This window comes from Tasmannia lanceolata, unplaced genomic scaffold (genome assembly GCF_043159265.1).
Source record: "Tasmannia lanceolata isolate RefF3 unplaced genomic scaffold, GAP_Taslan_0.1 ptg000037l, whole genome shotgun sequence".
Taxonomy (NCBI): domain Eukaryota; kingdom Viridiplantae; phylum Streptophyta; class Magnoliopsida; order Canellales; family Winteraceae; genus Tasmannia; species Tasmannia lanceolata.
Genome location: NW_027518714.1, coordinates 56566682 through 56710860, shown reverse-complemented (window position 1 = coordinate 56710860; position 144179 = coordinate 56566682). Strand labels below are relative to the sequence as shown.

The 144179-nt window shown below is 41.7% G+C and overlaps 4 protein-coding genes across 7 annotated transcripts; 1 reads left to right on the top strand and 3 right to left on the bottom strand.

Moving 5' to 3' along the window:
- Nucleotides 1–5572: 5572 nt before the first annotated feature.
- On the bottom strand, nucleotides 5573–41638 carry LOC143861588 (uncharacterized). 2 transcript variants are annotated; one of them, XM_077372491.1, is made up of 4 exons: nucleotides 41436–41638; nucleotides 26479–26689; nucleotides 6954–11731; nucleotides 5573–5916 (listed from the first exon to the last, which is right to left on the bottom strand). In XM_077372491.1, exons 1-3 carry the CDS (start codon nucleotides 41580–41582, stop codon nucleotides 6984–6986), a joined length of 5106 nt encoding a protein of 1701 aa, XP_077228606.1. In that variant the 5' UTR covers nucleotides 41583–41638; the 3' UTR covers nucleotides 5573–5916; nucleotides 6954–6983. The 2 variants fall into 2 exon arrangements, with proteins under 2 accessions (XP_077228606.1, XP_077228605.1); XM_077372490.1 differs by lacking the exon at nucleotides 5573–5916 and having other exon boundaries at nucleotides 6770–11731.
- Nucleotides 41639–50896: 9258 nt separating this feature from the next.
- LOC143860448 (uncharacterized) lies at nucleotides 50897–104384 on the bottom strand. 3 transcript variants are annotated; one of them, XM_077371107.1, is made up of 4 exons: nucleotides 104104–104384; nucleotides 101652–101862; nucleotides 52241–57009; nucleotides 50897–51188 (listed from the first exon to the last, which is right to left on the bottom strand). In XM_077371107.1, exons 1-3 carry the CDS (start codon nucleotides 104251–104253, stop codon nucleotides 52271–52273), a joined length of 5100 nt encoding a protein of 1699 aa, XP_077227222.1. In that variant the 5' UTR covers nucleotides 104254–104384; the 3' UTR covers nucleotides 50897–51188; nucleotides 52241–52270. The 3 variants fall into 3 exon arrangements, with proteins under 3 accessions (XP_077227222.1, XP_077227221.1, XP_077227223.1); XM_077371106.1 differs by lacking the exon at nucleotides 50897–51188 and having other exon boundaries at nucleotides 52051–57009; XM_077371108.1 differs by lacking the exon at nucleotides 50897–51188 and having other exon boundaries at nucleotides 52051–57009; nucleotides 101652–101852; nucleotides 104104–104237.
- Nucleotides 72928–81456, bottom strand: LOC143862540 (uncharacterized). Its single transcript, XM_077373615.1, has 3 exons — nucleotides 80567–81456; nucleotides 73183–76430; nucleotides 72928–73070 (listed from the first exon to the last, which is right to left on the bottom strand). Exons 2-3 carry the CDS (start codon nucleotides 76258–76260, stop codon nucleotides 73062–73064), a joined length of 3087 nt encoding a protein of 1028 aa, XP_077229730.1. The 5' UTR covers nucleotides 76261–76430; nucleotides 80567–81456; the 3' UTR covers nucleotides 72928–73061.
- A 3987-nt stretch (nucleotides 104385–108371) lies between the features above and the next one.
- LOC143861621 (uncharacterized) lies at nucleotides 108372–126249 on the top strand. Its single transcript, XM_077372515.1, has 3 exons — nucleotides 108372–108529; nucleotides 108618–109321; nucleotides 125941–126249. The coding sequence occupies exons 1-3, from the start codon at nucleotides 108418–108420 to the stop codon at nucleotides 126247–126249; spliced, it is 1125 nt and encodes a 374-aa protein (XP_077228630.1). The 5' UTR covers nucleotides 108372–108417.
- The last annotated feature ends 17930 nt before the right edge of the window (nucleotides 126250–144179 follow it).

Here is a 144179-nt window from a genome sequence, read left to right as displayed (position 1 = left end):
AGTGTTGAGTGTTTCTTTTAGAAGCGTAGTTTGAGAGTTCGTTTCGAACTACGTTGGCTTGATCCTCTTCCACGAGGTACGTAGTGCAGCTTGAGATTCTTATCTCAAGTCCAGCCAAACTTTGTAAATAAATGCTTTAACCATTTTTCTTCAAAACCTTGTTTTCAACAAGATCTTCCTCTAGAGTTAGGAGTTTGTCCTAGATAGAGAGTTTTAGAGCTAGGAGTTTGTCTTTTATTTGTTGTGTGCTTGTTTGTATTGTTTTAGAGTTAGGAGTTTGTCTTTTGTTGTGTGCTTGTTGTGTGTCTGTGTTAGAGTTAGGAGTTTGTCCTAGCTAGGAGCGCCTCCGTCCGGTCAGTTGGCGATTCACATCGCCGACTGATGACTAGGTCTAAGATGCGTTAGTAATCCTATTGTTTTCCTTAGGGCACAGCCTAGTTACACATAGGTTGTAGGAACCACCTGCATTAGCTTAGGGCTAACCTGCATTTAGTTAGGGCATATAGGGTGTCCTAAAATTCACAATTCACTGGAATTTAAATAATCGTACAATAAACTTTAATAACTAGTCCGGTCTTTTAGATTGAGTCTAGGATAGAGGTCTAGGTGTCTTAGGCATCCTAGCTTAGAATAGGCGCGAAGAACTACGTTGCCTTGATTCTCGTGGAGGCGGGGATACGTAGGCTTCTTTGGATGAATATCAGACCATCCGAGGACTCGGGCTAAATCGTTTAGAGTCTTAGGATTTGTTGTTTTGTTATATTGCATATTTTGCTGTGTTTTCTTACTTTCTTGTGCAGAACTATACCTTTAGCTGTAGCATGCATGTGTTCGTCCACCAGAACTTAGACACCAGTTAGGTATGTCACTCATAACCTAGCAATCATTAGGCGACACATCTTTTATTTTATTTTGTGTGCTTATTATTTGTATTCTCAGGAAATGCATGCTTAGGTAGACGACTCCTGAGGATTGTTCCCATTTCACATGATTTTCGCCTAAAACTCTTCAAGGTTAATAATAAATGGCATAAGAGACCAAGTGTTCGCACTCGGGCGAATTGGGGGCGCTCTTCGGACCTTCTCCATTCGTCATCAGGCACGGACCTTCTGTATCTCTGGTTATCCATTGCAAACAGAGCATTTGTTTTGGTTCCATGGCGTGTCCATGGATGGCGACTCTGAGTTATTTTCGGATATATCTTGGTTTCGAGCCCTGGCTCCGGATCAGGATGTATCTCTTTCCTTTTATATCGCCACTCATGCTATGCTGTGAGGGTGGCATCCGTTTCGAGAGTTCCTTGGCAGAGCTCTCTTCCGTTATGGAGATCTTAGAGGATTGCAGGAGGGATCTCGCGTTCCCTCGGCACTCGTCCTCAGGATCGGGGTCCACAAAACCGTGCACGCGCGGGTGGTTCGGAATCCGAGCCCTTCCTTTGATTAGGTGGGGATGTTATAGGGATGGCTTGCTGGGGAAGTTATTTAGCCGTAGGGGTAGCAACGTCTTTTCGGTAGGGGGGTAATGACGCTTCGATTTTTGGCAGTTTCCTCGAATTTCCCAATCGGCGCCACGTGCGCGCGTCCCATCCGATTAGACAGGGAGGGAGATCAATCGACGCATGTCAAAACCCTAGCTCTTTTTAAGGCCTTTTTAGGGATTTCATTCTTGTCTTATTTCTTCGTCTTTCTCGGGTGAATTGGGTTTACTTCTGCGGCGATTTCTCTGGGTGCTGTTCTTCACCAACTTCTCTCTGGTTTTTGCCCTTCTTCGTTTATCTGCCTCGGTGAGTTCTGTGCCTTTTATTTCGTCTGACATTTGATTATTTTACGATGCCTGTCGCAACCGGTTCTCAGAGTCCGTCTTCCGAGTCAGTAGAAGTAGTGGAGAGGGCTCCGCCAAGGAAAATGAGGCAGTTGGTAAAAGGCAGGGGCGGCGGCTCTCGAGATGAACAGCTGCCCAGGGAGTTGGAAGATAGCTCCGGGGCTTCTGGATCGTCGTTGGGGGCCGCTCCCTTTGAATCTCTCACTCGAGTTTCTTCTGCTCGCGAGGCGGAGATTAGGGACATTCGGTCCGGTGCCGTTATCCGCCCTGGCAGGGTGGCGTCCTGTAAGAGTTCTTTGGAAGAAGGGGCGGCGGAGAGGATTAGGAGGGAGTTTCACATTCCCGAGGATTACGGGATTAGGGTTCCTTCTTTTAGGGATGGGGTGTGTGAGGGCGCTACGGAGGAAGAGGTAGCTTTCTACGTGGAGACTTTTCGGGCGGGGATTAGGTTTCCGCTCTTGGGTATCATAGTAGAGGCCCTCGAGTTTTACCGGGTGGCCCCCTCCCAACTGGCGCCCAATAGACGAGTCAAAAGAAAAAGGACACCCTCTTGAGTAAAGGAGCTCAGGGGAGTAAAAGAAATGGTGGATTTGATTAGCATTTAGCAAAAGAAAACCCTTCTTTTCTGTAAAGTTGTTCTTAGTGCTCTTTGTTCGTGCTGAATGAAATGTTTTTTTATCATAACTACCAAGTTCTTGAATAAAGATCTTAGTATTCTTTAGCTCTTTCGTTGCTTCGTCGTGGGTTCGTTTCTCCCCTAGTTAGAGAACTTTTAACATAGTATTATTGGTCCTTGATATGCATGGCCCTTGTCTTTCGTAGGCCCCATGCCATGCGTGGGTATAAAATGATGGGGCGCCTCACCCATGCTATGAATTAGGTGTAAAAAAATCCATCATAGAAAAAAAATCTTGTAAAACTTTTCCATAGAACAAATTTTTGAATAAAGATTTTCCATAAAAAAGTTTTCCCAACAAAAATTTTCAATGACAAGAAAATGAATGACAAAGGAAATAAGCAGGCTTAGAATATAAAATGTTGGGCCCCATAATATCAATATTCCCCCCTCTGTAACAGTTTCTGTGTGAGAATGGTTCACTGCTTGAGGATAAATTCACCCTTAACATTTTTCTTTGCCTTTAAAACTTAACAGGGGGAATTTAGCTGTCAAAGGGGGGGAAATATCATTCCCCAACATGAGGCATAAAGAAAAGATAATTTCCTAATCAATACTCAACTCAACTCAACTCAACTCAACTCAACAAAGCCTTTGTCCCAAACTAGTTGGGGTCGGCTGAATGAATCATTTAGAAAAAATTCATGAAGAAAGTAAAAGGAATTTACCCGGCTCTAATCTTAGTTGTAGTTGGGTTCTTCTACGTGGTTAGTTAAAGAGGAATTTTATGGTGTAAGGCCTTACAACAATAACGCCCTTGCACTATTGCCCTTGATATTTGATCCAACAGCAGCTTTATCAAAAAGTAAGCTGTTGTTGGATCAAATATCAAGGGTGGTACCTCTGCCGTATTGTTGGAAGGCCTTACACCATATAAGAATTCGTATATATTATTGGAGAAATTTTATAATGAGTAGGCGTACAAATATGTAAAGGTAGTACGATGTAAGTACTTGATCCAACAGCACTTCTCACTTTTCTGAGAAGAAGTTGGATCAAATATCAAGGGTGGTACCCCTATTTCCCGTTTGTACGCCCAATCATCATATACAATCTCATATATTGTAGGGGAAATAGATAAGGGAAGTGATATTTATCCCCCTTTTCATTACCAGGGATACCGAGCGCCTGTGTATCGATGTCTAAAGGGGGGATAATGTACTTGACGTCAGAAGAATCTAGTGGGTTTGATTGCCACGTACACTGGCGTCGGGTCCCTGGTAATGAAAAGGGGCTTAAATATCACTTCCCATAGAAAAATGTGTTGATTTTGTAGCAGGCATTATTACATGATATGACAATGAGGTAGAGTAACAACTCATTTATAATTAGGTAACAGCCTTGAAAGCTTTAGTCCTATATCAGTTGACAATTAAAGCTTTCATGTCCTAATGTACTGTATATAACTAGCAAAGAATTTAGAGTAGGTTTAATAATATTGCTGTATTAACATCAATGTATTTTGTTATTAGCATAAAAAATAAGTACAATTCAATACTACATGTTTCAATTTAACTTCTACAAATGTAATTGAACACTACTTTTTTATTATAGTTGCTTAACATTTCTACCTTAAAATGATTTTACTTTTACGAATTTGTATTGTCCACATGGTATATGTCCTATAGTAATTCTAATGTGCTGTTCAAATTATCACATTTCAATACTCTATTACTCGATATAATCTCTAAAAATGTAAATGATCAATATTTTTTTCCCACTTGGATAGATGTATTTTTATATATCTACAATTGTTACTCATTTCTATTTTTATTTTTTTTCGAATGGCTCGTTAATCTTTTCTATTATGAATTATCATTTGCCTCTACTAATATATAAAGATCAAATCTCGATTACTCAATTAAACTTTTGTGAGTAAGGTTGATCATTATTATTATTTTTCTAGTTCTTAGATATCTCTCTCTTTAAATATGGATTTCCCAATAATGTCTTGCATAACATATTTGAAAATCAGATCTTTTTTCACTGTTGTAGCTGACTTGGAAATTTAAAGATTTGATTCAGATCCAAATCTCAACTGCCAAATGTGAGAAATCCAAATCTAAATCTTGTGGGTATCCAAACGTGGCCTAAATGCACTTTAGGGACGTGCAACCATGGGAGCATCGGGTTTCACAAGGCACACCTAAGTTAGCATTCCTTGATAAAAAAAACCTAATATTTTTTTACACTTCTTTAAGATGTCTATGCGTAACTGCTAATTCAAAATTCTCGAAGAAATCATTTTCTACGAATATCATTTGTAATAAAAAAGAACACCTGCTTTACCAAGCATTCCTATTGGGGTTCCACTAAAAAACAAAAAAATCCCACATTGGAAAAGTGAGTAGATGCAGGTGTGCTTATAAGGACTCGAGCACCCTCCTCTTAAAGGTTTGCTTTTAAGTGCGAGTTCTACCCAGGTCCCTACAAGTGGTATCAGAGCCGGGGCGTGTTAACAACAGATACATTTGTGGATGGTGAAATTCCTTTAGGGAAGATTTTGGTAACCCCGGGGAAGATCTCATAGTTCCCCCGTTACTCCCACACAGAGGGGTGAGACTGTCCACATTGCTTCCGCTTGGAGGGGGCTCTTGTTAGGGGTTCCACGCAAAAGCAAAAAATTCCACTTAGGAAAAGTGATTAGATGTGGATGGGCTTATAAGGGCTTGGCCCCTCACCTTAACGGCTAGCTTTTAAGGGTGAGTTCTTCCCCGGTCTCAACACCTTTAAATCATATTTCATTTCTATGTGGGTCTCAAAAACAATAAAACATTGGAAAGTGATATGGAGGCCAAGAGTATGACCAATGTGAGAGCCCAACAACGAGAATGAGCCGAGTGTGCAAAAAAATTAATTACTTTTTGCATATTTTCTATTCCCAAGGGCTGGATATGTGTCACTTTGATGTTGTGGTGAAAACCCATTTGTTCGGTCCCCTTTTCGGTCGTTCTCCTTAGCATTACTCTAAAACATTTAAAAGGCAAATATATTAAAGATTTTTGCGCCTAAGTGTTTTGATAAACATGCGCTCACTTGTTTGTCGTGTAGTATTTAAAGGGTTTTAAGAGCTTTTTGAGTACCATAATATCCTCTGTCATCCCTTTAAATGCTACACGACAAACAAGTGGAGCGCATGTTTATCAAAACACTAGAGTGCATAAATCATTTCCCTAAGATAATTCATTCAAAATTTTCATCTAATCGAAAGATTAAACTTTTTCCTGTTACGGTCCTGAGTGGGGTCTGCCTAGGTATGGGACTGGGTGAGACCTAGCCTGGTATGGGATATGTCTAAAGGACCTTGCCTAACGCATTCCATTTTTGGCGCATTGGTAAGGTACCTAACATTTGGTATTAGAGCATCCACCATGTCCCGCATTTGAGTCACGGAAGGGGCAAACTGTGGAAAGGGCTACCTGGAAAGGCCAGAGTGAAAGCCGTCACAAAGAGTTTTTAGACTTTTATTTTCAAAATAGCAAAATATACCCTAAAAAAACAAAAAAAACAAACAATTAGTTTTGCATGCTAGGAAGCAGGTTCATTTTTTCTACAATCAGATACATCAAAATAAGAGCGGCAAAGAAATTTAATATTTTACAAATAAATTTAATTTTTAATGTTTATATCTTCCCTTTCACCACACATAGGTGTCCTCAAAATGATTTTCCTAAAACAATCCCGGTTTGCTTATAAAAAAGTGTCTTGCCAAGAAGACACGAATGTATGACGCCCTCACATAAAGGCAAGTAAGACATCTATCGTATTTGAAGTTCCCAGTGTCTAGTTCTTCTTCATAATTTTTAGAGGGCTTGTTTTTCAAGTGGTAGATGCCATAACAGGATTTGGGAGTTCCTAAGGCCCTGTTTGGATTGCAGGATTTCTTCGGAAAAGTTTGGAAAGAAAAAAAATATTTCCAATAGTTTCTACTCTTTTTTTAGACATGAAAAAAGATAACTTGAACCAATTGTATCCAATTTTTACTTGGAGGGAACTTCAATTTACCCATCTCCAAATTAACCATAATCATATTGTTTCCATCTAGATTGTGGAAAGAAAAAAAGTTCCAAGAAAAAAAATTCCATTGGAAATGTATTCATGCAATGAAAACAGGGCATGACAAATTGACAATTAGTGGTTGGTGCAACTCATGTCAATTTTTGGAAATTTTGGTGATCTTTTACCATAAAATCAGTGTACCATTTTTTAGCAAAAGCTCAACTCGAATTGACCCAAATTTTACCCCTACTAACAAAAAAAAAATGCAAATGATGAACTTAAGACAGTAATATCCTACAGCATGAGAAAGAAAACGTTCACAGGAAAAAAGTCAAAAAAGAACACTGGAACATGGCTTCAACTATTTTCTACTAACAAGACAGCAAAAGAAAACCAGAAAAAAAAAAAAAAACATGATCAAACAAGAGAAGAAGCCTTACTAGACAAGCATACTTACTGATCCATCCATGGTCCATGATTTAAACCACTACTTCGAGGAAAAAAGAGACGAAAGAAACACCTCATCCTGGTCGAAAAGTTGCAGATTTTTGGACTTCAGCAAGAACTCTACAGCATCATCTTCAAATTCCAACAGGCAGCCGAGCTTGATAAGCTCGGAGAGACCAGCAATTCGATCCGGATTCTCCCACAACAGTCCACTGGATATTACTTCAGAGAAATAAGTCGCGAATTCAACTCTAGCTTTATGCCGGGACGATCCGTCATTTTTCTGAATGAACAGCTTTGAATTCTCTTTCTCCCAACGAATCATTCGGCTCGCATTTGCATTTATACTCTTCCCTGACGGCAGTGATAGGGTATAACTCACCATTATCGGTTCTTCAGTCTCTAACACTGTTACATCACAAAGGTATTTAACAATCTGATGTCTACTCTCTACCGGCATTTCAAAAGAAGAGTCTGCCAGAAACCCAAGTATAATTCTGAACAACCCATGTCCAATGTAGGCTCCGCTTTGATTGACATTCTTGAATTCAATGTCATTCAATATGGGAGAGTTGTCCTTCTTAACAACTTCGGAAATTGTTTTAACCCCAATACTTCGGTATATATCATAAAGCTTACTTCGAGACATTGACGGTGGGCTTGCTTGAGGATACCAAACAAATATAGGTTCCGGAGAAGCCTTCTCAAACAGATCTTTCAGCTGTAGGTCATCAGGAATGAACACATCTTGCTTGTTGAGTAACAGAATTTCACCTAAGGCAGAGCCCACAGGTAGTTTTTTAATGCTATCAGTGAGAAGTTTCTCTGTTTCTTTATTCCAGTGTTTTGTAACAAATATCAAGAAAGCATGACATTCGATACATGTCAATTGGCAGCGTGAATTCTCCCAATCGCTCCAGAGCTTCAAGTAGTCATCAATATTAGGACTGTGCCTTACTCCAAAAGCTGAGGAGAAGAATCCAAACAGTTTTTTGTCATAATGTTTCTCCAAAACATTCAAGCGCGCGCTGAAGAGATGATCCTTGTCATGACAAACGCAGCCTTCAGGACTAGCCCATTCACCCTTGTCACATCCATTTGGGATCCAAATCCACTTAGCAGACTTATGGTCTGGCTCAGGCCCCCAGTTGGATTCGCTCAAGTATGTATAAATTCTAGTTATAACATTAAACTGAGAATGATAAGTGAAATTAATTGCAAGCAATGAGCAACCATTTTGAGCATCCAATGTCACTCCTATTGCCGCAAGCTCTGGTTTATAGGATGTGATTTCCGATCCATAAAATGTTTCATCAATGAAAGGTCCATATTCTGGCTGCAAGAGAGAAGTACAAGTTGAATCAAATAGTATACTCTCGCGTGGAGATCGATAACCCACGTGGGTCTTCAACCACGGTTTATCAATACGTTTTATGAACTCCACAGGTAAGTCGCTGTAGTTCTTGCAATAATTTTGAATGCATTTCAGCAGTGAAAGCACACTCGCAGGAGCCACTTCGCTTGGAGTCCCGGGAATCCTGAGACTACTAACTACAAACCTTGATCCCTCTTGGAATTCGACAACAGCCCCAAAAGCCTTGAGTTCATCTTTATACTCATAAATGCCCTTGCCATAGTATTTGTCAGTGTCATTAACGAATGGAAGAGACGCAATTGGAGAGATAGATTCCCATTCTGCATCAAACAGAATAGACTCTGTAGGAGATCTGTAGCCAAGAGAGGTCTGCAACCATTTCTCAGATAAGACATAGTTCCATAAAACCAAGGGGAACTCACGGCGCAGATCCCTAAAGTTCCTGTAACAATCTAGCAACGAGAGTGCATTTTCTTTCGTAACATACTGTTTAGATGCAAGCTCCTCGAAACGTTGAGCAATTAACTTATATGCTTTCTTAGAACTTACCACGACCCCTGTTTCCTTCAACTCATTCTTGTATGAATTGATGCGGCTTCCATAAAACTCTTCATCAATCAACGGCACACCGTCAACTACATTTAGAAAGGACCCCCATTCAGAATCGAGAAGGAAGGATTCAGCCGGTAACTTGTAGCCAAGGTTGGTCCTTAACCATCTCTGATCTTTTAGTTTGCTTACGAGCTGCTCGGATGAACTCAAACGCCGTCGAATGCATTCCAGTATCAAAAAAATATTGTCAGCTGTCAAAGAAGTTACAGGCGATGGCAGTCTAAGGTTGCTAACCACAAGCTGGTAATTATAGTTAAAACCAACTACAACACCCAGTAACTGAAGCTCTGTTCTGTAGTTAAGGATGTCATCACCATAGTAGTCTTTATCAATGAAGGGGAGGTTACTAATCTGTGATGCAACTCTCCATTCAGGATCGTACAACACAGATCCAACTGGGGACCTGACACCACGGGAAGTTCTAAGCCATCTTCCCTCTTTTACACTCTCAATGAATTCTTCGGGAGGCAAATATTTCTCCCTCAAAAATTTTATGAAATTGAGCATACAAAGTACATTGGCTTTACTTAAGCTGTCGGAAGCAGCCAACGACATGAGATGATTGCCAATGAATTTACATGCCTCCCCAAATTCAGACATCACACCTATTGTTTTTAGCTCTTCCTCGTAGGAAATCATTCTATTGTCATAGAACCCTTGATCAATCAAAGGAATATCTACTAGCACGGACCCCATTTGCAAAAGATTTCCCCAATCTGAGCTAGATAAGAACGATTCTGACGGAGGCTTGTAACCAACGGACGTTTTTAGCCAACTCCCATTTCTTATGCATTGCAAGAAGCTCTCATGCGTAGCCAACTCCTTCTTATGCCTCAGATTTTGAATCCACTCTAGGAGCAAAAACGTGTTTTCCTTCGTTAATGGAGATGACACCGTAGCAAATTCGGCATCCGGAGGGCACAAACCGGGTACGTCGGACGCATTGGTGTGACTTTCTAGAAAAGGCATTAGTTGTTTCTCAGATGTATATACATTGGCAAAATAGCCTGCTTTGATGTAATCTTCTCCTAATTCTGCATAGCCTTGTCTTCTCCAAGGGTTTGAACCCAACAATCCCACCCACTTACTTCCATTTGCCGGGACCAGCACCCCACTCCTTTGCGTAATCATACACCCATAGCTATCTACAAGAGGCATGGAATTACATAACTTACTGACTTCCCGCTCAGACAAATAATTGTTCGTGTCGGAGTGATATAAGAAATGAGTGAAAGCAATGACCAGCCTTTTATCGCTATTTAGTGCTTTGACAACAAGCTCACCGTAACCATTGACAGTGACACCCTCCACACTTGCTTGTTCTCGAAGCCATTCCCGTACAGACTCCCTTTTCAAAGCCTCCTGTGTTTTTTTTGGCATGAAAAATCTGCCCCCGGCACATCTGAATTCTCTGTTCCAATTGATAAGCCAGGAAATGTGCTTAGCATCAGATGATAAACATATTTTCTCCTGCCAAAGCTGCGTAGTTCGTTTAATACTCCACAAAGACTCCTTCCCGTCCTGATCCACACATTTCAAAAGGGGTATTGTCTCAACATTAGTATTTCGGAAATAGCCGTCCCAGTTCTCAGCAAAAAAACAGAGAAGCTCCATATAAACTTCCTCGGAAACACCCGATACTAGATTAGAACTATTGACGCACTTGGCGTACCATTCGTTATCCACACGTCCCACATCCAAGAAATTCAAAACATAATCAAATCCAGCTTTATCAAATGAAGAATTAAGAACGAATGTTCCCTGGGATGACAGATTGTGCAAGTTCACCCCTTGCTCCCTGGCCTTGATCAATATATTCCAAAAAGTGGGCATTAACCTACGCACTTCCTTAGGCTTGCAGAATATCTTTTGTTGTGTGTATGACTCACATGGTATGATATGCTCTGCAACCACTTTTTCTTTTATCGCCTCTCTAACAGTATTCAACTCTGGATATGAGGACTCACCCACTGGCAAGTACTCAAACATTGGGGGCAGGGAAGATACCGGTGCACTTTCAGTTGTTTTGACAAGTGAGATGAAAGCATTGACAAAAGCCGAAGGCACACAATTTAGGATACCTTTATTCCACTTGTTATCTAAGAGTATCGTTTCCCTCGATGATGCTAGAACAAAATCTGCCTGAATTATAAACGGAAAGTTTGTAAACATCTCTGTGGGTAGAAATGCATAGATTCCGGGGAAGCTCCGCCCCGTATTCCTTCTATTCAGACGTTGCCCATTTGGAAAAGCCAGAGTTATCATCCATTCTTCAACTTCCATCCTCCTTTCGACTCTGTTTTCCAATTTAACAGGGAATTTCTGCCTCCACATATAATAACTGCATTCTTTCTCGTTTTCTTCAGAGTCCTCCACTGCAGAGAGACGAAGAGTGTAGGACTCGGCATCAATGTTCTTTCTTGTTTGGAAATCGGTTTCACTTGAAATAGATATTGCGCTGACAGTGTTGAGACTGGGATTGCCATTATCTTCCCTGACTGAGAGCCTCTTGATTTTTGAAAGAAATAAGAGAACCTCAGGGTGTATACTAGACAGTTGTTGCTTCACTGCTCCCACCTTTTCAGACTTCAAAGGCAGGATTAGAACTGTTGTTGGAAGGGTTCGATCAGAACCATATATCTGATGTATGTCGGAAAGGGTTGGATTCTCCTCCACCCATTCAGGGACAATATATCCAACGTTGCAGTCCGGAAGTGGTTCTTCGTTGAACCTTATCTGATACCCATTGCTGAAAATATGAGGCTGGCTCGTAATAAGAAATACACTCTTGAACCCAATGCCTGCAAATCAACCAGGATGGATTAATTTTGTTAGAGAAACATATTCAAGTATACTTGGAAGTCTTGAACTAACCAAAAAGATCATGCATCCTACTTACTCTTAAATTCTTTAGGAGGGATATAATATACTCTTGGTCTTTAAAAATAGCATGTTAAAGAAAACTCAATTTCAAGAGATAAAAAGAAAGTTTTATGATTTAAAAACTGGAGGCAATGGCAATAAGCATGATATTTTTTGAAAGGAAAGCACATTGAAACACATACTGTAATTTGGATCATTGACTCCAAACTATCATTAATTTCTGCAGTCTAACATATGAACATAAATGTACGAGATGAAGGAAAAAGGGAAAAACGAGGAGAAACAAGTCATCGAGGAGAGGTTATAGTAAGCTTCATTCAATCAATCTTTTCTGTAGGTTCAAGTGGTTCCCTTCTTGGTTCTTCCTTGATTCCAGCTAATCATTCATATCAAAGTCTCCTTTCATATTGATTTTTGTCTTTTAAATTTCACAATTATCCTGTGTTACCTGAACACACTAAATTTTTTGGCTGACTTAAGTTTTGGAACTTCTGAACAATTGGGCACCTTTGGACACGACAAGACACTACACTCATGGACATATACAGATGGAGTGTTGCAATGACATCATCAAACGCGTGGCACACCATTTAAAAGTGTTCAATTCTAGACAGAGCTAGCGCATCCTTAGAGACTCCCTGATGCAGATAATAGGCTAATAAGTGTCATATTTGCCCATTATGATTTATTTTTCATATTATTTAGTTTTTAGTCTTTTATTTTTCATGTTATTTAGAATTAGGAAGTTTAGTCTTTTAGGAATTCTTATTTTAGTAGGTGGCTCTGCCACAATAACTGTCTCGACTGTGGGATCTCTCTCTAGATGCTCGGCAATCGGTGCTTGGGAAACCTCTGAAACGTCATGCTCGTCGACCTCGGCCTCATCAATCACTGGATTCTCTGGCTCTATATCGAAAATCACTGACTCGGTATCTGACATAATCATGGGCTCAACCTCTATAATGATCTCATCCACAACATCATCTGTCGGACCAATAGCATCATCTGTATCTGGCTTGTCAATAGTGTTAGCAAATTACTCGCGATAATTGTGAGAGTAACCTAATATGCTGGCGGAGCAATATGGAAGAAATCGCCCATGTAGAATCATAGATTCACAAACCTCTCCTGAGAAACAATAAAGCTGAAAAGAGGCCTATAAATAGGCAATTAACAACCATAGGTTTCTATCTTTTAGGTTGTTAATTGACTATTTATAGGTTAACAACCATAGGTTTCTATCTTTTAGGTTGTTAATTGACTATTTATAGGCCTCTTTACAGCTTTATTATGAACTTTGATGATTAATGAATAAAGATTGATTGGCTTCTCCCCTCTACAGGTTTCTTCTCCTTTCGTCTATTCTTCATTGCCTATTTATAGGCCTCTTTACAGCTTTATTGTGAACTTTGATGATTATTGAATAAAGATTGATTGGCTTCTCCCCTCTACAGGTACTAAAATAAGAATTCCTAAAATACTAAACTTCCTAATTCTAAATAACATGGAAAATAAAAGCCTAAAAACTAAATAACATGGAAAATAAATCTTAATGGGCAAATATGCCACTTATTAGCCTATTATCTGCATCATTCTCCCCCGCTTGAAAAGAACTCGCCCTCGAGTTCTAGTCCACCTGGATCAAATACGTAGACGACCCACTCAAGTAGCATGAGTCATAATTCGTGGGAAGAACTCATGATGTCTAATGCTCGCAATCCTTGATGGACTACCTTCACTTCCGCCTTCGCCTCAATTTATGCATTTTTAAATTTTCCCTAAGTTTCAATTTTAATTATATGTTTACATACTTTAATTTTTTGTATGGATGAAAAGTGTCCTGAGTTGGGATTTTTAAGGTACCTCCTGGGAAATCCTCGTGCTGCACCCCTGTCTCTTTTTGTTCTTCAACCTATCGGTTAGAGGTTCAATCCTAGCTTACCTTTCAAAACATTCTAGACACCCCAAAACTTGGCATCTGTGCCAAGTGTCCAAGCAACACAACCATTATCACTCCCAATGTTTTAAATTTCAGTTCCAGTTTCGATTTCGGTCACCACTGAAACTAAACATTACAGTCGCGGTTGGAAAATTCGGTGGAAGTCCTATAAAATCACGAAAACATGTGGAAAAATATGCAAATGATAGAATTTATAAAGATGAAACTTCTGGAAATGCTAGAACAAATACAAATACAAATACATACTTAGTGTTAAACTATAAAAGATAAATAACGCCTTTCTCCAACAGCTTAAGCTTTTGGAGAAGTTGGTAAGTTAACATGGTATCTAAGCCAAAGGTCTCGAGATCAAACCTCCTGGATAGCAAAAATCCACATCCGACGGTCGGCCCTAACGAGACCACATGTGCCACGTGTTTGCCAAATGGGCCACACGTGCGGGGGAGTGTTAAAGTGTAAAAGATAAATAACGCCTTTCTCCACCAGCTTAAGCTTTCGGAGAAGTTGGTAAGCTAACACTTAGAAACTAACATATAAGCAAGACAACCATCCATAACGGTTTAAAACATCAAGCACATAGTGACATGCACGATCGCGCATGCCAAATTTCACATGTAATTCATGTCGATATTTGTACATAATACATGCACCACATTTTGCAAGCAATTCATATAAATAATACATACTAGTACAGTACACCATTATCTCTTATGATTTTTTTTTTTAAAGTTGACAAATATATATATATATATATATATATATATATATATGGGAAAGGTGAGCGCACTCGGTCGAGTAGATAAGCTTATCTACTCGGTCGGGTTAAAAATAGTGGGGGCCCACATTTTTGGGGTGATCCAAACCATTCATTTGAAAGGCCCTTACCTAGATAGGATGTCCACAAAAAAGCAGCCCCATAGGATCATCCTAACCCATCCAACAGTCGAGGGAAAAATGGGCAGATTTGTGGACAAGCTGTGTTTGTCCATTTTTCCCTCCACTGTTGGATGGGTTAGGATAATCCTATGGGACTGATTTTTTGTGGACACCCTATCTAGGTAAGGGTCTTTCATATGAATGGTTTGGATCACCCCAAAAATGTGGGCCCCCACTATTTTTAACCCGATCGAGTAGATAAGCTTATCTACTCGACCGAGTACGCTCACCTTTCCATATATATATATATATATATATATATATATATATATATATATATATATATATATATATATAAGCATGCATTTGCTGCGCTCGAGCACAGAAACAGGGTGGGGCCACATTTTGGGTTGGATCCAAAGCATTCATTTGATGGGCCCTTTCATGGGTAGGGTGTCCACCAAAAATCAGCTCCATTGGATCACTTTAGGGTGTCCATTTGTGGGGCAAAAAATGGACAGATTTGTGGACAACCAGTATCTGTTCATTTTTTGCCCCACAAATGAACACCCATTGGTGATCCAATGGAGCTGATTTTTGGTAGGCCCCCCATCCATGATGGGGCCTTCCACATGAATGCTTAGGATCACCCCCCCAATGGCCCCACTCCCCTGTTTCTATGCTCGAGAGCAGCTAGCGCAACAAACCTTCTCTCTCTCTCTCTCTCTCTCTCTCTCTCTCTCTATATATATATATATATATATATATATATATATATATATATATATATATATATATATATTGATAATTCATATGGAAGACACATGAAGAAGGGACCAGGAGTCCCCCATGATTACATCATATGAAGGCCAAGGAGAGAACTCCAAAGCCCTAAAAGATGAGAAAAACGAAAAAGAAAAAAAAGTATCTCCATTTACAGTCCCCATCCAACCCAAAAATCATAAGAATTTCCAACAAATTTTTGTGATCTTCCTTAAAGATCTTGAATAGAGCACACCTTCCCATCCTGAGTCATAATATCTGACTCCATTACTCAGGTTCAAAGCAAAGACCCTCGTACTAGTGCAGGGGATGAGCAGTAGAGACAACAATTCCTAAACTACTCACTAACCCCGTAATTGCCCCCACAAAATTTGATTTAGTTTTCCTACAACTCCTGTGTCGAGGAATCCCCAAAAAACTATACCCGGTCCCATAACCAAAAAACCTTTTACAGATTGAAACCCCTCATCATTTTTGTAGAGTTTTGAGCTCTCTAAGTCCCTTGTCTGGAGTCCTCACCTTTTTCGCCATATCCTGCCTCTCTATCTCCATCAGCATTTCCTCTATCTTTTCTACATTTTCATCAAAACTGGTCCTGAAAGCAGTCCCCATCATTGACATCCTTTCAAACACTTTAGAAAAAAGCATTATCTTCCTCCACAAACGCCTCTTTGTCCCCCTCAACATATTCTTTGCCAGCAGCCCTTTCCATGAACCCTTTTATATTCCCATTGAGTTCGACATCCATGGAGTCACGAGAAAAATCCTGGTCTCGTGTAGGAACCTCGTTAGGTTCAGCCATGCCCTTCTCATCCTCCGATGTCGACTCTGATTCCTACTCCAAAGCTTTCTTTTCCTCCTCTAGCTGCTTTCTGAAGAACGGAAGATAGTGCATTGGAACCATTGTTTTAAATTTCGGTTTTGGCTAAAATTTCATACTTATCCGAAACCGAAATTTCAACCGAAATCCCAAAATTTCAGGCAAAATTTGGTGTTGGCGCACGAAATCCTGGATTTGTGGGACGAAATTTCAGTAATTTCGTTCGAAAATCTTTAACGGAATAAAAATTAATAGTTTCTGAGCTCGAGCGCAGATAAGCTTATTTGCGCTCGAGCACAGAAACAGGGTGGGCCACATTTTTTATGGGATCCAAAGCATTCATTTGATGGGCCCTTTCATGCATAGGGTGTCCACCAAAAATCAGCTCCATTGGATCGCCTTAGGGTGTCCATTTGTGGGGCCAAAAATGGACAGCTTTGTGGACAAAAACAATATCTGTCCATTTTTGGCTTCACAAATGGACAAATGGACACCCTATGGTGATCCAATGGAGTTGATTTTTGGTAGACACCCCCCCCCCACCCCCCATGCCCCCTCCCCCCTGTTTCCAGCACTCGAGCGCAGGAACCCTTTTCTCTAAAAATTATTATTTTATTATAAATTTTGACGAAATTCCTCAAATGTTGAACAAAATTTCCGAAATTTCAAATGAAATTTGGTAAATTTTGGGAATTTCAGTTTCGGTAGCTTTTCGTTTCGGTCCTCACCGAAATCCGAAATTTTGGTCAAAATTTAAAACCATGATTGGAACACATATTTCTGTTATATTTCTTTTGCCTGTCAGGGCTTCTAGTTCGTCATCTTTACCCTTTGCCTCCGCCAAAAGTTTTTTCCACTGAAAGTCTAAGTAAGCCTCTGCTATTTCTCCTCTTGATGGTGACCTTTCCTTTTCCATCTTCCTTTTCCTCCCATTTTTCTTGGCCTTTTTTCCGCTCACACCTCTCGTCTCTTCTTCCATATCCGCCTTATTTTTTCTTTTAAAGTCTCTTTCCTTGATCTTCTTGTCAGAGGATGAGGGGTCCTCTTATGATTATGGTTTATGCAATTTGGTGGTTTCATTAGGGACAGAAACAGAAAATTTCAGGTCCTTGTGTCAGTTTCACAGGAAATTTAAAACCATTATCACTCCCAGTGATGACGATGCCATCAACATATTTTAGTATAAGCACCACATTTATATGACCTGTGATAAAAGGGGGTGATCGGACTTCACCAGTAACCTCATCTTTGGAGAGATAATGCATATCGAACCACGCTCGAGGAGCCTGCTTGAGACTATGTATTGCCTTTCAATTTACATTGGCCCTACTTAAGCTGTAGGAAGCAGCCAACGACATGAGATGATTGCCAATGAATTGGCATGCCTCCCCAAATTCAAACATCACACATATTGTTTTTAGCTCTTCCGTGTAGGAACCAATTCTATTGTCACAAAATCGTTGATCAATCAACGGAATATCAACTAGCACAGACCCCATCTGGAGCAGACTTCCCCAATCTGAGCTAGAAAGGAATGATTCTGATGGAAGCTTGTAACCAACACACGTTTTTAGCCAACTCCATTTCTTATGCATTGCAAGAAGCTCTCATGCATTCGCATCCCCATACGCCTCAGATTTTGAATCCACTCAAGAATCAAAAACTTGTTTTCCTTCATTAATGGGGACGACATTGTAGCAAACCCAGCATCCGGAGAACACAGATCAAGTATGTCGGACGCATTGGCATGACATTGTAGAAACGGCATCAGCTGTTGCTCCTAATGGCATGCTCTTGTGTAATCTTCTCCTAATTCTTCTAACTATATTTTTACATATTTTAATTTTTTGTATGAATGAAAAGTGTCCTGAGTTGGGATTTCTAAGGTACCTCCTGGGAAGTCGTGTTGCACCCCCGTCTCTTTTTTGTTCTTCAACCTATAGGTTAGAGATTCAATCCCAACTTACCTACCAAAACATTTTGGAAACCCAAAAACTTGGCACCTGTGCCAAGTGTCCAAGCAACACAACCATTATCACTCCCAATGTTTTAAATTTTAGTTTCAGTTTCGATTTTAGTCACCTCGGAAACGGAAACATTTCAGTTGCGGCTGGAAATTCCAGTGCATATCCTGTAAAATCACAAAAATATATGGAAAAATATGCAAATGATAGAATTCAAAGATGAAAAATCAGGAAATGCTAGAATAAACACAAATACATCCTCATAAACTATCACATAAAACATAGCTGTCAAACTCATACAAGTCGTACGAGTCAACTCCCGAGTCGAGTCGCTGGGATTTCAAGGTGAGTCGCATGAGTGACTCGCCTCTGTTGATGACTCTTACGAGTCGTCAGGTGACTGAACGAGTCGTTGCGAGTCAAAACTTGGAAGTTGGAACTAAGAAGTTAGAACTTAATTATATTTATAGTTACTTTTTCTTTTTGGCTTAGTGCTTTTTTTTAATTGGTATGGCTTAGTGCTTTATATGTGTGGGTTATATTTTTTACATGCTTCATCTTTTGATATATAATTATATTTTTTTAACTAAATTTATGTTCTTGTCAAAAACTCTTACGAGTCACGAGTCATAAAATTAAGAGGTCGAGTCATGGGTTGAAAACTATGCATATTAACGGGACAGCCATCCATAATGGTTTAGAAACATCAAACACATAGTGACAAGTACTATCACGCATGTTTGATAATTTAGTGCATACCAAATTTCACATGTAATTCATGTAAATATTTGTACATAATACATGCACCACATTTCGCATGCAATTCATATAAATATAATTATGCAATACATACTAGTATAGCACACCATTATTACTCTTAGGATGTTGGTCTATGCGTTTCGGTCTTTTTGTTGGGGATTGAAATGGAAAATTTTCAGTTGTTCCATGTCGGTTTCACTGGAAATTTAAAACCATTATCACTCCCAGTGATGATAATGCCATCAACATAAATTAGTATAAGCACCATATTTATACGACTTTTGCTTGATAAAAGGGGGATATCAGACTTCACTATTAAGCTCGTCTTTGGAGAGGTTAATGCATATCGAACCACGCTCGGGGAGCCTGCTTGAGGCCATATATTGCCTTCCAATTTACATGCATGTTTTCACTAGTTTCAAATCCTTTAGGCTGCTCCGACGACCATAAAAAATGCATTTTTAACATCTGTTTGGGTAAGATTCCAGCCAAAATTGTTAGTTAATGCCATGATGAATCTCACAATGGTGGTCTTGAGTCTTGACGATAGGGTTAAGCATCTCATCATAGCCCACTCCATGTTGATTGTATCCCTTTGCCACTATATATCTATCAATTGTTCCATCTGGTCTCTGTTTCAATCTGAATTGCAAATAACATCATTCTTTTCAACGGTTCTGGGAATGATTTCCCAAACAGTATTCTTAAATAAACCATTTATCTCATGCTGCATGGCTTCTACAACTTGTCACTCGAGAAGGATTCAGTAATGCTTTGTTTGGTTGCTTGAATTTGGCTGGGAGATTAGTAGAAGTCAAAGGGAAGAAGACAAACTTGGAACATGGGGAGAAGAATAGTGGAAGATTGGTAAGTAGTGTTAGGTTGCGCGACAATCCGCGAAAAGATTAGCAGAAGATGTAGGGTGTCATTACCAAAATAGAGAGTGGAAGAGAGAGAAGGGGAGAAAATTGAATAAGACAGAAATCTTCTCCAAATCTTCTCTACATATTCCACCAAAATGGTGAAAGATGGAGAGAAGAATAGAGGAGGGAACATTGCCGCCACGTAGGAAAAAAGGTAATAATGATATCTGGAGGATGTCTGGTGGTCAAAGGGAGTTTGGGCGACCAAACATGCTTTGGGCAGATCTTCGGAAGATCATCGGCGTTTCAAACGCCGATGATCTCCCACATTTGAGCAGTCAAAGAGAGCACAAGGGAAGAAGGTTAACCTATGCTGCTCGTGTACAGCCAATTCTTGCTTTTGCTTGTTTTGACGAGTGTAATGTTTTATAAGTGTAACTATCATAAGCTACAGAGGGTAATATAGTGACTGGAGAAGGCAATGTAGTAATGGGCACTATAGAGCACCCACACCCCACTTTCCTTGCTTAATCTCACTTTGTGTGTGGCAAGAAGGGTTTTATACTTGAGCAAGCAACAGATCTAAGCCACAGGAGCTGAACGAGCCACAGGAGCTGAACGAGCCGCAGCAACAGGAAAGATCTTGTTGTTATAGTTGTTTTGGCTGACGCTCATAGAATTGGGCCTCATCAAACGATGCATGGCTTCGCATTAGGATCTTATGTGATGATGTAGTTGTGATAACCCTTAATGCTCATCCTTTTAACCCACGAAAAATGCATGACAACTTTGGGAGAATATTTTTTACAATAAGTTATCACATAAATGTAGCATATGCATCCACATTGATCAAAGGTACAAGTAGTCTGAAACTCATCCTAGGAGAACATGTGTAGGAGTGTGTTGCCCTAGTAATGATGATGGGGGAGATTAGTCATGTTTGTTTCAATAGAAATAAGCTTCTGTTAGAAGGTGTATATGTGCCTAAGGGCACTTTTGTCCATGTACTCTTCTCTTTCATATAAATACATAAGTGAGGGTAAGACCACCCTAGCACACACTTTTTTCTCCATCTCTTTTCTTTCACTCACCTCTCCTTCTTTTCAACATGGTATCAGAGCCCTAGGATTGTGGCACCCTAGGGACCTCCTCTTCCTCTCTTCTCTCTTTCCTTTTTTTTCTTTTTCTTCTCTCCTCATTCCCACCACCCGCCGCTCACCCAAACCCCCGCACTCTGCTCCCACCGGCAACCCATGCAACCCCCGACCCTTTCGGCAACCCCTCCACCCTATGGAGGCCCAACGGCAAGCCCCCCCACCCTCCTGCGACCCAACGGCACACCCTATTCCTCTCCGATCCTCTCCATAGGGTTGCGGCCCATTCACCCTAAAATTCCCTTTTTATTCCTCCTACTCCTCTACTTCATGGTCTAAATTGTGTTTTTCATCTCCTTTGTCCTGTCGCGACTTCAATTCTCTTGATGGTAGCCATTTTTTTGGAATGATTCTTGATGGTACCCTTTTGATAGCCTATTATGTCTCTTCTTGCTATGAGTTTCCTTCGGGGCTGCAGTTTCCTCTTCGGGCTCACCTACTGGATCCTTTTCTTTCCTATTTACATCGCCGGCGTTGTGGTTGAAAATATTCTTCTCTCCTTGTCTCCATGGATTCTCCCGTTATTAAGGATCCCTCTTTGAACCCAACTCCTACGGTTCCTACGACTCAACCACCTTCGACTCCATCTACTCATCCTCCATCGGTGGAGGGTTCATTCCCACCAATGACTACAATTAAACTAGACGGGTCCAATTACCTGAATTGGAAGATGGTCATGGAGACCTACCCCTCATTCGGAGTAAGGTCAGCTTCATTCGTAGAGATCCTCCTTCCTCCACTGATCCCACTTATGAGAGATGGGAGCAGGATGATCCTCTTATTCACACCCTTTTGTGGCAGAGCATGGCTCCCAACATTGCTGGCACCATGATGTGCCTTCCAGCGTCTAAGCAGATCTAGGACCACACAGTGATCCTCTATTATGGGATTGACAACCTGGCTCGCATTTGTGCCACCTATTCACAGTGGATGGGTGACACCTCCCTTTCTGCATATTACAGCCAATTTGTCTCCCTCTGTCAGCAGCTCGATGTTTATATGCCCCTTACCTCTGATTTGGCTGCGGCTGCTCGACAGCACGGCTAGCTTCGAGTTGTTCACTTCCTCGAGGGATTGGGCCTTGACTTTCTACACCTTCGTTAGCAAATATTTTGCTCCGGCTCCATGCCCTCTCTCATGGAGGTGTACTCACACGCCCAGCAGTGCCTAACAGAAGATTCTACTCGGTCGGTTTCTAGCGGTGGCTCTGCCCTTATTGCTTATGAGCCTAATGATCATTCTATCCGTGGTGGCGGCACCTTTGGTCGGGGTCGGGGTCGGGTTCGTAGCACTCGTGGTGGTGGTTACGATTTTGGTGGAAGCACTGGCCCTGGTGGCCGCCCCCAACCCTATTGCACTCATTGTCGGAGGGAGGGACATCATGTTGACACTAGCTACGCTCTACATCCCAAGCTCCGTCCTCCTCCTGAGCCTTGTTCAGGCCACTCGGCACATCTTTTTATTCCTGCCTCCTCTGATGCATCGACGTATGCCTCCATCGTCAACCCCGCAACTCCTTCTGATGGTTTCTATCTCTCGAGAGCTGACTATGAGTAGTTCAGTGCTTACGCTTGAGCAACCGCCCAGAAAGGTTATCGATGTTATAGCCCTCGGCTACGTTGGTCTTTCGTGTCAGCTAATATCACCTTTTTTTAGTCTAAGACTTACTTTACTACTCCTCATGAGGGTAGTAAAGTCGTCCTTGACCTGGATATCCCTCTTCCTGTCTCCGGTTCTTCCGGATCCAATGTCCTCCTTGTCTCCTTTCGTGCTGCCTTCGGAGGTTCTTCCCGCACCTGAGGCCTCAGTTTCTCCTTCCTTACAGGGCTCGGAGGCTCCTCCTCGCCCTCGTCCTAGGGGTGTTCATTATTCGGTTTTAACCGAATAACCGAACCGAACCGAATTGATTCAGTCGGGTTCGGTTCGGTTTTTTGCTAATTCGGTTCGGTTTCGGTTTTTATTTTTGGTTAATTCGGTTATTCGGTTTCGGTTATCTCGGGGGAAAAATTCGGTTAACCGAATAATCGAAATTAACCAAAAATAAACATTATTTTTTCAAAAATGTATGGGCACTCCGTAGGATGATCCAAACCGTCCATTTGATTGATTACAGCTTCAATAGGTTGTGCCTAAAAAACCGTTTCGATAGATTGATCATAGCCCTCCGATCAAACCGTCCAAATAGATTTTTTTTGTCTTTTTCTATCACTATTCGGTTATTCGGTTATAACCGAATTTTTAATTAGTTCGGTTTCGGTTCAATTTTAGTAAAATTCAGTTCGGTTTCAGTTTCCGAAATTTGATAACCGAAATTATTTCGGTTATTTCGGTTCGGTTATAAGCAATTGAACACCGCTACCTACTCCAGCTATTACGAAGACGTATCAACGGCGGTTGAAGTCTACAGCCCATCTGCCTCCGTCAGAGCCCTCACCCTCTCAGCCGGAGATCTCGACCGCCACCTCTCAGGTACCTCTTCTTCTCTCTACCAGTGCTACTACAAATTCTCCTATTGCTTCACGTACTCGTTCACATTGCATTACTCATCTTATTTTCTCTGTTGTTTCATATGATTCTCTGACCCCTATTTTCGTAGTACTGTGTCTTCTTTGTTTTCTGCCTCTTTGCCGCAATCATTGCCAGCGGCTGATCATCCAGGCTGGCGTGCGGCTATGGACCGTGAGATGGCCGCCCTTCTGGTCAATCAGATTTGGGACTTGATTTCTCTTCCTCTTGGGGCTCGGCCAGTGGATTGTCGTTGGGTCTACACTGTCAAATACTTACCTGACGGGATTGTTGAGCGCCTAAAGGCGTGTTCGGTTGCCAAAGGTTACGCTCGAACCTTTGGTGTGGATTATACAGAGACCTTTTCGCCCGTTGCAAAGATTCATTTTGTTCGGGTTCTCATTTTCCTCGCTGTCAACCAAGGATGGCCCCTACAGCAGCTCAATGTGAAGAATGCCTTCCTTCATGGTGAGCTTACTAAGGAGGCTTAAATGGAGCAACCTCCAAGGTATGTTGCTCAGGGGGAGATGTCCTCCTGATTATGTCGCTTGAAGAAATCTATTTGCAGCCTCAAACAGTCTCCTAGAGCGTGGTTTGGAAGATTTAGTGGTGTTGTCATGCAGTTTGGCATGAAGCAATAAGTAGATCACTCCGTCTTCGGCCATCATTCTGCGGCTAGCTGTGTTCTCTTGACAGTTTATGTTGATGACATTATCATTACTGGAGGTGATTTAGTGGGGATTCAGCAGCTGAAGAGATTCTTGTGGAAAGATTTTTCCACCAAAGACCCGGGTCATCTTAGGTACTTTCTTGGCATTGAGGTAGCCTATTCCACAAGGGTCATCTCCCTCTCGCCGAGGAAATATGTATTGGATTTACTTGTTATCTTGGAGTGAAACCTGCTTCTATTCTCATGGATCCGAATGTCAGACTTCTTCCTAAAGATGGATATTTATTAGATGACCCTGCCAGGTACAAGAGATTAGTTGGTGAGCTCATATACCTCACAGTCACTCGCCCAGACATCTTCTTTGTTGTTGGAGTTGTCAGACAGTATATGAGCTCTCCTCGTACTTCACATTGGACAGCAATGCTTCAAATTGTTCGGTAGTTGAAAGGTGCTCCAGGAAGAGGCTTATTGTTTAAGAAGTATGGGCATCAGAAAATAGAAGGGTACACAGATACCGATTGAGGAGGATCTCTAGCTGACAGGAGATCTACCACAGGATATTGCACCTTTATAGGAGGTAACCTGGTGTCATGGCGCAATAAGAAACACTCAAAATCTAGTGTAGAAGTCGAATATAGAGCCATGACACACACAAGTGGAGAGCTTATTTGGTTACGTTCCCTATTATCAGATTTCCTCCTTACTCTCCTTCTCAGTTGTATTGCGACAATAAAGCTGTGATCCATATTGCCACAAATCTAGTCTTCCATGAGAGGACAAAGCACATTGAGGTTTATTGCCATTTCATCTGTCACAGAATCCAGAAGGAAGAGATATGCACAGTGTTTACTAGATCCGTGGATCAACTAGCTGATATGTTGACATAGCCATTGAACAAAGCTAAGTGGAGTGACATTTGTAACAAGCGAGATGTGGGGGGGGGGGGGGAGTGTTAGAAGGTGCATATGTACCTAAGGGCACTTTTGTCCATATACTCTTGTCTTTCATAAAAATACATAAGTGAGGGGGAGACCACCCTAACTCACACTTTTCTCTTCTCTCATCCTCTCCTCTTCAACAGAGCTAATGAGTGAAATATCATGAATAGTCAAGTAAATTGCTAAAGAATACCATGTCAATGAAAAAATATTTAAAGGCTTAGGAGGTGTCCTCACCTCTCCTATAACTTCCCAAGCGTTTGATACGAGTATCATGGTGCTAGTTGAAATAGGTATTTAAACATAGAAGATTGAGAGATAAGAGATTTACATGTTGGAAAGGAAATACAGGCATGAAAAATCATCCATGATGATAACTGTTAGGAAGGGAAAAGGTGGAGAAGGAAGAAGAGTGAGGGAGAAGATGGTGAGATTCTCCACTAAGGAGTCCTCCCATGAATATGATGTATATAGGCCCAAAGTAGGGCAACATGGTGATAAAGACTATAATACCCTCCAACATACACCTAATGACCAATATACCCTCCGCATACACGTAAACACTTAGTTTGTTTAGGGACTGGCTCATGCTATGTTATGTCTTCATTAACCCATTAAGCTCCAAAAGGTTCTTCAAAATAACCCGCCAACCCTTGGGTTTGCATCAATTTGGTATTAAAGCCTAGGGTTTGCATTAATTGGTATCGGAGCCTAGGGATTGCATTACCCCCTCCTTTGGAGATTTGCTCATATGGTCAATGAGATTTAGGAGTGAGTGGCAGATTTTCATGTATGATTACACCACATGAAGAGATCGGCAAATAGTAACACGGAGGAAATTTAGACGAGTGGCATTGGAGATTTTCGATTTTCTACCCAGTTGAGATGTTCGCCGTTTTTTCCTGTTGTATATTTTTAGTTTTCTTTCTTGTTTCAACCACCTTGGTTGCGGGGTTACCCCTTTCAAAAGAATAATACTTTACATACAATGACTACAAACATGAATAGAGAGTACAAGGTCTAACGATAAGAGATGACATTTATGTTTCAAATACATGATAAATGAGGACCATGTTAGTAAATGCAAGATCTAAAGTCTAAACCACCTAAAGAAACGAGCCTGAAGCCCAACTAAACATTTCACTAATATGAACCAGAACAAATATGACATTCACAAGTACCAAGGAAAATAAAATCAAGCCAGAATCAAATATTGCAGTTCAAATTTTATAATCAACAAAATTAACTAATCTACCCTTAGGACTATTAATGAATGATGAACCCTTAAAATTTTTGCAACATAAATTTTGAAAAAATGTGCTAAACATGAATTCAAGCGTTGAGAGTGTATAATGGTGTCAAATTAGACACACCTTTCTCTCCAATATATCCACGTTGCCTATTTCCTTTCTTTGTGGATCGCCCCACACTGCAAATTGAGTCAATATTTTTCGGAAAGAAACCCTTTTCATTGTTGAAAATAAGTAAGGTTGCAGAGGCTCCAGTCGAAGTAATATCCTTTGATGTGATGATAAACTCCAACGATGGTTTCACACCAGCAGGATACTCATTATCTTCAGCATTCTGCGTAACATAAAATTAAACAAATTTTATCGAAGAACGAACTAAAAAGTATATTTTCCTAATAATGCATAGAGACTTCATGGGTATAACTAAAAAGTATATTTCAAGATTTTACGACCAACTCCATAGAATGATCCAAACCATTCATTTAATTCATGCAATCTATTTACGTTTATGGCCCATCAAATGGATGGTTTGGATTATCCTACGGTGGTATGGGCGGGGCCTACGTTGTTTAAAGATGGGCCCACCCGTCCACCAACGGTTTCTGTTGGGCCCACCAACTTTGAAATCAGCCATTTTCCATTTACAGATTTAATGCGTATTTAATATTTTCCAAACAACATTATAAATATATGTCATCAGACATCTGATTCCCTTCCCAAACACCTCTCTTTCTCGCATCGGTAAGGTAGACCATTTTCTCTATTTATTTCTTAATTTATACATTTTATCCCATTATTATACCAATATTTCTTGCTCTACTTTTAAGGGTTTTTTTTTAATAGAAAAATTCCTACACTGTTCCATTTCAAATTACCAAACACAGGATTTGACAGAGGCGTCTACATGTAGTTTTCTTCTCCTATCACAGTTGGAATTTGCTTATTTGCAGAGTAGATTAAGTTACTATTTGCAAGAGAAAGTCACTTTTATAGGTGGTAGAAAAGGCTATAAGGTAGGCATGCATTTGAAATCAAGACTATTGATCTTGTATTACATTATGAGACAGCCCAAATGATTTTCATCCCATTCCAAACGGACGTCCCATATTTACAATAATGGACTAAAACATCCAACGGTTTAGCTTTCCTAACGGACGATGGATCCAGGGCCTAGGATCATCCGATCAAGGGTGTATAAACAATATTTGGCTGGACTTTATCATTCTCAATCAACGAATCTGATCACGTGAACAGGGCAGAAACAGGGCCCATTAATTGTCTATTATGAAGTGTTAGACCGAAAATCGGTAACAGGTACGGCAGTGACGTAAGAGCTGAACTGGATTATCAGAGGAACTGAGTCCTGAGGGACCGGAGTGAAGCGGAGTGAAGGGACTGAATCCTGCTGAGAGAGCTGAGTCCTGCACAAAGGCAAGCGAGCTCAGAAGACCAACCCGGGTGTTACTCCGGACAGGCCCTTCAACACTCAAGTCAGTATGAGCAGGAGTGCAGAGCTAGTTTAAGAGTTTTGAGTGGAGAGAAGGTTTTTCATTACCTTTGGTTTGAGTTTTGAATCCCCTTTTATAGAGGGAAACGTGGTGACATGGGATGACCTGTGCGAGGACAGGTGGTGGCCTGCTAGAGGCTGGAGCTCACCTACTCCCAGGACAGGTGGTGGGACAGGTGGCGGCCTGCTATAGGCTAGAGTTCACCTACTCCCAGGACAGGTGGTGGCCTGCTAGAGGCTGGAGCTCACCTACTCCCAGGACAGGTGGTGGGACAGGTGGTGGCCTGCTAGAGGCTGGAGCTCACCTACTCCCAGGACAGGTGGTGGGACAGGTGGCGGCCCGCTAGAGGCTGGTGTTTTTACACCCCATCAGTTGCCCCCCAGTTCTTCAAGTTATTGTAGTGACTTGGGGAAATGTGGTGAGTTACATTCCTGAATGGGCAGAATCTGTCCGAAAATTTTGCTGGAAATGAGTCCGGAAATTCGTTAGTCCGGAAGTGAGTCCGGAATTTTGTCAGTCCGGCTGTAAATGAGTCCGGAAATTCAGTCCCGGAATGAGTCCGGATTTTGTCAGTCCGGCTGGAAATGAGTCCGAAAATTCGGTCTGGGAATGAGTCCGGAAGTGAGTCCGAAATTTCGTCAGTCCGGCTGGAAATGAGTCCGGAAATTCAGTCCGGGAATGAGTCCGGAATTTCATCAGTCCGGCCTGGAAATGAGTCCGGCTTGGGCCGGACTGGCGTTTAACGAAGCGTCATATCCAGTCTGGCTTGGGCCGGACTGACTTTTGTCGTTTTGCGGAACGCGTCATATCCAGTCCGGCTTGGGCCGAACTGAATTTTGTCGTTTTGCGGAACACGTCATATCCAGTCCGGCTTGGGCCGGACTAACTTTTGTCGTTTTGCGGAACGCGTCATATCCAGTCCGGCTTCGGCCGGACTGACTTCTGTCGTTTTGCGGGACGCGTCATATCCAGTCCGGCTTGGGCCGGACTGACTTTTGTCTGGGACGCGACCATTGTATTCTGTCCGGAGACCCTTAGCTTCTTGGGGATACGCGCGTATTAGCCCATACCTTCGCCTCGAAGTGTGTGTTCGTCATACACGTGGCACCATTCGAGCGCCCTCGAAGCTTGCGCCTTGCATTAAATGCACACCGTCTTAGGCAAAGCTTATAAAAGGAGGTTTTTACCTTTCATTTTTCACTTTTCACCTTTCACTCTTCTCCTTCTTCTTTTTTCTCTCCAGTCTGCTAGTTCGGCTTGCGTAGTGCGTGGTTGGAGTCGTGCGTGGATTAGGAGCTTTCTACTCTGCCCGGTATTCTTCTCAGCCTTTCTCTTTTCTACTTCATGTCTCATAGTAGTTCTAGTTCGGAGTCCGGTTCGGAGTCTTCCTCCAGTAGCTCAGAGTCGAGTCCGATTCAGAGTCTAGTAATGGAAAGTCCAAACGTTAGAGTAGAGATTGTAGATAGCGACGACGGGGAGAATCAGGACGAGGTGATATTGGATCTGAATGTCACTCCACTCCCAACGGGTAGTCTCCGAGCAGAAGGGAGTGTTGGTAGTGACGTTGCTGAGGCGTCCACAACATTTCTTCCTGGCCGGGCCGTTGAAGTCGTAGCTAGGGCCAGGATGGAAGCCAATCCTAAATACAATATGCGGGCTCTTGTCGAGGAGAACTATCTTGATGGGTCCATGATGAAGGATATTAGAGTCAAGTACTGTGTGCCTCAGAGGTTTGGGCTGAGAGCGGCGACAGAGGGAGATAGGGCTTGTAATGAAAGTTCGGACGTCTGCATCTATGATGAATCGTTGAGGGCCGGACTCAGGTTTCCTTTGCACCCGTTCTTCACCGCGGTGCTTCGATATTACGGACTGGCCCCAACCCAGGTTGCCCCTAACTCGTGGAGGTTGCTGACTGGGTTCATGTACCTTGTTCATGGTCGGGTAGAAAGAAGCGTATCTGTGCCACTATTCCGTGCTTGTGTTCACCTGAAGAGGCATAAGGAGGGGGGCTGGATTTATATTAGCCAGCGCTCCGAGTTGAAAATAATCACTGGCATTCCCTCTTCAATACACACGTGGAAGAATAGGTTCTTCTATGTCGAAGATAGGGAATCCAGCGAGCTCTGGCCGGTTCCTCTAATATGGAATGTCCCGGACACAACTGCACTGAGTCGCAAACCGTTTCTCGAGGGTGAAGATTTGAGGACGTTTGCCCTTATGCGAGAGGAGGTGGAACGAGGGGACCTCATTCACTGCGCGGACTTTTCAGGGGAGGAAGTTCTGGTCGAACTTGGTCTTAGTACTGCGACCCCTGCACGTATGTGGCTAGCCTTGTTCTGAACTCTGTTTGTTTTTTCTTTTCGCTTCTGACTGTTCTGTTTATGTTCACTTGCAGAGATGAAGCAACAATCAACAGTTGAGAGAATAAGACAAGGGGCTCTTCCAAGGGCTCAGCTGGGGGCTCTGCAAGTGGCCCAGCAGAGCAAAAAAAGGAAAGCAGCCGAGATGGCGAGTCCGGCTTATACCCAAGACACTGCGCCTCCACCGCCTCTCAAAGGCAAAACCACGGTGAAACTGGTTGGTACTTTTGGCAAAGGAGCGGGATCCTTGAAGTCGGGGGGGACGTCGGCTGGAGCCGGAGCCCGTCCTCCCCCGGCGAGGGTAGGGGACAACGTTTTTCGGCCCAACTGGGCCGTTCAGAAAAATGATACTGGCCTAGGCGAAAGCCGAGTAGCTGTTGAGATTCAGAGCAAATGTATTCTCAGCAAAGACAAGCAGCAGGTTCTCCACGAACCGCCAGCTACGGCCGAAGAGGCCGTATTTTCTTCACTTTATCAGGTAAGATGGTCAACGAGTACGCTCACTTTCTGTCCGTCTTTTACTTCGCTTTCCTGTATTAACACTTGCTTATTTGTATCTGTAGATTGGAGTGTACTTCAATGATCTTCAGGAGAAGAGTAAGAAGTTCTCCGATGCAATCACGAAGTCAGAAACGGAGAATGGGAAGCTGGCGATGGAGGCTAAGGAGCTTCAAACAAGTATCGGACGGGTGGAGGCGAAGAAGAAGCTGCTTAGGGAGTAGCTGACCCTTCAGAAGCAGAAAGCAGCAGAAGCGCTTAACGCCCAGAGGGAGAGAGCCAAGGAGAGACAGATAGCAGCCGTTAAGGAGGCCGTCGCAGAGGCCATACAAAAGCGGGAGGACGAACTTTTCAGTTTGTCCAGTGAGGCCTACAAGATTGGATACTTTGACTGTCTCGAGCAGGTCAAAGCGTCCAACCCGACCGCAACCTTGGCCAGCCTGAATCTTCCTGAAGCACCGATGCTTGTCGACGAGGAGCCGGTCACCACCGTTGCCGTAGTAGTTCCGGAGGAGGAATTACAACGGGGTGACAGCCACGAGGCCTCTTGAGCCGTTTTATCTGATTCTTTTTGTAATGGTCCTTCGAGGCCTCACTTTTGTATCAGCCTTTTGAGGCCGAATTTTTTGTAATGGTCCTTCGAGGCCCCACTTTTGATGAATGGAAATTATAATTTGGTGTCTACATATTCTCTCGTCGGCCTTTGATAAATACCATTAGAGATAAACTCATCTGGCGAGTTTCCAAGCTTTAATGAACTGGGTTTCCAGATAATAAGTACCCAAGTTTTTGCGAACTGGGTTTCCAGATAATAAGTACCCAAGTTTTTGCGAACTGGGTTTCCAGATAATAAGTACCCAAGTTTTAGCGAACTGGGTTTCCAGATAATAAGTACCCAAGTTTTAGCGAACTGTGTTTCCAGATATAAGTACCCAAGTTTTTGCGAACTGGGTTTCCAGATATGAGTACTCGAGTTTTAGTGAACTGGGTTTCCAAATAATAAGTACCCAAGTTTTAGCGAACTGGGTTTCCAGATAATAGTACCCGAGTTTTAGTGAACTGAGTTTCCAGATAATAGTACCCAAGTTTTTGTAAACTGGGTTTCCAGATAATAAGTACCCGAGTTTTAGTGAACTGGGTTTCCAGATAATAAGTACCCAAGTTTTAGCGAACTGGGTTTCCAAATATAAGTACCCAAGTTTTTGCGAACTGGGTTTCCAGATATGAGTATCCGAGTTTTAGTGAAATGGGTTTCCAAATAATAAGTACCCAAGTTTTAGCGAACTGGGTTTCCAGATAATAGTACCCGAGTTTTAGTGAACTGGGTTTCCAGATAATGGTACCCAAGTTTTTATAAACTGGGTTTCCAGATAATAAGTACCCGAGTTTTAGTGAACATATTATTCATATTTAACATGTATTTACATTCACAAAATCACCTTTCACGCCTGACGTTTTGGCTACTGATAGTATTTTCTGAGATTCTTGGAGTTCCACGCATGGGATAATAGGTGCTCCTCCAGTGTCTCTAGCTTATAGCTTCCTGGGTGAATAACTTCTTTCACTCGATACGGCCCCTCCCAGGTCGGGGAGAGTTTTCCGACTTTCGTTGGTTGGGAGACGGCAGCTTTCCTCAGGACTAAATCTTCTATCTGGAATTCTCTGGGGCGTATCTTTGAATTATGGTAGTTGGATACTTTCTGCTTGTAGGCGGCGACTCTAATTCGGGATTCTTCCCTCGCCTCCTCCAATAAGTCAAGATTTGCGCGGAGCCCGTCACCATTGAGCTGTTCATTGAAGCTGGTGACTCGGGGAGACGGGGTGCCTACATCGACCGGTATTACCGCCTCTGTTCCAAAGGACAGGTTGAATGGTGACTCACCCGTTGGTGTGCGCGGAGTGGTACGATACGCCCACAGGACATGATAAAGTTCATCTGCCCATCGGCCAGCCTTGTCATCCAGCCTATTTTTTATCCCCTGCAGTAGGATTCGGTTCATCACTTCCGTCTGCCCATTGGTCTGCGGATGAGCTACGGAAGTAAACCTCTGTTCGATTTTTAAGTCGAAGCAGAACTTCCAGAAGTTCTTGCAGTCAAACTGTCTCCAGTTGTCTGTTATCAAAACGCGGGGAATCCCAAATCTACAAACTACCGACTTCCAGAAGAAGCTCTGCACATTTTGCTCTGTGCTCTGGGCTAGAGGTTCAGCCTCCACCCATTTGGTAAAATAGTCAATCGCCACTACGACAAACGTGCGTTTCCCGGAGGCCGGAGGAAAGGGGCCCAGGATGTCCATCCCCCATACTGCGAAGGGGAGTGGGCTGATGATCGGGGCCATCGCCACGGCAGGCTGGTGGATGGTGGGAGAGAATTTCTGGCATCTCTCGCACCTTCTAACCAGATTCAATGCGTCTTGTCGTAAGGTGGGCCAGCACAAACCTCTGAGTAGCACTTTGATTGCCAGGGCTTTGCCCCCAGATGTTCTCCGCAGATTCTTTCGTGCGTCTCTTGTAGGGTGTAAGCGGTGTCGCCTGGCCGGAGACATTTCAGGTACGGTAGGGTGTACGATCTTTTGTACAGACTCTCATCACTGAGGGAAAACCGGGCGGCTCTCTGTATCACTTTGCGGGCTTCCTTCTTGGCTTCAGGAAGTTTACCACTGCGCAGGTATTCAGTGATTTCGTCCATCCAGCACGACTCGTGCTCCACTTGCATTAATTCAGCGGCCTTACTTTCGATACTGGAATTTTTACAGAACTCCATACATATACTCCCGAGAGTGGTGTATCCGGAGGCGGCCAGTTTGGACAGCACATCTGCTTTCGCATTCTCTGCTCTGGGGATTCTTATGACTTCAAAACTTTTGAACTTGCCGGCTAGCTGGCGGACCTTGGAGAGGTATTTGATCATACGCTCGTCGCGGGCCTCATAGACTCCTTGAATCTGGTTTGCAACCAGCTGGGAGTCGCAGTATGCTTTGAGCTTCTGGGCGCCGGTCTGAATTGTGAGATTCATTCCGGCGAGGAGGGCTTCATATTCTGCCTCATTGTTGGACGCGCGGAATCCAAACCTCAGGGCATAATCTGCAGTAAAGTTATCAGGCCCGGTGAGAATGAGGCCAGCTCCACAGCCACTCTTGTTCGAAGATCCGTCGACGTACACTTCCCAGTTTGGTTCGGCGATTGATGGGTTCTGTCCTGTGGGTGCTGGGATGATTGCCGCTTCAGTCCCATCTCCCGATTGTTCCTCCGTTGCGAGTGCCTTCTCCACAACTGGGGTTTGAACCATTTCGGGTTCATTGATCTGTTGGGGGATGGTGCACTCAGCTAAAAAGTCTGCCAGCACTTGAGCTTTGATCGCTGGCCTGAGCACGTACCAGATGTCGAATTCGCTCAGCTCCACTGCCCATTTAACGAGTCGCCCCGAGATGTCTGGTCGATGGAGAACTTGCCTGAGCGGCTGATCAGTCAGGACTTTTATAGTGTGGGCTTGAAAATACGGCCTCAACTTCCTGGCCGTCATTACGAGCGCGTAAGCCAATTTTTCGACCCGCTGGTATCTGATTTCGGCATCATTGAGAACTTTGCTGACATAGTAGATAGGTTTTTGCTGGCGGTGCTCTTCACGAACTAGGACAGCTGCCAGAGCCGTGTGGCTCACGGAGAGATACAAGAGTAGCTCCTCACCTGGTTCCGGCTTTGTCAATAGTGGCGGGGAGGACAAGTATTGCTTCAACTCTTCGAACGCGGTCTGGCATTCCTCCGTCCAAGGCGCAGTCTTAAGTCCTTTGACCGCGTTGAAGAAGGGTAGGCACCTCTATGCGGATTTCGAGATGAAGCGCCCCAGCGCGGCTATCATTCCTGTGAGCCGCTGTACTTCCCTGATAGTTTTGGGTGGAGTGAGCTCCACCACGGCCTTGATCTTCTCTGGATTGGCCTCTATCCATCGTTGACTTACCATAAACCCCAAGAACTTTCCTGAGCCAACGCCGAAAGTGCACTTGGTGGGGTTTAGCTTCATGCTGTGTTTTTTCAGGACCTGAAATATCCGACACGTGATCCTGTGCACTTCGGCTTTTGACCAGCATATCGTCAACATAGACTTCCATGTTACGGCCGATCTGGTTATGGAAAAGTCTGTTCACGAGCCTCTGATAAGTGGCTCCGGCGTTTTTTGAGACCGAAGGGCATGACACGGTAACAGAAGGTCCCCTGATCCGTCATGAAGGAGGTCTTTGTTATATCTGATTCATACATCCTGATCTGGTTGTATCCGGAGAAAGCGTCCATGAAGCTTAGTAATTCGTGACCTGCAGTGGCGTCAATGAGCTGATCAATTTTTGGGAGCGGATAGCTGTCCTCAGGACATGCTTTATTCAGGTCAGTGAAATCAACACAGGTCCTCCACTTTCCATTTGTCTTCTTGACCAGAACTACGTTTGCCAACCAGTCCGGATATCGAATCTCCCGAATGAAGTCAGCCTTTAAAAGCCTCTCCACTTCTTTTATAGCCTGTCGTCTTTCGAGAGAGAAATGCCTTTTTCTGTTTCACAGGTCTGCAAGTTGAGTCAACACCAAGTCTGTGTGTGCTGATCTCCGGGTCGATGCCAGGCATGTCAACGGCAGCCCATGCAAAGACATCTGCATTGTCTTGAAGAAACTTGGTGAGGTGGTGCTGAATGCTGCTGCTTAGAGAGGAGCCAATCTGAACGACTTTATCATTAACGTCTGGGCTCAGCGGGACAGAGATGAGGTCCTCGGCGGATTGAGTCCCCCGACATTCGTCCCTCAGATCGAGTAGCTCAATCGGTAGCGATTCCACTGTATTTTTGCCTTTGATTGCCATCGCATAGCACTCCATGGATTGGGGTTGGTCTCCCCGAACTTCACCCACGCCGTTTGGTGTTATGAATTTCATCTTCTGGTGATATGCCGAAGCCACTGCACGAATCAAGTTCTGGCCAGGTCGTCCTAAGATAGCGTTATAGACCGAAGTGGCCCTCACTACCAGGAAATTGACCATGGTGAACGCTTGACAGGGCGGTTCTCTGACGAGGATTGGGAGTTCAATCTGCCCCTCCACTTTCACGACCTCTCCTGAGAAGCCAAAGAGATCTGAGTTCGCCGGTTTCAAACGGTCGTCGCCTATCATCATTTTCTGGAAGGCATGATACTAGAGGATATCCGCCGAACTCCTATTGTCGACAAGAATTTTCTTTACCTCCCAGTTCGCGACGAGCATGGTTAGAACCAGGGCATCGTCGTGAGGCAGTATTAGGTTGTCCAGGTCCGCGTCTGAAAAGGAGATTTCGTTCTCCGTCTTCGTCTTCTTGCTGCATGTGTGCACGGCGTTTACCCGGCGTGCGTATGCTTTACGAGCAGCAGTTGATGTGCCCCCTGCGGCTGGTCCGCCCATAATTGTGCCAATGACTCCCCTTGGCTGAGATCGTTGCGCCTCTAGCTGTGAACTGAATGGCAGAGGAGACTTGTTCCGGGCAGGGGGCGGCTGCGACCGTCGAGGGCTGCGGCCTTGAAGACTCTTCTCTCTTTTCTCTGGTCTACGGCCGTCATTTCGGACATATTTTTTCAAATAGCCCCGGCCAATCAACTGCTCGATTTCTTCCTTGAGCTGCCAGCATTCGTCCGTGTCGTGGCCATGGTCCCTGTAGAACCGACAATATTTTGATTGGTCTCTTTTGCACCCTTTGGAGATCATTTTGGCTGGCCACCTCACGAATTCTTCATCGCTGATCGCAGCTAGTATGTGCTTCCGGGAGGTGTTGAGAGGCGTGAAGTTTTCTTCTCTCCTCTGAGGAGACTTCTCTCTTCTGGGGGCGGAGGCCTTATCATCCCTACGCTGCCTGGTAGGGTTCTTGTCCTCAGAGGTTCTCCTCCGAGTCGAGTCCAGGGCTGCCAGTGTCTCTTCAACGGCTATGTACTCCTCAGCCCCAGCCATCAGATCCGCCAGTGAGTGTGGATTTTGGCAAGCCACCGAGCGGCAGAAGTCATTGGATCTGGCGCCCGCAAGGAGCGCACTCATTGCTGCTGAGGGGTCCAAATTAGGTACTTGGAGTGCCTCCCTATTGAAGCGGCGGACGAACGTCTTGAGAGGTTCGTGATCCTCCTGCCGTAAGGCCATCAGGGATGCTGTGGTTTTCCTTGGCCTGCGGCTGCTCATGAAATGGCGGACCAGATCGTCCCCAAAATCTTCAAAGTTGCTGATGGAGTTTGCTTTGATCATGGAGTACCAGTCCCGAGCCGCACCAGTTAGTGTTGTCGGGAATGCTCTGCAGAGGAAGCCATCGGATGCGCCGTGGAGGAGCATCATCGCTCTAAACGTCTCTAAGTGGTCCACTGGATCAGTGGTTCCGTCATATTGTGGGACGGTAGGCATTTTAAACCCTCTGGGTGCTGGGGCACCCATGACATCGTCGGTAAACGGCGTTCTACTTGAGAATGCCCGCCCAGTAGGCCGGCTCTGATCTCTCACCAGCCCTTCTATGCGGTGGTCCATTTCTTCCATCATTTGAAGCATTGGATCACCTCTGTGGTCCGGTTGGTCCGACGACCTGTTTCTCTCCACTGATGGGCTCGCCGCAGAGCCGGACTGACTTTCCGGACTCCTTCGACGAGCCCGGGACTTTTCTTGTGGCATGCGCCCTTCATGAGCTCGGTGCCTTTGTGCAGAGTGGGACTGCGGCCTCTGGCGGCGTTGTGGCTCTGTATGAGCATGCCTGGCTCTGGGGGGATGGACTTGCCTTGAGTGGTGGGTTCGGTCCTCTCCTTGGCGAGCTGACTCTCCCCCGTGGACATTCGACCTTTCCCGTATAGGTCGTGGAGCTTCTGGAGGAGGTTGGGGAGGCGCTTGGAGTAGCTACTGATATTGACCGACCAGAGCCCTCATCTGCTAGAAAAGAGCTTGAATTTGATCCGGAGTAAGCATAGGGTTGAGATGTTCCGAACGAGCCGGGCTCTGTTCAGCTGTAGCAGAGGCTCCCACCACCAGTGAGGCGATTCGCTCACTCCGGGTCCTGCGAGGTAGCGCGCCTTGAGTCGTCCGTGCGGTTGGTATTCGCACACTCTTGCGTCCTGCCATTTTTGTAAGGAATTTGAACAGCTTTTAGTTCTGGGGTCCCACGGATGGCGCCAATCTGTTAGACCGAAAATCGGTAACAGGTTCGGTCCTCTCCTTGGCGAGCTGACTCTCCCCCGTGGACATTCGACCTTTCCCGTATAGGTCGTGGAGCTTCTGGAGGAGGTTGGGGAGGCGCTTGGAGTAGCTACTGATATTGACCGACCAGAGCCCTCATCTGCTAGAAAAGAGCTTGAATTTGATCCGGAGTAAGCATAGGGTTGAGATGTTCCGAACGAGCCGGGCTCTGTTCAGCTGTAGCAGAGGCTCCCACCACCAGTGAGGCGATTCGCTCACTCCGGGTCCTGCGAGGTAGCGCGCCTTGAGTCGTCCGTGCGGTTGGTATTCGCACACTCTTGCGTCCTGCCATTTTTGTAAGGAATTTGAACAGCTTTTAGTTCTGGGGTCCCACGGATGGCGCCAATCTGTTAGACCGAAAATCGGTAACAGGTACGGCAGTGACGTAAGAGCTGAACTGGATGATCAGAGGAACTGAGTCATGAGGGACCGGAGTGAAGCGGAGTGAAGGGACTGAATCCTGCTGAGAGAGCTGAGTCCTGCACAAAGGCAAGCGAGCTCAGAAGACCAACCCGGGTGTTACTCCGGACAGGCCCTTCGACACTCAAGTCAGTATAAGTAGGAGTGCAGAGCTAGTTTAAGAGTTTTGAGTGGAGAGAAGGTTTTTCATTACCTTTGGTTTGAGTTTTGAATCCCCTTTTATAGAGGGAAACGTGGGATGACCTGTGCGAGGACAGGTGGTGGCCTGCTAGAGGCTGGAGCTCACCTACTCCCAGGACAGGTGGTGGGACAGGTGGTGGCCTGCTATAGGCTGGAGTTCACCTACTCCCAGGACAGGTGGTGGCCTGCTATAGGCTAGAGTTCACCTACTCCCAGGACAGGTGGTGGCCTGCTAGAGGCTGGAGCTCACCTACTCCCAGGACAGGTGGTGGGACAGGTGGTGGCCTACTAGAGGCTGGAGCTCACCTACTCCCAGGACAGGTGGTGGGACAGGTGGCGGCCCGCTAGAGGCTGGTGTTTTTACACCCCATCAGGAAGGACTTTCTAGCATTTTCCTATTTGCAAATGAGATACTTTTAAGATGTCAACCACGACCCCAAATTCACAAAATTCTACAAGGTTGGTGGCGATGGTTTCTTGCATTTTAAAAAAATATATATTTCATGCACTTCAAATCAAGTGGGATATCATATTTAGAGATCTTCATGACTGCATTTTAATAAATTCATGCAGAGTAGTGTTAATTTCTCAAATTCTTAGGCTTTAAAGTTGTTTTTTTCTTATTTGGAGAAAGTTGGTTGGTGTTGTTGAGTACTTTTTTCTGAGATTTCGGGCCTTTTTTAGGTATGTTTTTGTATGTTACATTTCTTTACAACACCTCCCAGAAATATGCACCCCCATGAGTTTAGGTGATTCATGGCATCCATGTATAATATGGACAGCTTCTCCTTTTCTTTACATCTTTGTGGAAGGAAAATGACAAAAATAGGTAGTTATTCTCTTTTCCTAGACGTGTAGTGTAGCATCATGTAGAAGATTTCCTTGAATGTCAAATTGAAATTTGTCTGGACCATTCAATTGATTATACTTATGGTTTGTGAGCTGACTAAATCAGTGGGCATGTTTCTTGATTGTTCAGCATGTCTTAGAAGGAATGATAACATTTATGTCAGGACCATTCAATTGATTATACTTTATGGTTTGTGAGCTAACTAATCCAGTGGGCATGTTTCTTGCTATTGTTCAGCATGTCTTAGGACTGATAAAATTTATGCTTTTTCATATCTTAGAAACTTTTCTATAGATCGGAGGGATAAGATCATCCTATGGAAACGATATAGAAGCACAAATTAGTAAGGGCTAGTGGCACCGAGCCCACTAGGAAGACCCGCGTTTCAGAAAAGATAGACACAAGGAACACGACGAAGAGGGTGACCAGAAAAGGACCCGGGCTGAGACCCGAACATAGAACACATCCAAAAGCAGGATACCTAAAAACCATGGTTTAAAATTTCAGTTTCAGACCCCTGAAATCCGAAATTCGGTTCTTAATTCATTTCAAAATTTCGGACCGAAATTGGCCGAAAATTTGTAACATTTCCTTCTTTTTTAAAAAAATTGCATTTTCTTGAAATTTCGGAATTTTGGCCGAAATTTGTTAAAGGCCAAAATTCGAAATTTCGTCAAATTTCGGTTTCGGCCCCCACCGAAATCCGAAATTCGGTCGAAATGTAAAAACATGCGAAAAACCAAACAGCCCTGTACGGTCCAATTATCATCTTCACGGGGCCCACTAGTACACGTGGGCAAACCTCATATCGTAGATCAAAGTGGGTTTATATTTTCCGTTCTTGATTTGCCCGGTGAGATCTCTAACCTGAGTGGGACCGTCTCATTTTGGGTGATCAAAACCGTTGATCTGATGGATAGTACAACAGAGCCACTCCTGCTGCGGATGTATGGTCCCAATTTCGCAGATCAAACGGACTTTTAGAAATAAAGAAATGCAGTCATTCTTGGATTGGAGGAATCTTTTGGAAAAGGGTGGAAAAGAAAAACTTTTCCAAATTTTCATGATTTTCCATTGTTTGATTACATATGAAACAAAAACTTATTTGATTACAAGTTTTACTTGCAGGGACCCTTACTTTATTTTATGATGATAACCTTAAAATTTATCATTTGCCTCTTAATTGTGGCAACAAAAAATTCCTCGAGAAATATTTTTCCTTACAATCCAAACAAGACCTAAAATGATGCTCAAAATCAACGGTTAAGATCATCCATTCTCCAAGGGACCGAGGGCCCATTAAACCCTAAAATAAGCAGTGAAGAATCGATTGAAGAAAAAGTGACAGAGAGAGTAGCAACGCGAGTGAGCCTAGCATTCCTTGAGAAATTGAACCGTCTTTTCTCAGCAAAAAAAACAGAGAACAACGAACGCTGTATACTTGGGATTTTATATGGTGTAAGCCCTTACAGTACCTTATTTTTCAAAAGTACTGTACGGACCATACTATAGGATGATCCAAACCGTCCATGGGCCACTACGTAAATAGGTCATGCCCAAAAAATCATTACTATAGGATGATCCCAACCCTCGATCTACGCCTATTTTGGAAACCTCATTTTTGGGCACAGCCTATTTACGTTGTGTTCCATCACATGGACGGTTTGGATCGTCCTGTGATGTGGTCTGTACAGTATGATTCTTGGGGGCAAAACCTATTCACGTTGTGTACAGCAGTGTTTAAAAACTGCTTCACTAAAAACTGCGTGACTCGACGAGAAACTCGCCCAAGTCAACTGCTTTTTGCCTCGTTCAAGTTCCGCATTGCACCACATCTGCATTCCGCGTTTTGCCTTAAGAAGTAGGGAGTCAATAAACTCCTTTGACTCTCCAGAGTTATGAGTTATGAACACGCAACAACCGCGTCAACAGCGTCGTTGGCCGCGTCGAGGGCTTGCACCATATAAAATCTCATCTTTGGGAAACTATAAAAGAAAGAACTAAAACAAACAAACAAACAAAAAACTAGAAATCTCTTTCGAAATAGATTAAACCTGGATGAGTTCCATGAGAAAATGGACGTCTTTGGCGTAAATCTCACGGGAGAGAATCTTTACGGCCTGGTGGAGATCTTCAGAGGCCTTTTCTATTTTCTCCCTCCTTATCTTCTCAATGTGTTCCCTCGGCGTAGTATTAGCCATGCTTCTCAAACCAGATCTCTCTCACCAAATTACTAACAGAAGCTCACAGTAGAAATCCTCTCGGCACTCTCAGAGGCTTTCTTGTGTCGTTGATTTTTATCTGTGGTTGGTCTTTATAATATCAGAAAACTTGCAAGAGAAGCAAAAGCACATATGAGAGAGAGAGAGAGATTGAGAGAGAATGTACGGAGGTCGTACCGGGGAAAAGCAAAAGGAAGACTTTGCTGGACTCGAGCCCACGATTGGACTTCTAGTCTTTGCTTTTGTCTTCCTCTCGACTTTCCCACATCGGAAGCATCTGCTTTTTCTTTTTTTCGGCAAAACTACTAAAAGACCCCTAATAAAACAACACCTATGTACAGGGAACCGTCCAAAATTTTATTAATTACCAAAAATTCGTCTTGTGCACCCATGCTATGCATATGTGAGGTGTAAAATATTGGGCCCAACCGTATGCATGTTCTTGGGACTACGGGTGGAGATAGTAGGCCCACCTATAGGTATAAAATGGTAGTTCCTGTTAGGGGTAAAACCGGCACCCACCGTGGATGAACGACACGTGGTAATCCCAACTATCTAGAAACCGACTTAATGGCTTTACTATGCATTAATACGGACCTTATTATGTCCGAATAAGTAGTCATGTTCATAATTGGAAACCGACCTTGTAGGAGGCAATATACTCTAAGGCGGTGACTTTCTACCTATTTGAAGTTCATTGAATAGTAACTTGCTTGTTAAGGGATATAGGATGTCTATTGAAAATAAATATAAACCTATCTTCCGAGGAAGTCGACCAATTAGGAAAGACTCCTAAAACAGTAAGATTCTAACTATTATGGACTCTATTCTTGGGAAGACCAAGTTCAGTCACAATCCATCTCCCCCCTTTCTTCGTTGGTAATGCTCTTGAATCTCGTCTCCTTCACTTCAATTCCCTTGTGATCCCATCACTCCAGTCACTTTGACCATGTTCAACCGACTTGCGTCACAAGTTGGTGATGTTTCTAGAATCACCCGAGGCAGAAACCCTCGAAGTCGAAGGCCAATAAATCACCGACCTTCTGCTTCGATTACTAGCCTTAGCGGGAATCTTTGAATTTGTACAAGGCGTATTTGGGGTAACAATTATTCGGATTAGGGCTGCACATGGTTCGGTCCGGTTCGGTTTAGAGAGTTTTTTTTTAACCGAACCAATCGCATTGGTTTGGAGAAATTCCAAACAGTAACTGAACCAAACCAAACAGAGGTTCGGTTTGGTTCACGGTTTATCCGGTACAAATTCAAATCAAGTAGTTAAATACGTTTATCTATCCAAAAGAAAAAAGGTTTATCTATCCAAATCAACCAGCAACGGTGTGCAACGAGATCGGCAAACTCTGTGTGTGTGTGTCTCGCGAAACAAAAACCCTCCCTTTCTAACCCTAATCGAGAGTCTTATAAAGGGGATGATATATCCCCCCCCCCCTTTTTCTTCTCTCGGACAGTCCCTCTAAGCATTTAGGACTATTCTTTTTAGACTTCTAAGGCGTGGTCTAAGGGGAAGGGGTGAATGTATTCTTTACTTTTAAATACAGGGAATTGATATAGACACACCTCCTTTATTTAAATCACTCCTCTTATCTTTGCAAATGAAATAACTCACCTTAGATTTGATAACGACACAAAATCAGTTCATCTTTTCCTCCATTTCTCGGTCCGGTTCAGTTAATTTTCAGATTAAAACTCTAAAACCGTGAATTGAACCGATGGGATCGGTTCGGTAAAATTCTAAACCGTGACCGAACCAATGCCTAGAAAAACCGAACCAAACCAAACCAAACCGAAAGGTCCGGTTCGGTTCGGTTTATCGGTTTGGCCTGGTTTTTGTGCAGCCCTAATTCGGAATGATTGCTTGACAGCGGGATTTCCGTAATCGTGTCTGGTTTTTCTTTGAGAGTTGGTACCAATTAGGGAGAGTAGCCTTGGTGACACTTGTGACATGGATTTGGTGGAAGAGTTAGCTCGGTACCGATAATTCCCTTGTATGAGTTTATATCGCACTGGTTTTGTGCTTGGAGTTGATGTGAAGGGTCGGTAACGGGTATACCGATTTTAACCTTAACATCCTGATTGCCACAAACACTGACCGGGGGTGTTTTTGGTGATCAAAAGGGGCAGATATATCACTTCCCTAAAATTATATAACCATGCATGGCATTCTTATGCCCATTCTATGCATGGGTGGGTCCAATATTTTGCACCTCAGTTTCATGCAGGGCCCATTATTTTACACCCATATATGCATAGCATGGGCCATGGATTTATGATGTATTCGATTAAGGGGAGAACGAGACACTTACCAAAAAAGAAGAGAAATATAGGGAGATGGTGGGAGGGAAATGCCTTATATAGAGAGAGAGATTGTAGGGATTTTAAGATTACCTTAAACTAAGCGTAATAAAATTAAGGGTAAAACGGGTAATGAAAAAACTTAAAAGCTAATTAGGGAAGTGATATTTACGCCCCTTTTGATCACCAGGGACACCCAACGTCAGTGTATCAATGGCAAAAAGGGAGATGATGTACTTTATGTCAAAAAAATCTAGTGGCTTTGATTGCAAAGTACACTGGCAAATGGGTGTCCCCGGTGATGAAAGGGGCGTAAATATCATTTCCCGCTAATTATGGTAAAAGACAATGTCATGGGTTTTGATTTAGGGGTTTTTTTAGTAGTTTCCCCTTTTTTTTTCTTCGGGGAATGCTATCAGTGGGCCCACAGTATATGTGTGTGAGCACAGGACCGAGGCAAGGGGGCGAGGTGGGCAATTGAGCCCCCTCCCTGAATTTTCATTGATTTTTTTCCATTTATCTTGATAGTTAGTTTTTGGGCAGCAATACTAATATTCCTCCATCCCCCCGCCCTCCCCTTTCAGCCGGTACAACCACTCAAACCGTTCTCGATCTCTTTCCCGTTATTGGGCCCAACAATTAATTTGTTGAAATCTTTTGAACAAGGTAGGCCCCACCCGTATTTTTCAAAATGAACTCTACTGCCCTGATCCAACCGTCCATTTGATGGGCCACAACATAAATAGGCTGCGGCCAAAAATCTCATCTCCATAGGAAGATCCTAGCCCTCTAATCTAAAGAGAAACAGCATATTATGGAAACCTCTATAGATTGGAGGGTTGCGATCATCTCATGGAAATGATTTTGGGGCACAACCTATTTACATTGGGGCCCATAAAATGGATGGTTTGGATCATCGTGTGGGTCGTACAGCAACATTAACGCCCAATTGTAGGCTCAACCCATATTTTTCAAAATGAAGTGTACGATCAGCACCATAGGATGATCCAAGCCGTCCTTTTGATGGGCCACAACGTAAATAGGTTGTGCCTCAAAATCATTTCCGTAGGATGATCACAACCCTCCAATCTATACGGTTTCCATAATATGCAGTTTCTCTTTATATCGGAGCTAGGATCATCCTGTGGAAATGTTTTTGTTGGGACGCAGCCTATATTTACGATGTGGCCCATCAAATGGACGCTATGGTGTGGGCCGTACGGATCATCCTACCTTGCATTTAAACAAATTAATTGTTGGGCCCACCAACCAACCGTTCGTGTTGGGGAGGGAGAGAGAGACAGAGAGAGACCACTTCGGAGTAGTTGTATCGGCTGCAGAGTAGAAAAGGGGAAGTATCACTGCCCTCGTTTTTTTGTTTTTTGTTTCCTAACCTAAGAGATTCTCTCTCTATCTACTAAAATTAATAGAGAGATTCTCTCCAAATTAGTAATTACAAGTCATTATACAAATTCAAATTAACTAGTAGAGACTCTCACTTACTCTCCCTCTTAATCCTTATCACATGTACCACATACATAGAATCATAGATCATTATTTATTTTTAAAAATATATAGTAACGCCCACGTTAGTAGATAATCCAAACCAGTCACTTGTCCGCCACCAGTGTATATAGCCAGACGATCTAAGCACCTGTTTGGATTGTGTGAATTTTCTAATCCCCTCATTTTTAATTGTTTGATTGTACAAAATTAACCTGAACAAATGCAGCTCAAGTTTGATTACACACAATGATATCCCTCTAAATAAATCACGCCGTAAAATTCTCTGCGGTCATATTTAGAAACCATGAAAAAAAAAATTCGTAGAATAATTAGTTTACCATTTTACATCGAAGGAAATAGAACCTAAGTAAAGTTTAGGTATAAAACATTATAGAAGGCTCTCTAATAAATAATATTGGAGATGGAACGATATAATATCCAATTTATTTAAAAAATTTCAAATTGGCTACTGATGTCAAAACAGGGGAGTTAAATCTAAATTGGCAATGTAGAGTTAAATCCAACTGTATTGGGTTGTAGGCTCAGTGAGTTTGGATTGAAAGGTCATGCTTTAGATTCGATTGGAATTGCTTTGGGCCTTAATTAAGTCAGATTTTAGCAAAGGAAAATGCCAAAAAGAAACTCAGACGCTCCTTCCTTACCAAAACATGTCCATTGTAGGCAGTTCACCCGTCATGTTCTCTTTAATGTTTTGACGAGTCAAGTGGTCCCACTGCGTGAATTATAGGATGACCTTTGAGAGCGGTCGTCCCGTTGGTTGCCGGAATTTTTTTGGTTCTTAAGACTTTTGTTGAATTTCCGCAGAAAACCCATGTTTGGTTGTTCAGGAACCAAAATAACACTGCACGAAACCCAATGCTGGAAAAAAAAACACTCCCAGGAACCCAAAAAAAGCTTGTAGAAGATTTTGTTTTCTTCCCAACAGTTCAAGCAGCCAAACAAATTTTTCTCACCATAGTCCGGTCAACCAAACATGAGATTTTTATTTTGCACTCTCATGGAACATCAGAGCGAAAATGCCTTCTACAGTAGTCCCTAGCAAATCTACTCTTTTTTTAATCTAGTAGCCTCTTTTAAGTTCGGCTAATAAAAGTTCGGAAAATACTTTGCAAACGGGATTGCTTGTGGAAAATAAAAACGAGAGTGACATGACAGATGATCTGACCGTGTATTTACTACTCTTTGAACTCCCTTTGGCTTTTAGTGGACGAGACTCAATGGTTGAGACCCGTGTGGAAAATACAACGGAGGTGAGCAGGTGACAGGACCCTTGATTTGACTTTTTCAAGAGGTATTTATTACTTTAGGGCGATGATATTTTCACCCACTCTGTAGTACACATTCGCCCCTATTAACGTGATTTGACGTCAAAAAGTGTTAAAGTTGCATACTCAGTTCCTCTGTCTTTTAGTGGACGTAGCTCCTTGATGCCTGCGTTTTGTAGTTTATTTTATGCATAGGATGCCCATTTCACATGGGACTAAGATGAGGAGGGCCATCTTCATAATGTTCGACAAGATCTACGGTGTTCATTGCAGATACACGTTCATACGTGGGCCTCGAATTGATAGATGTCCATGATAAATTTTAGTCTCATTTAGTAAATTGATCTGGCTTACTATTTTCAGCCCCACCACTGGTTAGACGAGTGAAAAGAAAAAGGACACCCTCTTGAGTAAAGGAGCTTAGGGGAGTAAAAGAAATGGTGGATTTGATTAGCATTTAGAAAAGATAACCCTTCATTTCTGTAAAGTTGTTCTTAGTGCTCTCTGTTTGTGCGGAATGAAATGCTTTTTTATTACATAACTACCAAGTTCTTGAATAAAGATCTTAGTATTCTTTAGCTCTTTCGTTGCTTCGTCATGGCTTCGTTTCTCCCCTAGTTAGAGGACTTTTAACATAGTATTATTGGCCCTTGATATGCATGGCCCTTGTCTTTCGTAGGCCCAATGCCATGCGTGGGTATAAAATGATGGGGCGCCTCACCGATGCTATGAATTAGGTGTAAAAAAATCCATCATAGAAAAAAAATCTTGTAAAACTTTTCCATAGAACAAATTTTTTAACAAAGATTTTCCATAAAAAAGTTTTCCCAATAAAAATTTTGAATGACAAGAAAATGAATGATAGAGGAAATAAGCAGGCTTAGAATATAAAATGTTGGGCCCCATAATATCAAAATATGAGAGGAAATGATATTCCCCCCTCTGTAACGGTTTCGGTGTGAGAATGGTTCACTGCTTGAGATAAATTCACCCTTAACATTTTTCTTTGCCTTTAAAACTTAACAGGGGGATTTTATCGGTCAAAGGGGGGGAAATATCATTTCCCAACATGAGGCATAAAGAAAAGATAATTTCCTAATCAATACTCAACTCAACAAAGCCTTTGTCCCAAACTAGTTGGGGTCGGCTAAATGAATCGTTTAGAAAAAATTCATGAAGAAGGTAAAATGAATCTACCCGGCTCTAATCTTAGTTGTAGTTGGGTTCTTCTACGTGGTTAGTTAAAGAGGAATTTTATCGTGTAAGGCCTTACAACAATAATGCCCTTGCACCATTGCCCTTGATATTTGATCCAACATCAGCTTTATCAAAAAGTGAGCTGTTGTTGGATCAAATATCAAGGGTGGTTACCTCTGCCGTATTGTTGGAAGGCCTTACACCATATAAGAATTCGTATATATTATTGGAGAAATTTTATAATGAGTAGGCGTACAAATATGTAAAGGTAGTACGATGGAAGTACTTGATCCAACAGCAGCTTCTCACTTTTTTGAGAAAATGTTGGATCAAATATCAAGGGTGGTACCCCTATTTCCCTTTTGTACGCCCACTCATCGTATAAAATCTCATATATTGTAGGGGAAATAGATAAGGGAAGTGATATTTATCCCCCTTTTCATTACCAGGGATACCGAGCACCTGTGTATCGATGTCTAAAGGGGAGATAATATACTTGACGTCAGAAGAATCTAGTGGGTTTGATTGCCACGTACACCGGCGTCGGGGTCCCTGGTAATGAAAAGGGGCTTAAATATCACTTCCCATAGAAAAATGTGTTGATTTTGTAGTAGGCATTATTACATGATATGACAATGAGGTAGAGTAACAACTCATTTATAATTAGGTAACAGCCTTGAAAGCTTTAGTCCTATATCAGTTGACAATTAAAGCTTTCATGTCCTAATGTACTATATATATCTAGCAAAGAATTTAGAGTAGGTTTGATAATATTGCTGTATTAACATCAATGTATTTTGTTATTAGCATAAAAAATAAGTACAATTCAATACTACATGTTTCAATTTAACCTCTACAAATGTAATTGAACACTACTTTTTTATTATAGTTGCTTGACATTTCTACCTTAAAATAATTTTACTTTTACGAATTTGTATTGTCCACATGGTATATGTCCTATAGTAATTCTAATGTGCTGTTCAAATTATCACATTCCAATACTCTATTACTCGATATAATCTCTAAAAATGTAAATGATCAATATTTTTTTTCCCACTTGGATAGATGTATTTTTATATATCTACAATTGTTACTCATTTCTATTTTTTTTTTTCGAATGGCTCGTTAATCTTTTCTATTATGAATTATCATTTGCCTCTACTAATATATAAAGATCAAATCTCGATTACTCAATTAAACTTTTGTGAGTAAGGTTGATCATTATTTTATTTTTTCTAGTTATTAGATATCTCTCTTTATATAATTTTATTTCTTACGATTTTTTAATATCATTCTTACGTAAGATGCAAACAAAAATTTAGATTAGATTTTGGCGTATATGTAATAGTTTCAACTGCCCATGACTATTCATTAACCAATATTAGTGGCCATTCAGCAACTAGTGGACCCTCCATCATTAATTTTCTTATAAACAATATAAAATTACTAAATCGAATTTATATTTTATAAATAATACAAAATAAAATAAGAGAAATGCTAAACTCAATCATACCCTTCATAAATAAGAAGAAAGGGCACCCCAACCATTGGACGTCACCAAAGTGCATTTATTATAGCACCGAAAAAATGTAAAAGTCAATGACTTAAGGTTTGGATACCTCATGGTTTTTTAATTTGTAGTTGGATTTGAGTTTTGGATACGAAATACATCAATCATCTTCATGCTCATGTTGTACGAGAGAGAGAGAGAGAGAGAGAGAGAGAGAGAGAGAGAGATCTTGTTGCTGCTGCAGTAGCAAGGTCGAGGAGCAGCGAGGGTGCAGACACTTGCCACAAATATGGATTTCCCAATAATGTCTTGCATAACAGATTTGAAAATCAGATCTTTTTTCACTGTTGTAGCTTAGTTGGAAATTTAAGGATTTGATTCAGATCCAAATCTCAACTGCCAAATGTGAGAAATCCAAATCTAAATCTTGTGGGTATCCAAACGTGGCCTAAATGCACTTTAGGGACGTGCAACCATGGGAGCATCGGGTTTCACAAGGCACACCTAAGTTAGCATTCCTCGATAAAAAAATCTAATATTTTTTTACACTTCTTTAAGATGTCTGTGTAACTGCTAATTCAAAATTCTCGAAGAAATCGTTTTCTATGAATATCATTTGTAATAAAAAAGAACACCTGCTTTGCCAAGCATTCCTATTGGGGTTCCACTAAAAAACAAAAAAATCCCACATTGGAAAAGTGAGTAGATGCAGGTGTGCTTATAAGGACTCGAGCACCCTCCTCTTAAAGGTTTGCTTTTAAGTGCGAGTTCTACCCAGGTCCCTACAAGTGGTATCAGAGCCGGGGCGTGTTAACAACAGATACATTTGTGGATGGTGAAATTCCTTTAGGGAAGATTTTGGTAACCCCGGGGAAGATCTCGTAGTTCCCCCGTTACTCCCACGCAGATGGGTGAGACTGTCCACATTGCTTCCGCTTGGAGGGGGATCTTGTTAGGGGTTCCACGCAAAAGCAAAAAATTCCACTTAGGAAAAGTGATTAGATGTGGATAGGCTTATAAGGGCTTGGGCCCCTCACCTTAACGGCTAGCTTTTAAGGGTGAGTTCTTCCCCGGTCTCAACACCTTTAAATCATATTTCATTTCTATGTGGGTCTCAAAAACAATAAAACATTGGAAAGTGATATGGAGGCCAAGAGTATGACCAATGTGAGAGCCCAACAACGAGAATGAGCCGAGTGTGCAAAAAAAAAAATTACTTTTTGCATATTTTCTATTTCCAAGGGCTGGATTTGTGTCACTTTGATGTTGTGGTGAAAACCCATTTGTTCGGTCCCCTTTTCAGTCGTTCTCTCGGTCTCCTTAGCATTACTCTAAAACATTTAAAAGGCAAATATATTAAAGATTTCTGCGCCCAAGTGTTTTGATAAACATGCGCTCACTTGTTTGTCGTGTAGTATTTAAAGGGTTTTAAGAGCTTTTTGAGTACCGTAATATCCTCTGTCATCCCTTTAAATGCTACACGACAAACAAGTGGAGCGCATGTTTATCAAAACACTAGAGCGCATAAATCATTTCCCTAAGATAATTCATTCAAAATTTTCATCTAATTGAAAGATTAAACTTTTCCCTGTTACGGTCCTGAGTGGGGTCTGCCTAGGTATGGGACTGGGTGAGACCTAGCCTGGTATGGGATATGCCTAAAGGGCCTTGCCTAACGCATTCCATTTTTGGCGCATTGGTAAGGTACCTAACATTTGGTATTAGAGCATCCACCATGTCTGAGTGACGGAAGGGGCGAACTGTGGAAAGGGCTACCTGGAAAGGCAGAGTGAAAGCCGTCACAGAGAGTTTTTAGACTTTTATTTTCAAAATAGCAAAATATACCCTAAAAAAACAAAAAAACAAACAATTAGTTTTGCATGCTAGGAAGCAGGTTCATTTTTTCTACAATCAGTTACATCAAAATAAGAGCGGCAAAGAAATTTAATATTTTACAAATAAATTTAATTTTTAATGTTTATATCTTCCCTTTCACCACACATAGGTGTCCTCAAAATGATTTTCCTAAAACAATCCCGGTTTGCTTATAAAAAAGTGTCTTGCCAAGAAGACACGAATGTATGACGCCCTCACATAAAGGCAAGTAAGACATCTATCGTATTTGAAGTTCCCAGTGTCTAGTTCTTCTTCATAATTTTTAGAGGGCTTGTTTTTCAAGTGGTAGATGCCATAACAGGATTTGGGAATTCCTAAGGTCCTGTTTGGATTGCAGGATTTCTTCGGAAAAGTTTGGAAAGAAAAAAAATATTTCCAATAGTTTCTACTTTTTTTTAGACATGAAAAAAGATAACTTGAACCAATTGTGTCCAATTTTTACTTGGAGGGAACTTCAATTTACCCATCTCCAAATTAACCATAATCATATTGTTTCCATCTAGATTGTGGAAAGAAAAAAAGTTCCAAGAAAAAAAATTCCATTGGAAATGTATTCATGCAATGAAAACAGGGCATGACAAATTGACAATTAGTGGTTGGTGCAACTCATGTCAATTTTTGGAAATTTTGGTGATCTTTTACCATAAAATCAGTGTACCATTTTTTAGCAAAAGCTCAACTCGAATTGACCCAAATTTTACCCCTACAAACATAGTTCTAAAAAAAAATGCAAATGAAGAACTTAAGACAGTAAGATCCTACAAAGCATGAGAAAGAAAACGTTCACAGGAAGAAGTCAAAAAGAACACTGGAACATGGCTCCTACTATTTACTACTAACAAGACAGCAAAAGTAAACCAGAGAAAAAAAAAAAAAAAAAAAAAAAACATGATCAAACAAGAGAAGAAACCTTAATTGACAAGCATACTTACTGATCCATCCATGGTCCATGATTTAAACCACTACTTTGAGGGAAAAAGAGACGAAAGGAACACCTTATCCTCGACGAAAAGTTGCAGATTTTTGGACTTCAGCAAGAACTCAACAGCATTATCTTCAAATTCCAACAGGCAGCCGAGCTTGACAAGTTCAGAGAGACCAGCAATTCGATCAGGATTATCCCACAACAGTCCACACGATATTACTTCAGAGAAATAAGTCGCGAATTCAACTCTAGCTTTATGCCCGGACGATCCGTCATTTTTCTGAATTAACAGCTTTGAATTCTCTCTCTCCCAACGAATCATTCTGCTCACATTTGCATCTATACTCTTTCCTGACGGCAGTGATAGGGTATAACTCACCATTATCGGTTCATCAGTCTCTAACACTGTTACATCACAAAGGTATTTAACAATCCTATGCCTACTCTTTACCGGCATTTCAAAAGGAGAGTCTGCCAGAAACCCAAGTATAATTCTTAACAACCCACGTCCAATGTAGGCTCCGCTTTGATTGACATTCTTGAATTCAAGGTCATTCAATATGGGAGAGTCGTCCTTCTTAACAACTTCAGAAATTGTTTTAACCCCAATACTTCTGTATATATCATAAAGCTTACTTTGAGACATTGACGGTGGGCTTGGTTCAGGATACCAAACAAATATTGGTTCCGGAGAAGCCTTCTCAAACAGATCCTTCAGCTGTAGGTCATCAGGAATGAAGACATCTTGCTTGTCGAGTAACAGAATTTCACCCGAGGCGGAGCCCACAGGTAGCTTTTTCATGCTATCAGTGAGAAGTTTCTCTGTTTTTTTATTCCAATGTTTTGTAACAAATAACAAGAAAGTGCCACATTCGGGACATGTCAATTGGCTGCGTGAATTCTCCCAATCGCCCCAGAGCTTCAAGTAGTCATCAATATTAGGACTGTGCCTTACTCCAAAAGCTACGGAGAAGAACCCAAACAGTTTTTTGTCATAATGTTTCTCCAAAACATTCAAGCGCGCACTGAAGAGATTATTCTTGTCGTGAAGAACGCAGCCTTCAGTACTAGCCCATTCACCCTTGTCACATCCATTTGGGATCCAAATCCACTTAGCAGACTTATGGTCTGGCTCCCAGTTGGATTCGCTCAAGTACGTATAAATTCTAGTTATAACATTAAACTGAGAATGATAAGTGAAATTAGCTGCAAGCAATGAGCAACCTTTTCGAGCATCCAATGTCACTCCTATTGCTGCAAGCTCTGGTTTATAGGATGTGATTTCCGATCCATAAAATGTTTCATCAATGAAAGGTCCATATTCTGGCTGCAAGAGAGAAGTACAAGTTGAATCAAATAGTATACTCTCGCGTGGAGATCGATAACCCACGTGGGTCTTCAACCACGGTTTATCAATACGTTTTATGAACTCCACAGGTAAGTAGCTGTCGTTCTTGCAAAAATTTCGAATGCATTTCAGCAGTGAAAGCACACTTGCAGGAGCCACTTCGCTCGGAGTCCCGGGAATCCTGAGACTACTAACTACAAACCTTGATCCCTCTTGGAATTCGACAACAGCCCCAAAAGCCTTGAGTTCATCTTTATACTCATAAATGTCCTTGCCATAATATTTGTCAGTGTCATTAACAAATGGAAGAGACGCAATTGGAGAGATAGATTCCCATTCTGCATCAAACAGAATAGATTCCATAGGAGATCTGTAGCCAAGAGAGGTTTGCAACCATTTCTCAGATAAGATATAGTTCCATAAAACCAAGGGGAACTTACGGCGCAGATCCGTAAAGTTCCTGTAACAATTTAGCAAAGAGAGTGCATTTTCTTTCGTAACAGACCATTTCGATGCAAGCTCCTTGAAACGTAGAGCAATTAACTTGTATGTTTTCTTAGAAGTTACCACGACCCCAATTTCCTTTAACTGCTTCTTGTATAAATGGATGCGGCTTCCATAAAACTCTTCATCGATCAATGGCATGCCGTCAACTACATTTAGAAAGGACCCCCATCTAGAATCGAAAAGAATGGATTCAGCCGGTAACTTGTAGCCAAGTTTGGTTTTTAACCATCTCTGATCTTTTAGTTTGCTTCCGAGCTGCTCGGATAATCTCAAACTCTGCCGAATGCATTCCAGCAACAAAAAAATATTGTCAGCTGTCAAAGAAGTTAAAGGCGATGGCAATCTAAGGTTGCTAACCACAAGCTGGTAATTCTGGTTAAAACCAACTGCAACACCCAGTAACAGAAGCTCTGTTCTGTAGTTGAGTATGTCGTCACCATAGTAGTCTTTATCAATGAAGGGGAGGTTACTAATCTGTGATGCAGCTGTCCATTCAGGATCGAACAAAACAGACCCAACTGGGGACCTGACACCATGGGAAGTTCTTAGCCATCTTCCCTCTTTTACACTCTCAATGAATTCTTCGGGAGGCAAATATTTCTCGCTCAGAAATTTTATGAACTCTAGCATACAAAGTACATTGGCTCTACTTAAGCTGTGGGAAGCAGCCAACGACATGAGATGATTGCCAATGAATTTACATGCCTCCCCAAATTCAAACATCACACCTATTTCTTTTAGCTCTTCCTTGTAGGAACTCATTCTATTGTCATAGAACCCTTGATCAATCAAAGGAATATCTACTAGCACTGACCCCATTTGCAAAAGACTTCCCCAATCTGAGCTAGATAAGAATGATTCTGAAGGAGACTTGTAACCAACACACGTTTTTAGCCAACTCCCATTTCTTATACATTGCAAGAAGCTCTCGTGCATTGGGATCCCCAAATGTCTCAGATTTCGAATCCACTCTAGGAGTAAAAAAGTGTTTTCCTTTGTTAATGGAGACGACACCGTAGCAAACTCCGCATTCGGAGGGCATAGAGAAGGTATGTCGGACGCATTGACATGACTTGCTAGAAACGGCATCAGCTGTTTCTCAGATGTATATACATTGGCAAAATGGCCGTCTCTTATGTAATCTTCTCCTAATTCTACATAGCTCTGTTTTCTCCAAGGGTTTGAACCCAACAATCCCATCCACTTACTTCCATTTGCCGGGACAAGCACCCCCCTCCTTTGCGTAATCATACACCCATAGCTATCTACAAGAGGCATGGAATTACATAACTTACTGACTTCCCGCTCGGACAAATAATTGTTCGTGTAGGAGTGATATAAGAAATGAGTGAAAGCAATGACAAGCCTTTTATCGCTATTCAGGGCTTTGACAACAAGCTCACCATAACCATTGACAGTGACACCCTCCACACTTGCTTGTTCTCGAAGCCATTCCCGTACAGACTCCCTTTTCAAAGCCTCCTGTGTGCTTTTTGGCATGAAAAATCTGCCCCCGGCACATCTGAATTCTCTGTTCCAATTGATAAGCCAGGAAATGTGCTCAACATCAGATGATAAACACATTTTCTCCTGCCAAAGAAGCGTAGTTCGTTTAATACTCCACAAAGACTCCTTTCCATCCTGATCCACACATTTCAAAAGAGGTATTGTCTCAACATTAGTATTTCGGAAATAGCCGTCCCAGTTCTCAGCAAAAAAGCAGAGAAGTTCCAAATAAACTTCCTCGGAAACACCCGATACTAGATTAGAACCATTGATGCACTTGCCATACCAATCGTTATCCACCCGTCCCACATCCAAGAAATCCAAAACATAATCATATCCAGTATTATCAAATGCAGAATTAAGAACGAATATTCCATGGGATGACAAATTGTGCAAGTTCACCCCATCAACCCTGGCCTTGATCAAAATATTCCGAAAAGTGGGCATTAACCTACCCACTTCATTAGGCCTGCCGAAGATCTTTTGTGGTGTGTATGACTCGCATGGTATGATATGCTCTGCAGCCACTTTTGCTTTTATCGCCTCTCTCACAGTATTCAACACATGATATGAGGACTCACCCACTGGCAAGTACTCAAACATTGGGGGCAGGGAAGATACAGGTGCACTTTCAGTTGCTTTGACAAGTGAGACGAAAGCATTGACAAAAGCAGAGGGAACACAATTCAGGATACCCTTATTCCACTTGTTATCTAAGAGTATTGTTTCCCTCGATGATGCTAGAACAAAATCTGCCTGAATTATAAATGGAAAGTTTGTAAACATCTCTGTGGGTAGAAATGCATAGATTCCAGGGAAACTCTGCCGTGTATTCCTTCTATTCAGACGGGTCCCATTTGGAAAAGCCAGAGTTATCATCCATTCTTCAACTTCCATCCTTCTTTCGACTCTGTTTTCCAATTTAACAGGGAATTTCTGCCTCCACATGTAATAACTGCATTCTTTCTCGTTTCCTTCTGAGTCCTCTTCTGCGGAGAGACGTAGAGTATAGGACTCGGCATCAATGTTCTTTCTTGTTTGGAAATCGGTTTCACTTGAAATAGATATTGCACTGACAGTGTTGAGACTGGGATTATCATTATCTTCCCTGACTGAGAGCCTCTTGATTTTTGAAAGAAACAAGAGAACCTCAGGGTGTATACTGGAAAGTTGTTGCTTCACGGCTCCCACCTTTTCGGACTTCAAAGGCAGGATTAGAGCTGTTGTGGGAAGGCTTCGATCAGAACCGTATATCTGATGTATGTTGGAGACGGTTGGATTCTCCTCCACCCATTCAGGGACAATATATCCAACATTGCAGTCCGAAAGTGGGTCTTCGTTGAACCTCATCTGATACCCATTGCTGAAAATATAAGGCTGGCTCGTAATAAGAAATACACTCTTGAACCCAATGCCTGCAAATCAACCAGGATGGAATTAATTTTGTTAGAGAAACATATTCAAGTATACTTGGAAGTCGTGAACTAACCAAAAAGATCATGCATCCTACTTACTCTTAAATTCTTTAGGAGGGATGAAATATACTCTTGGTCTTTGTTAGACACATAGGGGCATTATTGTCATTTTATGTGTATACTCATATAAGCATAATAAATCGTGGAGGGAGAGACAAGATTCTCTCTCTCTCTCTCTCTCTCTCTCTCTCTCTCTCTCTCTCTCTCTCTCTCTCTCCATCTCTATGTCAATCTAACATGGTATCAGAGCCATGTAGATTAACTAGTCATCCTCAATACCCTAACCCTAACCTATCTCAACCCTAACCCTAACTACTATATGCGGGAACCCTAACCCTAATCCCACCCTTGTTTGCCGTAACCCCACCCCAACCCCTCTTGTTTGTCGTAACCCTCCAGCCTCCCCCTACTTACCGTAACACCCCCACCCCCTCTGGTATTCCGTAATTCCCCCAGCCTCTCCCTTGCTTACCGACCCCCCCCCCCCCCCCCCCTCTTCCCAAAACAAAAGATGTTGCGGAGACAGGATTTGAACCCGTGACCTCAAGGTTATGAGCCTCGCGAGCTACCAAACTGCTCTACCCCGCGCTGAAGAACTGGGAACTAATAGACGAACAGGGATTAGGGATTGGATGTGCCCCTCTACCATGTTCTATACAAATAGAATAACCCATTTATACAGAATGGTAAAGGGGACCCCTCTATGATCTATGATCATAGAGATCGATAGAAATATGAAGAAGGGATATTTTGATCCTTACCAACTTGATCTTGTTGCCCCCGGCAACAAACATGCATGAAACCTTTCGCGAAGTATGTGCCCGGATAGTCCAAAGTCTCGATAGTTACCTCTAGATCTTCCGGTTGAAAAACAACGTCGATGAAGACGTATAGGTGCACTATTATGTGGTGGGGATTGCAATTTTCCATGAATTTCCCATTTGTCACTCAACGATGAAACTTTGCTTATTTCTTTTTTTGAGGATCGACGAATCAAATGATATTTCTGTTCCAATTTCTGCCTCTTACTCTCCCTCTGAATCAAACTTTTCCTTGCCATAATGGTTCAGCAGTCCTCAATGTCATCTAATGGTCGTTTCTTCTTCAGGAAAGTTTCACTCCTCGTCTGAGAAGAAATCGATCTTTCCGCAGAATTCCCCAGCGATAACTTTTCTTTTAGGATTCTTATGGCTCGATTGTGGAGAGATAGCCGTTTCTTGATAGTTTCTTGTTGGTTACTTTGTATTCGTGGTGGTATAAATGGTTTTTAGTTAGTGGTGATAGTTGGTGTTGTGATTGGTAATTCGATGCTCTTCGTGTTCGGTGTTCTGGACATTTTGGGTGTTGGTTGGCTCGTGGTGGTTGTTCGTATTGATTGTTGCTTGTTGGTGATGTGTCTGTTGATGGTCACAGTACTTTGATGGTTGATGTGAGTCATGTGACTATCGATTTGTGCGTTCGATGGTTTTATTGGTGGTTTGTTTTATTGTTGCCTATTGGTGATGTGTCTGTTGATGGTCACAGTACTTTGATGGTTGATGTGACTTTTGATTTGTGCGTTCGATGGTTTTATTTGTGGTTTGTTTTATTGATACTAAGCGGTGATTTTTCCCGTATGATGTTGCTTGTAGTTATTCAGGTTTGTGCTTCGACTATACTTGTGGTGGCCTGATATTGTGTGTTGTTGGATCTTTAGTTGTTCCTTCTTTCTTGTTTTCCTCAGTCTCTACCATTCAGTAATTGTTTATGGAACCCACTGACACATCTTCGCCGTCGATGGTGTCCTTGAAAATTGTTGTGGTTTCTTCATCTGCCATTCGCCCTACTACTAGCTATTCTCATGCGGAAGCCCCTCTTCAGATGACTTCGATTCGACTGGATAGGAAGAATTATCCTCCCTGAAGGAGAGCCATTCTTACTTATCTTCTTGGTCGTGGCAAAGTGCGTTTTCTGGAGCATCCTCCTCCGCCCACCAAGGATTTCACCATTGAAAGATGGGAACAGGAGGATGCTGTAGTCCGATCCTTTCTTTGGAGTTGTATGGATTCTCAGGTGGCAGGGAATATGATGTTTCTTGACTCTTCTAAGAAAGTTTAGGAGTATGCTGCAACCTTGTATTCTGGGGCTAATAATGCCACACAAATGTATGACATGTTCTCTAACTGGTTAGGATTCCAGTGTGAGTAGATGTCTCTTTCAGACCACTTTAGCTCTTATCAGGCTCTTTGTCAGCAGTTAGATTTACTCATGCCCTTTATTGTCGATCCTGTTGAGCTAGCACGTCGCTAGGAGGAGACGCACGTAGTTCGATATCTAGATTCTTTAGGGCCAGATTTCATGTAGTTCCGCCAGCAGATTGTAGGTTCTGGTAGCTGGCCATCACTTCAGGAGACATTTTCTCGGGTTCAACGTATGAGCGCTCTTCCGACGCCAAATAATATTCTTGATAGCTCTGCCCTTCTTACCTCTTATGGTACTGACCGTGGCCGAGGATCTGGTCGTGCTGGTCGTGATGGTTGGGGTCATGGCTGCGGTCAGGATGTTACTGGATGAGGCCGTGGTCGGAACTCTTGGAGTGGTCGTGGATGTGGGCTATGTCACAAATGTCATTCTCGTGAATTTCTCAGGAAGGGGAAATCTTGGGATATATTAAATTTTCTTATTTTTTCCGGGTTTATATTGGGGGAAAATGGTAAAAATAAATTATTTAGAAAATATATAAAAATATTAAATTTAAGAAAAAATATAAATAAAAATAAGGAAATGATATCTGCGCCAAAGTGTCTTGATAAACACGCGCTCCACTTGTTTGTCGTGTAGTATTTAAAGGGTTTTAAGAGCTTTTTGAGAACCGTAATATCCTCTGACATCCCTTTAAATACTACGCAACAAACCAGTGGAGCGCGTGTTTATCAAAACACTTTGGCACATATATCATTTCCCTAAAAATATTGTAAAAATATCGGGATAATATCGTGGTATTATTGGGATATTTTATAATAAAAATGAAAATATCACTATATTTTTAAAATCTCAGAATTAGTTCGGGATTTTATCGTTTTATCAAAATGCCGTGATAAAAACGCTATATTTTGAAAATATCAGAGATATTTGTGACATAGGATGTGGGTCTCGATTTTGTACTCACTGTAGGTTGGAGGGCCACAACATTGATTATTGTTATGACTTACACTCAGAGCTTCGTCTTTCACAACCTACTGCTTCTATTGCTACATCTGATGGCTCTGGTTCTGCTCTTGCTACTCCTGCACATTTGCCTCATGATGATTAAATGGTAGTTAGTCGTGCTAAATATGAAGATCTCATCCGCATGCGTGATAGAGGCAATCAACCTGCTGCCACCTTTGCCCAGTCAGGTAGCTCGTCTTGTTTCCTTTCTCGTCCATCCTCTGAATCATGGCTCATTGATTCAGTGGCGTCCCATCACATGACTGGTAATTTTTGACTTCTTTCGTCTTTCCAGTCAACACCACCTACTGCGCCTTGTACTGTCGACTTCTTCTAATGGTCCTTTATTATCATCTATTCTTTATGTTCATTCCTTCCCAGTTCATCTATTATTTGCGCGTCACTTAAGACAAACTTTGATTTGAAGATTGGAACGAGGACTGGTTGGGGCCGTGAGATGGGTGGTTTATATTACCTTAATTCAGTACCTACTGGCGCTGCTCTTTGTACCTTTGTCGATGCTTATCAGTGGCAATGTCGTCTGGGTCATCCTCTTGCAGACAAATTATGAAAATCTCCTTTTATTAATAAGTCTATTGAGTCCTTTTCATGTGAGTCTTTCGAGTTGGGAAAGCACCATCGAGTGTCTTTTCCTTCGCGTGGTGGTCGATGGTCATCTAGACCTTTTGAGCTTATTCTTTCAGATGTATGAGCATGGTTTAAAATTTCAGTTTCGGTAACCGTTTCGGACCTTCGGAAAACCGAAATTTCGGCCGAAATTTTGTATTATATATTTTTTTTAAATTACAATTAACCAAAATTTCGGATCGAAATTCTGGAATTTCGGATCAAAATTCTGGAATTTCGGCAAATTTCGGTTTCGGTCTCCACCAAAATTTCGGATTTCGGTCGAAATTTAAAACCATGTGTATGAGGTCCTGCACGAACTACTTCTTTATATGATTATCCGTATTTTGTTATATTTATTGAAGATTTCTCTCGCACTACATGGTTATATCTTCTCAAGAAGCGTTCTAATGTGTTCATCGTTTTTCGTAGTTTTTATTTTGAAATTGAGAATCAGTTTAAATGGTCTATCTCTTATTTGCGCCCTGATAATGCCAAGGAGTATTTTTCCAGTAGTAGTGGTTTCAATCAATTTCTAGACTCTCGATGCATTATTCATCAGACTTCTTGTGCTTATTCTTCCCAACAGAATGGGGTTGCCGAGCGCAAGATCAGATACCTTTTAAATATAATGATACCTTTTAGATATAACTCGCACTATCATGTTCTAGATGCGAGTTCCAAAGGTCTATTGGGGTGAAGCCGTACTCACGGCATATTTTTTAGGGAATCGACTGCCATCCTTTGTACTTTCTGGTGAGACCCCATTCTCGGTCCTTTATCTTCTAGGTAATCCTTTCCCTTTATTGCCTCGTGTGTGTGGATGTACTTGCTTTGTTCAAAAGTTAGCCAGGGGATAGATATATTAGACCCTCATTCGGAAAAATGTATCTTTTTGGGTTATTCACGGACTCAGAAAGGATACAAATCCTATAGTCCTAGCCTACGAAAAACATTTGTTTTGGCAAATGTATCTTTTTTTTAGGATACTCCCTATTTTTTACTCTCAGGTTTCTACCGTTGAGCCGCCAAGTTTAATTTTACCTCTCCTTACTCCGGATGTTATTACTCATAGTCTTGAATCACTTTCTGCCGAGCCTGTGAAAGATTCTTCCTCTTCGGCCGAGCCAGTGAAAGATTCTCCAGAAGTTCCTACAGTGCATGCGCCAAAAGTATACAACCGATGTACAAGACAGGTAGTCCTGCCTCCATCTCCTCAACCAGCCAATCCTGCTTCTCTGTCTGATGACCATCCTTCAGGTAATCCCCTTGTTATCTTTGATTCTCCTATTGCTACTCGTACCCATTTGCATAAAACTGCTCATCCTATTTCAAAGTTTGTCTCTTATGATCTTTCACCCAAATTTCCCTCATTTGTTTCCAGGGTTTCTACTATTTCTATTCCAAATTCCGTTACAGAGTGTGGGACCCGATCCCGCGAGAGGGGCGTGGGGCGCGAGCCGCCGCCACGCACTATCTCTTGGTCTCTCGTACCCACGCGATTGGCGTGTGCCTTTTATTATTAATTTTAATTCATCTTTTATGTGAACTTGGGATCACTAAGGCAATCCGAATTCCACACAAAAGAGACTGACAGAGTCGCCACCTAGATGTGGGATCTAGGACCCATAATTAACCAGAAATCTAGACTCGCTACCTGGTTACAAGAATGGAAGGTATGGGGATTTATCCACCACATGCACCATTCCTGCCCGATAATCGGTCTTCAATTCCAAAAGTTAACTCTTTTAAATTCATTTTTAATGGCTCATTCAACTCTCTGTTAATGTGCTATCTATGTGACATGCATCCTATGATCTAATTTCAATGTGAATCCTAAATGTGTATCTTGATTTCTTAATTGGTTTGGATTCAATCTAAGTGAAAGTTCTCCTAAAATTCTAATTTCATGGAAAATCCTAAGTGATTTGATTGTTTCAACAGTTTTAAAAGTGATTAGCCCGAGTCCTCAGATGATCTGGTATTCATCCAAAGAAGCCTACGTATCCCCGCCTCCACGAGAATCAAGGCAACGTAGTTCTCCGCGCCTATTCTAAGCTAGGATGCCTAAGACACCTAGACTTCTATCCTAGACTCGATCTAAAAGACCGAACCGGTTATTAAAGTTTCTTGTACGATTATTTAAATTTCAGTGAATTGTGGATTTTATGACACCCTATATGCCCTAACTAAATGCAGATTAGCCCTAAACTAATGCAGGTGGTTCTTACAACCTATGTGTGACTAGGCTGTATTTCTTAAGGAAAACCAAGGGTGGACTAGCGTATCATACTCTAGTCATCACTCGGCGATATGGATCGCCGACTGACCGGACGGAGGCGCTCCTATAACTCTAGGACAGACCCCTAACTCTAAAAACAAGCACACAACAAACAAACAATCAAACAACCTATCAAAAGAAAAACCCTAACTCTAAAACTCTCTATCTAGGAGAAACTCCTAACTCTAGAAGAAGATCTTTTGAAAATAAGATTTTAAAGGTTTTTGAAGAAAGTTTAAAACGTTTATTTACAAAAAAAGTTTGGCTGGACTTGGGATGTAAATCCCAAGCTGCACTACGTACCTCGGAAGAGGATCAAGCCAACGTAGTTCGAAACGAACTCTCAAACTACGCTTCTAAAAGAAACACTCACACTTAGATTTTTTAAGGTTTTTTTATATTTTCAAATGTTTTTGATATTTTTAAAGTTTTCAAATGTTTTTGAGTTTTAAATTTCTAATGTTTTTGGATTTTAAAGCTTTTCCAATGCTCAGGACCTTTAGATGTTTTCAATCTTAAAGGGAACACGCAAGAACAACCACAAACTAGGGCAAAGCCCTAAATCCAAAAGGGGAAACCCCGAACAAACAACTAACGTCTCAAAGAGACGAACCATAACAAGAAAGATAGCGTCCCAAGAAGAGAGAAAACGATCCAAGATCCCAAGCAAGCAAAGCTCTAATAAGACTGAGTTAGCCTCTAATTAAAGCGAAGTAATCAACAACTCTAAAGGAGAAACTCCTAACTAAAAATATTAAAGAAGGGTACAAATGAGCAAATGAGTCAATGACTCTCTAATAGCGGTGGAAAAACGAGTCAAAGACTCCACTGATAACAACTAAAGGATAGACGAGTCAAAGACTCCCTAAAAGAGATGGAAACACAAGTCAAAGACTCACTGACAACAACATCACACAAACAAATGAGTCAAAGACTTTTATATGAGGCAAAGCATGCCTCCTATGGGTACACCAATTTCGGCCCAGAATGGCATCCAAGGGAGGGAATCGTGCGCTCTTTCCTTGCGCAATTTAATACTTAGGTTATAGCATCTTATTGCCTGGCAGATCTCAGGATTTCCGTGGACAGTAACCTCGGAGCCAATAACATGTTATAGCTTAAATATCTAAATTGTCAAAGATTGGTTGCAATTGGGATACGATTATGGATGCACTGGCCATTTTTCGAGGGAAATCTAAAGACCCTAAGATTTCTGTTTCAATGGATTAATGAGTTAACATGTGACAGAGATTTAAGGTTCTTTAGAAATTTTCAGATGATTTTCAATTAATTTCGGATTTTCAATGGATTTTATCAATTTTAAACATATGAGTGTTTTTACAAGTGAAACTGTAGCAAACGAATTCGAAATGAATCAAAATTTCTACAGCAGTAAGATGGGTATCCATGCAGCTTACGGGATGAATTTTGTGGATTTGTACATTAAGCTCATATTTAATTTTGATTTAACAACAATAAGACCAGATTACAAAAATAACACAGAAACTACTAGAAATAAAAATCTAAATTCCATGAAATTTCTACATTAGTAAGATATAAGTGAAAATAGCATGCTGTAAGATTTCCATGAATTTAGAAAACTATTTACTATCAGTTTCGGATTTTTTAAATTTCAAACCAGATTATGAATTAACACTACAGCTCATATGAAACAAGATCAAAATCACTTGAAAATTTTACAGAAGCAAGAAGTATAGAATTTAAGACTACTGTAAAAATTTGGAGAATTGTATCTGTGATTTGACATCAGTAACAATTCTCCCAAAATCTGATAATTTTCAAAGAATGCATAAAATAATATACCAAACAAAATCCAAAAATTCTCACAAATTCATGGTAGAATGTATCATTATCATATTATTTTCCCACGAAATTTCATTATTTGTGGAATCTGTTTAGTATATCTTTTAGTTTTCTTTGTTAAAAATCATGCAAAAATCCGAAAATATACCAAATAATTCTAAAAAATTCCGAAAAACAGTGTACCTACCTGTGATGAGTTCCTCGCCGAATCCAAGAGCCGAAGAAATCCAAAAATCCGGCCGACGTGCGATCCGCTCCGCTTCCTTCTTTGTTTTTATATTTTCCTCTCTCTCTTTCTCTCTTATTTTCTCTCCCTCTCTTCTTTTTTTTTTTTCCTTCTCCTCTTTTTTTTTTCTCTTCTTTTTTTTTTCCCTCTTCCTTCTCTCCTTTTTTTTTCTCTCCCTCTTTTCCTTCTCATCACCTCTCTTTATATAGTGAAAAACTTAGTGGAGAGGTGGAAATAAATAATGAGAATGGTGGGTGTGGTGGAGAATAATGGAATATATAATGGTAATGGTGGGAATGGTGGTGGGAATAATGGAATATATAATGGTAATGGTGGGAATGGTGGTGGGGATAATGGAATATATAATGGTAATGGTGGGAATGGTGGTGGGAATAATGGAATATATAATGGTAATGGAGATAATGATGTTATTTTAAAGGGAAAAATGAAGTTAGTGGAAATGGTAGAGAAAGTTAAGTCATGCTAATGGTGAGTCCCACTTTGTGGGTTCCGCACAAGCGGGTCCCACATCAGCGGGTCCCACACAAGCGGGTCCCACATCAGCGGGTCCCACACAAACGGGTCCCACACCAGCGGGTCCCACATTAGCGGGTCCCACACAAACGGGTCCCACACTAGCGGGTCCCACACAAACGGGTCCCACACCAGCGGGTCCCACATTCTCTTTTGCTCGGATTCTTATGAATAACCCTTCTCAATACTCAACGGAAAAATACGAAACATGACGGAAACGACCAAAAATATTTAGAAATGTAACAAACGGACGCGGGAAGGAAGGACATTGGAAAACCGATGGAAAAACCCTAATTTCTTAAGGCAGAGCAAAATGGGGTGTCTACACGCCCAAGCATAGCGAACTTGGGTCCGGTCAAAATGGGGTGTCTACAGATGCCCCTCTTTGGCAAAGCCTGTGTAACACGCGAATGGCAAAGCTGAACAGACGACACATTTTGGCTGACCCGAAAGCAAAGCAATTTTTTGGGTTTTCGGGTTCTAAGGATGGTATTCACAAGGGCACACAACAAAGTAACATTAAGAGACTCATAAACAACAAGCAAATGGGAGATAACCTCTCACCGACCCATAACTCGGCAATCATGACATCTCAGTGAGATGGCTTCTCTCTAATACTCACAACTCAACTATTTAAATCAATACGCAAAGACTCTATTAAAGCAAACACAAACATACTCTTTTATAACAAAGCTTTTAAGAAAACGAACCCAATGAAATTACCTCAAAGAAAGCAGACCACTATCGATGCAGACGTAAATCAACCCTTCAAAGAATATCAAATCAAATTACTCAAAGAGTATGTAACACTCATAGAGTCTCAAATCAATCACTCAGAGAGCTTCAAACACACAGAAATCTTTATACTCAAAGAGCCTCAACTACCCGAAGAGTCTGTAATACTCAAAGGGCCTTAACTACTCAAAGAGTCTCAAATTAACGCGAAACATTTATACTCAAAGAGTCTCAACTACCCGAAGAGTCTGTAACACTCGAAGGGTCTCAACTACTCAAAGAGTCTCAAATCAACACAAAACATTTATACTCAAAGAGTCTCAACTACTCGAAGAGTCTGCAACACTCGAAGGGTCTCAACTACTCAAAGAGTCTCAAATCAACACAAAACACATTTATACTCAAAGAGCCTCAACTACCCGAAGAGTCTGCAACACTCGAAGGGTCTCAACTACTCAAAGAGTCTCAAATCAACACAAAACACATTTATACTCAAAGAGCCTCAACTACCCGAAGAGTCTGCAACACTCGAAGGGTCTCAACTACTCAAAGAGTCTCAAATCAACACAAAACATTTATACTCAAAGAGTCTCAACTACCCGAAGAATCTGTAACACTCGAAGGGTCTCAATTACTCAAAGAGTCTCAAATCAACACCAAACATTTATACTCAAAGAGTCTCAATTACCCGAAGAGTCTGCAACACTCGAAGGGTCTCAACTACTCAAAGAGTCTCAAATCAACACAAAACATTTATACTCAAAGAGTCTCAACTACCCGAAGAATCTGTAACACTCGAAGGGTCTCAACTACTCAAAGAGTCTCAAATCAACACCAAACATTTATACTCAAAGAGTCTCAATTACCCGAAGAGTCTGTAACACTCGAAGGGTCTCAACTACTCAAAGAGTCTCAAATCAACACAAAACATTTAATACTCAAAGAGTCTCAACTACCCGAAGAGTCTGTAACACTCGAAGGGTCTCAACTACTCAAAGAGTCTCAAATCAACACAAAACATTTATACTCAAAGAGTCTCAACTACCCGAAGAGTCTGTAACACTCGAAGGGTCTTAACTACTCAAAGAGTCTCACATCAACAAAGGAATTGCTAAATTATCTCATAAGACCCCAGATTTATATGCCCGTGGTGTAACACGGTTCCATATAAATCCAGATTTGTATGCCCGTCATGCAACACGGATCCATACAAACCCCCTCGCAGGTATGCCTGACTCCCAACTTGTTAGGTAGGGACACACTGCGGACACTTAAAAAGTCCCAAATGTCACACTCAAAGAGTCATTCTTATTATTATTTTTTTTATTATTTTTATTTTATTTTTTATTTTTAGAGATTGAAGCTTTACCAAAGCAACACGAGCCAAATACTCGACAGGAGAGCTTGAACAAAAAGAGCGTGTTCAAACTCTCTAGTCTCTATTTGAGGAGAATGTCCATTTCAAATATCAATGTGTATTTGACATCTTTTATGACGTGAGTCATAAAAGATGCCCCTAGTATGATTACTTCCATAACAAAATTCATTTGGAGAGCAACATAAGAAAAATGGGCCAAAGGCTTTCATTAATGTACACTTGGGGTTACAAACTTTTCTGATGAACACTTGGGCTTATAAGGCTCTTAAAAATACAAGAACATGGTTCTGCTCAAAATCCTGCTTCATCACTACCATCTGCTAATGCTGGAATTGGGCTGAAAGCCTATCAACCTCTGAATTGCTCTGCTTTGCACTTGTTCACAGGGGCCATAAATTCTCTGCTTCTCTGAGAGTTCTGCTTTCCCTCCTCTCTCTTTTTTTTTTTTTTTTTTGCCACCCCGGCTTGGGGAGGAACAGGACTCTGAAGAATTGAACTCGACTTGACAAAGGAAAGACTTTGACAAACAACGAACGAGGACATTGACGGACACCGAGGACATTGACGGACACCTGACTCAAATACCAAGATAGACTGAAATCTGCTTCTTAGTCTGATAGGGTTTTTTTTTTTTTTTTTTTTTTTTTTTTTTTAAACAAAAAAAATGGTAAAAGCCACTCTCTTAGAGTCTTTTGAATACCGTGTTTAAAGGTGTTTCAACCCTCTTTTCAGGATTTCTGCCATGGTTATCCTCCCTTCAGATTGCTCGATTTCAACTTCTCTGGCTCAAAGAGTACCAAAAGAAGTCTTGATGGTGCTTACTTAGACTTTGAGAAGGTGCCAGAGAAAATCGAAAGTTTAGCTGGCTTTTTAAAGCCTTGTCCTCTCTCCATGAAGTCACTGCCATGACCAAATCGCCTTTTCAGGTTTTCGATTCGGCGGACCATATGCCTTAATTTTTGCCTGGACTGTCTGCCCTTGCAGATTTTCCATCCAGCAGGCTCAGCACCCTGATTTTTGCCTAAGCCGCCCTTTCGGGTTTTCAGCTTAGCGGGTGAATGACCCTAACTTTTGCCTAGACCGCCCTTGCGGGTTTTCAGTCTAGCGGGTCTAAGACTCCATCATTTTTCTTTCTTTCTGTTTCTCTACAAACTTGGGCCTGAGTACACCAGAAGGACTTTCGGGTGGGCTTAGGTTCAAACCGGTTAGACTTTGGTATGTTTGCATGTATCTGGACCGAATCTGGATCCTCCAGACTGCCTACGTATCCTTAAAGAAATTGGGAATCAGGTCACGCGTAGTTCGGGTTTAAAATCTTTTATGACGAAAGTCATAAAAGATGCCCCTGGTTTAAGTTTAACAAAGAAATTTTGATTTTGCTTTTGGCTCACAGGTTCTTTTAGCGGAAAGGGGTTTCATTATTCATTTTTTTCTAGGCCCAACGGGTTTGCAAATAGTTTAAAACATTTGGGTATTGGCTTGAAGCTCAAATCGTCCAAGGATGGCCTCCTGGTGTACTTAAGCATAATATTTTTTTAATTGATCCAGGTTTGTAGGTTCATTTAATTTTTCTCCATTTTCATTGAGCAGTCTTACGGCTTTTCCAGGCAGGACTTCATCAACAATGTAAGGACCAGACCAGTTTGGCCTGAACTTTCCTCTTGGGTCAAATACCGGTGCCCTGTAGGACTTCAATACAAGATCTCCAGGCTTCAAATCTCGGACACGAACCTTCTTATTGAAAGCTCTCTCAATCCGTCTCTGATATCCTTGGATATGATATAAGGCTCTCAGCCTCTTCTCATCTATCATCTGTAGCTCATTGTGTCTGGCCTTCGCCCATTCTGACTCTGGCAGATCGGCCTCCACCATCACTCTCAAAGAGGGGATTCTTAACTCAACAGGGAGAACAGCCTCCATTCCGTACACCAAAGAATACGGAGTCACGCCTGTTGAAGACCTGATCGATGTTCTATAAGCCCATAAGGCATAAGGAAGTTTGTTCGACCAGTCCTTATATGTCTCAGTCATCTTACTGATAATGACTTTGATGTTCTTATTTGCTGCTTCAACGGCCCCATTCGTCTGCGGCCTGTAAGGAGACGACTTGTGATGCCTTATCCTGAACTCTTCACACAGGTGTAACACTTCTTTCTTGAAATGTGATCCATTATCTGAAATCAACTCGTGAGGTACTCCGTATCTGCAAATTATATTGGTACGGATGAACTTCGCAACTGTGTTCGAAGTGATGGAAGCATAAGATGCAGCCTCTATCCACTTTGTGAAATAATCAATAGCCACCAGAATGTACTCATGTCCGCTCGAGGATCTCGGATAAATCTTCCCAATGATGTCTATTCCCCATACCGAAAACGGCCACGGCGAAGTCAGGGAGTGCAACTCCGAAGGAGGAACATGAATAAGATTCGCATAGACTTGACACTTATGGCATTTTCTTACAAATGCGAAGCAGTCTGTTTCCATTGTAGGCCAATAGAATCCAAGTCTAAGGATCTTTCTAGATAGCATCTTCCCGTTCATATGAGGTCCACAAACACCCTCATGAGTCTGCTCAATAAGTTCTGCAGCTTTATCTTCATCAACACAAAGGAGTTGTATGCCATCAAATGACCTTCTATATAGCTCTTCACCGCAAATGATGAAATTCGCAGATAACTTCTGGAGAGTTTTCCTTTCCTTGCTTGAAGCTTCCGGAGGATGACCCTTGCCTGAAATGAGGTTTCTGATATCTGTGTACCAAGGCTTCCCATCTGGACATCTAGCTGAAATCTCTATAGCATTTACGTGCGCAGGGGCCCATTGCAGTCTGATGGCTAACGGTTGAACTTCCATTGTAGCGGAGATATCTAACATCGAGGCCAAAGTGGCCAAAGCATCAGCAAAATGATTTCTGGTCCTTGATAAGTGAGTAAATGTGACGCTCTTGAATTTTTGGACTAGAGATTCCAAATACATATTATAAGGGATCAATCTATCTTCTCGAGTTTTCCATTGCCCATTAATCTGGTAAATGATCAGGATGGAATCCCCGAACACATCAATATCTTGAATCTGCAATGCTAAGGCTGCTTCAAGTCCGGCAATACAGGCTTCGTACTCTGCCATGTTGTTGGTGCACTCGAACTGCAACTTGATGGAGATAGGAATGTATTCTTTCTTCGGAGAGACCAAGACTGCACCTACTCCTTGCCCACGACTGTTTACGGCTCCATCAAAGTACATTAACCACTTGGTACTGAGAACCTCTTCTTCTTCGATATCCATAATTTCTTCATCAGGGAATTCGGCTCTTAGAACAGCATTCTCCTCAACTGGAGCATCGGCCAATTGTTCAGCTATAACCCGCCCCTTAACTGATTTCTGAGTGACATAACTGATGTCGAACTCAGACAATAACAATAACCACCTTGCAGTCCTTCCTGTAAGGGCAGGTTTCTCAAACAAGTACTTTAGAGGGTCCATTCGTGAAAGCAGAAGAACCTTGTTTGAAAGCAAATAATGTCTAAGCCTCTGGGTTGCCCAAACTAATGCGAGACAAGTCTTCTCCAAAACAGTGTATTTTAATTCATACTCTAGCATCTTCTTGCTGATGTAGTAAATGGGTCTTTCTTTCTTAGACTCAAGATCCTGTTGAGCAAGCATGCAACCCATCGCTGTATCCGTGATAGATAAGTACAACAGCAACGGCTGGCCTGGAATAACTGGTGAAAGAACAGGGGGCAAGGATAGGCATTGCTTAACCTTTTCAAAAGCCTCCTGACACTCTTCATTCCACTTCTTCGAGGAATTCTTCTTCAGAAGCTTGAAAATGGGTTCACACGTCATCGTCAGATGTGCTATGAACCGTCTCAGATACTGAACTTTGCCAAGGAAACCTCGGATCTGCCTTTCTGTCGTCGGCGGCTGCATTTCTTGAATCGCCTTGATCTTTTGCGGGTCCACTTCGATCCCTCTTTCGCTGACCATAAACCCTGACGTAACGCCAAATACACATTTACTCGGGTTCAGACGAAGCTGATACTTCCTGATCCGCTCAAAAAACTTTCTCAGGGCAACAGTGTGCTCAGGCCGAGTCTTCCCCTTTACGATCATGTCATCAACGTAAACTTCAACCTCTTTGTGAATCATATCATGAAGAAGAGTCGTGGCGGCTCTCTGATATGTAGCACCAGCATTTTTCAAGCCAAACGGCATCACTCTGTAGCAATATGTACCCCACTGAGTGATGAACGCTGTCTTCAACATGTCTTCAGGTGCCATTTTAATCTGATTGTACCCTGAGAATCCATCCATAAAGGATAAAAGAGCATGCCCAGCAGTGTTATCCACCAGGAGATCAATGCTTGGAAGAGGAAAGTCATCTTTAGGACTTGCTTTATTTAAATCTCTAAAATCAACACACATTCTGACTTTCCCGTCCTTTTTGGGCACCGGTACTATGTTAGCGAGCCATTCAGGATATTCCACCACCTGGATGAATTTTACTTCTAACAATTTCTTCACTTCTTCATAGACTTTCAACTCCCATTCTGTTTTGAGCTTTCGGAGTTTTTGCTTCTTTGGCTTAGCACCAAGGATTAAGGGTAATCTGTGCTGGACGATTTCCTCACTTAATCCTGGCATATCATCGTAAGACCAAGCAAAAACTTCTTTGAACTCTTTAAGCAGGGTGATCAATTCCTCGCGTTCTTCAGGGGATAAAGTTTTGCCAATCTTTATTTCCTTAATTGAGGTTTCATCACCAATATTCACAGTTTCAACTTCCTCATCAAGTGGTTTTGCTCGGCGACTCTCCTCCTGTTGGATCATATGTCTGATTTCAGGGGGAGTTTTGTCGGCATCCTCATCAGAGGGGGAGTCTTGATTGTTATTATTAAGATTATCAGATTTTATAGCAGATTCAGCAGATGAAATAGAGACAGGAATGTACTCAAAAGAAGAATCCTTCATTTCATTGGAATTTGTATCATATACATCAACAGACGAATTACCCTCATCGGGGGGTACAATGAACTTTGGACTCATTTTTACAGACTCGATGGAAATGTTGACACCTGCGTCAACTGACTCAGAACTATAAAAGGAAACAGCAACAGATGCTTTATTATGAACAGACTCCAACTCAATCTCGCTTGAAAAGGAAGAAACGTCGCCGATCTCAGGTGAATGGTCCTCTATGGTACCTGCATCAAAAGACTCATTAGAAGATATAGACTCTGAATCAAACCCGGAGACTGACACGTATTTATGGACGACTGACTCTTCTGAAGGGATTCGTTTGTACTGGAAAATAACCTGGGGTAGGACTTGAGAAGTCCAGTTAGTCAGAGGTTCCTCAGCCGGGGTGATAAGACGAGTTGGGTCAAGTATCAGCGGGCTCCTGCCAATCACGGCCACAGTCTGTGACCCTTCTTGGAAAAGTGAATTCAGAAGACTCGGCTCTATGTGCTCTGTCCAATCAGCCTCAGACTCTGTCTCTACAATCTGCATACCCACTGGCTCATCTTCTAGCTCAAGATCGAAGAAAATCTCAAACCCCGGAAGCATCTGACCTGTGCTCTCATCCAACCAAAACTCTGCAAAGCCACAGAAAGGAAAGGCTGCGCCTTCTTTTCGGAATCGACCGTTCATTTTCAAATCAATGGGTGCCATTGGTAGCCCCAAGCCCCGACGACGGTTTTCTGCCCATTTCAGCATCAACTGCTTCATCTCTACAATTTCCTTCTTTGTAGGCTTGTAACCCAGTCCGAACAAACCATTGAATGTTTTGAACACAGGAAACTCGGTCAAACCTTGATGATATTTGCCTAACCCGGCGCCTGGCATATAGCCCTGTCGGCGAATCATTCTGATGACATTCGAATTCGTACTGGTCAGGAAACAAATTTCCTCATTCAAAGCCTCTTTGAAAGTGATCGTAGTTACCTCTAGTGAAAACCCCGTCAAATTGACATCTTTGGATCTTTCCCCAGTTATGTCCGGAGTGATCTGCCCTATCTCGAGATCAGGATCCCCCTTTACTGTTATCACTCTGTTCCTGCGAATGAACTTCAGTTTTTGGTGGAGAGTAGACGGAACAACCCCGACCTTGTGCATCCAAGGACGGCCAAGCAACAGTAAGAATGAAGCCTTAATATCTAAGACTTGAAATTCTACCTCAAAGTCTTCTCCGCCAATCTGTATCTCAGTGACCAAAGTCCCGATTACATCTCGGCGAGTGCCATCATATGCTAGAATACCCTGCTCGGATGGAATAAAATTCTCAGGACTGAACCCCAGGGTTGCTGCGGTGCTTAATGGGCAAACATTCAGTGCAGAGCCGTTGTCAACCAACACCTCTGGCACCTTCTTCTTGTTACAGAAGACTGTGATTTTAAGAGGCTTAGTATGGTCTCGGCCCTCAGGAGGTAAATCGTCATCAGCGAATGACAATGTTTTCGCAGCTCTGGCCATGGCTACGAGACTGACAAGCTCGTCAGGTGAGGTATTAACAGAAACTTGTGCTGCATTAAGCTCTTGAAGGACTAGCTTTCTGTGCTTCGATGAGGCCATTAGTAAACCCCATACCGAGATATTAGCCTGAGTCTTCTTCAGCTGCTTTAACAGGCTCTCATCTTCTTCGTCTGCGCTCACTTTATTCTGCCTCTGATTTTCTGAGTTTCTTGCAACCCCTGCCGGGTTTTCTACACTCAATTCTGGTGGTTTGAACACTCGCCCACCTCGGGTCATGTGACGCATCTCGTTACACTGATCATCCAGCAATAGCAGTTCGTCTTCGTCCGTTCTGAAAACATAAGGTGCATTACTGACATCCTCTTCAAAGTCCTCCATCCTTAGAACATAGGTGGCTTCCTTTGCTTCTTCCAGACCAACATTCTGAAGCGCATATGACTGGGCTGAAGATGACTCAGCGAGTTCAGCATCGTCAAACGACAGCACATAAGGTTCTTTTTCTCTGAATTCTCTGAGCTCTTCATCGTCAAAGTTCAAAACATATGTTTTATCAGATGTAATAGCGCAAATGAGAGCAGAGGGATCAAGGATGGGCTCATCTACAAAGATAGCGTTTGTAGTGGGAGGAGCAACAGCACGGTGGTTGGGGAGAGGATTCTGAGTGATATTCGGCCTTTCAACTGCAAGCTCATCTTTATCGATCATGTTCTGAATCGCGTGCTTCAAGGCCAAACAGTTCTCAGTCATGTGTCCCGGGCCCCTGTGATATTCACAGTATTGATCCCTTCTCCAGTTTCCGGGCAGCGGATTAGGTACAGGTTTGACATCCGGAAGTCTGATCTTCTTGTCTCTGATCAACTTCTTAAGTATCATGGGCAGTGGAAATGGTAATGGGTCAAACTGCCTGAACTGCTTCGTCACCATTGGTCTAACAACTTCATCAACAGGCTTGGCCACTGGTCTGGTATAACTGACTGCTTGTACTTCCTTCGGTTGGATCATAGGCCTCTTCCCCTCTCGGACATCAGATAGCGTTTTGGCTCGGAGGCCCTTAGCAATAGCATCCTCGATCTGGGTGCCGGTCTTAATCAAATGATCGAAATTCTGATAGTGCTGCGGCGCCATGAAGTGAAAGTACTGCGGGGACAAGCTCTTGAGGACCAACTTTATCTGGTCTTCCTCTGACATTCTATGGCTCAGTTGGGCAGACTTGCGCCTCCAGCGCCTAATGAAAGATGTGAATGTCTCCTGAGGATTCTGCTTCAACAGCTTCAGATCTCTTTTAGTGACCTCGATCCCTTCCTCCATGGAGAATTGTTCTACGAATCGGTTAGAGATTTCTTCTAATGTCCTAATCTCTTCTGGTTTCAACCTCAAAAACCATCTTTTGGCTACCCCTATAAGAGACATAGGAAACAAATGAGCCATCTGCTCTCGACTTAAGCCATGCTGCTGGGAAAGAGTGATGAACCATCTGACGTGGTTTCTCGGACACCCAGTTCCATCATATTTGTCATAGTCTGGTGCCTTGAACTTAGGCGGGAATATGGCATTAGGGGACATCAGAAATTCAGAAATATCGAATCCCTTGGACGCTTGAACCTTCATGCTCTCAATGTCACGAGCCATCTTCTCATACTTATCGAACAACTCATTCTCCTTGTTAACCGGAGGGACAAAGTATTCCCCAGCATATTGCTCATCTTTTAGATCGATCTCTACGGGAGAGATGACTGGTCTGGTGAGGTTAGGAGATGTGGCCGGAGGAGGCTGAATGGCGGGATCTTTAGAAGTAGAGACCTTTTGAGTACTCTGGTCTTTTAGATGAGTCACCTCATCTTTCAACCCTGCTATATCTCGACACATATTTCTCAACATTTCCTGTATAGTTATCATGGGGTCCACTGGATCATTAGCCATTTGGTTGACTTCAAAAGAACCTGACAACTCTGGTGAAGATGGTAAAGGTGCTGTTGGTGACACAGTGGGATCAAAGTGACGAACAAGTCTAGATATTGAGGTAGGTCTAGACCAGGTAGGTTTAGCTTGGGTGCCCTTTTTTGAAGCGATGGTTGCTATCTTTCAGAATCCTGATTGGAAGTTAACATACTAGATCAATAATCATGAGATAAAGATTCTGAACAAATAGAGAAAAGAGTAATCTTGAAATACATCAACGGGTATGTTAATTTGGAAAGAATCCTCAATCTATTCCTTAAGGTGTTCTTTGGGTATAACCGTTCTTCTTTTGGGAATGAAAGAGTCAGGAACGATAAACATCCCTAATCAAAATAAGTTTCGATCTCAGCAACGATCATGCACTCAAAGAATACAGGTGAGATCAAACTTTTTCATCAATGATTTCGATATGATCCAGGGGTAAAAGATATATGATAAACATGGATCAATCAATGGCTCAGATAATAGACCATGGCCATAAGAATGACAAAAGTCGGGTCAAGGACCAGATCTAAAATCTGAATGATGGATATCAACAACAAGATGAGATCAAGATGAGATGAGATAGCATAAGATTGCTTTCAACAGATGGATCATGAATGACTAATCCTATGAGATCTTTGGAAATGAATGGGATTTACATCCTAACCCCAAAGGAAAAGTTTTTTAATTTTCGCACATTTTATCAGTGTTACCTGAAGGCATCAACCCTAACCCTAATCTAGCGGAGTGGAGAGAGGATCTCGACTCATGACTTTGTTTGTGTACCTAGGACCGATCGTAGCCATTGAAAGATGGACTACGGCCTAATCTAGACACAAATGGGTAGGATATCCTAAACTAGGCTCACACACACAATTGGGTAAGATATCCTAAACTAGGCTCACACACGTGATGCACATGTGTTCGTATACTACATGCATGTGTGGGTTAATCTAGGGGTAAGGCCAAGAGTTCCCTTAGCGCGAATCCATGTTCGATATACTGTACCAGTGTCCGGCGTATCAGTACGTGAACAAGAGATCCGTTTACGTACCATAAAGGTACTAGGCTAAGGGTGGAATGCTTCTCTAGCACAGAGGCACCAGGTGATGAAATCCCAGTCAACCATGCTAGATAACACTCCGGGTTCCTAAAATAGGACGTGTGTGCATGTGAGATGCAGGGGTTTAGATGAAAGTGATGTAAGTGTGTGCAATAAGTTCGCGCAATCTATGATGCCTTCAGGTTTTGTTAGATTAAGTTTGAGTAAATGTGATGAGAAAATAAAGCATACAAACTAATCTAACAAGCATAAAAGAGATAGAGTTTTCATGAGCCAGTTGAAATAGATTCAAATGAGTTATCCTTTGGAATTGTAATGAAGTTAGGTGGTCCCCAGCAGAGTCGCCAGTCTGTGGGACCCGATCCCGCGAGAGGGGCGTGGGGCGCGAGCCGCCGCCACGCACTATCTCTTGGTCTCTCGTACCCACGCGATTGGCGTGTGCCTTTTATTATTAATTTTAATTCATCTTTTATGTGAACTTGGGATCACTAAGGCAATCCGAATTCCACACAAAAGAGACTGACAGAGTCGCCACCTAGATGTGGGATCTAGGACCCATAATTAACCAGAAATCTAGACTCGCTACCTGGTTACAAGAATGGAAGGTATGGGGATTTATCCACCACATGCACCATTCCTGCCCGATAATCGGTCTTCAATTCCAAAAGTTAACTCTTTTAAATTCATTTTTAATGGCTCATTCAACTCTCTGTTAATGTGCTATCTATGTGACATGCATCCTATGATCTAATTTCAATGTGAATCCTAAATGTGTATCTTGATTTCTTAATTGGTTTGGATTCAATCTAAGTGAAAGTTCTCCTAAAATTCTAATTTCATGGAAAATCCTAAGTGATTTGATTGTTTCAACAGTTTTAAAAGTGATTAGCCCGAGTCCTCAGATGATCTGGTATTCATCCAAAGAAGCCTACGTATCCCCGCCTCCACGAGAATCAAGGCAACGTAGTTCTCCGCGCCTATTCTAAGCTAGGATGCCTAAGACACCTAGACTTCTATCCTAGACTCGATCTAAAAGACCGAACCGGTTATTAAAGTTTCTTGTACGATTATTTAAATTTCAGTGAATTGTGGATTTTATGACACCCTATATGCCCTAACTAAATGCAGATTAGCCCTAAACTAATGCAGGTGGTTCTTACAACCTATGTGTGACTAGGCTGTATTTCTTAAGGAAAACCAAGGGTGGACTAGCGTATCATACTCTAGTCATCACTCGGCGATATGGATCGCCGACTGACCGGACGGAGGCGCTCCTATAACTCTAGGACAGACCCCTAACTCTAAAAACAAGCACACAACAAACAAACAATCAAACAACCTATCAAAAGAAAAACCCTAACTCTAAAACTCTCTATCTAGGAGAAACTCCTAACTCTAGAAGAAGATCTTTTGAAAATAAGATTTTAAAGGTTTTTGAAGAAAGTTTAAAACGTTTATTTACAAAAAAAGTTTGGCTGGACTTGGGATGTAAATCCCAAGCTGCACTACGTACCTCGGAAGAGGATCAAGCCAACGTAGTTCGAAACGAACTCTCAAACTACGCTTCTAAAAGAAACACTCACACTTCAGATTTTTTAAGGTTTTTTTATATTTTCAAATGTTTTTGATATTTTTAAAGTTTTCAAATGTTTTTGAGTTTTAAATTTCTAATGTTTTTGGATTTTAAAGCTTTTCCAATGCTCAGGACCTTTAGATGTTTTCAATCTTAAAGGGAACACGCAAGAACAACCACAAACTAGGGCAAAGCCCTAAATCCAAAAGGGGAAACCCCGAACAAACAACTAACGTCTCAAAGAGACGAACCATAACAAGAAAGATAGCGTCCCAAGAAGAGAGAAAACGATCCAAGATCCCAAGCAAGCAAAGCTCTAATAAGACTGAGTTAGCCTCTAATTAAAGCGAAGTAATCAACAACTCTAAAGGAGAAACTCCTAACTAAAAATATTAAAGAAGGGTACAAATGAGCAAATGAGTCAATGACTCTCTAATAGCGGTGGAAAAACGAGTCAAAGACTCCACTGATAACAACTAAAGGATAGACGAGTCAAAGACTCCCTAAAAGAGATGGAAACACAAGTCAAAGACTCACTGACAACAACATCACACAAACAAATGAGTCAAAGACTTTTATATGAGGCAAAGCATGCCTCCTATGGGTACACCAATTTCGGCCCAGAATGGCATCCAAGGGAGGGAATCGTGCGCTCTTTCCTTGCGCAATTTAATACTTAGGTTATAGCATCTTATTGCCTGGCAGATCTCAGGATTTCCGTGGACAGTAACCTCGGAGCCAATAACATGTTATAGCTTAAATATCTAAATTGTCAAAGATTGGTTGCAATTGGGATACGATTATGGATGCACTGGCCATTTTTCGAGGGAAATCTAAAGACCCTAAGATTTCTGTTTCAATGGATTAATGAGTTAACATGTGACAGAGATTTAAGGTTCTTTAGAAATTTTCAGATGATTTTCAATTAATTTCGGATTTTCAATGGATTTTATCAATTTTAAACATATGAGTGTTTTTACAAGTGAAACTGTAGCAAACGAATTCGAAATGAATCAAAATTTCTACAGCAGTAAGATGGGTATCCATGCAGCTTACGGGATGAATTTTGTGGATTTGTACATTAAGCTCATATTTAATTTTGATTTAACAACAATAAGACCAGATTACAAAAATAACACAGAAACTACTAGAAATAAAAATCTAAATTCCATGAAATTTCTACATTAGTAAGATATAAGTGAAAATAGCATGCTGTAAGATTTCCATGAATTTAGAAAACTATTTACTATCAGTTTCGGATTTTTTAAATTTCAAACCAGATTATGAATTAACACTACAGCTCATATGAAACAAGATCAAAATCACTTGAAAATTTTACAGAAGCAAGAAGTATAGAATTTAAGACTACTGTAAAAATTTGGAGAATTGTATCTGTGATTTGACATCAGTAACAATTCTCCCAAAATCTGATAATTTTCAAAGAATGCATAAAATAATATACCAAACAAAATCCAAAAATTCTCACAAATTCATGGTAGAATGTATCATTATCATATTATTTTCCCACGAAATTTCATTATTTGTGGAATCTGTTTAGTATATCTTTTAGTTTTCTTTGTTAAAAATCATGCAAAAATCCGAAAATATACCAAATAATTCTAAAAAATTCCGAAAAACAGTGTACCTACCTGTGATGAGTTCCTCGCCGAATCCAAGAGCCGAAGAAATCCAAAAATCCGGCCGACGTGCGATCCGCTCCGCTTCCTTCTTTGTTTTTATATTTTCCTCTCTCTCTTTCTCTCTTATTTTCTCTCCCTCTCTTCTTTTTTTTTTTTTCCTTCTCCTCTTTTTTTTTTCTCTTCTTTTTTTTTTCCCTCTTCCTTCTCTCCTTTTTTTTTCTCTCCCTCTTTTCCTTCTCATCACCTCTCTTTATATAGTGAAAAACTTAGTGGAGAGGTGGAAATAAATAATGAGAATGGTGGGTGTGGTGGAGAATAATGGAATATATAATGGTAATGGTGGGAATGGTGGTGGGAATAATGGAATATATAATGGTAATGGTGGGAATGGTGGTGGGGATAATGGAATATATAATGGTAATGGTGGGAATGGTGGTGGGAATAATGGAATATATAATGGTAATGGAGATAATGATGTTATTTTAAAGGGAAAAATGAAGTTAGTGGAAATGGTAGAGAAAGTTAAGTCATGCTAATGGTGAGTCCCACTTTGTGGGTTCCGCACAAGCGGGTCCCACATCAGCGGGTCCCACACAAGCGGGTCCCACATCAGCGGGTCCCACACAAACGGGTCCCACACCAGCGGGTCCCACATTAGCGGGTCCCACACAAACGGGTCCCACACTAGCGGGTCCCACACAAACGGGTCCCACACCAGCGGGTCCCACATTCTCTTTTGCTCGGATTCTTATGAATAACCCTTCTCAATACTCAACGGAAAAATACGAAACATGACGGAAACGACCAAAAATATTTAGAAATGTAACAAACGGACGCGGGAAGGAAGGACATTGGAAAACCGATGGAAAAACCCTAATTTCTTAAGGCAGAGCAAAATGGGGTGTCTACACGCCCAAGCATAGCGAACTTGGGTCCGGTCAAAATGGGGTGTCTACACAGAGGCACTGGCTCATTCTGGATAGAGAGCTACAATGGATGCAGAAATGGATGCCCTTCACTTAAACCGAACATGGCAACTTGTTCCACTACCTTTTGGTGCGCAAACAATTGGTTGTATGTGGGTGATTGCTGTTAAGTATCAGCCTAATTGGACGATTGGGTTCCTCAAAGCGAGGCTAGTTGCAAATGGTTATACTCAGACGTTTGGTGTAGACTATCAGGAGACATTTTCCTCAGTAGCAAAAATACCTTATGTTAGAGTATCGATCTCTATTGTAGTTAATCGTGGTTGGCCACTTTATCAGTTAGACGTGAAGAATGCATGTCTTCATGGCGACCTAACTGAGGAGGTTTACATAGAGCAACCTCCTGGGTATGTTGCTCAGGGGGAGATGGGTTCATCAGTGTGTCGCCTTAAGAAGGCAATCTATGGGTTGAAGCAATCTCCGAGGGCTTGGTTTGGTCGTTCAGTGGTGCAATTATGCGATTTGGTATGAAACAGTGCTCAGTTGATCATTCTGTGTTTAGCCATCACTCCAATACAGGATATGTTTTCCTATGTTTATGTAGATGACATTGTTATTACTGGAAATGATCAAGACGGAATACAGACTGAAGATGTTTCTTTAGGAAGAATTTGTGACAAAGGACTTCGGTCTTCTCAGGTATTTTCTTGGAATTGAGGTAGCTCACTCTAAACGTGGTGTTTCCCTATCACAGAGAGAAAGAATCTTTGATATCTTATATGCCGTAGGCGTGGTCAGTCAGGTTGTGAGTTCTCCTCACACATCTCACTAGGTTGCAGTACTTCAGATTGTCCGATACTTAAAAGGGAGTTATCAAACTCCACTAGTAACCTCATCTTTGGAGAGGTTAATGCATATCGAACCACGCTCGAGGAGCCTGCTTGAGACCATATATTGTCTTCTAATTTACATTGGCCCTACTTAAGCTGTAGGAAGCAGCCAATGGCATGAGATGATTGCCAATGAATTGGCATGCCTCCCCAAATTCAAACATCACACATATTGTTTTTAGTTCTTCCTTGTAGGAACCAATTCTATTGTCACAAAATCCTTAATCAATCAAAGGAATATCAACTAGGACAGACCCCATCTAGAGCAGACTTCCCCAATCTGAGCTAGAAAGGAATGATTTTGATGGAGGCTTGTAACCAACACACATTTTTAGCCAACTTCCATTTCGTGTGCATTGCAAGAAACTCTCATGCATTCAGATCCCCATACGCCTCAGATTCTAAATGCACTCTAGGATCAAAAGCGTGTTTTCCTTTGTTAATGGAGACGACATTGTAGCAAACTTAGCATCCGGAGGCCACAGATCAGGTATGTCAGACGCATTGGCATGACGTTTTAGAAACGACATTAGCTGTTTCTCCTAATGGCCTGCTCTTTTGTAATCTTCTCCTAATTCTCCTAATAATATTTTCACATATTTTAATTTTTTGTATGGATGAAAAGTGTCATGAGTTGGGATTTCTAAGGTACCTATTGGGAAGTTGTGTTGCACCTGTCTCTTTTTGTTCTTCAACCTATAGGTTAGAGGTTCAATCCCCGCTTACCTACCAAAACATTTTGGAAACCCAAAAACTTGGCACCTGTGCCAAGTGTCCAAGCAACACAACCATTGTCACTCCCAATGTTTTAAATTTCAATTTCAGTTTCGATTTGTGTCACCACGGAAACGGAAACATTTCAGCTGTGGCTGGAAATTTCGGTGCAAATCCTGTAAAAACACGAAAACATATGGAAAATATGCAAACGATAGAATTTAAAGATGAAAATTCAGGAAATTCAGGACATTTGGTGTAGCCGGAAGCACGAAGAACAAGACGGTGGTAGAACGCCGTCGACCTTTGTTCGGATAAACCCTTGAATCCACAAGGGGTTGTTCTTTGGATCCACAAAGAACAAGATAGCCAATTTCTCTAACTAACAAAGAAAGAACAATTTCATAAATTTTAGAAACAATTGTAAAATGTGCAACAAGCTCTGCACGTTAGGCTTTTATAGAAAAGAAATTCTCAAACTCCTTTACTCGACTACTATTCCTACTCAAACAATAGATAATCCTACTTCTTCTCAACTAACTACTTCTACTAGGACTCAATTACCCAACAATCCTAAATAACAAAGGATATTTGGATTTCATCCAGCAAACAGAGATGTGATGTTCTTTTTACTCTCGAATTTGTTTCTCATGCATCTGAAACGTGTTGAAATATGAATTTGTAAGGTTTTTTTTTTTCCAATTTAAAATTCCTTTCCTCTCCTACCAAGACATGTTGAGTTATTAGGATTTGTTTCTCATTAACTGCTATTCTCAACATTAACTTAATGATCCCTTTGGATCTTGGGCAATGAAAACAAAGAAAAACTTGATTTTAACAAGATGGGTTTGATGTACCTCTTCCACCATGGTTTATGCATGAACGTGTATAATCCGACGATCCTCGTAGCTTATCCGAGTATAGCGAAGGCCCAGAAACGCCCCTTTGTCCTTCTTCTTTTTTGCACACCACTCGGTCTAAGGGAAACCTTTGTTTGAGCAAACTCTCAATCTCTTAATTGCTCTCAAGTTTGTAGTGTGTAGAAAGAGGGACCAATGGTCTTTTTATCGGGAAAAAGCTCCCATTGAACTTCCCTTAATTGCCCAAATTCGTTTGGCTTTTCCACTCAAATTAGAAAGTAAGCCACACTAATATTAGTAACTCTAGAACATGGAAACCATGCTCTAGATTGCCTAACTAAAGGAAACTCTAAGTTTGGAAGGTCCAAACTTTAGAAAACGTCTAGCAGTCTCCCACTTGGCTTGCATAGGCTTTATTACTTTCTCAACAAATAATTTTGCATTCCGTTCAATAAGTTATACTAACAACGAATCATGTAATCATTGGATTATTAAACTATCCAATGACCTCCCCATGGTCACAATGCCAGCAAACTTACCAACATGAATATGGTCCACTTTATGTCATTAACGACATTCTGCTTTCAATATAACCATTTTATGTGCACAAACAAACAATGGAAAAGCAGACAACTTAATTAATCATGATCAAGCTCAAAAGTGATCACATTACAATGTCTATAACCTTTATACAGACTCCCACCAATCAACTTAATCGGCCTTACCAACCAACCTTATGCGCGCTTTATGGTCATTAATGACCTCAAGTGGCAAGCCTTTCGTTATTGGATATACTAACATAAGTGCGGTACTTATGTACTCAATAGACATTAATTGATCCTGTATTATCTTCCTCACGAGAATATGTCAAAACATTAACTCCTTATTTTATTTGTCGTTATTGGAAAAATAAAACCGTAACAGAATTATCACAACACATTCTCAGTAACTTGTTGATTATCAACAAGGTAACACCTTGAGACAAAATTCCGCAACTTCAAGGCATAGCTTAAGGCCTTGTAATATACCATGAATTCCAAACCCAAGGTGGAAGCAACTAATGGTGTATATCTTACGTTCTTACATGATTCAAGAATTTCTGCCAAAATATCCTTAAGCAGAACTCTAGGTGTATGACAATTATAAAGTCGGAATTAGATTAACCAATTTCCTTAAGGTCATCTAATCTCCTATATGTGAGCCTTCAGTCCCTTACACAAAAACTTCTTGGCAGCTTCCTAATGATCCATTCATAGAATCACATTGATACCTTCTAACCTGGCCCACCACATAGGTTATGCAGAGACAGGCGCAAACTAAAGCATTTATGAGATTCCCAAATTCAGAACTATATAGAATTCTCTTTTATTTGCTCATGCTCGATCCTGAAACCTGCAAACTTAGCTGAATATATTATCACTAACCACAAAGGCAAACCACTAGTGGGGCATTTATCCATTTTGATAATTCAAGGACCTTTGTCATTATAGGCTTTCCGAGATAATCCCGGTAATCCTCGAGTCCTAACTAGGTGATCATAGACTTCTATCATATAGAATGCGACTAAACCTTTATACCAAGTTTCCTTCAAGACATAGTCAACATGGCACTAGAGTAATTCATCACCTTCACCTTTGGGCAGAAGAATTACCTTGGCCAGGAGCTTGTGCTCGCTTGGTCTTAATAGAACATGGACAAAGTAATGCTACTAGAGAGTAGCATACTATTAGCTCACAAATACTAAAGTGATGGTATCACTCTCACTGTCCCTAAGATGTATTCATTTATCCATGACATCATTATTGAACCTAAATCTTATAATTATTGTAAAACTTTTAGTACCACTACCGAGACATCTAGTGCAAATTCAGAAATAAGGAGCTACAAAAACCATAACTATACATAAAGAGTCTTTCTTTAAAACTAGAGAGAAAATCTCTTTAAATTATATCCCTCCCCTATGAGTATAGCCTTTTGCAATCGGTCTTACTTTATGCATCTCAATGTCATCATTGGAGTCAAACATTGATCTTAAAAATTCCACCTATAGCCAACTAGCTTGACTCCATTTGGCAACTCGCGGAGTTTCCAAATTTGGTTCTTTTCTATTAAGAGCATCTCCTCCTTCATGGCGTCAAGCCACTAAGCCAAATGGTCACCCATTATGATTGGATGAGAAAAGATGGGATCATGGCACTCCCATTAAGGTCGTCATTATTCCAAGCCCGGCGTATCTAGTCTCTTAGATACAGGTATTATCTGTAGGACAATATAACAAAAAATCCTTAAACCTCTTAGGATAACCACTTAAATAGCAACTAGTTGTCTTACGATCAAACTACCCTTGTTTGGGAATTGTAGACTTTAGCCTCGGCCAATAAATCCTCATATGTGCAAATACTCTAATCACGGCTCCCTACTGACACACAAGGACTCTCAAGTGTTCCCTAATTAGAAATCAGAGTTAGGATTTGCACCGCCGTCTTTAAGGCATCTCCCCATAGGAACTCAAACAAAGATTATTTGCATAACATGCTCATCATCATGTCCATAAGAGTACAGTCTCGCTTTTTAGCAATACTGTACTCTTGCAGATATAAGGCCAAAACCCTCAGACCACAGCTTTCGGCCTTCATTTAAGAGATAAACAACAGTTGAAAAATTAAACTATAAGGATCAGAGCTTAATGATCTCTTTCACCAACCTTCAGAGTCAAAAAATGTCTACCGATCTTATCATAAATTATCTTTAGTGGATCAATGCTTTAAGTGACACCCTTAGACCCTTATTATTATTTGTTTTCTTTTAATGTACTCCACACAAACACTGAGGTCAGTAAAATCAAATGAATTCAGAACTTTCCTTTCAATCAGATATGTGACCTAATGTTTGAGCCACTGCTTGGATAAGCTCTTATCCACTTGATTCGCTTCTTTCTAACATTCATGACTATCTTATTCTTATGTAAGGTAATTGAGTGTGATCATAAGAAGAAACCACTCTGAATCTTTATGGATTGTCTTTAAAAAAGGGAAGTGATATTTACGCCCCTTTTGATCACCAGGGACACCCAACGTCAGTGTATCAATGGCAAAAAGGGAGATGATGTACTTTATGTCAAAAAATTCCAGTGGCTTTGATTGCAAAGTACACTGGCAAATGGGTGTCCCTGGTGATGAAAGGGGCGTAAATATCATTTCCCTTAAAAAAGAACCACATGTATACTGAATGGGAATGAAAAATTAGAAAGAACCTGTTATGCTGTCGAACTATGATTCATAGTTGGAAGAACCAAGTTTCATGAAATAGAGTTTCTAAAACTAATGAAACTCATATTCAGAAATTAAAAGAGAACAATAACGGCCTCAAGTCTGTACTGTATTCTCATTCCCTACTGTAATGATCTGTTTTTCCTCTACTTAGAATCTACTCTTAAGAATCCTCGCAAGAAACTCAAATATGGGAAGTAGGATCTAAATCTATCCATTAATTGTTTCTAGGAGTACTTAGAAGAATAGGGTCCTATCACATTTTTTCAGCCATCACAAACTTAAGGTATTGTTACTTGATGTGTCATCCCACTACCACAAAGGCGACACTAAATACAAAGTCTTAGTAATGGAGACATCAACAATGGACGTGGATTCAAGGTTTACAAGCGCAGACACGGAAGAGACTAATGACGAAGACTAGCATGGGCCACAGACATGGGCGCCTTTTTTTATTATTTACTTTCTTTTTTCGTCATTTTATTTGTAGCCTACTTTTTATGCATCAAATCTCATCCGTTTGACATGTTTTTCGTATTATTAGAAAGGTTTTTCAATTACCTATCTAATGAGCCCAAGATCACATGATTTGGATGTGTTTTGAGTAAGTTATGAGTGTTTTTAGGAAGTGGTATAGGTCTATTACGGGATTACTATTTTTGGTAAGTTTTGAACTTTATTTAGTTTACTTTGGATTAGATGAATGGTTGAGATTAGTTGATTAGGTTTTAAGTTATCTTCTAGGGTTTCTTTTCTTATAAATACATCTTATGAAAGCAATATAAGAGACTTTTTGAATATTGAATAAAATGGACTTTTTTGTGAGCCATTGAAGCTTGGAAGGTTGGAACTTCTCTTCTCTTCTTGGTGGTTTGGAATCATCTTCTCTCATCTCCTCTCACCTATTTTCTTCTATTTTTTCAATCAAATCAACACAAACAAGGTTAGTAAATCAAATTTTCTATTCTCTTTGTTCCTGAACCCTAAAACTAGAAAAACCCAAAATCCATACATCTCCCTTGTTCTTCAAGATCTTGTTTTGAGATTTTGAGAGATTGTTTTAGTGATTAAACCTCACCTAAAACTCACCTAAAACTCACAAGAATCTTAACTTTCAAACATTTTTGAACAAAATTGCAAGTTTTTCCCTTTTCAAGCCCGGAAACCTTTTTAAAAGTTCCATGGCCTAAACCCACCATCATATCAAACCTAAACCCTAGAATTATCTTTCTTTTACCTACCTAAACACTGACCTTAGAACTGGACAGCAGTTTCCTTCAATTTCCAGATTTGCAGAAATTACCAAAATAATCCTACGGCCTAAATCTAGACTGTTTTGACCCAGTTCCTGTTGCTAGACATTTTTTTCTTCATTGATTATTATTAACTTCTCATGCTTTTGTTACATCTAATTGATAGGTCTTATATTATCTTTTAGCTCTTTTAATTGGTTGCATGCGTAGGCCTGGTTTCAGACTATTCATTCTATTATCAATTTATCTAACGAATCCTTATCGCTTTGGTTGATTTGTATAAGGTTTAGTTCATGCTTAATTACGATATTTACAATTATTTATGCTATTTAAGTCTTATTATTGCTGCTGCCCATTGATTAATTAGGTGTTAATTCAGCCCTATATTAGTTGTTAAGTGTTCTCTTATTAATTGACCCTGCTGGGTCAATATATCAGCCGGACTCGACATGTTGCCTTTGAATGACCTTAAACTGAGCATTGTACATGGTATGATGTCCAAGACTTCAAAATTATGCTCACAAAGACCGCTTTTGTCAACTCACCTTAGGGCTATCCTATCTCATCTTAAGGGTACTCATGAGTGTCTTGAATGACCATCTGAAAATTTCATCAGCCACATTCACAACCTCATTTGCATTCTAAGTCAGAACAAGTATCTCGAATTGTGGTCAAGATGTAGTTCTTAGACTAATACTATCAGTGCATTCCCACCATCCACAAGTTTCATATGTGAATTTAGTGGGTGTGTCTCCCATTAATATATAGTCTATCCATGTAGCTTAGAACTACATCAATCAGTTCTATCACTCATTAAGGTTTTCTCCTACCCATGTCCTTTAATACAACCAAGTATCTAAAGTAGACACCTTTAGGGTTCAATGTCATGGACCTAAAATTTTCAAACAAGCTCACAACATTCAACACATTATTTAGAGTTTATACTTATCATGTAAACACATGATTTGTTAGATCACCCAAAATATCCTTTATGTGATCTTGCTGAGACACCTGTCGGGTCATTGTGGCCCTTCTGTTGAGTCGAACCACCACACACAGTGGGCTCTTGCCATGAGACAAGTGAAAATGAATAACCTAGCATTAGGAATTCCATCACCATTGGGCATAATAGAATTCCAAGCCCAGTTATTCATTTCCAACTTCCTTATACCACCCAAACAACCCGAAGAAGCATTCTTGGTTGGGTTAATCCTTATATAATGCTTGGGTGGTAGCCAATTGTACATGATCTCATACAACAGATTATAATATACACTCACATAATAATATGAGGAAATTACATCATTAAAGTTGGTCATAAAAGAGAAAATCCAACAAAGTATATATCTTAGAAAATACAATATCTCAATCACATACATAGAAGCTACAATTCTGAAATTTTGCATTCACACATAGAAAATTACATAGAAGCAATGGCCTTCCATTGGACCGATCAAAGCCCTTATGCAATTTTCAAGATTGCAAACTCTTAACGTGTTCATACATATGTAAGCCTCTCAAATTGTGCCTCACGACCATTAGGGATCCCTTAGAAACTTTGTTTCGTGAATCCAAAGAATCCTTTAGATATAGCCACAAAGCTTTTACTTGAATAATGAGCATGTAAAAATTGCAATTGAGTGCACAAATAAACTAAATAGATACAAGTGCAACAACGGTGTTCAACCACGACAAACTAATAATGCAACTCACAAGATTTCAATCCTTCAGTGTATGTTTACATATATTAGGTTCTTAATTTGTGCTTCAAAAGCAACAAGAATTCATTGAAGACCTTGTTGCAAGAATTCAAAGGTCCTTCGCAAAGCATGCACAAATATTTCTTAAGTAATCAAACTAAATCCAAACACTAAAGTACACATAAAATATATTCGGATATTAAAAGGGGCCTAATAGCACATCTCTATACTAGATTCATGCCAAATAATAAATTTAAGATGTACCTAATTAAGTATGCCTCAAAACCTCACAAACGAGGAATCAAAAGGATTAAAAGATCAAGTAGGGGCATACAAAATATCCACAATATGTGTTTGGGTGCATAAAAAGTGAACTAAATATGCATACCACAAAAAAAAAACTAATTTGTGCAATTAATGTATCTAAGTAAGACATAACAAGTATCAGTTGTGAGAAACAGAAAACTGGAACCTTAAGTCCAAAACCATTCACAAAAGAAGGCCTACTACACTTTTACACATGAGCTATAAGATCTGGTCCTCATATGGCCTTGAAACCTAAACCAATGGATCCGGAACGCCGAAAAACCTTAGGAAGGAGTCCTATCTTATAAAAAATCCCCAAAAATGGGTCCAAAAGGCTTGTTGTGGGAAAATCCAAATATGCCATAAAGTTCAGATTTCATACAAGCAGAGAAGTGAGACCTCTGAAACTTTTACACAAGATAGAGGGGACTGAGAGTCCCGAAACCGGTTTCAATTCGCCAAGAACCGGCCAGAAAAGGGTCGAAAAATGGCTGAACCGGCCGGTAAAAATTCCAACCGGTTCAGCCTTTACTGGATAATTCACCCCTGTTAAGTGGATAATTCAACCCTTGTTAATGGATAATTCACCCCTATTAACTGGATAATTCACCCCCCTTTTACTGGATAATTCACCTCCCTTTACTGGGACAAATGGCCACCGACGATTTTGACGAAAAGTTTTTTTTTATATCTTCAAAATTACCAAGCGGGGGCAGTTTCTTAAAAAACTACCATTTAATGCTAGTTCTTTAAAAAAAACTTTCGAAATAACCAATCAATGTCAAAAGTCTTTCAAAACTACCATCGGAGGTCGTCTTCTCCAAACGACCAGAACCAAAAGCAGATTTAATTACATTTTTGCCATCGAACTTTGATGTCTTATATCTTTTAATCCGACAGTCCATTCATCAAGGGAATGATTAGCAGACGAAGGGGGAACATGCCTTTGCCTTTGGATTGCCGGAAAAATTTCTCGTTCGCTGGCGGCAATGAATTTTCCTGCGGCCCAAGTTTTAGCACAAAACACCCGAAAATCAAATTTCCTTTGATTTCAAAGCCTATAACCGTGGCTCTGATACCAAATGTGTTGGGGGGCCAAGACCACTGCTGATAACATCCGCCAAACCACAATCACAAGAAAATATATGCCACCAAACCACAACCACAAAGGGAGCAAATCACAAGCAACCACAAGAAGACAAAAATTCACGTGGTTCACCACAATGGGCTACTCCACGGACAAGGCAACACACAATCCACTATTTAGAACCAAAATAGTACAATGTTACCTCCACCGATAAAACCCTTCTCTCCAACCTTCTATGCAACCCCAAAGCAACCCTCAAATCTCTACACCGAGTATGAGGAAAACCTCATTGGAGAACCCTCCAATACAATGTTTCTCTTGCATGAAGAAAACTCTTTGGAGAAGAAGAACAATGGAAGAAGAAGAATATACCTTGATAAACAAGAAGATGAGGAGAAAACCCTTTTTTCTTCACCGCAAAAAGGCCTTTCAAGAGCCTAAGAGAAAACCCCACTTTTTGTTCTAAACCTTCTCTTCAACCTTGAGTATTCCTTGCTTTTGCTTCACCACAAAAGCCCTACTAGAGCCCCCAAGAGAAAACCCCTCTTGCCTTGCTCTAGCTTTCTCCTCAAGAGGAAGAACCTTCATTTTGCTCAACTACAAAAGGCCTCCTAGGGCCCCCAAGAGAAAACCCCTCTTGCCTTGCCCTAGCCTTTTCTCCTCTCCTCCCTACATTTGTCCTTCTTCTTCAAAACATTCTCTTTCATATACGAACCATACATATAGAGAGAGAGAAACACATCCCACTTAAAAGGCCCAAGTGGGACCCACTCCAAGAATGAAATACAACCGGTGATTTTGTATCACCAACTAAACAAAATGTTACTCTCAACATTAACTTAATGATCCCTTTGGATCTTGGGCAATGAAAACAAAGAAAAACTTGATTTTAACGAGATGGGTTTGATGTACATTTCACCATGGTTTGTGCTTCAACGTGTATAATCCGACGATTCTTGTAGCTTTTTCGAGCACGACAAAGGCCCAAAAACACCCCTTTGTTCTTCTCTTTCTTTGCACACCACTTGACTATGGGAGACTTTTCTTTGAGAAAACTCTCAATCTCTCGATTGCTCTCAAGTTCGTAGTGTGAAGAAAGATGGACCAAGGGTCTTTTTATAGGCGAAAAGCTCCCATAGAACTTCCCTTAATTGCCCAAATTCCTTTGGCTTTTCCACTCAAATTAGAAAGTCCAATTTGAGTTAACTTTCCTTGCCCAAACATTTCTAAACTTGAGTATTCAACCCATAGAAAAGAAAGATTACTTAATATGTGAAGCCACACTAATATTAGCAACTCTACAAACATGGAAACCATGCTCTAGATTGCCTAGCTAAAGGAAACCCTAAGTTTAGAAGGTCCAAACTTTAGAAAATGTCTAACACTAACTACTACTACTAGAATTCAATTACCCAACAATCCTAAATAACAAAGGATACTTGGATTTCATCTAGCAAATAGAGATGTGATGTTCTTTTTACTCTCAGATTTGTTTCTCATGCAACTGAAACGTGTTGAATATGACTTTGAAAGATCTTTTTTTTCAATTTAAAATTCCTTTCCTCTCCTACTAAGACATGTCGAGTTATTAGGATTGTTTCTAACCCTTATCTTCAAGAGACGTGTGCTATGTCAACATGCTAGAATAAACACAAATACATACTCATAAACTATCATATAAACATAGTTGTCAAACTCATACGAGTCGTACAAGTCAAATCCCAGGTCGCGTCAAGTCGCTTACAGATTTTCATGTATGATTTCACCACATGAAGAGATCGGCAAATAGTGACTCAGATAAACTTACACGGAGGAAATTTAGAAGAGTGGCATTGGAGATTTTCTACCCAGTTGAGATGTTTGCCATTTTTTTCTGTTGTAAATTTTTTGTTTTCTTTCTTGTTTCAGCCACCTTGATTGTGGGGTTACCCCTTTCTTCTCTTCTCTAGTAAAAATTTTTATTGTTCAAAAGAATATTACTTTACATACAATGACTACAAACATTAATAGAGAGTATAAGGTCTAAGGGCACTTTTGTGCCTAAGGGCACTTTTGTCCATTTACTCTTCTCTTTCATATAAATACATAAGTGGAGGCGGACCACCCTAACTCACACTTTTCTCTCCATCTCTTTTCTCTTCTCTCATCCTCTCCTCCTCTTCAACAGAGCTAATGAGTGAAACATCATGAATAATCCTATCAATATGATGGGTTGGTGCATGCACTCGGCCACACCATTTTGAGAGGATGCATGAGAGCAAGTAAACTAGTAAAGAATATCGTGTCAATGAAAAAATATTTAAAGGCTTAGGAGGTGTCCTCACCTCTCCTATCACTTCCCAAGCATTAGATAAGAGTATCATGGTGCCTGTTGAAATAGGTATTTAAACATAGAAGATTGAGAGATAAGAGATTTACATGTTGGAAAGGCAATACAAGCATGCAAAATCATCCATGATGATAACTGTTAGGAATTGATAAGGTGGAGAAGGAAGAAGAAGAGTGAGGGAGAAGATGGTGAGATTCTCCACTAAGGAGTCCTCTAATGAATATGATGTATATATAGGCCAAAGTAGGGCAACATGGTACAAAGGCTATAATACCCTCCAACATACACCTAATGACCAATATACCCTCCAACATACACGTAAACACTTAGTTTGTTTAGGGACTGGCTTGTGCCATGTTATGTGAAGATTAACCCATTAAGCTCCAAAAGGTTCTTCAGAATAACCCGCGAACTATTAGGTTTGCACCAATTTGGTATCAAAGCCTAGGGTTTGCATTAATTGGTATCGGAGCCTAGGGATTGCATTATCCCCACCTTTGGAGATTTGCTCATATGGTCAATGAGATTTAAACAAGTGGCAGATTTTCATGGATAATTACACCACATGAAGAGATTGGCAAATAGTGATGCGGATAGACTTGCAGGGAGGAAATTAAGAAGAGTGGAAGTGGAGATTTTTTATTTTCTACCCAGTTGAGATGTTCGCCATTTTTTCATGTTGTACATTTTTAGTTTTCTTTCTTGTTTCAGCCACCTTGGTTGCGGGGTAACCCCTTTCTTCTCTTCTCTAGTAAAAATTTTTATTCTTGAAAAGAATATTACTTTTGTTGAATAAACAGATTGGTCCAGCAAGGTCTGATTTATGGCTTGATTGAATCCAGAAAAGATATATGTTATTCTGTCTCTAAATTAGCACTGTTTTAGATTTCCAAAGAAATAAAAAATGAATTTGTACTTATCTGTTTTGTTGAAAACGTTGGTAAAATCATATTTGAGGAAGAAAGGCTGAATCGTGCCACATGGCCACTCTCCTTAAGAATCGTATTCGCCCCCTACGGTGCAACGGGATCCGCGAACCGACGCTCCAAGATAAAACAACCAGAAAAGCTCCAGTCCACGTACACTCACTGACTGGTCCACCCAAAACCACCTTGGAATAGTACTCAGATATAGAGGGAACGGAGGAAGAAGATGGCAGAAAATAGAAGCAATTCGTTGTAAAAGTTGTGTTCTCCAATGATGTTGTTCTCTCCTTTTTATAGATGAGAAAATGACTGTTGGAGGATGATTAATCACCATTATTAGTGCCTTAACCGTTTCTCTCCCAACAGTTACAAATATGATTGTTGGATATGAAACGGTTCATACACTTAATAGGGGTATTAATAACAAAAACATGGGGAGATTAAAAACTGATTTAATTTTAATGGGAAAATGAAAACCGTTTTGGGCACTAAAAAGATACTTTAAACCCGGACCCGGACCTCGGACCACGAGCCACGGCCACGGCCCGGCCCGGCGAGGCAAGGCGCGCGTGCGTGTGTTTTGAAGATGGATTTGTTCGCTTTTAAAAGCCTAGGATCCAACAAATTCTAAAGCCCATTGAAGGCCCAAGCCTTTCTCCAACTCTCCATCTTATATGGATGAGAAGAATTTTGTTCCAAAGCAATGTGGGACTATTTGTTTTTTACTTGTAAATGAGAGCTCCCTTTTCAAACACACACACCAAGGTCTTGGGTTCAAATCCCCATTCAAACAAAAATCTTTTACTTTAAAGCAAGAGAGGGAAACATTAATTTGAATCTTCCTTCCAAATTTTTAAACTAAAAGAAAAGGCATCTTTGACTTTTTAACTCTTTTATCTTTTAAAATTTCTAACAATCCACATTAGAAAAATAGAGTGGATTCATACCAGTGTCTTTTGGACTTCAACTGATATTTAGGATAAACAGATTACGTTACTAGAGTTAGACTCCTTCAACCTTTCCTCTTATGTGTAACCGACTAACCTGTTACCCACACCCTATCATCTATTCCTTGGTGATTCAATCACAGTATTGGAACATTTTGGCCTTGTTCCCCTCTTGGTCTCATGAATGTTCTAGAAAATTACCTATTAAATTCTCATAGGAAGCGGCCTCACCTCCACATTCACTTAGGTCAGTCATCAAGTATGCACTACAAGTAACATACCACCTAATATAGGTAATAAACTGATTAAGAGTTTTCAACTCACCCTACGTCATTTGCAGTGAACACTATCTTCAATCATTTTTGCATCTAAGAATAGGGGTGATAGTGTTAACAAACCATCCGGTGACTTGTTAGTACCCATTGAACCTAATTCCAGGGATCTCCTTTCACATAAGTTGGGTGTCCATCACTAATGGTTTAAGCCACAGGCTTTAACCCCATTCCTACCGATGCCTTATAAACCACCTTATTTATCTATGGTTTTGTCAGAGAATCTGCCAAATTCCTCTCCAGCCTTACAAAGTCGAGTGCAATTGTTCCCTCACTCAAATATTGCTTTACCAAATTATGCCTCAGGCGAATATGCCTTCTTTTGCCATTATAGGTCTTACCAATCACAGTGTAAAGACACCGAGGGAACTGGCCTTGGCCATAAAGGCACATCTGCCAAAATTTTTTTGAGCCATTCAGCTTCAGCTCCTGCTAGGGCTAAGGCTATAAATTCTGCTTCCATAGTGGAACTTGTACTACAAGTTTGTTTAACCGATTTCCAAGAAATCGCACCACCACCAAGGGTGAATACATATCCACTGGTAGACACTGAATTTCTTGAATCAGAGATCCAATTCGCATCACTATAGCCTTCCAAGACAGAAGGATACCCCTTAAAATGCAGTCCAAAGTTCATTGTACCTTTAAGTACCTCAACAACCTAGTCAAAGCCTGCCAGTGTTCGTGACCTGGTCTATGTGTGTGTTGACTAAGTTTTCCAACTGCTAGTGCAATGTCAGGTCTAATACAATTCATTAAATATGACACTAAACCTATAATACTTGAGTATTCCTTTTGAGATACCATCTCACCTTTGTTTTTCTTAAGGTGTACCTGACAATCTAAAGGTGTTTTCACAGGTAAACTATCTTATTGTCCAAATTTCCTTAGAATGTTCTCTACATAGTGAGACTGAGACAATATTATTTCATTTTCTTTTCTGATGATCTTCATCCCTAAGATTACATCAGCTTCACCCATATCTTTGGTTTCAAAGTTTAACATTAAAAATCTCTTAGTAGATTTAACTATGTCTAAACTAGTACCCATGATTAGTATATCATCTACATATACACACAAAATTACACATTTATCACCATTAAACCTACTATAAACACACTTGTCAGATTCATTAATCTTATAGCCATTTGTAACTAATACACTATCAAATTTGTCATTCCACTGTTTAGGTGCTTGTTTCAAGCTATATAGTGACTTAATTAGTTTACAAACTTTGTTTTCATGTCCAGACACAGTGAATCCTTTAGGTTGTTTAATGTAAATTTCTTCTTCTAAATCTCCATTTAAGAATGCTGTTTTTACATCCATTTGATGAATTACCAGTTTATGAATAGAGGCTATAGCTAAAAGTGTCCTAATGGTGGACAACCTAGCAACAGGAGAGTATGTATCAAAGTAGTCTATCTCTTTTTTCTGTCTAAAGCCTTTAGCCACTAATCTTACTTTAAACTTATCAATTGTCCCTTCAGGTCTTAGCTTCTTTTTAAATATCCACTTGCTATCTAGTGTTTTAGTTCCAGGAGGAAGGTCCACTAGTTCCCAAGTGTGATTTTTTATTATGGAGTCTAGTTCACTTTTTATAGCTTCTTTCCAAAATACAGCATCTGGAGAAGTTACAGCTTCAGTATAAGTTACAGGATCTTTATCTATTAGATAGGTGAACATTTCATCTCCTAGATTTGTTTCTTTCCTTTGTCTTTTACTTCTTTTGAGTTCTTGAAACTCAGGGTCCAATTCCTTTTCAGTTTTAGTTTGATTTCTTGAAACATTACTAGGTTCTTTAGGAATTTCTTTCTTCATAGGGAAGTGATGTTCAAAGAACTCAACATCCCTAGATTCAATTATAGTGTTATATTCTAGGATATTTTCAACTGATTTCAAAACTACAAATCTATAGGCTGTACTGTTTTAAGCATATCCTATGAATACACAGTCACAAGTCTTAGGTCCTAATTTTCTTTTCTTAGGTTCAGGTATTCCAACCTTAACTAAGCAACCCCAAACTCTTAAATGAGATAAACTAGGCATCTTGTTATGCCACAATTCATATGATATATGACCCTTCTTCTTTGGAGGAATCCTGTTATATATATAACAAGCTGAAAGAAGTGCTTCCCCCCACAAGTTTAAGGGTAAACCAGAACTTATCAACATAGCATTGAACATATCCTTTAAGGTTCTGTTCATCCGTTCTGCTATACCATTTGATTCAGGTTGATAAGGGGCTGTGTGGTTTCATGGATAATACCATTATCATCACAGAACTTAGTTATAGAGTATTCTGTACCTATATCTGTTCTAAGTCTTTTTATCTTTTTGTCTAATTGATTTTCCACTTCATTTTTGTACTTTACAAAGGCTTGTTCAGCCTCATCTTTGGTTCTTAATAGGTATACTTTAGTGTATCTGGAAAAGTCATCTATAAAGGTTATGTAATATCTCTATCCTCCTCTAGATTCAAGTGATCTGAAATCACCTAAATCACTATGAATAAGTTCTAGTAAATCTGATTTTCTTTCAACACTAAAGTGAGGTTTCTTTGTGAATTTTGCTTCAACACATATTTCACATTTGTCTTCACTAGGTTCAATTTTTCCATTTATTAAACCTAAGTTGCAAAGTCTTTTAATACAAGGTGCACTTCTATGGCCTAATCTACTATGCCAAATATCAAAGGACTCAACAATGTAAGCAGAAGAAGATGCTTTTTCATTCAGGATTTCAAGTACATTAAGAATAAATAAACCATTGGCATTGTAGCCCTTTCCTACAAACACATTATTTTTGCTAATGATTGCCTTATCTGATTCAAAGGTGAGCTTCAGTCCGTTCTTGTTGAGAAGTGCTCCTGATACCAAGTTACGCCGTATATCCGGCACATGCAGCACCTCCTGAAGTGCAAGTACTTTCCCTGAAGTTAACTTCAGCAATACTTTGCCCTTTCCAACGACTTTTGAGGTTTGTGAGTTCCCCATGAAAACTTGATCCCCTTCCTTAACTATGGTGTAGTTGTAGAAGAAGTTTCGGTCTCCACAAATGTGCTTGGTAGCACCAGTATCCAGAACCCACTCCTTTGGATTTTCCACCAAATTTACCTCTGTCACAACCGCTGCAATTACATCCGCCTCGTTAGATTAACCTTAGCACTGGACGAACCAGTCTTTCGGTATCGGCAGTCCTTCTTGTAGTTTCCGGGTTTTCCACATTCAAAACAGACTCCTTTCTTCTTGGGTCCTGATTTCTTGAAGTTCTTTTCCTTCTTTGGTTTCAGATTCTTAGACCCATCATTCTTGGTTTCAACAATGTTTGCCTTAGAGGTATACTCTTTGGCATTTTGTTGCTTATCTTTTAGTCTTTTTTTCTCTTCGATTTTAATCCGAACAACTACTTGGTCTAAGGTCCATTCCTTTGTCTTGTGCTTCATTCCGATCTTAAAATCTTTCCAAGACAAAGGCAGTTTTTCAATAAGAGAATCAGCCACGAATGTGTCAAGTAACTTCATACCTTCCTTAGCCAATTCTCCAATTAGGAACTGATACTCATCTATTTGAGCAGAAATAGGTTTCCCATCTTCCATAGCAAAGTCTAAAAAATTCCCTATCACATATTTCCTATTTCCAGCATCCTTTAAATCATATTTAGTTATTAATGCATTCCAAAGATCAGCAGCAAGTTCATATGAATAGTATACGTTATAAAGGTCATTTGACAAACCATTCAAGAGATGGTTCTTGCAAATATAATCGGCATTATTCCAGTTTTCAAATTCAACAGAATCTTCAGATGGTTTTGATTGGGTAAGAACAAAAGCAGCACCGATTTGTTGCAGAGCAAACAAGATCTGTTGTTTCCATCTTTTATAGTTCAATCTAGTAAGACGTTCGATCTTGGAAAAATCTGGAACGGTGTTGAGAATTCTGTTCACAACAGGGGTGCGAACAACCGAAGTTGGATTGGAATTCTCAACAGAACTTGGGTTTTGATTCTCAGAAGCCATAAAATTAGATCTGGTAAAATTCGATTCTTAAGATTGTTGAATAAACAGATTGGTCCAGCAAAGTCTGATTTATGGCTTGATTGAATCCAGAAAAGATATAGGTTATTCTGTCTCTAAATTAGCACTGTTTTAGATTTCCAAAGAAATAAAAAATGAATTTGTACTTATCTGTTTTGTTGAAAACGTTGGTAAAATCATATTTGAGGAAGAAAGGCTGAGTCGTGCCACATGGTCACTCTCCTTAAGAATCGTATTCGCCCCCTACGGTGCAACAGGATCCGCGAACCGACGCTCCAAGATAAAACAGCCAGAAAGACTCCAGTCCACGTACAGTCGCTGATTGGTCCACCCAGAACCACCTTGGAATAGTACTCAGATACAGAGGGAACGGAGGAAGAAGATGGCAGAAAACAGTGTTGGAGGATGATTAATCACCATTATTAGTGCATTAACCGTTTCTCTCCCAACAGTCACAAATATGACTATTGGATATGAAACGGTTCATACACTTAATAGGGGTGTTAATAACAAAAACCTGGGGAGATTAAAAACTGATTTAATTTTAATGGGAAAATGAAAACCGTTTTGGGCACTAAAAAAAATACTATATTGTACCCAAACCCAAACCAAATTCTAAAGCTTAGGATCCAACAAATTCTAAAGCCCCTTGAAGGCCCAAGCCTTTCTCCAACTCTCCATCTTATATGGATGAGAAGAATTTTGTTCCAAAGCAATGTGGGACTATTTGTTTTTTACTTGTAAATGAGAGCTCCATTTTCAACACACACCAAGGTCTTGGGTTCAAATCCCCATTCAAACAAAAATCTTTTACTTTGAAGCAAGATAGGGAAACATTAATTTGAATCTTCCTTCCAAATTTTTAAACTAAAAGGAACCAACTCTCCATCTTATATGGATGAGAAGAATTTTGTTCCAAAGCAATGTTGGATTATTTGTTTTTTACTTGTAAATAAGAGCTCCATTTTCAACATACACACCAAGATCTTGGGTTCAAATCCCTATTCAAACAAAAATCTTTTACTTTAAAGCAAGATAGGAAAACATTAATTTGAATCTTCCTTCCAAATTTTTAAACTAAAAGGAAAGGCATCTTTGACTTTTCAACTCTTTTATCTTTTAAAATTTCTAATAACTTTACATACAATGGCTACAAACATGAATAGACTATACATGAATAGAGTATAACGTTTAACGATAGGAGATGAAATTTATGTTTCAAATACAAGATAAATGAGAACCATGTTGGTAAATGCAAGATCTATACCACCGAAAGAAACGAGTCTGAAGCCCAACTAAACATTTTAATAATATGGACCAGAACAAAATATGACATTCACAAATACCAAGGAAAATGAAATGAAGCCAGAATAAAAAATTGCAGTTCAAATTTTATAATCAACAAAATTAACTAATCTTCCCTTAGGACTATTAATGAATGATGAACCCTTGCAACATAAATTTTGAAAAAATGTGCTAAACAAGCGTTTAGAGTATAATGGTGTCAAATTAGACCCACCTTTCTCTCCAATATATCCACGGTGCCTATTTCCTTTCTTTGTGGATTGCCCCACACTGCAAATTGAGTCAATATTTTTTGCAGAGAAACCCTTTTCATTGTTGAAAATAAGTAAGGTTGCAGAGGCTCCAGTCGAAGTGATATCCTTTGATGTGAAGACAAACTCCAACGATGGTTTCACACCAGAAGGATACTCATTATCTTCAGCATTCTGCCAACATAAAATTAAACAAAATTTTTCCAAGAACAAACTAAAAAGTATACTTTCCTAATAATGCATAGAGATTTCATGGATACAACAATATTTCGAGATTTTATATGGTGTAAGCTGCCTTTATAGTCCACTATTTTTCAAAAAGCACTGTACGGGCCACACAATAGGATGATCCAAACCGTCCATTTGATGGACCACAAGGAAAATAGGTTGTGGCCCAAAAATCATTTCCATAGGATGATCTAGACCCTGTGACCGAGGTTTCCATAATATGTGATTCCCCTATAGATAAGATGCCTAGGATCATCTTATGGAAATGAATATTTTGGGCACCAACTATTTATGGTGTGGCCCATTAAATGGACGGTTTGGATCATCCTATGTAGTGCCTCATACAACACTTTTAAAAAAACTCTGGACTATACAGGCTAACACCATATAAAAACTTTTTACACAGTGTGTGCGAGTGAAAACCAGTATTTTGTATAAGGTACAGGGAACCCACTTCATGGGATGATATAAAACAATCCTTTGTTGGGCCGCTATTCACAGAAAATTGTTTCCATGATCCTAGCCCTCTGATCTATAGAGGTGCATTATACTCTCTAGAATTGAGGGTTAGAATCGGTCTACGGAGATGATTTGCAGGGGAACTATTTATGCTGTGGCCCAACAAATAAACGGTTTTGATAATCTTATGAAGTGGGTCCACTGCACTTTTTGAAAAACCGGACTTCACGCGCACAGACCATAAAAAATCTCAATATCTCTTATATTTTAACACATAGATTCATAAGATGTGTGGCTGTATGGACCTGTATTTTTCAAAAAGTATGGTAGGGCCCACTCCATAGGATTATACAAACTGTCCATTTGTTGGGTCCCAAGATAAATAGGCCGTGCCCAAAAACCTATCGCTTCGAGATTGGAGGGATATGATCAACCCATAGAACATGGACCCGGGCTGAAACCAGAACATAGAACACATCCAAACGTAGGATACCGGCTAAAATCAAACAGCCCTGTACGATCCAATTATCATCTTCACAGGCCCCCACTTGTACACGTGGACAACCCTCATATCATAGATCAAAGTGGGTTTATATTTTCGCTCTTGATTTGCCGATGAGATATCTGACCTGAGTGGGACCGTCTCATTTTGGAAAAGAAAAACCCTTCCAAATTTTCATGATTTTCGATTGTTTGATTACATATGAAACAAAAACTTGTTTAATTACAAGTTTTATTTACAGGGGACCTTCACTTTATCTTATGATGATAACCTTAAAATTTATCCTAAATCGTGGCAACAAAAAATTCCTAAGGAAAAAAATTTCCTTGAGAAATATTTTTCCTTGCAATCCAAACAATGCCTAAAATGATGCTCACAACCAACGGTTAAGATCATCCATTCGCCAAGGGACCGATCGGCACCTTTAAGGGCCCATTAAACCCTAAAATGAGCAGTAGGTAATCAAGTGAAGAAAACAGAGACAGAGAGAGTAGCAACGCGAGTGAGCCTAGCATTCCTTACCCAAAAAGAGAGAGAACGACAAAAGCAATGTACTCGGGGCGATTTTTAATGGTATAAAGCCCAAAAGTACCGTACGGAGCACACTATAGCATGATCCAAAACGTCCATGTGATGGGCCACAACGTAAACAGGTCATGCCCAAAAAATCATCACTATAGGATGATCCCAACCATCCGATCTATAGAGAAACGGCAGATCTGAGGGCTAGGATCATGATTTTTGGGGGCACGACCTATTAACGTTGTGTTTCATCACATGGACGGTTTGGATCTTCTTATGATGTGGTCCGTACAGTATTTTTTGAAAAATATGGGATTATAAGGGCTTACACCATATAAAAAAATCCAAAAAAATGGGGGGGGGGGGGGGGGGCGTTAGGCAGTGTAAAAGAGGGTTTATGATAAGCTGTTGTCTGCTGTCTGCTGTCTGGACAGCGTTTCTTGACTTTTAAGTAAGAAATCAAGGTTTTAGAAATCTCGCCCGCATCTTGAGATTTCTAAAACCTAGAAACAAAGGAAGATCTGCTACTCTCTTGCTGACGGAAAGAAAGATGAGAAATCAGAAAACGACAGCAGGGTCCGTTTCTACTCTTGTCTCTCATCTAAAATTTTGAAGAAATCCCAAATTCTAAAATCCGCGTATCCAAACAGCACCCAAGAAATCTCTTTCGAAATAGAAATAGAGTCGTGGAGATGAGATTAAACCTGGATGAGTTCCATGAGAAAATGGACGTCTTTGGTGTAAATCTCAGCGGAGAGAATCTTTACTGCCTGGTGGAGATCTTGAGAGCCCTTTTCCATTTTCTCCCTCCTTATCTTCTCAATGTGTTCTCTCGGCGTAATATTAGCCATCATTCTCAATCCAGATCTCTCTCACCAAATTACTAACAGAAGCTCAAAGTAGAAATCCTCTCTGCACTCTCAGAGGTTTTCTCTTAGAAGGTCTTTGTTTCTTCTTTAACTTTTCGCACCTCGGAGTCTTATCTAACAGTGGGCCCACAGTTTGTGTGTGCGAGAAACAAAGGACGGGAGCAGGGGGGCGAGATGGGCAATTGAGCCCCCTCCATGAATTTTCATAGATATTTTTTCCCATTAGTCCTCTTGATGGTGACCTTTTGGGCAGTGATTAATCGAACCCCATATATCTTAAATCGACCCCAGTTTAGGGCCGTGCTTAGAGAGAGATATGAGATCGATTACTGCACTAGATACTCTCTATCACCTTATCACGATACTTTTCTCACACAGTACTAAAATTCAATTTAATAGAGAGTTTCTCACCTAATCTACTTCCTAATTACAGGTCATTATACAAATTCAAATTAACTAGCAGAGATTCTCTCTTAATCTCTCTAATAATCCTTATCACATGTGCTACATGCATAGATCATTCGTAGATCATGGATGGCTAAGATGAATCATACATAGATCCTGCCCAGGTGTGTACCATTTGTTGATTTTGATAAAGAGAAACGCACAGGCACTCCTTTGCTTTAACAACGGCACTCCTTTATTTTAATAACGGCAGTCAGCCCTTCATTTTTATTTTTTCTAATTGGCTTTTAAGGGTAGTTGTTAGCTCTAAAAACCATCAACAGTCTGTTTTTTTTCTTTTAATACAGTAAGGGGGGGTTTAGATACGCGGATCTTAGAATCCTTGATTTCTTCAAAATTGTAGATGGAAGATGAGGGAAGAAAGAGACCAGCCGTTGTTTTCTGATATCTCGTCCTTCTTTCCAACATCAAGAGAGCTGCGGATCGTCCCATATTTATGGGTTTTAGAAATCTAGGGACGTGGGAGAGGTTTCTAAAACCTTGATTTCTTACTTAAAATTCAAGAAACGTTGTCAGGACAGCACAGCATCAAACAAGTTGATCATGAACCCCCTTTTGCACTGTTTTTTAAACTAAAACCTGGATTCTAAAATCCGCATATCCAAACGGCCCCTAAGGATTGTTACTAAACAAGGATGTCATTTCCTTTGTCTATATCTAGTGTTTTTAGACACGTATTTTTTTCAAAAAAGTATATAGTAACACCCAGGTTAGTAGATAATCCAAACCATTCACTTGTCGGCCCCCATTGTAAATAGGTTGTAACTAGAACTCCATGTGGATGATCCTAACCCTCCAAATTGGAGTAGAGAGATGACGCACTATAGAAACATGTAAAGATCGGAGGCTAGGATCATCCTACGAAGATGAGTCACGTGGACACGGAGTATTTACATTGGGACCCGACAAATGAATCTTTAGATCATCGAATGTTAGGCCTAAAATCGGTAACAGGTTATGGTAGGGCTGGGTGGTCCGAGCTAACAAGCCACGACTGAGGGGCTGGTTGAGTCCTGCGCTGCACAAGGGTACAGACAAGAAAGAAAAGGGTCAGAGGACCAACCCGGAGTGATACTCCGGACGGGCGCTTCGACACTCAAGTCAGTATGAGCAGGAGTGCAGAGCAATGTCAGAGCAAAAGCTTAGAGTTTTGGTTCTCCGATTTTCAGGACCCTCACCTTAGCACAAGTGAAGGCTATTTATAGTGATTCTGAGCCACCTGTCTAGGACAGGTGGTAATTCTGAGCCACCTGTCCAGGACAGGTGGTGGGCTCTGTATGGACCAGGTCTCATGCCTAAGGAGGGCAGGTGGAAGTCCCTGATTGGTCCAGGTGCCACACCTAGTGGGGACAGGTGTTGGCCTTCCAACGGTCCTTGTGAGGGCCACGTGTCAGCAGCCCATTGAATGCTGAGTTCGGACCCCTCAGTGCTTAGTCCGGATTCCCTCAGTGCTGAGTCCGGACCCCATCAGTTGCCCCCTGGTTCTTCAAGCCATGAAAGTGGCTAGAAGAAGCAAAGAGACGGAAAAGACAGCGCCGGGCCGGCCTTAAGGCCTCTGGGCAGCTTAGGCCGGGCTCGGACTCAGCTAGGAGAAATCGTGGCCGGACAGAGCCTCCGGGCGCCCTGGCCTGGTCTTGAAGTTTGGCCTAAAGGAACAAGGCCGGGCAGAAGGGATTTCGGCTATCCAGTACGGCTAAATTTTTTGCCCAGAAGTCTGGCCGGCCGGGCTTCCTGGGCGTCACTGGTTCAGGAGGTGTATGCGGTCCTGTTTGGCTAAGGCCGTGAACGGCCAGCCGGGCAGGCCTTTGCTTGTAGCGCTTTTTTGTCGTCTAGCGCTTTTGTCTGCTAGCACTTTTGTCGTCTAGCGAACGCGCCATATCCTGTCCGGACAGCCGGACAGGTCTTTTGTCTTCTCTAGCGAACGCGTCATATCCTGTCCGGACAGCCGGACAGGTCTTTTGTCTTTTAGCGCTTTTGTCATCTAGCGAATGCGCCATATCCTGTCCGGACAGCCGGACAGGTCTTTTGTCTTCTAGCGCTTTTGTCGTCTAGCGAACGCGCCATATCCTGTCCGGACAGCCGGACAGATCTTTTGTCTTCTAGCGCTTTTGTCGTCTAGCGAACGCGCCATATCCTGTCCGGACAGCCGGACAGGTCTTTTGTCTTCTAGCGCTTTTGTCGTCTAGCGAACGCGCCATATCCTGTCCGGACAGTCGGACAGGTCTTTTGTCTTCTAGCGCGAACGCGCTATATCCTGTCCGGACAGCCGGACAGGTCTTTTGTCTGCTAGCGCTTTTGTCGTCTAGCGAACGCGCCATATCCTGTCCGGACAGTCGGACAGGTCTTTTGTCTTCTAGCGCGAACGCGCTATATCCTGTCCGGACAGCCGGACAGGTCTTTTGTCTGCTAGCGCTTTTATCGTCTAGCGAACGCGCCATATCCTGTCCGGACAGCCGGACAGGTCTTTTGTCTTCTAGTGCTTTGGGACCTGTGCCTTGTATTTAATGCAAACGGCGCATTTAATGCGGACGGCGCATTTAATGCGAACGGCGCATTTAATGCGGCAGGCGACGTGGCGCACTCCGGCTGGCGGGAAAGGGGCGGGATTTTTCCCGCTCTTCCCAGCCTCTCTATAAATACTGAAGTTTACTCTTCATTTCTTACTTTTCATCTTTTACTCTCCTCCTCTTCTGTTCGGCTATTCAAGTTTTCTGCCCGCTTCGGATCAGTGAGCCCGGAGATCCTCGTCCAACACTTCAGTTCGGTAATCTCTTTTAGCTTTTCTTTTCTTCCCTTTTTTATGTCTAGCACTAGTTCGGAGACGGACTCCAGCTCAAAGGAGTCCGGTTCGACCAGTACCACCACAGGGTCCGGGGCGTCGGAGAGGGCGGTGCCGGGCTCACCTATAGTGGAGGCCGGTATTGAGGGCGAAGAGCTAGTAATCGTAATAGACGAGGAGAGCGGTGAGGAAATGAGTGTGGACTTAGACACAATCCCGGTCTGTGGGGACGGACCGGACCGGGTAGAAACCAGCGACGATGAAGAGGACGTCGAAGCGGCAGTTCCTCGCTCGTCGCGCATGCCAGTCGAGGTGATAGCGGAGGCACAGATGGAAGCCAACCCACAGTATAACATCGGGGCCCTATACGAGGTGAACCATCTGTGGCCGAGCAGGCTCCAGGCCGTCAGGGACAAATACTGTATTCCTAGCCGGTACATTCTGAGGGCGGATGTTGAAGGGGATCGGGCCAGCAACGATAGTGCAGACCTCTGCGTATATGAAGAGGCCTTACGGGCCGGGCTTAGGCTCCCCTTCCACCCCTTTTTTGCGGACGTACTGAATTATTACGGGCTGGCAGTTACACAGGTCGTCCCAAACTCTTGGAGAACGCTGGTCGGCTTCTTGTACCTTCTTGAAGTCCGGCTCCGTAGGACCCCACCGTGCCCGTCTTCAGGATGTGTGCGCACCTGAAGAGGCATAAGGACGGCGGCTGGATCTACATTAGCCAGAGGCCTGAAGTGAGGATGATCACTGGGATACCTTCTTCCATTCACACATGGAAGAACAGGTTCTTCTACGTAAAGGATACCGTGCCGGGCTCGCACTGGCCGTTCTCATTACAATGGAGAACGCCGGACACTCGCCGCCTTAGTAAGAAACCAGCCCTCGAGGACTATGACCATATGACCTTCGCTCTGATCAAAGAAGAGCTCAAGCGAGGTCAAATACACTGCTCAGAGTTCGAAGAGGAGGCCGAGCTGGTCGCACTCGGGGTCAGTCGTGCGACGCCGGCACGTACGTAGACTTTTTAGGCCAACATTTTGTTTTTCTGAAGTGTTCTTCAATTTTTATAGTTCTGACTGCGTTCCGTTCTCTCTTGCAGAAATGGTGAAGCAGATGTCCCTTTTGGACAGAATCAAGCAGACCTCTGGCGCGTCCCCAGCGCAGGAGCAGCCCCAAACAAAGGGCAAGAAGAGGAAGGTGCCGGAGTCGACTCCGCCGATGGTCGCACTTGCTAAGCCTCTGAAAAGCAGCCGGGCGACGCATAAGCTTGCCCTATCGAGCCGGGCAGATACCCCGGGTCAGAGCTCCAAGTCCGGAGCGACGACAGGGCCAAAACACGGCGGGGCAGTACTGGGTATTGCGGCCGCCGCATCGGTTGGAGGCGACAACGTCTTCCGCCCGAACTGGGCCGTGCAGAAAACGGACACCGGTCTGGGGGATACCCGGGTGGCCACAGAGTTGATGTACAAGGGCGTCCTCCCACGCGACCGGTTAGAAGTCGAAAAAGAGGTGCCGGAGACCTGCGAAGCGGCAATCAGCTCCGCCCTCTATCAACTCCAGGTCTACTCGAGGGATATGGCTAAGAAGCGATATCTCTTCTCTGAGACGATCACAAGGATCGAGTCTGAGAAGGCCCAACTCCAGAAGGAGAACGACGAGCTCACCGAGGCCCTCCAGATCAAAGAAGCCGAACTCAACAGCTTGCAGGACGAACTGCAGAGGGTCAAAAACCAGGCCGTGCAGGATCTCCTAAGTTCGGCGGAGAGGGCCGGAAAGAAGGAGAAGGCGGCCGTGGAGAAGGCCGTGAAGGAAACCGAGGAGAGGAAGGAGGCTCAGCACTTCGACTTAGGCCTCCAGGCTTACAGGGCGGGTTTCCTTCTCTGCTCCGAGCAGGTGAAGAGGCTTCACCCCGGCATCTCCTTGGACGGGCTAACCGTTCCGTATGCACCTCCGGAGGAGGAGGAAGATGAGGAGGAAGACGAACCGGACTCCTCCCGGCCTATTGAGGTAGATGCGGAGGTGACTGTGGCCGCCGTCTCCTCTGCTGAGGGCGGCGAGCTTGCAACCCTCACTCCCACAGAGGTCGTCACCGAGGGGGTGGCCGACGAGGATGCCTGACTAGCAGCCCTCTTTCTTTTTGGTGATATGTTTTTTTGCACAGTTTATAATGCCCATTCTTTGTAAGCCAGCTCGGCGAAGAGAGCAATTTTGTAATATGAATACTGAATACAAATACACTTTTGTTCAACTGTCTGTACGGCATTCATATTTTTTGTACGCATTATTTCCTCGCTGCGTCATTGACCGAGCTGGGAACGAAGTATGCAAACACTTAGATCTCCAAGCCACTAGGATGAGCCGGAGTGCACCACTACTGCTCGTCCTAAGTCTGCGAGAACCGAGCTGGAAGCTTGGTACTCAAACACTTAGAAAATATTTGAAGGTGGTTTCCACTGCGGGCGTCCTGGCTGGAACTGATCTCCAAGCCACTAGGATGAGCCGGAGTGCACCACTACTGCTCGTCCTAAGTCTGCGAGAACCGAGCTGGAAGCTTGGTACTCAAACACTTAGAAAATATTTGAAGGTGGTTTCCACTGCGGGCGTCCTGGCTGGAACTGATCTCCAAGCCACTAGGATGAGCCGGAGTGCACCACTACTGCTCGTCCTAAGTCTGCGAGAACCGAGCTGGAAGCTTGGTACTCAAACACTTAGAAAATATTTGAAGGTGGTTTCCACTGCGGGCGTCCTGGCTGGAACTGATCTCCAAGCCACTAGGATGAGCCGGAGTGCACCACTGCTGCTCGTCCTAGGTCTGCGAGAACCGAGCTGGAAGCTTGGTACTCAAACACTTAGGAAATATTTGAAGGTGGTTTCCACTGCGGGCGTCCTGGCTGGAACTGATCTCCAAGCCACTAGGATGAGCCGGAGTGCACCACTACTGCTCGTCCTAAGTCTGCGAGAACCGAGCTGGAAGCTTGGTACTCAAACACTTAGAAAATATTTGAAGGTGGTTTCCACTGCGGGCGTCCTGGCTGGAACTGATCTCCAAGCCACTAGGATGAGCCGGAGTGCACCACTACTGCTCGTCCTAGGTCTGCGAGAACCGAGCTGGAAGCTTGGTACTCAAACACTTAGGAAATATTTGAAGGTGGTTTCCACTGCGGGCGTCCTGGCTGGAACTGATCTCCAAGCCACTAGGATGAGCCGGAGTGCACCACTACTGCTCGTCCTAAGTCTGCGAGAACCGAGCTGGAAGCTTGGTACTCAAACACTTAGGAAATATTTGAAGGTGGTTTCCACTGCGGGCGTCCTGGCTGGAACTGATCTCCAAGCCACTAGGATGAGCCGGAGTGCACCACTGCTGCTCGTCCTAAGTCTGCGAGAACCGAGCTGGGAGCTTGGTACGCAATTACTTAGAAAATATTTGAAGGTGGTTTCCACTGCGGGCGTCTTGGCTGGAACTGATCTCCAAGCCACTAGGGTGAGCCGGAGTGCACCACTTATTGTATGCTGATGTTTATATAAGTGACTCAAAGAGGGACACTTGTTCGGGAAACTTATTTTATTCATTCCAGAACTTGGATGATTACAGCAGTTCTTTACTAGCCTATGAAGGCAAACAAAATTACTGATAGTAGATCCGAAGATTTCTAGAATTCCAGGCGTGTGGTAGCATCTGTTCGTCAAGGGACTCTAACCGATAGCTTCCTGGGCGGATGACTTCTTTGATTCGGTACGGCCCTTCCCAGGTCGGAGAGAGCTTGCCCACGCTTCTTGGCTGGGAAACGGAGGCCTTCCTCAGGACTAGGTGGCCGGCACGGAATTCTCTTGGTCAGATCTTGACGTCATGATATCTGGATACTTTCTGCTTATAGGCCGCAGCCCTGATCTGAGATTCCTCACGGACTTCTTCAAGCAAGTCAAGGTTGGCACGGAGTCCGTCCCCGTTGAGCTGCTCACTGAAATGGACGATCCTTGGGGAGGGGATGCCGATGTCAACCGGGATCACTGCTTCTGTTCCGAATGAGAGATTGAAGGGTGACTCGCCTGTGGCCGTACGCGGAGTAGTCCGATACGCCCAGAGCACATGATACAGTTCGTCTGCCCAACGCCCGGCCTTGCCATCCAGTCTCTTCTTTATCCCCTGCAAGAGTGTCCTGTTCGTCACCTCTGTTTGCCCATTCGTCTGAGGATGTGCCACAGATGTGAATCTCTGCTCTATCTGCAGGTCAGAACAAAACTTTCGGAAGTTCCTCGAGTCGAACTGCTTGCCATTGTCCGTTATGAGGACCCGGGGGATTCCGAACCTGCACACCACTGATTTCCAGAAGAAGTTCTGTACATTCTGCTCTGTGATCTTGGCCAGAGGCTCTGCTTCTACCCATTTGGTGAAATAATCAATGGTGACAACGACGAACTCACGGCCTCCCGAGGCCGGCGAAAAGGGGCCCAGAATATCCATTCCCCATACTGCGAAGGGAAGAGGACTGATGATCGGGGCCATCGGAACGGGTGGCTGGTGGACGGCCGGAGAGAACTTCTGGCACTTCTCACACTTCTTCACAAGGTTCAGCGCGTCCTTCCTCAATGTAGGCCAGTACAGACCTCTCAGGAGGACTTTAATGGCGAGGGCCTTGCCCCCGAGGTGCTCTCCGCAGATTCCTTCATGGGTTTCCTGCAGGGCTAACAAGGCATCACTGGGGCGAAGACACTTTAGATATGGGAGGGTATACGACCTCTTGTATAGAGTCCCGCCATCCAGTGAAAACCTCGCTGCCCGCTGCGTGACCTTGCGGGCCTCCTTTCTCTCTCCCGGGAGCTCTCCGCTGCGCAGATACCTGATTATCTCATCCATCCAGCACGGCTCATCGTCAATCTGCATCACCACGACGGACTGGGCATCGATACTGGACCTCTTCAGAAACTCCATGCGAATTTCCCTGAGGGCGGTGTAACCTGATGCTGCAAGCTTTGATAGCACATCTGCCTTTACATTCTCTGCTCGGGGGATTCTGACGATCTCAAAGCTCTTGAAATGATCGGCCAGACTGCGAACCCTTCCCAAGTACTTGATCATCCGCTCTTCACGGGCTTCATATACTCCCTGGATCTGACAGACGACCAGCTGTGAATCGCAGTACGCCTTTAACCTCTGAGCACGGGTCCGCACAGCGAGATTCATCCCGGCTATGAGCGCTTCATATTCTGCTTCATTGTTGGACGCACGGAAACCAAACCTCAAGGCATAGTTCAGGACGAAGTCCTCTGGTCCAGTGAGAACTAGTCCTGCACCACACCCTGTCTTGTTCGATGACCCGTCCACATAAACTTCCCAGAGCGGCTCTTTCACAACTGGATGCGCGATGACGGACTCAGTCCCGAGGGCCGGTGATGCTCTGGAAACGACTCGTGGCTCCGGTACAGCCAGCTCTGCTTCTGGAGACGGAACTGCTACCAGCCCGGGGTCTGGGTCCGGAACTGTGCACTCAGCTATGAAGTCAGCGAGAATCTGGGCTTTGATCGCCGGCCTGGGGAGATACTTGATATCAAACTCGCTGAGCTCCACGGCCCACTTGACAAGTCGGCCCGAAGTGTCTGGTCGGTGGAGGATCTGCCTGAGAGGCTGCCCTGTCAAGACCTTGATCGTGTGCGCCTGGAAGTACGGCCTTAGCTTCCTGGCCGCCATAATGAGGGCGCACACGAGCTTCTCTACTCGCTGATATCTGGTCTCCGCATCGTGGAGGACCTTGCTGACATAGTAGATCGGCTTTTGCTGGTTAGACTCTTCTCTGATCAGTACTGCTGCAACTGCCAAGGGTCCCGCTGAGAGGTACAGAATCAGCTCTTCTCCTGGCTCCGGCGTGGACAACAAGGGGGGGGGAGGATAAGTACTGCTTCAGCTCCTCGAACGCTGCTTGACATTCCGGAGTCCAGGGCGCGGTTTTTATACCTTTGATCGCATTGAAGAACGGGAGGCATCTCTCGGCGGATTTAGAAATAAACCGCCCCAGAGCTGCCACTAGCCCGGTCAGCCGCTGCACTTCTCTGATGGTGTTGGGAGGAGTCAGCTCCATTACTGCCTTGATCTTCTCCGGATTCGCCTCTATTCCTCTCTGGCTTACCATGAAGCCCAGGAATTTGCCTGCTCCGACGCCAAACGTACATTTGGTCGGATTAAGCTTCATGTTGTGTTCCCTCAAGACTTGGAAGGCCTCTTCGAGGTCGGAGACGTGGTTGGAAGCACTTCTGCTCTTCACTACCATATCATCAACGTAGACCTCCATGTTTCGACCGATCTGATTTCTGAACAGCTTGTTGACGAGCCGCTGGTAAGTGGCTCCTGCATTCTTCAGTCCGAAAGGCATCACCCGATAGCAATAAGTCCCCTGGTCGGTAACGAATGATGTCTTCGGGATGTCTGACTCGTACATTCTGATTTGATTGTATCCTGAGAAAGCATCCATGAAACTGAGCAGCTCGTGACCTGCTGTAGCGTCAATGAGCTGGTCTATTTTTGGGAGTGGGTAGCTGTCCTTTGGGCAGGCCTTATTCAGGTCTGTGAAGTCTATACAGGTCATCCACTTCCCGTTGGAATTTTTCACCATCACCACATTCGCGAGCCAGTCCGGATACTGGATCTCACGGATGAAATCGGCCTTCAAAAGCCTCTCCACCTCTTCTCTGATGGCTCTCCGCCTTTCTGGTGCAAAGTGTCTCCGCTTCTGCTTCACGGGCTTGCAGGTCTGATCGACACCGAGCTCGTGGGTGCTAATCGACGGGTCAATGCCGGGCATGTCTGAAGGAGTCCAGGCAAAGACGTCTGCATTGGCTCTGAGGAACTGAGCGAGATCCTGCTGCGCGGCCTCTGGCAGGGCAGAGCCGATCTGGACAACCCTCTGTTCGTCATCGTTGTTCAATTGAATAGAGATGAGGTCCTCTGCGGGCTCGTTGACTGTGACCTGCGCTTCGTCTCTCAGATCGTACAGCTCGATTGGAAGAGACTCAGACGCATTCTTCCCTCTCAGCGCTGCCGCATAGCATCGTCTTGATTGGGGCTGATCCCCTCTGACTTCACCTACGCCTCCTGGCGTAATGAACTTCATCTTCTGATGATAAGCAGAGGGAATAGCTAGGAGGAGATTCTGGCCAGGGCGTCCTATAATGGCATTATAGGCTGACTTGGCCTTAACCACCAGGAAGGTCACCATGGCGAAGGACTGGCGGGGCGGCTCCCCGATAAGAACTGGAAGCTCAATCTGCCCTTCGACCTTGACAACTTCTCCTGAGAACCCGAACAGATCTGAGTTGGCCGGCTTCAGACGGTCAGCTCCGATCATCATCTGTTCGAAGGCGTGATAGTAGAGGATGTCGGCGGAGCTCCCGTTGTCGACCAGGATCTTCTTCATTTCCCAGTTCGCCACTAGCATGGTGACGACCAGGGCATCATCGTGCGGGAGGATCAGACCGTCAAGATCTGCCTCCGAAAAGGATATCTCATTTTCCGGCTCGGCCTTCTTGCTGCAGGCATGGACGGCGTTGACCTGCCGGGCATAGGTCCTGCGGGCCGATGAAGAGGTCCCTCCCGCGGTCGGCCCTCCTGAAATGGTACCAATAACACCATGAGGTTGAGGTTGAGGTTGAGGTACCTGAGGAGGGAGAACGGCCGGGGCAGGAGTTTGGATGCGGTCGCCCAGGGGTTGGGCATCTCGAGGGCTTCTGTCTCTGGGCCTCGGGTTGTCCTGGCGCTCCCTTCTGTTGTCGTTATTTTTTAAGTACCTCCCGAGGTACCCTCTGCTTATCAGCTGCTCGATCTCCTCCTTGAGATGAATGCAGGCATTGGTGTCGTGGCCGTGGCTCTTATGGAACCGGCAATACCTGGACATATCTTGCGTGCCCGCCTCTGGTGTCTGCTTCTTCGGCCATCGGATGAAGTCTTCTTTCCGAATGGCTGCCAAAATTTGAGCCCTGGATGCGGTGAGCGGCGTGTAGCGCTCCCTCGTCGGGGGGCTCCTCTCCTTTCGAGGCCGGGGGGAGCTCCTTTCCTTCCGGGACGGGCTGCTCGCCTTCCTCTGAGGTCTATCGTCCCTACGTTGCTTGGCGGGGTTCTTCTCCTCTGGTCTTCTCTTGCTGACGGAATCCAGGGCAGCGAGAGTTTCCTCGACGGAAATGTACTCTTCCGCCCCGGTCATCAGATCTGCCAGGGACTGCGGATTGCGCCGGGCGACTGCTCTCCTAAAGTCAGTGGACCGGGCTCCGGCCAGAAGAGCATTCGTTGCCGCGGAAGGATCCAGGTTGGGTACCTGCAGGGCCTCCCTGTTGAACCGGCCAACGAACGCTTTTAGGGCCTCACCGTCTTCTTGTCTCAGGGCCATCAGTGAAGCTGTTGTTTTTCGAGGTCTTCTGCTGCTCATGAAATGTCGGGCCAGGTCGTCCCCGAAGTCGTCGAAATTGTCCACAGACTTGGGCTTCAGCCGCGAGTACCAGTCTCTCGCGGCTCCAGTTAATGTGGTGGGGAGTGCCCTGCAAAGGAACCCGTCCGACGCCCCGTGGAGAAGCATCGTGGTCCTGAAGGTCTGCAGATGATCCACGGGATCGGTGGTCCCATCGTACTGCGGGATCTGCGGCATCTTGAAGCCCATGGGGACTGCCGCACCGAGTACCCTGTCTGTGAAAGGGGGATTGCTACTGAAGATCCTCGAAGCAGGGCGGCCATGATCTCTAGCCAGTTCTTCGATTCTATTATCGATCTTCTGGATCCTCAGTAACATCGGATCATCCCTCTGTTCGGCCAGACGGGCAGGTCTACTCCTCACGGCTGATGGGCTCCTTGCGGATCCGGATTGGCTGAGGGGACTCCTTCGCCGGTGCCGCGATCCCTCTCCGTGCATGGGGTCTCTCTTGCTGCCACGTTTCTGCACGGAGGGAGATCGTGACCGGTGATGCTGACGAGGCTCAGGGCGCTCGTTCCTGTCCCGCGAGCGGTGGTCTCTTCTTGTGGAGTGACGAGTTTGGTCCCGGGGTGGAGACGTGCGTTCTCTGCGGGAGCTTTCTCCCCTCTGAACGGGTCGAGAAACCTCGACTGGGTGTTGCTGGAGTGCGGGGGCCGCATTCCTGAACTGCGCAACTACATCAGTCATTTCTTGAAAAAGGGCCCGCATCTCCCTTGGGGTCGGGGTAGGGTCTGAACGGTCCGAGTGGGGCGAAGTCCGCTCCACGGCCGCCCCGACCTCTACCTGCGAGGCCAGCCGCTCACTTCGTCCTTCACGGGGGGCCGTAGCCCGAGTAGCCCGAGAAGCCGGAGGTGCTCGCTTGCCGGTCTGTCCTACCATTTTTATCTGAGTGAGATTTTGAACAGCTTTTTGTTGCGTGGTCCCACGGATGGCGCCAAATCTGTTAGGCCTAAAATCGGTAACAGGTTATGGTAGGGCTGGGTGGTCCGAGCTAACAAGCCACGACTGAGGGGCTGGTTGAGTCCTGCGCTGCACAAGGGTACTGACAAGAAAGAAAAGGGTCAGAGGACCAACCCGGAGTGATACTCCGGACGGGCGCTTCGACACTCAAGTCAGTATGAGCAGGAGTGCAGAGCAATGTCAGAGCAAAAGCTTAGAGTTTTGGTTCTCCGATTTTCAGGACCCTCACCTTAGCACAAGTGAAGGCTATTTATAGTGATTATGAGCCACCTGTCTAGGACAGGTGGTAATTCTGAGCCACCTGTCCAGGACAGGTGGTGGGCTCTGTATGGACCAGGTCTCATGCCTAAGGAGGGCAGGTGGAAGTCCCTGATTGGTCCAGGTGCCACACCTAGTGGGGACAGGTGTTGGCCTTCCAACGGTCCTTGTGAGGGCCACGTGTCAGCAGCCCATTAAATGCTGAGTTCGGACCCCTCAGTGCTTAGTCCGGATTCCCTCAGTGCTGAGTCCGGACCCCATCATCGAATATTACATACGCCTCCGTATATTTAAAAGAAAACATGTGCTTGTATGTGAAGACACATATATAAACTCATATATGAATAATCATAAAAATGTAAATAGGAAAACATGGGTTATGAAGCGCACACCCTGGTTATTTAAAAGGAATTTTGCCGATTAGTCCATGCAAGATATATCCTAATCAGTCCCTAAGAATTTTATATTTCTCCAAGAACACATCACCGTGATACCATCTATATGACGGTGGAAGAACATAGCAGATCTATATTCAAAATTCGAGGGTGTTGCTAGAGACCAGTCCGGATAACTAGTATCCAATAAAAATCTGACCGTCGATCCCTTCTTAGAGCCAATTAATTGTTCAAAAAAAGATTTAAGAATATGGTGGCAAAACATGAATTGATCCTAAGAAGGATAGGAGAATCCCGTTCAAATTGATTTTTTCTATAGAAATAAAATAAAAATCACGTAGCTAGACGATCTAAGCACCTGTTTGGATTCCGTGAATTTTCTAATCCCCTATTTCTAATTCCCTTATAAGGGGTGCGTATGCGTGGTGCAGGGGGTGCGAATTTTGTCATTGCCCTAGATATATCATTAAAGCTAAATCATGTTTAGCCAACTAAGGGGGCAGAAATTTTGCAAAATATCAACCCTAGTTGCACCCCTACTCCCTAGGGCCTGTTTGTGCCATATCTATGTGATCTGATTCCTTATCCAACTACGGATCACAAGTCCAAAACTTTGATCGGATTTTCTATAGGGAAATGATATCAGCCCAATCGTATTTTAATAATTGCACTGACCCATTTTGTCTTTTATTATTTACAGTGCTGTCAAAGATTATCACGGTTCCCAAAAGCTCTAAGGCCAATCACTACGTAAAAAACAAGTTGAGTTTGTGCAGGCAATTATGAAAGGACTTGTTTGTAACATGTTTATATTTTGCTAGGGACCATGGCAGAAGGCATTTCGCCGAACCGCTGTTGGGTGAGATTGCGTGAGAGCCTAGGCACATAAGATGAATAAATTCGCACCCCCTGAGGTACGAATTTATCATTGACAGAATTTTGTTGAAAAGTGACCTTCTGTTGTTGCATGCACTATCATGAAACAGGATGAATTAAATGAGGGATAAAAATACAGTTTCACCCTCTCAACTTTCAGACATTTTCAAAAATACAGTTACACCCTCTCAACTTTCAGACATTTTCAACTCTAGCTCTGACTTTTAAAAGTCAGGCTTATACAGTTGCTCGCACTCTCATGGGAGTGATGCTCGGGAAACCGAGAGTAGGACCTAAAAGGATACCGAGCAAATAGGTTCATGCCACAAAATCACAAGTGACGTGAGCCACTCCTTAATTTTAGGGAAATCATCAAAAGGTAATTTTTTTAACACATGGCGTTTTCTCATTGCAGGCATGTAAGGGTGTCAATTTGGGCTCGGGCTCGGAAGCTCGCTCGAGCTCGGCTTGGAAAAAGCCCGTGCCGAGCCGGCTGGCCAAGCTCATTAAGCTTAACGAGACAAGCCCGAGACAAGCCCGAGCTAAGCCAGGCTAGGCTAGGCTCGGCTCGGCTCGTTAAGAATTATATATATATATATATACTAACTAAAAGGATTGTCCCTTTATAGGTCTCCAATGGTTGAGACCCGTGTGGAAAATAAAACAGGGTAAAATGACCCTTGATTTGACCCTTTTCAAGATTATTTATTACTTTATAGGGATTTGAGGTCCGTTCCTTTGTCTTTTAGTGGACGTGGCTCTTATGCCGATGCCAGTGTTTTGTAGTTTATTTTATCCATGGGATGCCTTTCTCATGGGACCAAGATGGTGACGGTCATCTTCATAATGCTCGACAAGATCTCCGGTCTTTGATTGTAGATACATCATACATTTAGTAAATTGATCTGGCTTACCATTTTCAGCCCCACCACTGGTTAGACGAGTCAAAAGAAAAAGGACACCCCCACTAAAGTAGCTTAGGGGGAGTAAAAGAAAGGGAAATGATATATCCGCCCCTTTTGATCACCATGAACACTCTGTGTGTGTTTGGGGCAATCAGGGGCATTGAATTCTACTGGCAAAAGTTCAACAGCTCTTCTTTAGTCATTGATACACTGACAGGGGGTGTTCCTGGTGATCAAAAGGGAGAGATATATCACTTCCCAAAATAAATAGTGGATTTGATTAGCATTTAGAAAAAGGCACTCTTCTTTTCTGTAAAGTGCTCTTTGTTGAATTTTTAACATAGCATTATTGGCCCTTGATATGCAAGTCTGTAAAATAATGCGCCCCCGCAGATCAAAACATGATGTGTAAAAAGGTGGGCCCAACCATATGCAAGGGCTCGGACAGAGATGGTGGGACCCACACCCATCAATACATGGGTAAAATGGTGGGCCCACCATTGCATGGATTTGGATGGAGATGGTGCGCCTACTTATCATGTGTAAAATGGTGGACCCCACCATATGCATGGTTTAGGTAGAGATGGTGGGTCATATCATATCAAAAGTGTAAAATGGTAGGCCCCATGCCATGTGTGCGTGTAAAATTATGGGCCTCACCCATGCTATGAATTGGGTGTAAAAATATCCATCATACAAAAAAATAAATCTTGTAAAACTTTTCCATAGAACAAAATTGTTTAATAAAGATTTTCCATAAAAAAGTTTTCCCAATAAAATTTTCAATGACAAGAAAATGAATGACAAAGGAAATAAATATGCTTAGTATATATTATTAATTAGTATTCCGGGCCCATGCATAAAATGGTGGGGCTCAGACCATCAAAACATGAGGTGTGAAAGGTGGAGCCCACCCCATAAAAAACTTGAGGTGTAAAATGGTAGGCCCCACCCCATTAAAAACATGCATGGTGGCCCGTCCATCAATGTATAACGTGAGGTGTCAAATGGTGGATCCCACACTAATGCATTGATCTGGGTGGAGATGGTGGGCCCACCAGATTAAGTGTAAAACGGTGGCCCCCACCCTTGCTATGTCGGATGAAAAATGTTGGGCCCTACACTATGAAAACCTGAGGCATAAAGAAAAAATAATTTCCTAATCAATAAAATATAAAAAATTTATTGGACCGGAAAGAAACGTGGTTAGTAAAAGAGGTATTTTATGGTGTAAGGCCTTACGGCCAAGAAGGCCCTTCGACCACCGACCTTGATATTTGATCGAACAACAGCTTTATCAAAAAGTGAGCTGTTTTTGGATAAAACATCAGGGTGGTACCTCTACCGTATTGTTGTAAGGCCTTACACCATATAAAAATTCGTATATATTATTGGAGAAGTTATAGAGGGCGAGCCTTGGCGCAACTACAAGGTTGCTCCATTGTAGGGGTGGACATGGTTCCGGTTCGAACCGAGGAACCGAACCGAACCGGCACATATGGTTCGGTTCGGTTCGGTTCCATAGTTATATGGTTCGGTTCCGGTTCTAATAACCTGGAACCGATGGAAATTCGGTTCGGTTCTGGGTTTGGATCCCGGAACCGAGAACCGAACCAAGAACCGACCCACCTTAAAACCCTTAGTCAGACTGGAAAACAAGTTTTTTAATCTCAGCACTTGCCCAAATATTTTTAATCTCACCAGACAAGCCTTAATATTTTAATGGCAGGAAAGAAGATGTGGGAATCCTTTTGTTTTTAATATTAACTTGAAAGTTTTTGTAAGTGTAAGAAGAAAGTGAAAGGCTTTTAAAAATAGTAAAATATTATGAGAGTAGTTTGTATAACGCCCCCACAAAGTCATATTCATCATTTCATTAGAGACTTTTGTGCTCTGCTTTTCCCATAATGATGATGACAAGCTGGAAACAAAAAATTATTCTATCTCAAGAAAAGAAAACCAAACATTCAAACAACTATTGTGAAGAAATTCCGTTGATTTGATGAAGATCGGGTAAACCCAGAACCGAACCGAACCGAACCGATTATATATGGTTCTGGTTCGGTTCGGTTCCAAACTTATATGGTTCTGGTTCGGTTCCAATTTCAGGGAACCGATTATATATGGTTCGGTTCTGGGTATACCCCAAAACCGAACCGAACCGAACCATGTCCACCCCTACTCCATTGTGACCTAGTGGTCAAGGGTTCTAGTCACGGAAACAGCTTGTCTGCAAAGTGATATATCCGCCCCTTTTTCATTACTTGGGACACCCACCTGTACGTTGGATATAAAATCCGTTGAATCCTTCCCATGTGAAGTACAACACGTACGTTGGAAATCAAATCTGTTGAATCCTTCCCATGTGAAGTACAAGAGCCCCTTTATAGTCATATAGACTAGGTGGGTGTCCCAAGTAATGAAAAGGGGCGGATATATCACTCCCCTTCCCCGCCCCGCATCCTCATGGGACAAAATCCCCACCCCGCCCCGTCCCTACCCCAACATCAGCCCCTCTTTAGTCATTGATACACTACTGATGGATGTCCCTAATCTCATCACTCATTAGAGAGATGTCGCCTTTATTTGAGGGAGGAAGATTTTCAAAAGATTTAATGTTGCCTTTTAGTGATGGTTCGATGGAGAGATTTTAGGGATTTCTAAGGGTAATATACTAATATAATGAGGGCCAATGCCCAATTGGGTTATGAGTAAAAGAAAATATAAAAAACTATTTCAGGGACAAAATTGTACTAATGGTAATTATGAAAATTTTGGGGGAATCTTGTAGATATGTTTCGATCCAAGGGGTTTCTAGTAGTTTTCCCACAAAAAAAAAAAAAAAAACACTTAAAAAAATACAAAAAAAAAAAGGCATTAATGAGGGCGGGGCAAACTCCATCCCCTTCCCCGCTCAAATCGGGGAATCCCCTCCCCAAGCAGGGCGGGGCGGGGCGGATCCCCGCTTTCCTGGGTGAAATTGCCAGCCCTAAAGAAATGTCTAAGAAATGCTTGGCTTATCTTTTGCTCGTTCCTCCTTGGACAGTTTATCAAACATTATACCATAGCTTGTTCATTGAATGTATTGATCACTCAACATGGCTTGTTTGCTGAACAACTACTTGTTGCTTCTTTATATTTTCTACAGAAACAACATAACATACAAGAAAACAGTAAGACTATCCAATCCCCTATTACTCGAAATCATGCTCTTCTATTTAGCTCCTACCATAAACATATTTAGCTCCTACCATAAACTTCTATTTATATTAGTAAAGCAATTGTTGGCTTTTTCATGTGATTTTGACAGGTTTTGTTGTGCATATCTATTACGCAGTAGAGAGAGCTACTGCTTTGATTGATTCAATAAAATCAATGGACACATCTTGAAAATCTTATTAATTGAATCCTCTCTAGTGTTAGGAAGTTGGCGGTCATATAATTGCTATAGATCACTGTTTTAGAGTATGATGTCGCACGTTGATTTACACTTCTCATTGCCTGATACAAATTCGAAGAATCTAGAACTATACATGTTTTAATTTTGTTTAATGATTTTTACTTTCTGATGCACTTTCATTTCTACAATAGAGAGTAGTGCTAACTTTTGCCTTGGAAGGTTGAGACCTCGTTGCCCGTGCAAAGACAGAGACTGGATACACATTGTGCATGGTGAATAGATTGAATAAATATTTACAGCCATATTTTTCTTGGTAGGATTGTTTCATGGTTGTTTCAATGATATGCAGATTCAGCTGGTGTTATGTTGTTTCCTTTAGCTATTTCAGTTCTCCAACAATCTCTTTTGGTGGCAGAAGTCTCTAAATACCAATATTTATCAATAAGTAAAATAGCTTTAGAAACAATATAGTTAGTTTGTTTCAAAGAAATATTAGTGTCCCATCTGCAAATTAAGAAGAATAAATTAGAATGATCTTGTTTGTAGAAGTGATTTTTAAACATTCACGTGAATGATGAATAGCTCTTCAATATGCTCGTTTTATATCCTTTGTTTAGGAAGGAGCTGGGTCTATTTTACAATGGTATCCCTTCATTTTATGTCCTTAATTTATAATGATATCCCTAAATGTTGAGGCAAGAACCCACAGCTAGAAATCCGATTACAGATAAGAACTCAAAGTAAAATAATAACAAATGGCCACCCCACGCTATTGCCGTAAGTCCACACCTATTTCTGTAAGCCCATTCTTTGAGACTTTTTGAATGGATTCGGCTATATCCAATGATTCATACGCAGTCCATCTAATCCTATTTAAGGACACTATTTTCACATAACAGACTTGATCACCTCAATGAAAACGATTTTTTTCTTACAAAGATAAGAGACTGCCCATAATACTTATCAGATATATTAAGGAAAGAAAAACATCTTACCTAGAATTTAGGCATGAATCAACCATTCAAATGTCCAAAAGGGTTGCAAACGAGCGCATACAACAAGGGAAATATGCCAAAGTGGGTTGTTCGTGTGATGGCAGCAGAGCTCAAGGACAAGTTCGATTCTTGCTCACTAGCAGGCGACTGAACTTAGCCCACAATTAATTCAATACAAGACTGAAATTTCTCATGTACGGCTCGTTTAACAACAATACCTGGCATCGACCACAAATGGTACCCAAAAGCAAATAGCCACAAACAACCAATCAGCGGAAGACCAAGCAAAAACCAATGCCAGCCACTAACAGTACACAGTAACCAAGCGCGCGCTAAAATAAATGTCAAACCGCCCAAGGCAATAAAGAGCAAGGTGAAGTATCCAAAACAGCCCAAAAAGTATGACTCGAACTGTAGCCAATGCTATACCACTAAAAACAGTCCACCAGCAACCGATCTCAAATGATCCACTAGTTGTCCACAAGCGACAGTCAAATACTAACATCCACTAGTGGTCATAAACTGAATCCCGCTACCCGATTACCTTGCAAACTGCAATCCTGGATCCACAAGACTAGGAAGCCTCTGTTGGATATGTTCTAATATATAAGCCCAATTGATAATGGACTAGGTGTAGTGGGCCCATATGGGCTGGAGCCCACTAGCCTTATAAAACCCGTATTTATCACTTAAATAGGGGCTGGGGCAGCTGGTGGCATATCATTCCAAACTAGATGGCATGCGAGCAATGCTTCAAGCTTATCTCCTAGAATTCCAACCGACTCTCTTCTCCTCTCCCCACCAACTTTAACAATCTTGAAGCAATTTAGGCTAAACCCTAGCTGATTTTTTGGGCATGGTTTTGTACCACAATAGGAGAAAGCTTTGGGCGTGGGTTTCTTCCGCTTGTGCCTGTCTCTGCAACTCACGTTCTGTGGAGAACAAAGCAGAGACGAGTTGACTCTCTCTCAAGCAAGATATGGGTTGTAGTTGGAGAAGAATTCATTGGATTGTTTTGTGCTTGGAACCCATCTTTAGCAACTTTCTTCAAAGTTGTTGAAATTCTTTGTGGGTTTTGAGTGCTTCTAAAACCAGATGCAGGTTCAGCCATATCCAAAGAAAAAGAGTCGTCTATCCCTCTTGCTCGTGTGGGTTTCCGTCGGGAACAGCCCTCACTCACGGCAGTTGGATTTGAAGTGACACTCGATTTGGAATTCGTTTGGGAGTAGGACTCTTTCCCTAAAGAAAGTTACTGGACGTGGGTTTATTCCCTCCCCATCTCTCGTTGGATGAGTTCCTTCCACATCAAGTTCACATAGCAGAAGGGGTAAACAAGGCACAATTTTTTTTTAATTAGGAAACTTTCACTCGTGTGATTTCTTTTGGGCCGAATTGCATTAGTTTTTGTAAAATTTGGCACTCGTCTTCCTCCTTTGGCAAAGACAACAACCAGTTCGATTGTCTTCCACAAAAATCAAAGCAATCTTCGTTTTGAATTATTGTTGATTTTGGGGATTCTTTTGGTTCGGTGGAGGCCGAAACTTCGGAGACACTAATTTGGGCCGAATCTCCTATTGCCTTGGCTGCTGCTTTGGTCTTGGTTCACCCCCGGTAAATCCTAATTATCATTGGGTTTGGGTATTCGCCTTGGCTGGTTTGTCCTCGCCTCGGGTAAGACCTTGGTGGTTATCTCTTGCTATTGAGTTACATCTTGGATATCTCGGATTCGGGTTTTTTGGATTTGGTCCGCGATTCTGTTCTTGCTTTGGGTTTTCACAATTCGCAAATCAGGTGCACTCTATCCAATTTGTGTTTTAATCTGAAAATAAAATGGAAAAGACTGCAATTCCCTTTGAGATGGTCAAACTTCAATCGTTTGGAGGTTCGGAATTTTACTCCTGGAAGCAAAAGACTCAATTTGGTCTGAAATACTTGAATGTTTTCTATACCATTTTGAGTACCTTTGCTGATTCGATTGAAGGTGTTGAGAAATCTCAAGGGATTCGAGATGAGTGTTTCTGCAGAGACTACTTGTTGAACTGTCTTTCAGATTGTCTAGTAGAAACCTATAACAAGTTTAACACTGCAAAGAAATTTGGGATAATTTAGATACTCAATTATGAAGGGAGGAGGAATTGTCCAAGACTCATTTAGTGGACAAATTCATGAATTTCAAGTTCCAGGAGGACATGGAAATGACTCCTCAAGTAAATGATTTCAAGAATTTGAGATCTAAATTAGCCAATGAGAAAATAGTAGTGTGTGATCCGTTTCGTGTAGGTGCAATCATATACAAGCTACCATCTGCATGGCACTCTTTCAAAACAGAGATGTATAGAAAGAAAGTGCAAGTGGGACTGGATGATCTCAAACGATTCATTCGAATAGAAGATGAGAACAGAGCTAAGAATAACTTGGAGATGGTTAGACAGCAACAGTCAGCTGCTAACACGGTGATAAATCCTAAGCAATTTCCTAGCCCATTATACTGAAAACTACTTTCCATTTGGGGATGCAGTGAGTGCAATCTGATTGAGATACCATGTAATTATACCAAGAAGCTGATCTCTAAGGAAGAGACAGTGTGTGGATCAGTTAGATTATTCTAAACTGATTGGTAGTCTCATGTATGTTATATGTTGTACTAGACCAGATATAGCCTTTATAGTTGGCATACTGAGTCATTAGACTAGCAATCCTGGCCATGAGCATAAGGATGCCTTATAAAACTGATGAGATGTTAAGAGCACTCACAATAATACTCAAAACTATGGTGGCTATCCACTTATTGTGGAGGTTTATTTTGATGCATCATGGGGCTCAGAATCAGAGGACATCAAATTTATTGTTGTTGTGTGGAAGTCGAATTGGAACTAAATGCTCTAGCTTCAGTTCGAAATGAAAGCTAAGGGATAAAGAATTTGATTATGGTTATGGACATTCCACTGAACCGGTTAAAGATTAGTTCTTTAGTGGATTAAGGATTAGTTCCTTATTTGTGTTCTGTGATAATCAAGCTACAACTATGGTTGTGAAGAACTCACTCTTTAATGGTAAGAGGAGATATCTTGGGCTGAAAAATGCCATGCTGAATTATCTCAAGAACACGGGATTATCACTTTGATTGATACGAAATCGAAAGATAATAGGCCGAAGCTCTCACAAAAGGGATTGTACATAGATCGAATATTCAAAACTGTAAGGAAATGGATTAAAGTCTACATAGACAGAGGGAAATGAAGTTAAAGTCTGTGTAAGACAAGAATTAATTTATAGGTTAAAGTCTATGTGAACAAGACTTAATTTGGTTAAAGTCTGTGTAGACAGGACTTAATCTATAGGTTATAATCTATGTGGACTCGACTTAACTTACATTATCCATGTTATGGACTTAATCTACATTATCCATGTTAAGTTTGAATTTTTGAATCTCCCTTATGGCCCAAAGATAGGCACTTGATATGTTCTCTTTGGTGTTACAGAAGTTGTGTATCATTCCATACATAGATGATATACCCTCATTTGAGAAAGTTTGTACATTCCATACATAGATGATACAACTTACCTCAAGTCTGGTTATCCTTTTTGGGAAGGGTTGGACATTCCATAGATGATCCAATTTAACCCAATCAGAGATAAGATGACTGTTTCATCATAAGGAAACATGAAATGGTTCTTTGCAAAGGAAACTATTTTGGTCTTGTTTTTTAGTGAAACTTGACAATTATGATGAAATAGTTCTTTAATAATGCAAAAGAAGCCATGATGTTGTTGGTCTTGTTCTTTATTGAATTTGTTCATTATTGAAACTTGACAATAATGCCTATGGTAAGAGTGATACTGATACCTTTTTCAGCCATTTTGGAAGAGTACTAGATTCTTATGATAGAATTAGTTATTTTCGTGAATTATTGGATTGTATTAAGTTCTTTAAGTAGAACTAGATACTTTCATGTGTGTAATTTATGTTTTACACACTTGGTTGGATTCATTTTCATGAATTAGTTACTTTCGTGAATTATTGGATTGTACTAAGTTCTTTAAGTAGAACTAGATACTTTCATGTGTGTAATTTATGTTTTACACACTTGGTTGGATTCATTTTCATGAAATTCATATGTGATAATTCACAGGGATTGGCGAAAAAGGAGGAGCTTGCCTTATTTTTTACTTTGATAAGGATGACTTACTAAATGAGTAAATCTTCTAAAGTCATGAAGACTATAATGCTTCATTTCAGTATGTGTATAGAGTTCACTTGTATGTGAAACTTTATATGTAGAAAGTTTACTTGTGTGTGAAACTTATTTTGGGATCTCAATGAGAATCATACCCCGTGAATGAATTCATCTAAGATCAGTAGGTGTTCACTTGTATGTGAAACTACCTTTATTGGTTGAGTTTAGATTGTTGTGTATCTAAAACTCTTGGTTTGTCATAAAAAGATTCATGTTTTCGGTTGGATTACAGATCTTTTATGATATACATCATATGGTGATGTGGATGATTCAATATTTTGTTTGAACATCACACTAACTATCTATTAGATTGTGATATACATGTAGAACATAGGAGGAGATTGTAGGATATGTTCTAATATATAAGCCCAATAGATAATGGACTAGGTGTAGTGGGCCCATATGGGCTGGAGCCCACTAGCCTTATAAAACCCATATTTATCACTTATATAGGGGCTGGGGGCGAGCAATGTTTCAAGCTTATCTCCTAGAATGCCAACCGACTCTCTTCTCCTCCCCCCGCCAACTTTAACAGCCTTGTGAGCTCGCTCTGATACCATTTTGATGTAGGGCAAGAGGCGAAAATGATGAAGAAATTTTAGATCCGAGATACCTTTGTTTTTTGGAATATGAACCAAGTCAAATGCTTCCCTTCACACACTTTTCAACAAACACTAAGCATGCATTACTGCTCAAAAGGGAATTCCATCTCAAAGAGCACAACCAAGTGACAATAGCAATGGGTTTACACAACCAATTACGGGCCAATAAGAGGCATACTTGAGATACCAAAGGTGGGTTATGGTCTCATGATTCAAATTAAGAAATTTCTACTATGCTCTGTACATCAAGATGCGTTAAAAAAAAAAAGTCATGAACAATCTCCCTCTAGACTTGGGCAATTTCAACACTAATTATGGACCGTGGCTTTGCAACTTTGAGGAATCAAGTCCAGAAACTATACCCACCCACTGATCAATTAGATCCAATAGAGTATAGCCCAGAACTAGATTTTCTATCGAGTTCTACCTCTCGTAGGGTCTAATGAATTCACAAGGGGATTTAGAGCTACTCACCCGGGAATTAAACAGAGGAGAATTCGGATGCAAAATTTCATGAAATTTGCTACCAACAGGAAGGTGGATCACGACCAACAAGTGGCCGTCCTGTGCTTCTTTTCCTGGATGATTTCATGGGCAACAAATCTGATTCGTCCTCTTCAATAGCTCTTCCTTGATGACTTTCTGTGGACCCCGATCCCGAGGACGAATGGGCGAGGGACACGAGATCCCACGTCAATCCTCTAAGATCTCCACAATGTGAAGGAGAGCTCTACCAAGGAACTCTCGAAATGGTGCCACTCAAAGCATGGGTGGCGATATAAATGAGATACCTCTCGATTCAAGGACTAGCCCGGAACCAAGATGTACCTATAACAAAGAAGAGTCGCCATCCAAGGAAGTAGGCCCTGGATCCCACGAAATACTCTGTTGCAACGGATAACCAGAGATACAAAAGTCCGTGCCTGATGACGAATGGGGAAGGTGTTAAGCGCCCCCAATTCGCCCAAGTGCAAGCACATGGTCTCTTATGCCATTTTTAATTAATTTTGAAAAGTTTTGGGCTAAAATCATGTGAAATGGGAACGAGCATCCCCGAGAAAACGTCTATCTAAGCATGCATGACCCGGGGATGGGCAAAAGAAAATAAACATCCAAATCCTAACTCACCGCATCTAATCCTAACCCATCACATCTAGGAAAGTAGTAACATCCACACGCACAACTACAGCTAAGCAGATAATCAAGATAAGATGAATAAATGCTACAACTAAGCAGGTGAGAAGACAGCTAAGCACAACGGTAAACTACCAAAGCAATAGAATAAACACACTAGCATGCGAGCCTATGAAAGAGATAATACTAAGAAAATAATAATCAATCTCATGCTAGGAAAGTAAACAAGCTAACAGTTGCACATAAGAAGTCAAAGATAAACACACAATGAGCTAAAAGATACGGAGAAAGAAATGAATCGGAAAATCAACGGTACATGAGGACCGAAATGCCAGGGAGAAGAAAAAAAAGGAGCGTACGATAGGCTCAGGGAGCGATTCTAATGAATCAAGCTCAGCGATCCTGATCCGCTAAAGATCGGATAAGTCTCACGATCGTCATAGCCTATCGTTGGGCTCAGCGAGGACAATCCCTGTAAAGGGGCCACGCTACGTCGTCGCCCGTCCCAAAACCCGATAAAACGTCGGAAAACCGATAAAACCGGCAAACCACGATCAAAATCGGAAATGAAATGAAAGGAAGGCTCCGAGTGACCTGGCAATCACCATCCTTGCCCATTTTGTTTTTTTTTTTTGTTGTGAAAGGTTTGAAAGATTTTTTTTTGGATGCTCGAATGATTTTTTGTTTTTTGTTTTTGAAGGGTTTAAATGATTTTATTGAAAAGTTTGACTGAACTTGGGATGACGATCCGAAGCTGCCTACGTACCCTGTGAAAAGGGATCAAGCCAACGTAGTTCGAACCAGCATTTCGAAATACGTTTTGAGTGTTTTTGAATTTTTATTGTTTTTGGATTTTTATTGTTTTTAGTTGTTTTTATCCCTTTTGATTGAAAGGGGGTTTTTGGCTCAAGAGGTTGCCGTCCGTCATCGCCTAAACCCGACGAGTGTTCCCAAAATCGATGGGGATCCCAAAATGCAAGGAGAATCCCAAGGAACGCGAAGAGAGTAGTCCCGAAAGATAAAGGAAAACCCCTCAAACCCTGCGAAGACCCAAAGATAGGGAAAATGATGGGAAGGGCAAAGGGGTTGGCTCAAGAAAAATTCTGTCTTCGCCTGGAACTCAAATAGGCGCGAGTGGGAAAATGGGCACTACTTTTATTCTTTCAGCTAAAGATGACAGAGATAAGCAGCGATGAGATAGTTTAACTTTGGGACAAGGACGTTCACCTGTTGACTAAGCATGAAAGAACACATCCCGAAAATAACAAGTAGGCAAATGAACTATCTTCAGGTAAGACATATAATCCTAGACCTGGAAATTGAATGGGGTTCAATTTTATCAAAGTCAAAGAATCTTGGCTGTTAAAATTTTCCTGAATAAAATAAAAAAAAAACATTTGCTTCAAAAACCCATAAAGCTATTTAAACAAAATCAATGGACATTGAAATTTCTGAGCCAATCCAAGAGAGAGGACAAAGAACCCAAGCTTTAACAAGAGAAAATTAAGCACCACAGAGAGGAGATAAAGGGGTCAGGTCAAAATGGGGTGTCTACACTTTCTTCTTTTTTTCAAATGAAAGTTGGCTGGGCAATGGGATGCTCAGCTGGAAATTTTGAGATAAAATCCTTGCAAGCTACAAGGCATAGATGGAATTTGGGAGAGAAATTGCTGCAAACGACAGCCCCATAAATCCTCTTCCCAAAGAAATTGCAAGAGAAAACCCCCTTGCACAAAACCCTAAAATCCCCCAAACAAACCTAATTTTTCATTTCATCAAAAGCTCCAACAAAGGAGACAAATTGGGCTTTATATGGTAGCCCTTTACATGTGGAATGTGATAATTACCCTTTCTTACCAAAAGACACTTAGGGCCCGTTTGGATGCCGAGAAGATTTTGATTTGGAATTCTCACATTTGCAGCCCTTTCACGTTGATATTTGGATCCCGATCAAATCCTTGAATTTCCAAGTCGCACAGTGAAAAAAATCAGATGTCCAAATAAGCTGTGAAAATAAGAAATTGGAAATCCACAGATGTGGCAGTTTCCTTCACCCTCTTCGCTCCTCAACCTCTCCCCTGCAGCAGGAATTACCCGCTTCCCTCTCTGTCTCCCTCAACATGAGCTGGCTATTCATTTTGTATTGAAAACTCAATTCCAAATCCAAATACAAAATCTGAGGTATCCAAACGGGCCCTTAAGGAAATTTAAACTTCCTAAATGACTAACTAATGAGAACAAAAACAATTCCTACACTAAAGAGCTTCTAGGCCAACGTAGTTTTGTCTAAGGGGATGCTCCAGCATCAAATACCCATGACTTAAAGTCAAACCCATAAACCACGCACATCTGGTAAGCCCAGGGGATTCAAACTCTCGTCAATGGGGAGCATACCTATTACGTGCCTAATCGGCCGTAATGGAAATAAACAAAAATAAAAGAGAAAAGAGGGGGGGAGAGGTTGGTTCGAGGCAACCAGACCTCCTAATGGCTCAAATCGAGAGGAACCATGACTCTCCTACAAAGTTTCCTTTGCTGTAGAATTCTTTTCTTCTCCATTTCCTTAGATGATAACATTTTAAATACAAATATATGCCACTTGGCACATGCATAATGCAACCACTACTAACAAAACCGCCCTAATCGACTACCACTACTCACATGACATCAACACCACTACTTAATAACCACACACCACTACCCACATTACATAGCACTACTTAATAACTACACACACACAACTAACACCACTAACATGCACATAACATTCCTCCCCCCTTATAAACAACCTTGTCCTCAAGGTTGATTTGTTGGAGAAAATATGTTATTCCACCATGGTCCCAAATCATAATGGAAATGATTTGTTGAGCAGCATAATTAAAATTGGACTTCCATCTTCAAAAATAACGGTTGTGATCTTGGGAACTCCACTTTCCAAATCCGTCGTGATAAAGCTCGAAAATAAATATGACTTTTCATCTTTTTTGGCATCAATTCTCGTAGTTTTCTCTACACGAACATCAACTTCCTCAAGTTTCAATTGTTTATCTTCTTTGCTCATTTCCTTGATCTCCATTCTGATTTTCTTCAAGCTTTCCGCAAATCGTCGGTGTTCTTCCATCATTTTCAAAGCCAGTGCTTTAATCTCTTGCAAATCTTCACGTATCGATTCTCAGAACTCCGAAGACGCAGCCATGGCACAAGATCGACGGCTCTAATACCACTTTGTTACAAAAATAAAAGAGAAAAGAGGGGGAGAGGTTGATTCAGGGCAACCAGATCTCCTAATGGCTCAAATCGAGAGGAACCATGACTCTCCTACAAAGTTTCCTTTGCTGTAGAATTCTTTTCTTCTCCATTTCCTTAGATGATAACATTTTAAATACAAATATATGCCACTTGGCACATGCATAATGCAACACTACTAACAAAACCACCCTAACCAACTAACACTACTCACATGCCATCAACACCACTAAAATGCACATAACAATACCCATGGCAACTCTCGTCAATGGGAGCATACCCATGAATTAAAGCCAAAGAGCCACACCCATACGGGTTTAACTAATGTAACTTAGTGAAGAAGTTTAATTTAGGGAAGGAGTTTTTATATGATGAAAGGCCTTATAGTCCATTATTTTTCAAAAAGTAGGGTATGGCCCACACAATTGGATGATCCAAACCGTCCATTAGATGGGCCACAACCTAAATAGGTTGTGCCCCTAAAATCATTTCGATAGGTTGATCCTATAGATCGGATGGTTAGGATCAACCTATCGAAATGATTTTTGGGGCCCCATCTTATGGACTGTTTGGATTCTATGGTGGGGCCGTAGGGTACATTTTGAAATATAATGGACTATAAATTCGCACCCCCTGTACGATGATGATTTGCACCCCCTGAAAGGAGGGGGTGTCAAGTGTGGCAGACTTTAACGCTATTTAACGTCAGTTCAAATTGAAGGGATGTGGATTATCCTACAGGGCGAGCAAATTAATCATTGCCCTAAGGCGTTTAATCGTATAAAAACTCGATGTTTTTTAAATCGCTCGAAAAGAGACGTGGTGGCGTTGTTCTTCCCAGAACCCCACCTCCTCATTTTGTTTTGGAGACTTTGATATTGTAAGGTTTGAATTTTGGAGAAAAATAAAAGTTTTCGTTTGGGAGGGAAAAACTGTAGCAAAAGAGGGTTTATCCGGAAGATTCATTCAAGGAAGGAGATCCTTGGAGATTGAGCTTCAAGATCATAGAAGCAGGAAACGTCCCTGGGGAATGGGAAACGCGTTTCCGAAACGGATACGATACGGATATTAAAAAGTTGTGAAACGCATGTGAAACGTCGAGGAAACGCCTATGAAACGCACGGGAAACGTATGTGAAACGCACCTGAAACGTATTGGAAACTCGTGTGAAACGTATGTGAAACTCATGTGAAACGTGTTTCTGGAAAAAGAGAAACGCGTTTCCCCTGTTTTTAAGTTAAAGCATCTGTAATTTCTGTGTTTTAGGAAATGAATTTTCTGGCGTTTCCCTTGCGTTTCCCAAATGTTTCCCTAGCGTTTCCCAAGACGTTTCGCTTGCGTTTCCCAAGACGTTTCCCAATGCGTGTCACATGCGTTTATCTATCGTTTTCCGTTTCAAGTTTCCCCTTTGATTTTTTCAACGCGTTTCCCGTTTCCGTTTCCTGAACTGGTAACTATGTTCAAGATCCTTCCTCTCCATCATCGATCCTTAAGTTTCATTTCAGTTTGTAAGTTCAGAGGGATCAGTTCAGCCAGATCATTGTCGTTTCTTTTCTTTTCTAATCTTCCAGAGGTATTATCTAGAGCCGATCTTTTTAACTTTGGAAAACAGATTAATCTTTTTTAGTTTGGGAAATTTTAGGCTAATCTGCATCTAGTGCCAATCTTTTTTACTTTGGAAACTTTTTGGCTAATCTGCATCTAGTGCCAATATTTTTTACTTTGGGAAATTTATGGCTATAGAATCAATCTTTTTCTGAAATCAGATCATTTGGGTGTGGCATGGATTTCAATACGCTTCACATAATTCGATAACGTTCTGTAGTAAAAATAAGTTGGGCCAACTGAGTTTTTTATGGAAATTTGGAATGCAATTATGTCCATTGACAAAAATCCTAAAATTCGAATTATTATTCTCATGGGATACGGATCAATTTTCCATAAAATCAAATACCAATGGAAGAGAAATAATGATTTCTGCTGTCCCAGCTATTGAGAATTCATTGAAATACGTTGTTGCTGCGGCTGATGGTCCCTGTGTCGGCGAGGGATTGGTGTTGCCGTTAGCATGCGAAGTTACATCCCGCACCATGGCTACATTTTTCGGCAGGATAGCCACACCTTGTCAGCCTCTCATGTCCATCAGTTTGGACTCGTTGCTGGTGTGTTTCCCAGATGCAAGGGATAGCCACACCTTGTCAGCCTCTCATGTCCATCAGTTTGGACTCGTAGCTGGTGTGTTTCCCAGCTTGCCTTGCATCGTTGAAAGAGTAAAGAAATTATTTCCTTAATATATCTGTGAAGTATTAAGGGCATTCAAGGTATCAATAATACTTTTTTTTAAAAGTAAAAGTAAAAATCCTTTCATATATTTGTATAAATAAGGAGGAGGATCGCACGCATACACCCAAATGTATGTCGGTTTCTTTCTGTAAATATGTATTCCATGCCAGGTTTCTTTAGTAATTTTATCAAGTCATGCACTCTTCGTGATGCTCATGTCAGTTCTGTTAGAATATGTGTGTGAGATCCAACGGTTGGATTGGGTTAAGACCTAACCGTTGGATCTCACACACATATTCTAACATTCCTTCTACAATTATCTTAATTCCATTCTATGTTTAATCATGTAAGTGCTCTATATAAGCACACCTTGAGATTATTGTAAAGCATCCAAGAAATCCAAGATTAGTGAAATTCTCTGGAACTTAACAAGTTCTATTACAATCTCACGCAAACTTCAGCGAAAATAAGAACTGTTCGACCCCCAAAATCGAATTCATTTTGTTTCATCGTGTTGACGTTAGTCCCACAGCTGCTACCGGTGACGAGAATGGCCCAAGATATCTGATATATGAGTTTTTATATTATGGGCCACATCCTAAATAGGTTGTGCCCCAAAAATCATTTCCATAGGTTGATCCTAACCCTTCGATCCGTAGAGGGACCGCACATTAGAGGGTTGATCCTAACCTTCTATATATCGGATGGTTAGGATCAACCTGAAAATGATTTTTGTGGCACAACCTATTTAGGACATGTCCCATCTTATGGATGGTTTGGATCATCCTATGGTGTGGGCCATACGGTACTTTAAAAAAAATAATGGACTATAAGTCCTTTCATCATATAAAAACTATGTGATATATATTTTGTGGTCCGTACAGTACTTTTTGAAAAATATGGGACTACAAGGACTTACACCATTTAAAATCTCCTGTTCTTTTACTTTTCCAATTAATTGCCTTAAAAACTTTAGTCCTACATCAGTTGAGAATTAAAGCTTTCATGTAGTGTTTATAACTAGCAAAAATTTAAAATAGGTTTAATAATATTGATGTATTAACGTCAATGTATTTTGTTATTAGCATAAAAAAATAAGTACATTTCAATACTCCATGTTTCAATTTAACTTCTACAAATGCAATATTGCAATTGAACACTATTTTTACTAATATTGTTAGACATTTCTAGCTTGAAATGATTTTACTTTTACAAATTTTTATTATCCACCGGGTAATTGTCCTATAGTAATTCTAAGATGTTGTTCTGGTTGTCACATTTCAATACTCTATTACTCAATTTAATCTCTAAAAATGCTGTCTCTTCACATATCTACAATTGTTACTCATTTCTATTATGAATTATCATTTGCCTCTACCAATATATAAAGATCAAATCTCGATTATTCTAAATTTTTGTGAGTACGGTTGATAATTATTATTTTTTCTAGTTCTTACATATCTCACTCTTTTTTATAATTTTATTTCTTACGAATTTGTATTATCATTCTTACATAAGATGCAAATGAAATTTTAGATTAGATTTAAGAGTATTTGTAATACTTCAACTGCCCACGACTATTCATTAACCAATATTAGTGGCCATTCAACAACTGATGGACCCTCCATCATTAATTTTACATAAACAATATAAAATCACTAAATCGAATTTATATTTTATAAATAATATAAAATAAGATGACCCCCATTGGTCAAGTCACCATAGTGCATTTATAATAGCACCGAAAAATGTAAAAGTAAATGACAATATATGCACTTTAGTGATGTGCAACTAATGGCATCCGGTTTTTGCCAGGCGCCCCAAAGTTTCGTATTCCCGAATAAATAAACGTGATATTTTTTTACACTTCTTTAAGCTGTCTATGTTTACCCGCGAATTCAAATTTCTCCAAGAAATAGTTTTCTACCAATACCATTCGTAATAAAGAGAACACCTACTTTACCACGTATTTCTTCTGTTCGAGTTCCATGCAAAAATAAAAAATAAAAAAATCCCACATCGGAAAAGTGAGTAGATGTGATGTGGGACTTGGGCACCCTCCTCTTAAAGGATAGCTTTTAAGGGTGAGTTCTACCCGTGTCCCAACAAGTTGTGTAAGAACAGGGGCGTGGTAACAACAGATACCTTCGTGGATGGTTAAATTCCTTCAGAGAAGATTTCGGTAAACTCGACGTGCCTTCATGGATGCAGAAAATCCCTAGGGAAAGATCTCGTAGTTCCCATGTTGCTTCCGCGTGGAGGGGGAGATTGTTATGGGTTCCACGCAAAAGCAAAAACTCTCACTTCGTAAAAGTGATTAGATGTGGATGGGCTTATAAGGACGTGGGCACCCTCACCTTAACGGCTAGCTTTTAAGGGCCCTTTTGGTTTGTAGGAAAGGTCTTTCCACCTTGCAAAGGCTTTCTGGGGGAAAGCCTTTTCTCTTCCTTTCCTTTCCAAGGAAATCCTTTTCGTCGTTTGGCACAATAAAGCTGAATTAGAAAGCTTTTTCCTAGAAAGGTATTCATCTGGTTTGGATGCATATTATTTGGAAAAGATATACGAGAACATCGACTAATCAATTATCAATGGGCCTCACATGGATAATAATGAGTTATATATAATTTTTTCCAATATATAAAAGCATATACTTCCGTAAACATATTATCTTCGACAAAATTAATTGTAAAAAACCCAACAATTACTCTAATGTAAAAATCTTTATTGCACAAAAATCTTTGAGTTCATACTTAAATAAAAAAAACTATTAACTATTCTCTTCCTTTATTTTCTCTTTTCTATATTTTTTGAATTTTCGTTTGCAATTTATTTATAACCAATGACATGACAAATAATGAAGAGATATATTAAAATCATATATGAGATTATTAAATTGTATTGTAGCAAATAAACTAATAATACCCATATACTTACATATGCAAATGCAAGTCTAGTTCTTTTGTTTTTTTAGTTTCCTCCAATATATGAAGTCTTTAAGGAACTCTCAGCATGTAAACTTCCTTTGAAAAGAAATAAAATAGAATATTAGAAAGCAGTACTAGCACAAAATTTGTCATTAAATGATAATTTACTATTTTTTAAGACGTTGAAAATGATACCTCTCCTCATACACTTGCAAAATCTGAAAGAGAAAATAAATTGGAGGTTATCCTCCTTTGGGTAGAAAATAAGAAGTTTCGATGGCATTCTTATATTTACTCAACTCCATTTTAGCTCCAATGGCATGAATGGACAACAAAGACAAATTATTCTTGTGTTTCATCGATCACACTATCAGAGCTTATTCCATCATACTAAATTGTATTGCATGCAATTTTTGTCCCATCCCCTAATTGGTTGAATACATCATGCGATGGGCCATCATATACATGGCCAATAGAAGCGTGGCTCGCCCATTGTAAATGAAATAACCTAAAATCAGTAGCTTTGTCAAATATGCCCATCTGATAATTGAACTTGAACGTTACTAATTTTTTGTAACTATCACTTTGCAAGTCATTGAGTGAACATTGGTATCATCAACTAGTACAATTTTCTAATATTGACCTATAGTAATTCTAAGATGTTGTTCTGGTTATCATATTTGAATACTCTATTACTCAATTTAATCTCTATAAATGTAGTTGATCAATATTTTTCTTCACTTGGATAGCTGTCTCTTCACATATCAACAATTGTTACTCATTTCTATATATATTTTTTGAATGGCTTGTTACTCATTTCTACTATAAATTATCATTTGCCTCTACCAATATATAAAGATCAAATCTCGATTATTCAATTAAACTTTTGTGAGTACAGTTGATCATTATTTATTTTTTCTAGTTCTTAGATATCTCACTCTTTTTTATAATTTTATTTCTTACAAATTTGTATTATCTTTCTTACATAAGATGCAAACAAAAATTTAGATTAGATTTAAGAGTATTTGTAATACTTCAACTGCCCACGACTATTCATTAACCAATATAAGTGGCCATTCAACAACTGATTGACCCTCAATCATTAATTTTGTAGAAAAGCAATGGACAATGGTCCGATCAAAATCCGTGATCTAAAGAAGATACAAATAAACCACACAAAGGCAATCACAAGAACATACAAATTTTACGTGGTTTGGCAAAGCCTACATCCACGGGCGATCCAAGAGAAATTCCACTAATCAAGAAGTAACAAAGATTACAATAGATTCTTTAATCGATCCAACACTTGATCGATTCCAAAAACCCTTCCCTTGTAACCCTTTTCAAAACCCCTTATTGATTTCCTCTCTTGTAGTGCACCCTAGAGAAAATCTTTCTCCTAATTCCAAGAGGCACAAGACATGTATCTTTCTTCTCTTGATTTTCCCTTTTTCCCAAAGAGATACAAACCCTAGCTTTTCTTCTCTTTGTTAAGTCATGTGAGAGAGAGTTATTTCCAATTCTCAATCCACGGTTTTAGAAAACTGTAAAAGCCACTTTCCATTCTTGGCTTCACCAAATCAACAACTTCGTTTGTTGCTTGGGAAACAAGGCAACATCCCAACAATCTCCACCTTTGACTTGTTTCACAGCCACATGAAGATCAAATATATTGTGCACCATCAAGAATACAGCTCCACACCTCCTGCACATAAGGTGCCCACCCCACTCGTTGGGGTGCCCCACCAATCATCAACATCTGGTGATATTGGCCAAGTCCAAGGAATGCTTGAACTTAGTCACTGTAACTGGCTTAGTCAACATATCCGCTGCATTGTCATTTGTATGTACTTTCTTCAAGTGAATACTTTCATCTGCCACCACTCTCTGATCTTGTGGTGTCTCACATGAATGTGCTTAGTCCTGGCATGATACACTTGATTCTTCGCTAAATAAATAGCACTCTCACTGTCACAATGCAACAACACACTTCCTTGCTTCAGTTCCATCTGGCGAACAAGACCACCCAACCAAATGGCCTCCTTAGCTGCCTCACCTGCTGCCATATATTCTGCCTCTATCGTAGACAAAGCAATCGTAGTCTGAAGTGTTGCCTTCCATGAAATAGGTTCATCGGCTAATGTAAACAGATAACCTGTAGTAGACCTCCTCTCATCTAAATCACCAGCATAATCGGCATCCACATATCCTACTAACTGTGTAGAAGTACAATGCCCATCAAACATGATGGTCGTTCCTTTCAAGTATCTGAGAATACACTTTACTACATTCCAATGCTCTTTTCCTGGATTGCTCATATACTTACTAACCACACTGACTTCCTGTGATAAATCTGGCCTACTGGATACCATAGCATACATGAGGCTCCCCACTGCGCTGGCATATGGAACTCGAGACATGTAGACCAACTCCTCATCTGTAGTAGGACATTGTTCTGCAGACAACCTGAAGTGATTCGCTAGTGGAGTGCTAACTGACTTAGCATTTGACATGTTGAACCTCTCCAACACTTTCTCCACACACTTCTTCTGCATTACCCATAGCTTCTTTGCTTTCCTGTCTCTATGGATCTCCATCCCAAGGATCCGTTTTGCAGCCCCTAGATCCTTCATATCAAACTCCTCGCTCAACTTAGACTTCAGAGAAATAATGTCATGCTTGTTCTTGGCAGCAATCAACACATCATCGACATATAACATTAAGAGAATAAAAGAACCATCATTTGTAGCTCTAAAATAAACACAACAATCATACTCGCAGCGTGTGTAGCCAATCTGCAACATGTAGGAATCAAAGCGCTTGTACCGTTGCCTGGGAGATTGCTTTAATCCATAAAGCGACATCTTTAGCTTGCAAACATATTCTTCTTTGCCCTGCTCTTTGAACCCCTGTGGTTGCTCCATATATATTTCTTCCTCTAACTCAGCATGAAGGAATGCTGTCTTAACATCGAGCTGCTCTAGCTCTAAATCCAACATAGCTACCATCTCCAATAAAACACGTATGGATGTGTGTTTCACTACTGGAGAGAAGATCTCATTATAATTGACCCCCTCTTCCCGTGCATAGCCCTTAGCTACCAACTGAGCTTTAAATCTCTCTTCTTCTTTCCCTGATATAGCTTCTTTCTTTCGAAATATCCACTTGCACCCGATCACTTTCCTGTCCTTGGGCTTTTCAACAAGCTCCCAAGTGTTGTTCTTCTGGAGTGATTCCATCTCTTCCACCATAGCTACCATCCACGTATCATACTGCACACTGCTAATAGCATCCTGAAAAGTAGAAGGGTCACCCGTACCAACAATTAATGCAAAAGATAACATATCTTCAAAACCATACCTGACCGGTGCTTTGGTATTTCTCTTTGGTTTGCCTGTGGCAAGACTCTTATGCTGGCTCTGTGGCTCCTGACTACTGTCAGACTGAGGTGTTACAACACCCTCAAGTTGCTTAGGACCTGCATCTGTATCACTAAGCTCCACCTCTATCGAGGTTCCATCTGCATGAACGGTCTTTTGCTGAGATTCTTCACCATTGTTTCCTTTCACCATGTGGCTTTCATCAAACACCACATCTTTGTTGATGACCACGTTTTGAGTAACTGGATCCCAAAGCTTATAGCCTTTAACTATATCTTCATAACTGAGAAATATACACAGCTTGGACTTTGGATCCGACTTTGATTGTTGCTCACTCTGAATGTGAACATATGCTGAACAACCAAATATCCTCAATGCGGAATAGTCAACTGTCATCCCTGTCCACACCTCCTTTGGAATCTTAAAGTCGATAGGAGTAGACGGTGATCTGTTAACTAGAAAACATGCCATATTAACCGCCTCAGCCCAAAAATGCTTTGGAAGATCTGCATTCAATCTCATGCATCTTGCTCTTTCCAAAAGTGCCATGTTCATGCGCTCAGCTACACCATTCTGCTGTGGACTACCTGGATTAGTGAAGTGTCTCGTAATTCCTTCGTCCTTGCAGAATTTGTTGAATTCCCTGTTCTTAAATTCCAACCCGTTATCTGTTCTCAAGTACCTTACATGCCTTCCTGTCTGCTTCTCCACTTTTGCTTTCCACTGGTTAAATTTTGTGAATGCCTCTGACTTGTGTTTCATAAAATACACCCATACTTTTCTGGAGTAGTCATCAATGAAAGAAATAAAGTAAACTGCTCCACCTTTAGATGGTTCCTGTACGGGTCCCCATACATCTGAATGTACATAATCAAAAACACCCTTGCTTGTATGTCGCCCTATCTTGAACCTGACCTTGCACTGCTTTCCATACAAACATTATTTGCAGAAGCCCAGTTTACACATTCTCACCCCCTTAAGCAATTTTCTCTCGTGAAGAACCTGCAGCCCCTTCTCGCTCATATGGCCTAAACGCATGTGCCATAGAGCCGTGTCATCTGTACCTGAGTCAACTGGAGTAGTAACAGCTGCTCCACCTGTCACTGTATTCCCTAGCAACCTGTACAAGTTGCCTTCTTTCTTTCCCTTCATGACAATCATTGCCCCCTTAGTCACTTTAAGGTTTCCTCCTGTTGCCATGAAACTGCACCCACTTGTATCTAAGGCCCCCAAGGAAATAAGATTTTTCTTCAGATCTAGGGCATGCCTCACATCAGATAGAGTTCTCACCCATCAAACATCTTGATTTTAATGGTGCCTATGCCGACTGTCTTACATTCTGCATCATTCCCCATCAGAACGGTTCCTCCATTATAGGGTTGGTAGGTGTCAAACCAATCCCTATATGGACACATATGATAAGAACACCCTGAATCCAAAATCCATGTCTCACTCAAGTGATTTACTTGCGAGGAGACTGATAGGACATCTCCATCACCTTCTGAATTCTCAGCTGCAACACTGGCCTGATCAGAAGTTTTATTCTTTTTCTTTTCCTCCATCTCTTGCTTATATTATTTGCAATTCCTCCTTATATGGCCTTCCTTGTTACAATGGAAACATCTGAATTTACCACCTTTTTCTCTCGACTTAGATCGAGACCATTTTCTGAAAGGACTTCTAGCTTTTGACCTTCCTCCCCTGATCACTACTTTTTCCTCTTGCTACCAAGCCTTCACCTTGGGAATCATCCCCACATGATTTCTTACGTATATCATTTTCTAACAATACTGCAGTGACATCATCAAAAACCAAAGTGTCTTTCCCAAATAACAAAGTAGTAACTAGGTTATCATACGATGGAGGAAGGGAAGCAAGAAGAAGTAAAGCTTTATCTTCTTCTTCAATCTTCACCTCAACACTCAACAATTGAGTTATAATCTTGTTAAATGTGTTGAGGTGGGACATAAGAGGAGTCCCTTCTTCCATTCGGAGTCCATACAATTATTTCTTAAGAAGACAAAGATTTAGCCATGTATAGACTCTCTAATTTCTTCCATAATTCAGGTGCAGTTTTAATTCCAATGACATTGTACATTACCTCATCTGAGAGACATAGCCGAATAGCACTGACTGGTTTCATCTGGATTTCCTCCCACTCTTCTTCTTTCATTGTTTCCGGCTTCTTATTTTCTCTGACAATGCCTTATATAACCCTTGTTGAACCAACAAGTCTTGAACTCTTTGTTGCCATAGGCTGAAATTACTCTTGCCGTCAAATCGCTCCACCTCAAACTTCGTGTTTGAGCCTTTCACGGCCATCTTAGATCAAACGCACAAACTCGTCAGGAAAACTCCACCTCGAAGAGAATTTACCGCAAACGCCAAACGCTCCGCTGTTCTTGCCCGGCAAGATCGATCCAACAGCTTTGATACCAATTTGTAGTAAAATTGACGGACAATGGTCCGATCAAAATCCGCGATCTAAACCAAGATAAAAATAAACCACACAAAGGCAATCACAAGAACACACAAATTTTACGTGGTTCGGCAAAGCCTACGTCCACGGGCGATCCAAGAGAAATTCCACTAATGAAGAAGTAACAAAGATTACA

Bases quoted from the DNA above. Each gene is read 5' to 3' on its own strand.
- LOC143861588 (XM_077372491.1), bottom strand. From the start codon at position 41,582: ATGGCTAATACTACGCCGAGGGAACACATTGAGAAGATAAGGAGGGAG. The intron at 26,690-41,435 runs GTTTAATCTATT...TATGTTACGCAG, and splicing joins TTCTCATGGAACTCATCCAG to AATGCTGAAGATAATGAGTA. The intron at 11,732-26,478 runs GTGTGTCTAATT...GTTGATTTGCAG, and splicing joins TGGATATATTGGAGAGAAAG to GCATTGGGTTCAAGAGTGTA.
- LOC143862540 (XM_077373615.1), bottom strand. From the start codon at position 76,260: ATGGCTAATGATCCAGTGGACCCCATGATAACTATACAGGAAATGTTG.
- LOC143860448 (XM_077371107.1), bottom strand. From the start codon at position 104,253: ATGATGGCTAATATTACGCCGAGAGAACACATTGAGAAGATAAGGAGG. The intron at 101,863-104,103 runs GTTTAATCTCAT...TTATGTTGGCAG, and splicing joins TTCTCATGGAACTCATCCAG to AATGCTGAAGATAATGAGTA. The intron at 57,010-101,651 runs GTGGGTCTAATT...GTTGATTTGCAG, and splicing joins TGGATATATTGGAGAGAAAG to GCATTGGGTTCAAGAGTGTA.
- LOC143861621 (XM_077372515.1), top strand. From the start codon at position 108,418: ATGACCTTCGCTCTGATCAAAGAAGAGCTCAAGCGAGGTCAAATACAC. The intron at 108,530-108,617 runs GTACGTAGACTT...TCTCTCTTGCAG, and splicing joins CAGTCGTGCGACGCCGGCAC to AAATGGTGAAGCAGATGTCC. The intron at 109,322-125,940 runs GTGAAGGAAACC...TTCAAGTTCCAG, and splicing joins AGGCGGCCGTGGAGAAGGCC to GAGGACATGGAAATGACTCC.